The 144,179-nt window shown below is 39.9% G+C and overlaps 3 pseudogenes; 1 reads left to right on the forward strand and 2 right to left on the reverse strand.

The window, feature by feature from the left end:
- Positions 1-9,525: 9,525 nt before the first annotated feature.
- LOC122108660 lies at positions 9,526-96,580 on the reverse strand (annotated as a pseudogene).
- On the reverse strand, positions 12,291-32,044 carry LOC122104630 (annotated as a pseudogene).
- Positions 96,581-123,599: 27,019 nt separating the features above from the next.
- On the forward strand, positions 123,600-124,666 carry LOC122110286 (annotated as a pseudogene).
- Positions 124,667-144,179: the final 19,513 nt, after the last annotated feature.

The following is a 144,179-nucleotide window of genomic DNA, read 5'->3' on the forward strand; positions in this document are numbered from 1 at the left end:
AGGTCAATAAATCTATTGGGATAGGTCAAGCTAGGACATGAGGGAAAAAAACTTGATTAGGGTAGGCTAGGACAGAATAGGAAGGCCCCAAAGGACAGCAATTCAATTGGGCTAGGCTATTTTAGACTCTGAAGATCAACAATTCTATTGGGCCAGAGCATTCCAGGTCCTCAAGAGCAATAACTTGGTTGTACTAGCCAGGGAAGGTCAGATAGCGAAAGACAACCCTATTGGGCCAGTTCAGGCCAGGTAAGGCCCTGAAGGGTGACAACTTAATTGGGCAAACACAGGCTCTGAAGAAGAAGAACTAGATTGGAGGATGACAACTATTGAGCCTGGCCAAGTCCTGAAGGCTGACAAGTAGATTGTAGAAAGTAAAATAAGGTATAGGAAAGAAGCAAGCACCACAAAATAATATTCAGGTAGGGACTGTAGATATTGTTCAATGTCTCATTAAGAAGAAGAAATTTATATGGAACCACAAAAGGTTCTGAATAGACAAAGCAAATCTGGGTAACAACAGTGCTGAATTTACAATTTAAGTCCTCAAACATTCCTACAGAACTATGATAACAAAACAGCTAAGTGCTGAAGTCCAATAGAATAGACTTCCGGACCAAGATGGCGACGGGGCAGTACGGAAACGCCACAGCTCTCTCCAACCAAAAAGAGAGTTCGAGTTCCAACGCTTAATCTCCCCTAGAGACCGACAACAACAAAAAGACGAACACTCAGAGAAAAACCAGAGGTGGAAAATAACAAAAAAAGAAAGAGAGGAAAAGAAGAATTTCAGAACAGAGAAGAGCGAAGACCCCTCCCCCAACCTTTACTGGCCGCGCGGCAGTGCGCCAAGCCGCCGGCCAGGCGGCCCGGCGGGGGCTGCCGGAGCCACAGAGACACAGGGGGCTGCTTGCAGATCACCAGGTACCGGATTGCAGAACAGCGGATCGCCAGGAACAGAGAAACCTACCAGCCGGGAGTCTCCACGAGGATCCCACCCCCACCCCTCACTCTCCACCTGAGCGGAGAGGCTCCATACCGCCAAAGCCGCCCGGCACCAGCAGCGCGACAAAGGGACCTGTCCGCAGACCACCCGCCCAATCGCGATCGCAACGACCCGGCGGGGGCCACCCAACCCAGCCCGCAACCACCCCAACTGAACTCAGATTGCAACAACAACTGACGACCTACAGGGTGAGTACCCCACAGGGGACAGTGAATCCATCAAGGGAGACCAGAGCTGGAGGGAATCCCCAGACCCTGACCTAGACTCCCTACCCCAACACCTGGACCACAGGACCCACTAAAACTGGGAACTGTTCGAGAGCTCCACCAGCCGGTGGAGCACACTCTGCTGGCCAGGCCAGAGCAAGAGTGCCCCTGGAAGGGACCTTAAATGCCCAAGCCAGGAACAGCACCCCTGGGTCAAGACTACCAACAGTAGAAGAAATTTGAACTGTGTCCTCCAGGCTGCATAACCTAGGTGGTATACACATTAGCACAGGCCTAACGAGCGCGCTCCAGGCTGGGGCCGGAACCAGGCCCAGGGACCAGCGCCTGAACAAAGCAAAAAGGGTCAGAAGTGGGGCTGTGGCTCAAATGGTAGGGTGCCAGCCTTGAGCTGAAGAGCTGAGGGACAGCACCCAAACCTAGAGTTCAAGCCCACAACCAGCCCAAAACAAACAAACAAAAACAAATCAGGAGCCCATAGCAGACTCCAGTATTTGGGAGAGTGCATCCAGAGCATCTGATCTTCCCAAGAGCACCCGCAGGAGCAAACACAAGCACTCTAGGCTGCTCAACCCTTCCAAAGGCGGGAATTGCCAGCAATCTACAGCAGAGAGCTGAGAATCCTAAGTCAGAATAGCAGCTGGAAATAGGCTCCCAACAAAATCCAGATCAGGCACAGACTCTCTCTACCAATACAGAATCAGCAACCAAACAAAGACAGACACACCAAAACAAGATTGAAGAGCAGTCTCCTGAACCCCCATGCAAAAATCACAGAGAAAAATCACAAGGTTTACCACTACCCAGGACAGCAAGCTCACCTCAAAAGCCAGCAGCCACGCAGGGGAGAGCCCCAGTGGGAGCAAAGCAGGAATGGAAGACAAAAGCTACATCCAAGGGTTGCTGGAGGCAATGACTCAAGAAATAAAGCGAGAAATGGATCAGAAATTGAAAGAGCACAAGGATGAACTATCAAAAGATATTCAGGATATCAAACAAAAGTTGGATGCAAAAATAGAAGCTGCACAAACCTCAGTAAGAAGTGAGATAAACGCCAAATTAGAGGTAATGCATAATGATCTCACCTCATTGAGAGGTGAGATCAGTACTCTGAGAACCAACATTGAATCCATAAAGGGATCCATTTCCACCATGCAAACCACAATAGAAGCCACGGTCAACAGAGTGAATGAAATGGAAGGTAGAGTGTCAGATACAGAAGACAGAATACACCAACTGGACCAAAAAGTGACAGATATGGAAAAATCACTCAAATTAAACCAAAGGGAAATTCAAGAGCAAGCAGATAATGCTAAAAAAATTTAACCTTCGCATAATCGGAGTGGACGAAGGTGAGGAATTCCAGAGCAAGGGAATGCAACACCTATTTAACAAGATAGTCAATGAAAATTTTCCCCACCTCAAAAACGACCATCTTAACTACATCACAAAAGCTTATCGAACACCCAACAAGCAAGATCCCAGGAGAAACACTTCTAGACACATTATAGTAAAAATGATGGATCTGAATAATAAGGAAACAATCCTGCATGCAGCAAAAATGAAGAAGGAGCTATACTACAACGGGAAAAAAATTAGAATCACTGCAGATCTCTCCACACAAACAATGAATGCAAGAAAAGCCTGGGAAAGCACCATACGAGCCCTGAGAGCCAATAACTGCCAACCCAGACTGATATACCCGGCAAAGCTAGCATTCACATTCGATGGAGAACTGAAAACTTTTAATAGCAAAGAAAAACTAAATGAATACATAAACATTAAGCCGGCATTACAAAGAATTCTAAGAGGGGGGACACAACCTGAAGAAAGCAACCAGGAACTGGGACCTGCCCCAAACAAGCATTACTCAAAGTCTAACTGAGCAAGCACAGGAGGAAAGGAAAGAAGAAAAACTTAGGAAAACGGAATGGCAGAGACAACAATGCATCTCTCTATACTTTCTCTTAATATAAATGGGCTGAATTCGCCAATTAAAAGAAAACGAACTGAGGACTGGATCAGAAAACAAGACCCATCCATCTGTTGCCTTCAGGAGACCCACCTCTCAGCCAAACATACAAACAAACTCAGAGTGAAGGGGTGGAAAAGGATCTACCAATCAAATTCCCCCAATAAGAAAGCAGGTGTAGCTATCCTGATATCTGACAAAATAAACTTTTCATTAAAATCAGTACAGAAAGACAAGGACGGACACTACATATTAATAAAAGGAACAATCCAAGAGGAGGATATAACCATCATCAACTTATATGCCCCAAATATCGGTGCACCCAGATATGTTAAACAAATGCTCTCAAACTTACAGAATAAAATAGATCCCAATACAATAATACTAGGAGACTTTAACACGCCACTCTCACCAAAGGACAGGTCTACCAACCAGAGGATTGGCAAAGAAGCTACCGAATTAAGTGAGGCCATACTTCAAGCGGAATTAACTGACATCTACCGAGTATTTCACCCTAAAACAACACAGTACACATTCTTCTCAGCAGCTCATGGAACTTTCTCCAAAATAGACCATATCATAGTTCATTCAAGGAACTTAAGCAAATACAAAGGGATCGACATAATCCCCTGTATCCTATCTGACCACAGTGGAATCAAGCTAGCTCTCAATAACAAAGCATACCGCAGAAATTTCTCTAATACATGGAAATTGAACAGCACACTCCTTAACAAGGCCTGGGTAACAGAAGAGATCAGAGAAGAAATAAAGCATTTCCTACAACTCAATGAAAATGAAAACACCTCACAAAGAAACTTGTGGGACACAGCAAAAGCAGTCCTGAGGGGCAAATTTATTGCCCTCAGTGCCCACATCAAGAGAATGGAGACAGACCAAGTAAATAATCTCATGTTGCAACTAAAACAGCTAGAAAAACAAGAAAAAATGGGACCTAAAGCTACTAGACGAAGCCAGATAACCAAATTGAGAGCAGAGATTAACCAATTAGAAAATCAGAAAACCATAACCAAAATAAACCAAACAAAAAGCTGGTTCTTTGAAAAAATAAACTAAATTGATGGCCCGTTGGCAAGATTAATTAAAAAAAGAAGAGAGGAAACCCATATTAATAGGATTAGGGATGCCACAGGAAACATCACAACACGTACCCAAGATATCCAAACAATTCTTACAGACTACTTTCAAAAGCTATACTCTCTAAAGGAAGAAAATATGGCGGAAATGGATGCATTTTTAGAGAAATACAAGTTACCCAAACTGAGCAAAGAAGAAGTTAACCAATTAAATAAGCCAATATCCTATAATGAGATACAGGAAGCTATCAAAAGTCTTCCAACAAAAAAAAGCCCAGGACCAGATGGATTCACAGCAGAATTCTATAAGACCTTTAAAGAAGAACTAATACCCATACTCCTCAAGCTCTTCAGAGAAACAGAGAAGGAGGGAGCTATCCCAAACTCATTCTACGAAGCCAATATCACACTCATCCCCAAACCAGGCAAAGACCCAACCAAAAAGGAGAATTACAGGCCAATCTCCTTGATGAACACAGATGCAAAGATCCTTAACAAGATTCTAGCTAACAGAATCCAGAAACACATAAAAAAAATAATACACTATGATCAGGTAGGCTTCATCCCAGAGACACAGGGATGGTTTAACATACGTAAGTCAATAAATGTAATCCAGCATATCAACAGAGCCAAGGTCAAGAATCACATGATTATCGCCACAGATGCAGAAAAGGCCTTTGATAAAATTCAACATTCATTCATGCTAAAAGCTCTGGAGAAAATAGGAATAGAAGGAACATTTCTAAAAACAATAAAAGCCATTTATGACAGACCAATAGCCAATATTATACTTAATGGGGAAAAGCTACAACCAATCCTCCTAAAAACAGGAACAAGGCAAGGATGCCCACTGTCTCCACTCCTCTTCAACATAGTCCTAGAACCCTTAGCCAGGGCAATAAGGCAAGAAAAAGACATTAAAGGGATCCGCATAGGGAAAGAAGAAGTTAAACTATCCCTTTTTGCAGATGACATGATACTATACCTCCACGATCCCAAAAACTCCATCCCCAAACTTTTAGAAATCATAAGTCACTTCGGCAAAATAGCAGGATACAAAATAAACCCACAAAAATCAGTTGCCTTCCTATACACTGATAACGTAAAGGAAGAGAGGGAAATAAAGGGAGCAACCCCATTCACAATAACCTCCCAAAAAATAAAATATTTAGGAATTAACCTAACCAAAGATGTAAAAGAACTATTTAATGAGAACTATAAAAAGTTAAAGAAAGAAATTGCAGAAGACACTAGGAAATGGAAAGACCTCCCATGCTCCTGGATAGGCCGACTTAATATAGTAAAGATGGTGATACTTCCAAAACTAATATACAAATTCAATGCAATTCCTATTAAAATCCCAATGACGTACATCACTGAAATACAGAAAACAGTCCAAAAATTTATATGGAACAACAAAAGACCTAGAATAGCCAAAACAATTCTAGGGGATAAAGACAATATGGGAGGGCTATCCATGCCGAACTTCAAACTCTACTACAGAGCTATAATCACAAAGACAGCATGGTACTGGCACAAAAACAGACCCGAAGACCAATGGAACAGAATAGAAGATCCAGATATAAATCCACAGGCCTACAGCCAGCTGATATTCGACAAAGGAGCCAAAGACATACAATGGAAGAAACACAGCCTCTTCAACCGCTGGTGCTGGGAAAACTGGGCAGCCACATGCAGAAAACTAAAAGTGGACCCCAGGCTATCACCATGCACGAACATCAACTCAAAATGGATTAAAGACCTTAACATTAAACCTGAATCTCTGAAACTACTGCAGGACAGAGTAGGAGAGACACTTGAACTAATAGGCACAGGAAGGAACTTCCTGAACAGAGTCCCAGGGTCACAACAAGTTGGAGAGAGACTCGACAAATGGGACTACCTTAAAATAAAAAGCTTCTGCACAGCTAAATCTATTGCAACTAAGCTAGAAAGACAACCAACTAATTGGGAAAAAATATTTACCAGCAATATATCAGACAAGGGGTTAACATCCTGTATATACAGGGAACTCAAGAAACTAATCCCTCCCAAACCTAACAAACCAATTACTAAATGGGCAAGGGAACTAAAGAGGGACTTCTCAAATGAAGAAATAAAAATGGCAAAGAAACACATGAGGAAATGTTCATCATCCCTGGTGGTGAAGGAAATGCAAATAAAGACAACCCTGAGATACCACCTTACCCCAGTCAGAATGTCCCACATCCACAAATCAGCCAACAACAAATGCTGGAGGGGATGTGGAGAAAGAGGAACCCTATTACACTGCTGGTGGGAATGTACACTTATACAACCACTTTGGAAAGCAGTCTGGAGGGTCCTTAGAAAGCTAAAGATTGACCTCCCTTACGACCCAGTCATACCACTTCTAGGCATCTACCCTGAACAACAGGAACCAATATACAAGGACACGTGTACCTCCATGTTTATTGCAGCACTGTTCGCAATAGCTAGGATATGGAAACAACCTAGATGCCCCACCACAGATGAATGGATCCAAAAATTGTGGTATCTATACACAATGGAATATTATGCAGCCATTAGAAATGACAAAATAATGGCATTTGCAGGGAAATGGATGGAGCTAGAAGGAATCATGTTGAGCGAGGTAAGCCAAGAACGAAGAGACAAACGGTACATGGTCTTCCTGATAAGTGGATGCTAAATCCAAAAGGTTAGGTGATACGACAAAACTAACAGGACTTAAGAAACAAAGAACTCCCTCTCATCTGGTTGAACCACTACTAAATATCCCCATGCTGCTGATCACAAACATGGTATATAACATGTGAACACTGTTATATATTACAGACTGTGGTAGACAATTTGCTCCAGGGAAGTTAGAATGAACTTGTGACTTTGAAATTATGTAATCATTTAATCACAATCAAAAAAAAAAAGAACCTCGGGGAAGGGAGGGAGGGAGGGGATGGTAGGGGGAAAACAATGGAGGGGGTAACAAAAAAAAAAAAAAAAAAAAACAGCTAAGTGCTGAAGTCCAATAGAATAGACTAGAATGTCCAGAATTAAACCCATACACTCACATCCATCTGATATTTGACAAAGAAACCAAAAGTATGTGTTGGAAAAAAAAGACAGTTCTCCCCAAATTGGTGTTAAGAAACCTGGATATCCATATGTAGAAAACAGAGATAGTGATTCAAAATGGATCAAAGACCTCAATGTAAGAACTGAGACCTAAAAACTACTCTAGAAAACACTAAGAGAAACATTAGGCACTTATAGTCCAAGATTTTTCTTTACTGCTCTTTAACTGTTAAGGGGCTGGTGCCACTATGGTATATATAAGTTGGACTCCACAACACGGTTGGAGCTTTAGTTCTGTAATTGATCAATCTTTTCATTTTCTAGAATTTCCTTGGTTATCTTGCTCATAATTTTTTATTATTACGTTTAAGTAGTTGTACAAAGGAATAGTTTCTTTTTTTAATTTAATTTAATTTTTTTGTGAACATACTGTACAGAGGGGTTACAATTACATGGGCAGGATAATGCGTACATTTCTTATCGAGCATTGCAGCCTCCTCCTTTGTTTACCCTTCACATCCCTTCCCTACCTCCCCCCTACCCCCCCCCCAATCCGCCCACCTTCCCCCCCCCCCCCCTGCACCAACATTGTAAAGCTCGATTTCGACATGACCTTGTACTTCTCATTGTTGCAACAGGTCCACCTGTATCCTTAAACGACTTGTTTTTCCCCATCTCCTCCACAAGTTATACTGGCATCAAATCTAGTGAAAGCAGGGGTTATACTGTGGGGGAGGGACATACAAAGCAACAAAGAGATAATCTTATAAATGCGGTAGAAACAAATGCATGAAATAAAAAAGCATTAAAATACGTATCTAAGGGTTCATTTTCCTAACATCACATTATCTGACCTTTTGCGCTTGACTCATACATATACTAGATGTTGCAAATAAGGGAAACCATGGTACCTATGTTTCTTTGGGCCTGGCTTACTTCACTTAATACAATTTTTTCCAAGTTTTTCCATTTCCTAACAAACGGAGCAGCGTCAGTCTTTCTGATGGAGGCATAGAATTCCATTGTATATATATACCACATTTTCTTGATCCATTCATCTACTGAGGGGCATCTGGGTTGGTTCCATATCTTAGCTATGGTAAATAATGCTGCAATAAACATAGTTGTGCTGGTAGCTTTAGTGTGGTCTTGTTTGTAAACATTTGGGTAAATGAGCATAATATATCTTGAGCAATGTCACCCCTTCCAACATGCTCATCCTCCTTTTTCTACCCAGCCCTTCTCTAACTTTTCTTAATTTATAGGTAATACATTAGACTCATGACTGCATTCTCCCTCTATTCTCCCCTTCATTAAGCTACCCCTCTTCCTCTTGACCCCACCACTTTTGAGTACACAAATCTTGGTGTTTAATTTTGCTGAACTTTGGGTTTTGTCTGTCTAGGGAAATGTAATATTTGTAATCTGAAACATAAACATTAAAATATTCTTCCAGAAAATTTGTGTTACATACATCTATGAATAACAACATATTGACATACTGACAGGAATCATTTACATTTTGATTCTATCAATCTAAAAATTAAGTCTTTTAGTCATACTTTAAAGAGGTGTTCTGAGTTTTTCTGACTTTCATTCCACAGTATTTCATTACTTTTCATTTATCTTTTTATGAACAACTTTTTACTTAAAATATTTTATTATCTTTCATTTTGATGTGTTAGAGGCTAGTATTTCTTCCAATGTGTCTTCTAATCATCGTATTAGTTACACTAATAGGACTGATATTAAGTTCAGGTTTTATACAGCAAGCCCTGATATATTCGTTACTTTTTTCATTTCCATTGTACCTTTTGTTTTTTGACATATTGAAACTCAATATTTATTGTTGTTATTAAGGAATTGTATAAAGGGGTTTTAGTTCCACAATTCGGGTTATGAGTAAAATGGATCTTGGGTAATGTCCACCCTTCCCTCACTTTCCCCTTATTTTTTCCTCTGGTCCCTACCCAAAAGTACATCATTCATTTTTAATATAATGTTTGTTAAAACATAACTACATTTGCTCACCATCCCTCCATTCCTGTGTCCCCTTTTTGTTTTCATCTTTTTAAAAAATAGCATGATATCAATTTGAAAATTAAGATTCAGACAAAAGAATGGCTTCTTTATTACTTCCTAATAGAAATCCTGAGTCTATTCTGTTTTGTTGACACTAATGTAAAAAGCACCAAGCGTTGCACCCCATAGATCCTCTTTCTTGGGTTTTTCAGCATACTTTTTTTCGATTATTTCAATCAACTTTTTCAGTGAACAAATCTTGGTGTCCTTATGTTCATATTTCCTTTCTAAACTTTCTTTAAGCATTTCTTCTTGAATCTACAAAATGAAAAAGTAAACCCTGAAAATAAAACTTACTGAATATCAAGAGTTTTCCCTTAACAACCCTAGGAGCTAAGGATGTCTCTGTCTCTCCATCTCTCTGTCTCTGTCACTCTTTCCCCACACTCCACCACAGTGTTCTTTGACACATTTGTCTAATGTTTCCTCCTGATTCATGGGTAGTAAGAACATATGTGGTCCTAGCTCCCTGCGATTCTCTCAGGAAGGTGGGAGGAGCTGGCAAAGGCAGGCTCACAAGTATCCTAGTGATATATCCCAGACCCCATCCAGACTCACCTTCAGCTTGTGTGTCAGCTTCTTTTCCTGATCTCTTATCAGATTCTCTCTTTCCCTTTCCATCTTCTCCTGTAGTTGGGCCATATTTTCCTTGCAGCTTTTCTCTTGGGCCTTCATCTTTCGCTGCTGTTCTTTCTGTTCCTGTCTTAGCACCTCCTGCTCCTTCTCAGCTGCTTCCTTTGCAGCCCGCTCAGCTATTACATATTGGTTTTAGAGAAGAAAAACAACAAGAATCAATCCTTAACCCTAACCTCCTGGGATCAGAATCCAAACTGTCTCTGAATTTTTCCAGCGATCAAACCCAGGCACATGTGAGAATGACATGGAAATGTGCTGCCACACTGGCTATGACTAGTCCTGACCTTTTATTTTTCAGATTTAGCATCTTGTACATTCCAGTGTAGAACAGGAAGCTCCTTTCATAAAGATCTTCATGTCCATCAGTTAAGGTTTTCAGGAACCAACCCCCTCTTCTGAAAGCATTACCTTCCCCAGTACCTGCTATGGCCTTCACTCCATTAGTGAGAGCTTTGTCTGACTGTAGGATCTATTTTTCTATAGCATCCTGGGACTGCAGGAAGGTTTGGAGAACCTCATTTGCCTAGGAAACCAATAAACAAGTGGAATATGTCAAACAACAAAAGTCTATTCTCTTGTTACAGAAATTATTTTCTTCTAAATCCTGTAAAATTTCAATTGTCTTCAAGATTCCTCTGTGTCTGTTCCTTCTTGAACCATAATAGCAAAGCCAATCTCTCTTGTAGTGCTTAGAAACATTTTATAGCAGCCTCTGTCCTTGATCTCCAGTTTTTTTTTCATTCACTGTGGGGCTTGGACCTGGCTTCTCTTGACCTTTGTGCTCAAGACTAGCACTATACCATTTTGAACCACAATGCCACTTCTAGTCTTCTAGTGGTTAATTGGAGACAACAGTACCACAGACTTTCCTGGTGGCTATGAACTGCAATCCTCAGATCTCAGCCTGCTGCATAGCTAGGATTATAGGCATGAGACACCAGCACCCAGCTTCCAGCTCTTTTTTTTGAAACAGAAAAATCCATTGCCATTCCAGGATATCAATGAGATTTACATGTACCTAAAATGTATACCCTCTGTCTGGGCACTGGTGGCTCAGACTTATAAATCATATCTAGTCAGAGACTGAGATATAAGGCATTCTCATTTGAAACAAGCCCAGGTAGAAAAATCCACAAGTATCTATCTCCAAAATAACCAGCAAAGAGCCAAACTAAAAGCATGGGTCGAATGTGAGTGCACCAGACAAGAAAGCAAGCTGAACAAAAAATAGGAATCCTAGGCTCAAACCCAGTACCAAAATAAATAAATAATTAGGTGGATAGATAGATGGATAGATAGATAGATGGTGCGGGGGGAGGGGGGAGGATTCGGAAGGGAGGTTAGGGGGGAGGCTGGGAAGGGATGTGAAGGGTAAACAAAGGAGGAGGCTGCAATGCTTGGTAAGAAATGTATGCATTATTCTGCCCATGTAATTGTAGCCCCTCTGTACACTATGCTCACAAAAAAATAAAATTAAATTAAAAAAAAAACAATCTCATGAAAGAAAAAAATAAAAAAAATTAAAATGTATGCAATTATCACTGAAGTTTCTCATATGTTCATACTTTTGGAAACATTCATTAATTCACAAAATGCACATATAAGCACATATGAAAAGTGCTTTGTTGTGCTTTTATCCCAACAGCAACTTGATTGTAGAGCCTGAAGTTATGACCTCATTTGAATGCCCTGAACAGAGCACGTGTGGGCTTATCCAACACCGCACACTATACTTACGATAAACAGGATTGTATGTCATATGTCTATAATGGTATATAATAAATATATAAATGCAATTTTGCTTTTTTTAATGCTGTTCGTGGGGCTTGACCTCTGGGCTCTGTACCTGAGCTTTTTGCTCAAGGCTAGCACCAGTTGAGTCACACCTGCACTTATGGACTTTGACTGTTTAATTGAAGATAAGAGTATCATGGGCTTTCCTACCCAGATTGGCTTTGAACCATGATCTCAGATCTCAGTCTTCTGAGTAGCTAGGATTACTGTATGATCTACTGGTGCCTGGGTTTTTTACTTGCCAACCATATTGTAATTTATTATAAAACAATAAAAGATAAATGTCTGGTACCCATCAGCCTCTAGGAATCCCCACACTCATAAAATTCCAGGCTCCTAAAAGTACAGATAGGAAATGATCCATAGGATTAAAATGATAAACATAAGCATTGTCTCAAAAGGCGAAGACGTCATGAAAGACAGACCAAGAGCAGACATGGTACCATTAGATCCTATTGAAACTCCCACTTGTCATGCTTGAATGATAACTCCAGGAAGACTGCATGGCTTCTCTCTCACAGACCGCATGCACATCCAACAGCACCTGGAGGTCCTCAGTGGGGAGCCTCAATTGCTGAGCCATGTGTTGGCTGTAGTGGTCCATTGCCTTCTGCACAGTTGCTGAGTTCTCACGCTGGGCCAGGGTAGTCACAGCGTTTTCCAAACATGGCACTGTTCCACTGTTGATAGCACTGACATAAGTCTCCACCAGAGTCCCCAGTCCTGGATGAGCCCAATAATTTAAGGAGAAACGTCAAGCTACACTTGTGTTTTATTCTAAAATTAGCATTCTGAAAAACATTAAGACTTTAAACAACTTTCAGACATTTTTGGAGATATCATGGCTTGAACTCAGGGCGTTGAGCTTACTAAGCAGGTGCTATATGAATAGAACCATGCCACCAACACTTTTTGCTTTTTTTTCCAGTGCTATGGCTTAGCTCAGGGCCTGGGCACTGTCCCTGAGCTTCTTTGGCTCAAGGCTAGCACTCTACCCCTTGAACCACAGCGCTACTTCTGCCTTTTTCTGTATATGTTGTGCTGAGCAATCAAGCCCAAGGCTTCATGCATGCTAGGCAAACACTCTACCACTACACCACATTCCTAGCCCCCTTTTGCTTTGATATTATTTTAAGGATAGCATCCTTTGTATATAACTGTGCTATCGTGAATTGTGAGCCTCCTATTTATGCTTTCTGCATATCTGTGTTAACAGGCACAAGCCACCATGCCCAGTTACTGATTGAGGTAGCTTCTTCATGATTTTTTGCCCTACATTACCCCAAATTATTATCGTTCCAATCACTGATTCCTGAGTAGCTGATATGAAATCCTTTATCTTATTTGACAAAGTCTACTTCTGGTAGTACTGTTTTTCCTATACATTATTTTCCTTCAGGCTCTTAATTCACACATTACAATTAGTTCATGATAACCACCAATATGATCAGTGTATTGTCCAGAGAATTCCATATAAAGTTAAAAAAAAGAGCAGATGACACAATGACAGTGAATGAAGTTTACAAATGAAAACAATTAACTATCTTTTGGAACACAATTCTAAATAACAATGAAAATCTGCATGTACAGTTAACAAGAATTTCATCACAGAACCACTTTCTTTTTAACACACACACAGACACACACACACACACACACAGACACACACACACACACACACACACACACACACACACATATATATATTGGTCTAAAAATACTCTCCACAGTGGTTACAGTTACATGAGTAAGGTAATTAGTACATTTTCTATCAAGTATTATTTCCTCCTCATCCCTTTCCTCCCCACCAACTCGAACTCATAGCTCCCACAACTGAAGTTGTAAAGTTCATTTTCAACATAGTATCTTCTACATCTCATTGCTACAATGGGTCAACCTGTATCCTTATTTCAGGGCATCGGAATCAAACACAGTGAAAATAGGGGTTATAACATGGGGGAAGAACATACAAAAGAACAAAAAAAATAACCTGGTATAATATAAATACATTAAAAACAACAGCAAGGAAGATAAAAACCACTTGTGTCCCTATCTTGGAGTTCTTTCACTTAGCATCATCTTATATGGTCATATGTACATAGCTTTTGACCTTTTCTGCTTGTCCTAGACATATAGTATTTGTTGCAAATAAGGGAAGCCATGGGACGTATGTTTCTTTGGGCCTGACTTACCTCACTTAATATATATTTTCCAACTCTTTCCATTTCCTAACAAATGGGGAAAGGTCATTTTTTTGATGGAGACATAAAATTCCAATATAGATAGATAGATAGATAGATAGATAGATAGATAGATAGATAGATAGATAGATAGATAGATGGATAGATAGATAACATTTTCTTGATACATTCATCTACTGAGGGTATCTGGGTAGGTTTCAAATCTTAGCTATGGTGAATAATACTATGAAAAGTATAGTTGTGCTGGTAGCTTTAGTATGACCTTGTTTGTGATTATTTGGGTAAATGGCCAAAAATTGGGATTGCTGGGTCGTAGGGGAGCTCTATGTGGAGTCTTTTGAGGAACCTCCATAATGCTTTCCAAAGTGGTTGAACTAGTTTACACTCCACTAACAATGCAGTAGGGTTCACTTTTGGCCATATTCCCTCCAGCATCTGTTGTTATTAGAGTTCTTGATTATAGTCATTCTAACAGGGGTTAGGGGGAATCTCAATGTTGTTTTGATTTGTATTTCTTTTATGGGTAGAAAGGTTGAGCATTTCTTCATGTGTCTATTGACCATTCTTATTTCCTCTTCAGAGAAGTTTCTCTTTAACTCTTTAGCCCAGCTATTGCTTTCTCTTCAGATCTTACAAATCTTTCGCCTTTTACTAAAGCCACTTCTGTAGCTAGGATTTAACTGAATTTTGATTTTAAACTTCCAATGAACCTTTAGGAACTTGGCATCTTAGTTTCTTCATACGTACTTTAAATTTACAAAATATTTTTCTGTACATACAGAACACTTGTCCTAGTTACTTAACCTAAAATACAGGTGTTAATCTTTAGTATCAATCAGCTCTTACATGATCAGTGGAATAGTTTCTTAAGATATATTCTATCTCAATAAAGCTTCATGTAGAGAGAAAATAATTAGAAAAGATGAAAGCATAAACTACTGTTTTTATATGCTAAAATGCAAACATGTAATAAAAGCTTTATTTCAGGGAATTAAGAATAGAGGTAAGTCCAGTAGCAAAGAGCACTCACATTTCCCAGTGACAATAATTCTCTCTCTTAAGGTCTTGGGTTTTGCATTGGCAAAGATGTAGGAACAGAAGTTTTTGGATTGTACGAGGAAAGTGAAATCCAGCAGGTCTTCTGGCAAGATTTCAATATAAGCTAAGAGTTTTTTTTCTTTTGTAGGTCGATCAAAGACAAAACATTTGTGTTTTGGAAAGAAATGCTTGATACACTCCCTAAGCACGTTGGCATTCTGGATTTTCAAACTCGAACCTGTAAATAAAAGGAAAAAATGGATTGTTGGAAGGGCAACCATCAGGCAAGGTGCTGAGTGTTTTCATTTCCATAGATTTTACCTCACTGTCTTAAAACCTCCTTCAGCCTAATGACATGATACTTCACTGCAAACCGACCTTCTGCATGACTATTCTTTTCCAGACAGGATTCTACAGCTGCTCCATGGCTTGCTGGTTGATGGTTTCCATACTGTTGTAGACAAAGGTGCTGCTGAGTAGAATGGACAAGGCAAAGATTCATGAGTCATTCTTAGGATTACCCTAGAGAGCACATGAGAACAAGGGACAGTGAAGTTTACTTGTGTCATTCTCATTTATTGTTCATTTAGGACTACAGTTGAAATAGAGAATACTGAGAAGACCAAAATTGAAAATCATATCCTAAGTTTTGGGGCTAGGAAGGTTGCTCAGTGGTACAGTGCTTGCCTTGCATGAAGGAGTCCCTGGGTTCAATTTCTCAGCACCACATCAGCAGGAAAAGCTGGAAGTGGCATTGTGGCTCAAGTGGTAGAGTGCTTGCCTTGAGCTGAAGATCTCAGAGAAAGCACCCAGGCCCAGAGTTCAAGCCCCATGACCGACCAAAAAAAAAAAAAGAAAAACAAAAAAACCTATGTTTTTACTTCCTTTTCATCAACAGTGATTTTTCTCAGGTCTTGGTTATCTTAGAGTGAAGGTATTGTCAATGTGCATAAAATAGTTTCTACAGCAACTATATACAGGGGACCACAATATTTTAAAAAACCATAATAAATACTGTATATAAATAAATGCAACATATGTGCATATATATCCAAGATGATCATCTCGGCCAATAAAACACTGAAATTTTATGTGTAAGAGAATATTGACCATTTTAATAAATAGGAAAAATGCTTTACACATGTTAGTGTCTCACTGGGATAATACCTGTTGTTTCAATGTGCTTCATTTATGTAAAAAGCTGACAGAAGTAGAGATTAAAAGATCAAACACATGGTAAAACTAATAGAAGACACATGAGAAATATTATAAAGTATAAGCCATACATATGTATCACATAGTCATATCATTTGGCCGAAGCAGTGAGCATGTGCAAAGGGCTGAAAGATAGAGCCAGAATCAAGATTCAGGATGAGATTGATCATGAAGTATAGAAAAATAGAACTATGTATTACTCAATTCCCACCAAGTTACAGAGGAGGTGAGTAATTCTAGACAAAAAGCAATTTATAGTATGATATTAGATTCAAACTCCTCTTGGCCTCATAAGTGAGTGCTGAGATGTCCATACCTTTAGGAAATAGCCTCTGACCCATATACCTAAATTATATGGCCACTTTTGGACATCTATAGCACCTGTACTGATTATACAAAATGTGTGATGGCTCCTGAATTAGGTCTTTCCCTTTTACTGATGGATTTATAGAATATAGGATAAAGACGTAGACTTGACATCTTAAGTGAATATTTACTACATTGTATCATATTTCAGCTGCAAATAAAATTTCACCATAACAAAGACAACAAACTGAAAGAACTCTCAATATCCAAAGATGGAACAAAGCAAAAACAAGGTATAGGGACCAGAGTCCAGCTCAGTGGTAAGCATATAACTAGTATGTATGCAAGGCTCTTCTTTGTTCAATCCCCAATACCTTGCAGAAAAGCATAAATCAAAGCATAAATAGACTTTCTTTTATACTGATATGACTTCATCAATGAGCAGCTGACCGAGTAGAGGAAAACCCTTCCTTACAGAAGATGTAGATGCAACCTGTGTCACAGGTAGAGTTTAATATCACTACCATCTCACATTAAGATAGCTATAATAGGTTGAGGTTGTAGCACAATTGTAGAACACTGTCTAAGATGCACAAAACCCTGACTTTGATGCCCAAGAGTAATAAAAAAAAGGAAGAATGGGCTAGACCTAGTGACCCACTTCCAAAAAACAGAGTCAGAAAAAGGAAAGTTTTTTTAAGAATAATAATACAACAAAATATTAGGGTTTATCAGAGTAATGCAAAGAAACAATTTAGCCTCAATTCATAACTGGATTTGTAGTTTAGGGAACTGAAGTAAACAGTGTGTATTTAATTAAGGTGATGCACGGTAAGTTAAAAAACAAACCAAAGGAGAATTATCCATGATTTTGATTTACCTTCTCCACATCACCCAGACCCTCAGTGTCCAGGAGGACCAAGGTGAAATTTGGTTTCGTTGGGTGAGTCACACACCACATCCAGATGCCTTTTGTTTGAGGCCTCACTGTTCTGCCCACAGGGAAACCTGCAACCAAAGGGAAAAAAATAATATGAGTGTGTTTTAAGTTCTGAGAATCTAATATTGTGAGATATTATAAGATAATGAGCTAATAGAGATGATGAAAAATAAAAAGAAGGGAGCCTTCATAAGCAGAGGATTAATAGAACTAGGACAGATTTTCTGGAAATCAAGGACCAAATAAAATGACCTTATTTAAGAAAATCACCCACACTGATTAAGATGCACTCCATTCATAAACTGTTTGTTGAATGGCAATGTCTTTGTACAATGACTTGAAAATAAGAAAAATGAAAAGAAATAAAATGAGGGGGGCAGGGACCATGCCTGGAGTTCTGGGGCCTGAGCAACACAACCAACTCCTCCCAACTAAAGTCAAAAGTTGAGCATACGCCTCAGCAGAGAGGAGAGAAACAAGGAACTTCATCCCCTGGGAAACGTGCCTGTGACAACAAAAGACATGGGGGCTCAGGACAAGAGAAGCCAAAACCCCACCAGAATCCGACCCATATATTCTACGCTGGGAATTGGACAACACAGGCCACCAGCACCTGATAGTACGCACGAGCTCAGGCTGGTAAGGTGGCTCAGCAGTAGAGTGCTTGTCTTGGGTGCATGAGGCCCTGGATCTGATTCCTCAGCACCACATAAGCAGAAAGGGCCAGAAGTGGTGCTGAGGCTCAAATGGTAGGGTGCCAGCCTTGAGCTGAAGAGCTGAGGGACAGCACAAAAGCCCAGATTTCAAGCCCACAACCAGCCAAAACACACACACACACACACACACACACACACACACACACACACACACACACATCAGGAGCCCATAGCAGATTACAGCATCTGGGAGAGTGCATCCAGCACATCCGATCTTGCCAAGAGTACCTGTAGGAGCAAACTGAAGCAGTCTAGGCTGCTCAACCCTTCCAAAGTCGGGAACTGCCAGTGATCTACAGCAGAGAGCTGAGAACCCTATGTGGGTCAGACCAGCAGCTGGAGGATGGCCCCCAACAGATCCGAGGTCAGGTAAAGATTCTACCAATACAGAAACAGCAACCGAGCAAAGATAGACACCTATTGACCAAAACAAAATTTCAGATTAATCTCCAATAATCCCTGAATCCCCATGCGAAAAACACAGAGAAAAATTACAAGGTTTATCAACACTGAGGATAGCAAGCTATCCCCAATAGCCAGCAGACACCCAGGGGAGAACCCCAGTTGGAGCCAAGCAGGAATGGAAGATAAAGGCTATATCCAAGAGTCAATTTACTCCATGCAAACCGTAATGGAAGCCAGAGTTAACAGAGTGAATGAAATGGAATGTAGACCATCAGATACAGAAGACAGAATACACCAACTGGACCAAAAAATGACAGATATGGGGAAATCATTTAAATTATGTTGAAGGGAAATTCAAGAGCAAGCAGATAATTCCAAGAAATTTAACCTTCATATAATTGGAGTGGACGAAGGTGAGGAAGATCTAAGCAAGGGAATGCAACACCTATTCAACAAGATAATCGGTGAAAAGTTCCCCATCTCGAAAAAGAACATCTTACCTACATAACAGAAGCATATAGAACACTTAACAAACAAGATCCTAGGAGAAACACTTCTAGACACATGATAGTAACAATGATAGATCTGAATAATAAGGAAACAATCTTGCATGCAGTAAAAATGAAGAAGGAACTATACTATAATGGGAAAAAATTAGAATCACTGCAGATCTCTCCACACAAACACTGAATGCAAGAAAGGCCTGGGAAAGTACCATACGAGTCCTCAGAGGCAATAACTGCCAACCCAGATTGATATACCCGGCAAAGCTAGCATTCACATTTGATGGAGAACTGAAAATTTTTAATAGCAAAGAAAAACTAAATGAATACATAAACATTTAGCCAGCATTACAAAGAATACTAAGAGGGGGAACACAACCTAAAGAAAGCAACCAGGAACTGGGACCTGCACCCAGACAGGCATTAATCGAAGTCTAACAGAGCAAGCACAGGAGGAAAGGAAAGAAGAAAAACAGAGGAAAACAGGGAATGACAGGGGCATAATGCATGTCTCTATACTATCTCTTAATATTAACGGGCTTAATTCGCCAATCAAAAGAAAATGAACTGCAGATTGGATCAGAAAACATGACCCATCCGTCTCTTGCATTCAAGAGTCCCACCTATCAGGCAAACATACAAACAAACTCAGAGTGAATAGTTGGAAAAAGATCTACCAATCAAATGCCCCCAGGAAGAAAACAGCTGTAGCAATCCTGATATCTGACAAAATACACTTTTCATTAACATCAATTCAAAAAGACAAGGACGGAGGGAGTTCTCAAGATGGCGACGGGGCAGTAGGGAAACGCCACAGCTCTCTCCAACCAAAAAGAGAGTTCGAGTTCCAACCTTTAATCTCCCCAAGAGACCGACAACAACAAAAAGACGAACACTCAGAGAAAAACCAGAGGTGGAAAATAACAAAAAAAGAAAGAGAGGAAAAGAAGAATTTCAGAACAGAGAAGAGCGAAGACCCCTCCCCCAACCTTTACTGGCCGCGCGGCAGTGCGCCAAGCCGCCGGCCAGCCGGCCCGGCAGGGGCTGCCGGAGCCACAGAGACACAGGGGGCTGCTTGCAGATCACCAGGTACCGGATTGCAGAACAGCGGATCGCCAGGAACAGAGAAACCTACCAGCCGGGAGTCTCCAGGAGGATCCCACCCCACCCATCACTCTCCACCGGAGCGGAGAGGCTCCATCCCGCCAAAGCCGCCCGGCACCAGCAGCGCCACAAAGGGACCTGTCCGCAGAACACCCGCCCAATCGCGATCGCAACGACCCGGCGGGGGGCCGCCCAACCCAGCCCGCAACCACCCCAACTGAACTCGGACTGCAACAACAACTGACGGACTGCAACAACAACTGACGACCTACAGGGTGAGTACCCATCAGGGGACAGGGAATCCATCAAGGGAGACCAGAGCTGGAGGGAATCCCCAGACCCTGACCTAGACTCCCTACCCCAACACCCGGACCACAGGACCCACTAAAACTGGGAACTGTTCGAGAGCCCCACCAGCCGGTGGAGCACACTCTGCTGGCCAGGCCAGAGCAAGAGCGCCCCGGGAAGGGAGCTTAAATGCTCAAGCCAGGAACAGTGCCCCTGGGTCAAGACTACCAACAGTAGAAGAAATTTGAACTGTGTCCTCCAGGCTGCATAACCAAGGTGGTATACACATTAGCACAGGCCTAACGAGCGCGCTCCAGGCTGGGGCCGGAACCAGGCCAGGGGACCGGCGCCTGAACAAAGCAAAAAGGGTCAGAAGTGGGGCTGTGGCTCAAATGGTAGGGTGCCAGCCCTGAGCTGAAGAGCTGAGGGACAGCACCCAAACCTAGAGTTCAAGCCCACAACCAGCCCAAAACAAACAAACAAAAACACATCAGGAGCCCATAGCAGACTCCAGTATTTGGGAGAGTGCATCCAGAGCATCTGATCTTCCCAAGAGCACCCGCAGGAGCAAACACAAGCAGTCTAGGCTGCTCAACCCTTCCAAAGGCGGGAATTGCTACAGCAGAGAGCTGAGAATCCTAAGTGAATAGCAGCTGGAAATAGGCTCCCAACAGAATCCAGATCAGGCACAGACTCTCTCTACCAATAGAGAATCAGCAACCAAGCAAAGACAGACACACCAAAACAAGATTGAAGAGCAGTCTCCTGAACCCCCATGCGAAAATCACAGAGAAAAATCACAAGGTTTACCACTACCCAGGACAGCAAGCTCACCTCAAAAGCCAGCAGCCACGCAGGGGAGAGCCCCAGTGGGAGCAAAGCAGGAATGGAAGACAAAAACTACATCCAAGGGTTGCTGGAGGCAATGACTCAAGAAATAAAGCGAGAAATGGATCAGAAATTGAAAGAGCACAAGGATGAACTATCAAAAGATATACAGGATATCAAACAAAAATTGGATGCAAAAATAGAAGCTGCACAAACCTCAGTAAGAAGTGAGATAAACGCCAAATTAGAGGTAATGCATACTGATATCACCTCATTGAGAGGTGAGATCAGTACTCTGAGAACCAACATTGAATCCATAAAGGGATCCATTTCCACCATGCAAACCACAATAGAAGCCACGGTCAACAGAGTGAATGAAATGGAAGGTAGAGTGTCAGATACAGAAGACAGAATACACCAACTGGACCAAAAAGTGACAGATATGGAAAAATCACTCAAATTAAACCAAAGGGAAATTCAAGAGCAAGCAGATAATGCTAAAAAATTTAACCTTCGCATAATCGGAGTGGACGAAGGTGAGGAATTCCAGAGCAAGGGAATGCAACACCTATTTAACAAGATAGTCAATGAAAATTTTCCCCACCTCAAAAACGACCATCTTAACTACATCACAAAAGCTTATCGAACACCCAACAAGCAAGATCCCAGGAGAAACACTTCTAGGCACATAATAGTAACAATGATGGATCTGAATAATAAGGAAACAATCCTGCATGCAGCAAAAATGAAGAAGGAGCTATACTACAACGGGAAAAAAATTAGAATCACTGCAGATCTCTCCACACAAACAATGAATGCAAGAAAAGCCTGGGAAAGCACCATACGAGCCCTGAGAGCCAATAACTGCCAACCCAGACTGATATACCCGGCAAAGCTAGCATTCACATTCGATGGAGAACTGAAAACTTTTAATAGCAAAGAAAAACTAAATGAATACATAAACATTAAGCCAGCATTACAAAGAATTCTAAGAGGGGGGACACAACCTGAAGAAAGCAACCAGGAACTGGGACCTGCCCCAAACAGGCATTACTCAAAGTCTAACTGAGCAAGCACAGGAGGAAAGGAAAGAAGAAAAACTTAGGAAAACGGAATGGCAGGGACAACAATGCATCTCTCTATACTTTCTCTTAATATAAATGGGCTGAATTCGCCAATTAAAAGAAAACGAACTGAGGACTGGATCAGAAAACAAGACCCATCCATCTGTTGCCTTCAGGAGACCCACCTCTCAGCCAAACATACAAACAAACTCAGAGTGAAGGGGTGGAAAAGGATCTACCAATCAAATTCCCCCAATAAGAAAGCACGTGTAGCTATCCTGATATCTGACAAAATAAACTTTTCATTAAAATCAGTACAGAAAGACAAGGACGGACACTACATATTAATAAAGGGAACAATCCAAGAGGAGGATATAACCATCATCAACTTATATGCCCCAAATATCGGTGCACCCAGATATGTTAAACAAATGCTCTCAAACTTACAGAATAAAATAGATCCCAATACGATAATACTAGGAGACTTTAACACGCCACTCTCACCAAAGGACAGGTCTACCAACCAGAGGATTGGCAAAGAAGCTACCGAATTAAGTGAGGCCATACTTCAAGCGGAATTAACTGACATCTACCGAGTATTTCACCCTAAAACAACACAGTACACATTCTTCTCAGCAGCTCATGGAACTTTCTCCAAAATAGACCATATCATAGTTCATTCAAGGAACTTAAGCAAATACAAAGGGATCGACATAATCCCCTGTATCCTATCTGACCACAGTGGAATCAAGCTAGCTCTCAATAACAAAGCATACCGCAGAAATTTCTCTAATACATGGAAATTGAACAGCACACTCCTTAACAAGGCCTGGGTAACAGAAGAGATCAGAGAAGAAATAAAGCATTTCCTACAACTCAATGAAAATGAAAACACCTCACAAAGAAACTTGTGGGACACAGCAAAAGCAGTCCTGAGGGGCAAATTTATTGCCCTCAGTGCCCACATCAAGAGAATGGAGACAGACCAAGTAAATAATCTCATGTTGCAACTAAAACAGCTAGAAAAACAAGAAAAAATGGGACCTAAAGCTACTAGACGAAGCCAGATAACCAAATTGAGAGCAGAGATTAACCAATTAGAAAATCAGAAAACCATAACCAAAATAAACCAAACAAAAAGCTGGTTCTTTGAAAAAATAAACAAAATTGATGGCCCATTGGCAAGATTAATTAAAAAAAGAAGAGAGGAAACCCATATTAATAGGATTAGGGATGCCACGGGAAACATCACAACACGTACCCAAGATATCCAAACAATTCTAACAGACTACTTTCAAAAGCTATACTCTCTAAAGGAAGAAAATCTGGCGGAAATGGATGCATTTTTAGAGAAATACAAGTTACCCAAACTGAGCAAAGAAGAAGTTAACCAATTAAATAAGCCAATATCCTATAATGAGATACAGGAAGCTATCAAAAGTCTTCCAACAAAAAAAAGCCCAGGACCAGATGGATTCACAGCAGAATTCTATAAGACCTTTAAAGAAGAACTAATACCCATACTCCTCAAGCTCTTCAGAGAAACAGAGAAGGAGGGAGCTATCCCAAACTCATTCTACGAAGCCAATATCACACTCATCCCCAAACCAGGCAAAGACCCAACCAAAAAGGAGAATTACAGGCCAATCTCCTTGATGAACACAGATGCAAAGATCCTTAACAAGATTCTAGCTAACAGAATCCAGAAACACATAAAAAAAATAATACACTATGATCAGGTAGGCTTCATCCCAGAGACACAGGGATGGTTTAACATACGTAAGTCAATAAATGTAATCCAGCATATCAACAGAGCCAAGGTCAAGAATCACATGATTATCGCCACAGATGCAGAAAAGGCCTTTGATAAAATTCAACATTCATTCATGCTAAAAGCTCTGGAGAAAATAGGAATAGAAGGAACATTTCTAAAAACAATAAAAGCCATTTATGACAGACCAATAGCCAATATTATACTTAATGGGGAAAAGCTACAACCAATCCTCCTAAAAACAGGAACAAGGCAAGGATGTCCACTGTCTCCACTCCTCTTCAACATAGTCCTAGAACCCTTAGCCAGGGCAATAAGGCAAGAAAAAGACATTAAAGGGATCCGCATAGGGAAAGAAGAAGTGAAACTATCCCTTTTTGCAGACGACATGATACTATACCTCCACGATCCCAAAAACTCCATCCCCAAACTTTTAGAAATCATAAGTCACTTCGGCAAAATAGCAGGATACAAAATAAACCCACAAAAATCAGTTGCCTTCCTATACACTGATAACGCACAGGAAGAGAGGGAAATAAAGGGAGCAACCCCATTCACAATAACCTCCCAAAAAATAAAATATTTAGGAATTAACCTAACCAAAGATGTAAAAGAACTATTTAATGAGAACTATAAAAAGTTAAAGAAAGAAATTGCAGAAGACACTAGGAAATGGAAAGACCTCCCATGCTCCTGGATAGGCCGACTTAATATAGTAAAGATGGTGATACTTCCAAAATTAATATACAAATTCAATGCAATTCCTATTAAAATCCCAATGACGTACATCACTGAAATACAGAAAACAGTCCAAAAATTTATATGGAACAACAAAAGACCTAGAATAGCCAAAACAATTCTAGGGGATAAAGACAATATGGGAGGGCTATCCATGCCGAACTTCAAACTCTACTACAGAGCTATAATCACAAAGACAGCATGGTACTGGCACAAAAACAGACCCGAAGACCAATGGAACAGAATAGAAGATCCAGATATAAATCCACAGGCCTACAGCCAGCTGATATTCGACAAAGGAGCCAAAGACATACAATGGAAGAAACACAGCCTCTTCAACCGCTGGTGCTGGGAAAACTGGGCAGCCACATGCAGAAAACTAAAAGTGGACCCCAGCCTATCACCATGCACCAACATCAACTCAAAATGGATTAAAGACCTTAACATTAAACCTGAATCTCTGAAACTACTGCAGGACAGAGTAGGAGAGACACTTGAACTAATAGGCACAGGAAGGAACTTCCTGAACAGAGTCCCAGGGTCACAACAAGTTGGAGAGAGACTCGACAAATGGGACTACCTTAAAATAAAAAGCTTCTGCACAGCTAAATCTATCGCAACTAAGCTAGAAAGACAACCAACTAATTGGGGAAAAAATATTTACCAGCAATATATCAGACAAGGGGTTAACATCCTGTATATACAGGGAACTCAAGAAACTAATCCCTCCCAAACCTAACAAACCAATTACTAAATGGGCAAGGGAACTAAAGAGGGACTTCTCAAATGAAGAAATAAAAATGGCAAAGAAACACATGAGGAAATGTTCATCATCCCTGGTGGTGAAGGAAATGCAAATAAAGACAACCCTGAGATACCACCTTACCCCAGTCAGAATGTCCCACATCCACAAATCAGCCAACGACAAATGCTGGAGGGGATGTGGAGAAAGAGGAACCCTATTACACTGCTGGTGGGAATGTACACTTATACAACCACTTTGGAAAGCAGTCTGGAGGGTCCTTAGAAAGCTAAAGATTGACCTCCCTTACGACCCAGTCATACCACTTCTAGGCATCTACCCTGAACAACAGGAACCAATATACAAGGACACGTGCACCTCCATGTTTATTGCAGCACTGTTCGCAATAGCTAGGATATGGAAACAACCTAGGTGCCCCACCACAGATGAATGGATCCAAAAATTGTGGTATCTATACACAATGGAATATTATGCAGCCATTAGAAATGACAAAATAATGGCATTTGCAGGGAAATGGATGGAGCTAGAAGGAATCATGTTGAGCGAGGTAAGCCAAGAACGAAGAGACAAACGGTACATGGTCTCCCTCATAAGTGGATGCTAAATCCAAAAGGTTAGTGATACGACAAAACTAACAGGACTTAAGAAACAAAGAACTCCCTCTCATCTGGTTGAACCACTACTAAATATCCTCATGCTGCTGATCACAAATATGGTATATAACATGTGAACACTGTTATATATTACAGACTGTGGTAGACAATTTGCTCCAGGGAAGTTAGAATGAACTTGTGACTTTGAAATTATGTAATCATTTAATCACAATCAAAAAAAAAAAAAAAAAAAAAAGAACCTCGGGGAAGGGAGGGAGGGAGGGGATGGTAGGGGGAAAACAATGGAGGGGGTAACAATGTTCAAGAGGAAGTGTACTCATAACCTCACTCATGTAACTGTAACCCTCTGTATAGTAGCTTTACAATAAAAAAAAAAAAAAAAAAAAAAAAAAAAGACAAGGACGGACACTACATATTAATACAGGGAACAATCCAAGAGGAGGATATAACCATCATCAACTTATATGCCCTAAATATTGGTGCACCCAGATATGTCAAACAAATGCTCTCAAACTTAGAGAATAAAATAGATCCCAATAGGATAATACTAGGGGACTTTAACACCCGACTCTCACCAAAGGACAGGTCTACCAACCAGAGGATTGGCAAAGAAGCTACCGAATTAAGTGAGGCCATACTTCAAGAGAAACTAACTCACATCTACCGAGTATTTCACCCTAAAACAACACAGTACACATTCTTCTCAGCAGCTCATGGAACTTTCTCCAAAATAGACTATATCCTAGTTCATGCAAGGAACTTAAGCAAATACAAGGGGATTGACATAATCCCCTGTATCCTTTCTGACACAGTAGAATCAAGCTAGTTCTCAATAAAAAAAAAGCAGACCACAGAAATTACTCTAATACATGGAAATTGAACAGCACACTTCTTAGCAATGCCTGCGTAATGGAAGAGATCAAAGAAGAAATAAAAAATTTCCTACAACTCAATGAAAATGAAAATATCTGGCAAAGAAACTTGTGGGACACAGCAAAAGCAGTCCTGAGGGGCATATATATTGCCCTCAGTGCCCACATCAAAAAATAGTGACAGACCAAGTAAATAATCTCATGTTGCAATTAAAACAGCTAGAAAAACATGAAAAAAATGGAATCTAAAGTTACTAGATGGAGCCAGATAAACACACTAAGAGCAGAGATTAATGAATTAGGGAATCGGAGAACCATAGCCAAAATTAACCAAACAAAAAGCTGGTTCTTTGAAAAAATAAGTAAAATTGATGGACCATTGGTAAGATTAATTAAAAAAAAGAAGAGAGGAAACCCATATTAACAGGATTAGGTATGCCAGGAGAAAAATCACAACACATATCCAAGATATCCAAACAATCTCAATGGACGACTTTCAAAAGTTATACTCTCTAAATGAAGAAAACCTGGCAGAAATGGGTGCATTTTTATATAAATACAAGCAAAGAAGAAGTAAATAAATTAAATAAGCCAATATCCTACAAAGAGATACAGGAAGCAATCAGAAGTTTTCCAACTAAAAAAAGCCCAGGACCAGATGGATTCACAGCAAACTTCTATAAGACCTTTAAAGAAGAACTAATACCCATACTCCTCAAGCTCTTCAGAGAAACAGAGAAGGAGGGAGCTATCCCAAACTCATTCTACGAAGCCAATATCACATTCATCCCCAAACCAGGCAAAGACACAACAAAAAAGAGAATTACAGGCCAATTTCCTTGATGAACACAGATGCAAAGATCCTTAACAAGATTCTAGCTAACAGAATCCAGAAACACATAAATAAAAACATACACTATGACCAGATAGACTTCATCCCAGAGATGCAGGGATGGTTTAATATACGTAAGTCAATAAATGTAATCCAACACATCAGAAGAGCCAAGCTCAAGAATCACATGAATATCTCCCCAGATGCAGAAAAGGCCTTTGATAAAATTCAACATTCATTCATGCTAAAGGCCCTGGAGAAAATAGGAATAGAAGGAACATTTCTTTAAACAATAAAAGCCATTTATGAAAGACCAATAGTCAATATTATACTTAATGGGGAAAAACTACAACCAATTCTCTTAAAATCAGGAACAAGACAAGGATGCCCACTGTCTCCACTCCTTTTCAGTATAGTCCTGGAACCCTTAGCCAGGGCAATAAAGCAAGAAAAAGACATTAAATGGATCCACATAGGGAAAGAAGAAGTTGAACTATCCCTTTTTGCAGATGACATGATACTATACCTTCACAATCCCAAAAACTCCATCCCCAAGCTGTTAGAAATCATAAATCACTTCTGCAAAGTGTCAGGATACAAAACCAACCCACAAAAATCAGTTGCCTACCTGTACACTGACAATGCACAAGTTGAAAGGGAAATAAAGGGAACCCTACTCACAATAACCTCCCCCAAAGTAAAATATTTAGGTATTAACCAAACCAAAGATGTAAAAGAAGTATTTAATGAAAACTATAAAAGTTAAAGAAAGAAATTGCAGAAGACACTAGGAAATGGAAAGACCTCCCATGCTCTTGGATAGGCAGACTTAATATAGTGAAAATGGTAATACTGCCAAAATTAATGTACAAATTCAATGCAATTCCTATTAAAATCCCAATGTTGTACATCTCTGAAATGCAAAAAAAAAACAGTCCAAAAATTCATATGGAACAACAAAAAGCCTAGAATAGCCAAAACAATTCTAGTGAATAAAAACAACATGGGAGGGATATCCACACCGAACTTCAAACTCTAATATAGAGCTACAATAACAAACACAGCATAGTACTGGCACAAAAACAGACCCAAACATCAATGGAATAGAATAGAAAATCAAGAAATAAATCCACAGGCCTACAGTCAGCTGAGATTTGACAAAGGAACCAAAGACATACAATGGAAGAAACACAGCCTCTTCAACCACTGGTGCTGGGAAAAATGGGCAGCCACATGCAGAAGACTAAAAGTGGACCCCAGCCTATCACCATGCACCAACATCAACACAAATGGATTAAAGACCTTAACATTAAACCTGAATCTCTGAAACTACTGCAGGACAGAGTAGGAAAGGCACTTGAACACAGGAAGGAACTTCCTGAATAGAGTCCCAGGTTCAAATCAAATTGGATAGAGACTCTACAAGAAATAAAAGAAAAAGCTTAAAATAAAAAACTTCTGCACAGCTAAAGCTATTTCAACCAAGCTAGAAAGACAACAAACTAATTGGGAAAAAATATTTACCAGCAATATATCAGACAAGGGGTTAATATCCAGTATGTACAGGGAACTCAAGAAACTAATCCCTCCCCAAACTAACAAACCAATTACTAAAGAGAGACTTCTCAGATGAACAAATAAAAATGGCAAAGAAACACATGAGGAAATGTTCACCATCCCTGGTTATGAAGGAAAAGCAAATATAGACAACCCTGAGATACAACCTTACCCCAGTCAGAATGTTCCCCATCCACAAGTCAGCCAACGACAAATGCTGGAGGGGATGTGGAGAAAGAGGAACCCTATTACACTGCTGGTGGGAATGTACACTTATACAACCACTTTGGAAAGCAGTCTGGAGGGTCCTCAGAAAGCTAAATATTGACCTCCCTTATGACCCAGTCAGACCACTTCTAGGCATCTACCCTGAACAACAGGAACCAATATACAAGGACACATGCACTTCCATGTTTATTGCAGCACTGTTCACAATAGCTAGGATATGGAAACAACCCAGATGCCCCAACACAGATGAATGGATCCAAAAATTGTGGTATTTGTACACAATGGCATACTATGCAGCCATTAGAAAGGACAAAATAATGGCATTTGCAGGGAAATGGATGGAGCTAGAAGAAATCATGTTGAGCGAGATAAACCAAGAGCAAAGAGACAAACAGTACATGGTCTCCCTGATAAGTGGATGTTAAATCCAAAATGTAAGGTGATACGACAAAATTAACAGGACTTAAGAAACAAAGAACTTCCACTCATTTGGTGGAACCACTACTAAATATCCCCATCCTGCTGATCACGTGTATGGTGTATATGTGTACACCATTATATGTTATAGACCATGATAGACAATTTGCTCCAGGAAAGGTAGAATGAATTTGTGACTTTAAATGAGCATCACTATCCTACAATACTGTGATAATTTGGGAAATTATGTAATCACTTAACCACAATAATAATTTAAAAAAAAACACCAGAAAACTAGAAGTGACATTATGGCTCAAGTGGTAGAGCATGAGCCTTGGGCTGAATTGCTCAGGGACAGCTCCCTGGCTTAGAGCTCAAACCCCACGACTGAGAGAAAAAAAAAAGAGAGCTTTCCTGTGATTGTTTCTTACATATTTATAAGATTATGTCTTTGTTGCTTTGTATGTCTCTCCCTCATGGTATAACTCCTGCTTTCACTATGTATGATGTTGGTGCATTTAGAGGGGAAGGGAAAAAAAAATCGTTAAAATAGGGATACAAGAAGACCAATTGCAACAATGAGAAGTACAAGTCATTATGTTGAAAAATGAACTTTACAACTTTCCTGTGAGGGACAGGGGAGGGGGGCATATAAAGGGAAGGGGAAACAAAGGAAGAGGTTACAATGATTGATAAGAAATGTACTCATTATCTTGCCCATGTAATTGTAGCCCCTCTGTACAGTATTTTCTCAATGAAAAAATATGTTTATAAAAAACCTATACAAATTAGTATAGTATAATAATATGTAGTATATATCTAATATAATATGTACAATTATTGCATATATAATATATACTATATAAAATAGTGTTTATAGTATATATAGTATATAATACATACACTAAATATTATTTATACTACTATAATATTTATTATACATACTAATACTATACCTTAAGTACTATGACAATTAAAATAATAAAATCAGTATTATTAGTAAAAAAATAGAATAAAATAAAATGAAATGAAAATCACCTGCATTTAACAAAATATGGAATACAAATGACAATATGGGAAACAATTTTTGTACCTTATTTATAAGGCTTTTAGTTTGTAATTATAGACTCACCAAATTAGTAAAAATTATAAAGCATTCTTTTTTCTAGAAAAAGAAATTTTTACAGCTTTCCTTATATCTCACAATCTTCCTTCATTTCCTTTTATAAACAAAGCATACTGGGTGACATTTGGATTGATTCTACAGCCCTAACGAAATTATGTCAGTGGGAGGAAGGAAATAATCACAGGAACTGAGTAGGTAAGATTGGATTGCATCACAATACTATTCTTGAAGTTCACTAAACAGAATAAGGAAAATTCCTGTTTTTACAGGAGTAGGGTGAGCTCTTAAGAGTATTGATTTAAAATGATAAGCTTTCAGGTTAATCTTAATAAAGATTGCAAGTTTTTCCCTTAGCAGGAGTCAGATTCTTCTTGATGGTACAACAAGCATGATTACCTTGCATTATCAATGATCCCAACAAATGGCTCCTGTCCTAGAAAACACTCACCTTGTTTGTGTCCTGCCAGGCGGTTCATCAGGTAGGACTTTCCTGTATGATACTTTCCTTCAATGGGTACCATCACCACAGGCTGTGTAATCGCTTCAAGATCCTTGACTGCTTCAGGGTTCACCATCAGCTGCTCTTTCTCATTTTCCACTAGACAAATGGGGGCCATCACAGTGGATTCTGATGTCATGTTAACCTGCAACCACCCCCCAAAAAAAGAAGGAGAAGAAAGAATAAAAGATTAATAGAATACAGATCTAGTGGCAACCCCACGAGCAAGTACAATCTCACTTGTAGAATGTGTGTTAAGCTCTTTTTACAAAATTAATTTTTTTTAAATTTTATTTTATTTTATTTGTGAACATACTGTACAGAGGGGTTACAATTACATGGGCAGGATAATGCGTACATTTCTTACCAAGCATTGCAGCCTCCTCCTTTGGTTTACCCTTCACATCCCTTCCCAGCCTCCCCCCTCCCCCGCAATCCCAATCCTTCTCCTTCCCCCCTCTTTGCCCCCCCCCTGCACCGACGTTGTAAAGCTCGTTTTGAACATGACAACTTGTAATTCTCATTGTTGCAACTGTATCCTTAAACAACTAGTTTTTCCCCATCTCCTCCACAAGTTATACTGACATCAAATATAGTGAAAGCAGGGGTTATACTGTGGGGGAGGGACATACAAAGCAACAAAGAAAAAGGGGTTTCAATTCAACATGTCAGTTGTGAGAACCATGCATCTTGATCAACATCACCCTTCCTTCATTCTTCTCCATATCTCCCAACCCCACTCATCCCCTCAATTTTCAACATAACAACTCCTGGCCAAAATAGCTCATTGTCATAGGTACCATCCTATCAGTAAGGGAAAGGCTAGGCAACTCTTTTTCAAGGACGTCTTTTAGATGACTCATTATTGCATAATAACTCTGCTCACACTCTGTTTGATAAAAATTGAATCTCCAATCACAGAGAAGGTTAAAACATTTATTCTTTCTAGTAGTCTGTTAATTATCTAGATGAATGCAAATGTTTTATTACAGTGGGAAAAAAAGAAGAACAGAAATTGGAAGATGAAAGGTGTTCTCAGAGTAACCCTGAGGATCTCAAAAATCTTATCATATGCTGGTATAGAGAGCATACCACTATGGCAGCATAAGAATGGAAATACCATGATGGTTACATGAACAAGCTATTAGTAGAATAAAAGAAGGATGAACTAAAATAGAGTATAACATGACCAATGGAATAGAATTGAAAACCCAGAAATGAACCCACAGACCTATAGCCATCTAATCTTTGATAAGGAAGCTAAAAATTTAGAATGGAAGAACAACAGCCTCTTCAGTAAATGGTGCTGGCAAACTTAGTTAATCACTTGTAGGAAACTAAAGCTAGATCCTTATATATCACCCTGTACCAGAATCAACTCCAAATGGATCAAAAACCTCAGAGTCAAAACAGACACTCTGAAAACATTACAGGATGGAATAGGAGAAACCCTAGATCTTGATGGCGTAGGCAGAAATTTTCTTAAAAGAGACCTAGAAACACAACAAATCAAAGAAAGGTTGGAGAAATGGGATTTCATGAAATTGCAGAGCTTCTGCATGGCAAAGGACATGGATAGCAATATCAATAGATAGCCCACAGATTGGGAGAAGATCTTCACTAGCCATACAACAGACAAGGGTCTCATATCTACAATATACCTGGAACTCAAAAACTTCAATCCCACAACAACAAATCATCAAAGAAACAACTGCCCTATAAATAAATGGGCTAAGGACTTAAGAAGAAACTTCTCTGAAGAGGAAAGAAGGATGGCCAATAGACACATGAAGAAATGCTCAACCTCATTAGTCATAAAAGAAATGCAAATCAAAACAATATTGAGATACCAACTCACACAAGTTAGAATGGCTAGAATCAAGAACTCTAATAACAAAGGATGCTGGATGGGATGTGGACAGAAGGGAACTTTACTACATTGTTGGTGGGAGTGTAAACCTGTTGAACCACTTTGGAAAGCAGTATGGAGGTTCCTCAAAAGACACTACATAGAGCTCCCCTATGAACCAGCAATCCCACTTTTGGGCATTTACCCAAATGATCACAAATAAGACCATACAAAATATTCCAGCACAACTATGTTCACTGCAGCATTATTTACCATAGCTAAGATATGGAACCAACCCAGATGCCCCTCAGTAGATGAATGGATCAAGAAAATGTGGCATATACAGGCACAAAGAAACGTAAGTCCCATGGTTTCCCTTATTTGCAATATCTAGTATATGTATGAGTCAAGCTGAAAAGGTCAGATAATGTGATGTCAGGAAAATGAACCCTTAGATATGTATTTTAATGTTTTTTTCTTTCATGCATGTGTTTCTAACGCATTTATAAGATTATCTCTTTGTTGCTTTGTATGTCCCTCCCCCACAGTATAACACCTGCTTTCACTATATTTAATGTCAGTATAACTTGTGGAGGAGATGGGGAAAAACCAGTTGTTTAAGGATACAGGTGGACCTGTTGCAACAATGAGAAGTACAAGTTGTCATGTCCAAAATGAGCTTTACAACGTCGGTGCGGGGGGGGGGGGGGGGGGAGGGCGGGAAGGGGGGGGAAGGAGAAGGATTGGGATTGGGGGGGAGGGGGGAGGCTGGGAAGGGATGTGAAGGGTAAACCAAAGGAGGAGGTTGCAATGCTTGGTAAGAAATGTATGCATTATCCTGCCCATGTAATTATAACCCCTCTGTACAGTATGTTCACAAATAAAATTAAATTAAATTAAAAAAAAAAGAAAATGTGGCATATATACACAATGGAATTCTATGCCTCCATCAGAAAGAATGACATTGCCCCCTTTGTTAGGAAATGGAAAGACTTGGAAAAAATTATATTAAGTGAAGTAAACCAGGCCCAAAGAAACATAGGTTCCAAAGTTTCCCTTATTTGCAATATCTATTATATGTCTGAGTCAAGAAGAAAAGGTCAGATAAGGTGATGTTAGGGAAATGAACCCTAAGATATGTATTCAAATGCTTTTTTTTCTTTCATGCGATTGTTTCTAACACAATTATAAGAATATTTCTTTGTTGCTTTGTATGTCCCTCCCCCACAGTGTAACCCCTGCTTTCACTATATTTGATGTCGGTATAATTTGTGGAGGGGAAGGGGAAAAACAAATAGTCTTAATAGGCATTCAGGTGGACCCATTGCAACAATGAGATGTACAATTCGTTATGTCAAAAATGAACTTTACAACTTTGGTGCGGAGTGGTGGGGAGCAGGGAGGATTGGGAGGGGGGGCAGAGAGAGGATGGGAAGGGATGGGAAGGACAAACAAAAGAGGAGGCTACAATGCTTGATAAGAAATGTACTCATTATCTTGCCCATGTATGTGTAACCTCTCTGTACATTATTTTCACAATAAAAAAATAAAATAATAAAAATAAAATAAAAAAGAAATAAACAGAAAAAAAAGAAAAAGAAATGTGGGGCCAGGCGCTGGTGGCTCAAGCCTGTAATCCTAGCTACTCAGGAGGCGGAGATCTGAGGATTGCGGTTCAAAGCCAGCCCAGGAAGGAGAGACCGTGAGACTCCTATCTCCAATAAACCACCAGAAAATCGGAAGTGGCACTGTAGCTCAAGGGCTAGAGTGCTCGCCTTGAGCTGAAGAGCTGAGGGACAGCACCCAGGCCCAGAGTTCAAGCCCCAGGGCCAACCAAAAGAAAAAAAAAAAGAAGTATATATACACATTGGAATTCTATGCCTCCATCAGAAAGAATGATATTGTCCCATTAGTTAGGAAATGGAAAGACTTGGACAATATTATATGAAGTGAAGTAAGCTAGGCCCAAAGAAACATAAGTCCCATGGTTTCCCTTATTTGCAATTACTAGTATATGTCTGAGTCAAGCAGAAAAGGTCAGATAAGTTAATGTTAGGGAAATGAACCGCAAGATAAGCATTCAAATAGGTTTTTCTTGTTTTTTTTTTCTTTTCTTGCAATTGTTTCTTACATGTTTATAAGATATTTTCTTTGTTGCTTTGTATGTCCCTTTTTCACGGTATAACCCCAGTTTTCACTGTATCTGATGTTGGTATAATTTGTGGAGGGAAAGGGAAAAAACAAATTGTTTAAATAGGGATAGGGTGGACTCATTGCAACGATGAGATATAGAAGACGTTATGTCTAAAACAAACTTTACAACTTTGGCTGGGGGTTGCAGGGGGAGGCGGGAGTGTGGTGGGGGCAGATGGGAAGGGGTGGGAAGGGGAAACAAATAGGTGGCAACAATGCTTTATAAGAAATGTACTCATTATCTTGCCAATGTATTTGAAACCCCTCTATACAGTATTTCCACAACAAAAAAAAAGAATATAATATGAGTCAAAATAATTCTAACAAAATGATGCAAATTAGAGTACCGGTATTTCAGAGCCATATATTCAGTAAAGGATTTTATGCAGTGTATCACACACATTATTATCTCTTGTCATTAGAAATTTTACAGTTGGTTTTGAAGGATTTAAACACTACATAATATTTGTGGGATATACCAATTCCTGCCTATTATATAAACTTCAGTATGTACCAGGGCGAGAAGAGTGAAATTCAAAATGAGTAAGGCACTGGCTTTGGGTAGATTCAGTTCCATAGCTCCCAGCCAAGAGTCAGTTTGAATATGAAGGAGACAAGGATCCATGGGAATAAAGAAAGGGACTTCCTGTGAGGAGGAAGAGTAGGCAGGAGAGAAGCAGTGGAAAGATGCTGCAAGCAGGACCCATAGAGGATGAATGGGGAAACAGGAATCCAGAGGCAATGGAGATGTCACAGCAAAGATTCAGAAGACAGTCTTCCAGGGGTCAAACCCCAGGGTTCCCATCATTTACTCACTATCAGACCTGGAAAGAGAACCTGCCTCTGTACACCTTCATTATCTTGTCAACAATATAAATAAAACTAGTCCTGCCTGATTCACTACTGTAGCGGTTAAGGAAATCAATAATGTTTTTTAAAAAAATTTTGCCATAGGATTGTCCTGTTACCTCCAGTGAACAAATGAGACAGTGAGTTAATAAGTGTCACTGTGTCCTGAAAATTATAAACTACCAAGGAAACTAGGCTAAAGAAGAACATTTCTGTCAGAAAAAACAAACCAAAAACCTGCCTTCCAACTGGCTTCTTCATAGAGTTACTCTGTAAAACTTCCTTTCTTCTGTAGCTGTTAGAGAACACAAAGAAATGGGGTTAACATGACCTTTCAACTACTGTGCTAGACACAAGAGAAACTCAAGATTGCTTTTCTTTAGATTTGACTTTTAAGAAAGCACTGGGAAGCTGGGCGCTGGTGGCTGGCTAATGCCTATCATTCTAGCTACTCAGGAGGTTGAGATCTGATGATCGTGGTTCAAAGGCAGCTAAGCAGTAAAGTCTGTGAGACTCTTACCTCCAATTAACCCCCAGAAAACTAGAAGTGGTTCTGTGGCTCAAACCTGGTAGAGCATTAGCCTTGAGTGAAAGAGCTCAGAGACAGGCCCTGAGTTTAATCCCCATAACAAACAAACAAAAAACACTGGGAAAAGGATGATAAAATTGTAAATATTCGTTTCTTTCCTGGTCTTTGCTTTTTTTCTCTTTCTTTATTCTATACTTCCCTCTTTTCCTCCTTTCTTCCTTCCTTTTTTTTTTTTTTTTTTTTTGTCAGTCTTGGAGCTTGAACTCTGGGCCTGAGCGCTGTCCTTCAGCTCTTCAGCCCAAGCCTAGTGCTCTACTACTTGAGCTACAGCGCCACTTCTGGTACTCTGGTGGTTTATTGAAGATAAGAGTTTCATGGACTTTCCTGCCCGGGCTGGCTTTGAACCATGATCCTCAGATCTCAGCCTCCTGCGTAGTTAGGATTGCCGGTGTGAGCCACCGCTCCTTCCATTTTCTCTCCTCTCCATTCCCTCTCTCACTTTCATTCTCTCTTCTCTCTTTCCCATCCCATCCTTTTTTTCTATTTCCTTTTTCTCTCTTCTCTCCTCTTATTTTTCTTCCCATGTTCCTCCTCCTCCTCTATCTTTTCCCAATAATTCCCCTGACTTCCTCTCTCTCCCTCTCCCATTTTCATCATTCTCTCTCTCTCTGCCACTTCCCTTTTCTCCCTATCTTTGCCTGTCTTTCCCCCTCTCACCTCCCCTACTCTTTGTTCCCCTCACTTCTCTTTATCTGTCCTTCTTTCTCCTCCCCCATGCCCAATTGCAGTGCAGGACTAAAATGCTGAACATAGACGCTTTCAAATCCAAATTAAACAAGAGAAGAAGGTCATATACAGGATTAGTGGTTTCCAAAAGCTATTGCCTGAATTACACCAAGATACAATTAAAATTATCCCAAACTGATTTTCTCCAAATAACAAGCAAACACTGGGGCCCTTCTTGGAACGCTTACACATTAAAAAAAATTATCTTTAAGAATTTGCACAAAGCAGTTTCAATTTCACGTGTCAATTTGTGAGTACAATCATCTTGATCGAAGACACCTCTTTCATGCTTCTCCTCAACCTGCCCAGCTCCTTAGTTTACATGGTTCCATTTTCACATATAAATATCGAATATTATGACTGTATTTGCCCACCCTCCTCTCTCCGCCCACCCCGCGCCCACCATCTTGACCTCATGTTCACATGTTCAGCTTCAACACAGTAAATTGTTTAGTGGAGTTAAACAGTTCAGAATAGACACCAGGCTGAGACCTTACTGTTCTTTCTAACATTTAACCTTTCTTTGCTTGTAACATTCAACAAATGTTGAAATAAAGAGATCAGAAAAGAACGTAGTCCAAGCAGCTCAGCTGCTGAGAATCTATGAACTAGTGCACATGGACAGCATGAAGATGGGCAAGCCGTGCAATGAGGTTTAAAATGGACTAGTGAAGACTACTTTTGCTCTCAGCTTTTCCAATTCCAGGAGACTACCCTCGGGGAAACATCTGAGAACTGAGGGTAATGGTGAAGTTGGGGCAAGAGAGAGCTGGAAGGAGCGACCCTCCAGCAGTGACTCTGCTGGGGTTGGGGGCTAGGGTTTGGTCCCTCAGTGCCAGGAGGGAATTAAGGTCCCTTGAGGCAGAGGAGGGTAGGTGTCCCATGCAGGGCTCTCTGCTGCAGCCCCTGCTGGACACCTGAGGAACAGCAGCTCTTCCTGTGTATACTTTGGTAGGGTTCACCACCCCATGGCTGCCTGGGGACCGAAGGAGCCTTGGGAGCTGAACTACCAGAAGCACTCTGGAGGGTTACACACCATGGAGCTTCCCATGTCTTCCCACTCCACTGCTGCCTTAACCTCTGACCCCTCCCCGACATCCTACCCCACCCACTCCCAGATAGTAAAATTGCTATGGACCTAGCTCCCTGTTGCTGATCCTTAAGGAAATAGCACACCAATGACCGTGTTTCTCCACAGAACTCACCTCTGTGTGGGCTCTGTAGTCAGGAGACAAGTTCTCAATTGCCTTGGCTCTGAGTTCTTCTGTCTGGCTAGTCAAGAAAGCACTACTTTTAAAGCTGAGCATCAAATCACATAAGGCAGCCTGCCAAGTAAGTGTTGTGCAAGAGGAACAGTGAAAATGAAACTGTATTCATGTGCTGCTGAGGTAATCAGAGAGCTTGAGCACAGTTCCTAGTTAGTAAGAGGATCAACTTTATGAGCAAAGGGAGGAAAAGTCCAATGTTCTGCATCAGCTTCTCAAACTGTAAACCAAGCAAATAATAAAACCAAAGCAGAATAGTCAAAGATCACTGGTATTTATTCAGGAAGAACAAGGTATCATAATAGAAATATGACTGCTATGTGAAGCACAGGAGTAATCAAAGAACTTGAGATATCATGATGTTTGGTTTTAAACCAACAAACAGAAAAGTTTTCTTTCACCCACATAAAATGGCATAAAATATGCCATATAATTTGGATAACATGTAATGTCTGTTTCTGTTTTAGACTCTACTTGAAATTGAAAGGTTATTATGGTATAAACTAGAAAGTAGCATTCATTACTAAGATCATCTACCAAGCTGAAAAATACTCTTTGAGGGGTCCACTAATTCCTACCAGATGGGAACATGGTCATAGGCAGGTAATTTTAATGTGAACTGGGGGTTAACTGCAGGTCCTGTCACACTTCAGCAACATAAGCCCAGAGATATTGGAGCCCTTGTCTTTGCTTGGCAAGCAGGAACCGTCTCCTGTTCTCTTCTGTCTAATTCCTGCCGCCTGCCCCCCCCCCCTGCAAAGAGTTTTTTGAGCAAGTAAAAGCCACACAGGAGAGTGAGCAGGGGGATCAAAAAATTGGTTGTCCGTAAATGTTTTATTTTTCCCCGTGTGAACCCAGAGAACTACAGGAAGAAAAGCTGGGACAGGTGAACAGGGCATTTGTTGCATCTTTTATGTTTCTGGGTTATATTATATAATCATATTTAAAGAAAAGATAAATAATCAAAAAAGAATACGCCTACCACTGTAAGAAGTTCAGAAAAAAACACACTCCCCAAACAAGAACATTTCCAAGTATTTGCAGATCTCAGAGACAAATCCACTAATTAGGCAATGGTCAGTTCTCAAGGCCATGCAAAGTGGATGCTGTGAATTTCCACCTGATACTAGGAAAGCAGAACACAAGGGAGGACATTTTGTTGCTCATGACAACATTGAAGCAGTTCAACACCTCCACACTCCCACAGATTTCTGGTGCACCTTTTCTGTCCTTAAAAGAAAGACAAGTGTGTGTGTGCACATGCCCAGACTGTGATCCTCTGCCCAAGCACTTTGGGAATAGGCAAGAAGGAAGCAGCCTGCAGAGGGCATGACCATGTAGGGGATGAGACAGAGGTATCAACAAATAATTCTAGCCTGATCAATGACTAAAGCAAGGATTGGAGCAAACAAGTGAACTTTCCAGAACACCTTTCTTTGCCTTTCTGGGAGTCCTCTTTATTGGGCTTCAAGCTTCCCGCAAGCAAGTATGCATCCTGTTGCCCTGCTTTTGGCTGAAGCTTGAAGATTGCACAACTTCTGGGGTGGGTGATGCGCAATAAATGAAGAATATCTCCCAGGGATTTTATCTGAGTTCAACCCAACAATATGTCAGTTGTTTAGCACAGCACCTGGGCCTTGTTGAACAGAAAAAATGTTGCCTTTTGCTGTAACCAGTATTTCACTTTGGTGGGAATTTGCCAAGATATTTTTAAGTTTAAAATTGTTGACTTTTTTTTCTTAAACCAGTATTGAGGCTTGAATTCAGAGGAACTTGTAGTCTGTTTGCCTTTTTCCCTCAAGGCTGGTTCTATCACTTGAACCATTCCTCCACTTTTTGCATTGTGCTGGTTGAGATAACAATCTCACTGACTCTTCTACCTGGGCTGACTTCAAACTGCAATTCTTGAATTTTAGTCTTCTGAGTAGCTAGGGTCACAGGTATGAGCCACCAGTGCCAAGTCATTTATTTGGAATTTTTAAGATAAACTCTTGCTATGAGTTCCAGGTTTGCTTGGAACTCATAATTTTACCTGCTGAGATTACAGGCATGTACCAGCACATGTAGCTCCCTTATCTTTTTTAACTTGCTATATTCATAAACAAATGAAATTACCACAGCTATCTGGCCCACTCCATCCCCACTTATCACTATCTACAGGCACCAGGCCCAAAGCCTCCCTCCTGCAAGAGGTGGTTCCTGCCATTGCAGCTCGCACACCTCAAGCTACTTATCCAGTTAAAGGGTGGCTTCACTGGTCCACATTACAAACTGACTTGGGACAATATATTACCTGCAGAAAGTTCACTTGGGAGGAATGACTGTCGAGAGCCCATCCCAGTGGAGGAAAAGTTACCTTCAACTGTAGCCACAAAAATGGTCAGTGGCTTCCTCATTTCTGTCCTCCCTGAGAGCCTGAAATCCTGTCTCACAACTGCTGTCAGACATTGAGATACTTTACTGGGTCAGGGAAAGCTATAAGTGATCTGCTGAGCTAATCCTTTATTCCTTTACTTTACACCCCATTTTCACTGATCTACATTTTCAGCTCAAAGCCGTAAGTAAATTATACCTCAGCCTTAATCAGGTAGGCATCTTCTATATTAAGACCTTGAGTGACTGTGAATAATCTCAGGGATGATCAAGGCTGTAAGAGGGAAGTCTGAAGTTGCTTGAAAGCACATACAGGTGATAACTTAATGGAATGAAGGGGGATGTGGAAGGCCTACGTGGGGTATCAAAACTGTTTGTGGAGAGACTAGAAGAGCATGTGGGACAAAATGTTCTCAGTTCCAATAGAGAGTTTCCTTCAGACAGGTATCATTGAGCCATGTCAGAACAACATTGTGACAAACACAAGATTTTTCTGGGTATCTTGAAGGAACACAAGCTTTACCCAGCAGAGAGTAGAATCCATCTCTCAAGAGGAAGCTGGGAAATTACTACCCAGTACCTACGGGGCCTTGCTTGATTTAGGAGTTAGAATTTTTTTCTATCACAGACGTTGCTTGGCATAAGCACTGTTATTTTAAGGATAGCCTCCATCTTACAAGAAGGTATTTTAACTTAGACACCTTGTGTTTTAAGTATTGTTTTCCTAGGGGTTGGAGGTGTGGTTCAATTCTTACTCAGGTGAGTACAAATGGTTTTTCTGAGTTTTTGCTTTTTACAGGTATCTTGGTTTTAGTTATTGCTCAGGTAAATTTTTAAACACTTTTAAACTAGCTAATTGCACAGATTGTAAAACTAAGTTCTGACTAATCAGAACAAAGGGCAGTGACATATTAGGCATAAAACTCGGATGGCCTTCTGGCTCAGGGTACTTGCTTACATGGCTTCCTGTCTAAAAGAACTTTGTCTTGCTGAGTTCAAGTTGGTGCCTTTATTCCTACAAGTGTGACACTCCAATCTCTCAACGTATTTCCAACACTTTTAGGACCCATCTTGGATTTTTTGGCATTGACTAAGAGGATCAAAGGAAGTTTTTGTTTAGGAGGAGACATGTTCTACTGCCCAACCTCAGCAGCCTCCAGGTCTGGTTGACATTGGACCTGCAGTTCAAGGTTAATCGGGAATGTGAGGAAGAAACCACACCAGGGACCTCAATAACTCATGACCCCATGTATGCCAAGGCAGGAAAAATGATACTACAACCACTGAGCTTTTCAGTGGTCCAGTGTATATATGACTGAGCATATGTCCAAGGAAAGAAGCTAGACAAGACACTGTCTCATTATTTGATTCTCCAATTAGGGAAAAAAATGTTGGAGGTTGCAGAAGCAGTCTCATTCCAGATGAGAAATCTCAGTAGCAGAGTGTCTGTATGAAAGGGGCACACAAGGAACTTCCAATTATGGAAGTTGAATATGGACCTGCTCAAAATGTGTAGAGGTGTAGACAAAGAAGAATGGGGAAGGAGAGCACCTTCATAATCATCCATGGATATCTTCTAAGCAAACAAGGATAAGGGTGGCTTGTGAGGGATGGAGGATATAGTGAAAGGAGTAATATGGATTTGGATGCTGTAAAGAACATAAATTGATTGGACCAGGGCCTGAATGATATCCACTTTTTTTTCTGCCAGTCCAGGTTAGTCCCTGAAGGTCAATAAATCTATTGGGATAGGTCAATCTAGGACATGAAGGAAAACAACTTGATTAGGGTAGGCTAGGACAGAATAGGAAGGCCCCAAAGGACAGCAATTCAATTGGGCTAGGCTATTTTAGACTCTGAAGATCAACAATTCTATTGGGCCAGAGCATTCCAGGTCCTCAAGAGCAATAACTTGGTTGTACTAGCCAGGGAAGGTCAGATAGCGAAAGACAACCCTATTGGGCCAGTTCAGGCCAGGTAAGGCCCTGAAGGGTGACAACTTAATTGGGCAAACACAGGCTCTGAAGAACAAGAACTAGATTGGAGGATGACAACTATTGAGCCTGGCCAAATCCTGAAGGCTGACAAGTAGATTGTAGAAAGTAAAATAAGGTATAGGAAAGAAGCAACACCACAAAATAATAAGGTAGGGACTGTGGATATTGTTCAATGTCTCATTAAGAAGAAGAAATTTATATGGAACCACAAAAGGTTCTGAATAGACAAAGCAAATCTAGGTAACAACCATGCTGAAGTTACAATTTCAGTCCTCAAACATTCCTACAGAACTATTATAACAAAACAGCTTCGTGCTGAAGCCCAATGGAATAGACTAGAATGTCCAGAATTAAACCCATACACTCACATCCATCTGATATTTGACAAAGAAACCAAAAGTATGTGTTGGAAAAAAAGATAGTTCCCCCCATATTGGTGTTGAGAAACCTGGATATCCATATGTAGAAAACAGAGATAGTGATTCGAAATGGATCGAAGACCTCAACTTAAGAACTGAGACTTTAAAACTATTACAGAAAAGATTAAGAGATACATTAGGATTTCTTGACATTCAGGGACTTTGGATTTTCAGGAGCACCAATTAGAAAGGAAATAGACAAATAGGATGGCATCAAACTAAAAAGACTCTGTAAGGAAAGACAAAAATGACAGCCTGCAATATGGTATTAAGATCTTTACCAACTTTGCTTTACTGGATATTAGACAAAGGCTTAATATCCAGAATATGCAAGGAGTTTAAGAAATTAATCCGAAATCAATAACCTAATTAATAAATGGCCAAGGAGCTAAAGAGTGGCTGCCTGGAAATAAGAATGGCCAAAAAAACACTTGAGGAAATTCTCAGCTTCCCTGGTGAAAAAGAAAATGCAAATCAAAACAGCATTGAGATTCCATCTCACCCTAATAAGATTGGCCATTAGCAACAGTACAAACAACGCTGGTGGGAATGTGGGGAAAAGAAACACTATGATATTGTTGGTAGGAATGTAACGTAGTGCAACTACTTTAGAAGGAAGTTTGGAGATTTCTTAAGCACTAAACATAGAAGTACACACTATGTTCCATCAATACCACTCTTGGGTATCCATCCAGAATATTACCCAGAATAGAACGGGTTAGGATATGCTTGTTAGGTTAATTCAATTGGTAGCTGACTAGAGAGAGTAGCAAGTGGTATTCAGGCAAGGGAAAGGTTTATTTGCAGGCCGCCTCTTGTCAAAGTGGAAGCCTATGCAGCAGGAATAAAAGAGGGTGGTACCACAGCCAGGCCAGACTTACCAAGGCCAGGAGTGGAAGAAGGTGTGGCCACACCGGATACAGATGTGACCTGAGCAGGGGGAAAATGGCTGCCTCCAAGTGTGTCATTTACATAGGTGACACAGGTACTGGGTGGAGACGTAAGCAAGAAGAGTGATGAGTCTTCTCTGCCTTCCCAGGGGGGACCTTACATTCTAGCCTTTTAATAATCATGAAATAGTGTGCAGATTCTTTCTGGCTCCTTTCTGCTGACAGGGGACATCGACATTAGGGGTAAAAGGTTGAGATGTGGTCCCCTCTGGGAGAAGGCAGCAGGCAGCAGCTGTCCCTTGGTGGGCATGAGTCCTTAGATGAAGCCTGGAGGAGGCAAGTGTCTTGGATGAAGTCTGCAGAAGTCTCATGAGGCATTGACGGACTGAAAAAACACTAAAGAACAAATAAATGGCAAGAAGAAGGACTTGGGGCTGAAAATTATCTCTTGCATTTCAGGCTGTCCTGGAGTTGGTGGAAATGTCCCTAGCTTTTTCTCACATCTAGAGATTAGGTAGGGAGATCATCAGGTAACAAAGGCAAGAGTGTCAATTCTTGTCCATTTAAAAGGTAGACTGGTATGAACTTTAGTGGGGCAAGGCTTCACACTTCTATTGACCTCCCGCTTCTGGTTTTTGAAAGGGCAGGCACAAAGTGGCTGATGTGACATCATGTCCTCTTACTCCTCTTCATGGCCCCTTGTTCCCCAGACAGGCTGAAGCTAGGTGCTCGTTGCTGAACTGGCTTGTCCCAGTTGCTATTCACAGAGGTTTGAACTCAAGGCCTGGGCACTGTCCCTGAGTACTTCTGCTCAACGCTAGCGCTCTACCACCTTGAGTTATAATACCACTTTCAGTGTTTGGCTGGTTAGAGATAAGAATCTTAGCCATGCTTCATACTGGCTAACCTGCAGGTTAGTTGGGATATGCATTCTTTTTTTTTCTTTATCTTTTCAATAGTTGTTTACTGAGAGTTTAACAGATCTCAGGATTTTTATTTCTTTTTTTTTTCTATTGTGAAAATACTGTACAGAGGGGTTACAATTACATGGGCAAGATAGTGAGTACATTTCTTATCAAGCATTGTAGCCTCCTCCTTTGTTTTCCCTTCCCATCCTTCCCAGCCTCTCCCCGCCCCCCCAATCTTCCCCCTACACCCCCACCAAAGTTTTAAAGTTCGTTTTCCACATGATAACTTGTACTTCTCATTGTTGCAACGGGTCCACTTGTATCGTTATTTAAAGAACTTGTTTTTCCCCTTCCCCTCTACAAATTATACCAACATCAAATACAGTGAAAGCAGTGGTTATACTGTGGGAGAGGGACATACAAAGCAACAATGAAATAATCTTATAAATGCATTAGAAACAAATGCATGAATGAAAAAATCATTTAAACACATATCTTAGGGTTCATTTTCCTAAGGATTTTTCACCCGGGATTGGCTTTGAATTGCAATCTTTGCCACAAAAACCATTTATTATTTCCAATTAAAGCAACAAGGAGATCAAGTAGAATAAGTAGAGCTTACCTGGTCCTTATCAACAATTGACCAACAAATATTCTGCCATGACAAAACTCGTTAGATGTGATGAGAATTTTAGCAAAGACTTCTTTCTGGTAACTCTAACAGTGCTTAGTTAACCAAAGTTACAGAAAGTGCCTTAGCTTTTGCAAATCCAAAGCAATCTTTTACCAGGAATCAGCTGCATGTGATGGAGGCAAGCAAGACTCCAGTCTACTTTTACCATGGTGGAAGTAGTCAGGATGGTCTAGGCAGGAGTGAATCCTGTCTTCCAGGTTGGAAGAGATGGACTGGATCTGGACTGCATGTAGACTGGCTGGCACTGAACACCAAATCTAAACTGGACAGACCTCAGAAATCTCAAACAATTTAATACAAATAACTTGATTACAATGACAGATAACATGTTTACACAGACAGACATACACACATACACATACACACTGAGTACATTAAGTATTACAGCATCCAAAAATTAATGACAATAGTACTATGACATTATTTTGCCCAATATCTAGAACCATGTGGTTGGTAGTAGAATACACAACACCAAACAAAAAAGGCAAAGCTCAAAACGTAAACTTTTTGACAACAATGTTTAGACATCTTTGCTAACAAAGCACATCAGATGGTTGGGCCTCAGTAACCAGGGCCAGTGAAGAGGCAGCAAAAAATGGGTGGAGGAGTACTAAGCTTTTTGGAACGTTAAGGTTCAGATGAGACCAAACCCTTAACCCACCATGTGGCCAAAATGGTGAACTCAAAATGGCAAATTTCTGAAAAAGTGCAAAGAAAACCTGAACAAATGGAAACTCTGATCATTTTCAAAACTAGAGTGGTTAGCCTTTGAGAGGGAACCTTGAGGGCGGACCCCGGGAACCAGCCTGCTTCGCCCTCTTCAGGGCACAAGCCAAAACATTGTAGAAAAGAAAAGGGAGAGCTAGGGAAAGATGGAGAGGATTGACAGAGAGAGAGCCTGAAAGTCAACAGACTTCTGAGCATTTACCATTGCAGTGGCAAAAACTGTTGAAATCTGAGAATGGCATAAAAATTAGGTGTTCTGGCTTTCCAGGAAGCACAGGAGGCATTTCAAAGAGGTTTCACGGCTCAGGCTTGACTCGCAGCACCCCATTAAACGGTAGGAGAGTCAGTCTGGTAAGTGAAGGAGAGCTGACCAGGCAGAAACAGCATGCTGACTTCCCCCAGAGCTCTCTAGAGAGAAAAGGCCAAGCTCCAAAAACCAAGCATCCTTGGCTCCAAAGGTGACCAGCCTTTCGACTAAAGGCCATAGGAGCTCTCTGGCGTGGCACGAGTCTGGACAGAGACTGAGCAACAGAACCGTAGAGAGTAGTTTCACTCACCATTCAGCTGTGCTCTTCTCATTATTGGCATCCAGGAAAGCCATTGATATCTGAGGGTTAATTTTATACCCTGCTATTTTGCCAAAGTTTCTGACCAGTTCAAGTAACTTGGGAGTACAGTCCATGGGGCTCTTTAAATACAATATCATGTCATCTGCAAAGAGGGAGAGTTTTACTTCATCCTTCTCTATTTGGATCCCCTTTATGTTTTCATCTTGTCTTATTGTTGTAGCTAGGCATTCTAATACTAGGTTGAAGAGGAATAGGAAGTGTGCACACCCTTGTCTCGTTCCTGAATTTAGAGGAAATGGCCTTAACTCTTTGCCATTAAGTATAGTGCTGGCTATAGGTTTGTCATTTATACCCTTTAGTGTCTTGAGAAATGTTCTATGGGTTCCTAGATCTTACAGAGCTTTCATCTTAAAGGGGTATTAGTTTAGTTCAACAATGTCCTCAGCAAAACACCTGAGAGGGATACAAAATCTCTGAGTTGGACTTGAGGAGAATGATTTCTTCTAATTCACTAGCTTTATACAAATGGGGTTGGAATTTGAAAACCATTTGTAGTCATCATCCCAGGCTGTATAGAGAATACATATGGAAAGAAAGATCAGGATGCAGACCTGTGCTTCTTCCGTTGTTGTGATAGCCACACTCTTCGTTTTTAACTGACTGGCACCATTTTCGACATTTCATAGTCCATCCTGTAGTGGGATTATTTCAATCTCACAAATGTTTGCTAATTTTTGTTTTCTGTTCTCATCTTTATTTTTGACTAAGTAATAAATGAGTATCATACTAAACACATACACGGCAGGAGAACCGTACTAGTTCCAGACGGACAGGTATTCCTAGTTGTCTGCCAAAAAACATATGCCTTTGTATATATTTTGGCACAGGGGCAAACTACCACATAATGCTCAAATGGAGCACAGGCTTCTGCATTTAACACCCTGTGACATACCTCTCTAGATTTCTTTTTTGAAGCCTCTCAATAGTGTGTACATATATGCATATATATACAGAAATTTTTAAAATTTATTTTTGCCAAATGAAATTAAAAATTATTGGATACATGATTCTACAGCACTTATAGTCCAAGATTTTTCTTTACTGCTATTTAACTGTTAAAGGGCTGGTGCCACTATGATATATATAAGTTGGATTCTACAACACGGTTGGAGCTTTTGCTCTCTAATTCATCAATCTTTTCATTTTCTAGAATTTCCTTGGTTATCTTGCTCATAATTATTTATTATTACGTTTCAGTAGTTGTACAAAGGAATAGTTTCTGAGCATAATATATCTTGAGCAATGTCACCCCTTCCAACATTCTCATCCTCCTTTTTCTATCTAGCCCTTCTCTCACTCTTCTTTATTTTATAGGTAATACATTAGATTCTTGACTACATTCTCCCTTTATTCTCCCCTTCATTAAGCTACCCCTCTTCCTCTTGACCCCACACTTTTGAGTACACAAATCTTGGTGTTTAATTTTGCTGAACTTTGGGTTTTGTCTGTCTAGGGAATTGTAATATTTGTAATCTGAAACATAAACATTAAAATATTCTTCCAGAAAATTTGTGTTACATACATCTTTGAATAACAGCATATTGACATACTGACAGGAATCATCTACATTTTGATTCTATCAATCTAAAAATTAAGTCTTTTAGTGATACTTTAAAGAGGTGTTCTGAGTTTTTCTGACTTTCATTCCACAGTATTTCATTACTTTTCATTTATCTTTTTATGAACAACTTTTTACTTAAAATATTTTATTATCTTTAATTTTGATGAGTTGCAGAGGCTAGCATTTCTTCCAATATGTCTTCTAATCATCTTATTAGTTACACTAATAGGACTGATATTAAGTTCAGGTTTTATACAGCAGGCCCTGATATATTCATTGCTTTTTTCGTTTCCATTGTACCTTTTGTTTTTGACATATTTAAACTCAATATTTATTGTTTTTATTAAGGAGTTGTACAAAAGGGTTATAGTTCCACAATTCGGATTATGAGTACGATGGATCTTGGGTAATGTCCACCCTTCCCTCACTTTCCCCTTATTTTTTCCTCTGGTCCCTACCCAAAAGTACATTATTTACTTTTAACATAATGTTTGTTAAATACCATAACTACATTTGCTCACCATACCTCCATTCCTATGTCCCCTTTTTGTTTTCATGTTTTTAAAAAATACCGTGATATTATATTGAAAATTAAGATTCAGAGAAAAGAATGGCTTCTTTATTACTTCCTAATAGAAATCTTGAGTCTATTCTGTTTTGTTGGCATTCATGCAAAAAGCACGAAGCATTACACCCCATAGAGTCTCTTTCTTGGGATTTTCATTCTCCTTCTTCTCTTGATGTATTTCTCTACAATTATCTTTATATTTATTATTAAATTCTTCATTAAGCATTTCTTCTTGAATCTACAAAATGAAAAAGTAAACCCTGAAAATAAAACTTACTGAATATCAAGAGTTTTCCCTTAACAACCCTAGGAGCTAAGGATGTATCTCTCTCTCTCTCTCTCTCTCTCTCTCTCTGTGTGTGTGTGTGTGTGTGTGTGTGTGTGTGTGTGTCTGTGTCTGTCTGTCTCTCTATCCCCACATTCCACCACAGTGTTCTTTGACACATTTGTCTAATGTTTCCTCCTGAGTCATGGGTAGTAAGAACATATGTGGCCCTAGCTCCCTGAGATTCTCTCAAGAAGGTGGGAGGAGCTCCCAAAGGCTGGCTCACAAGTATCCTTGTGATATATCCCAGGCCCCATCCAGACTCACCTTCAGCTTGTGTTCCAGCTTCTTTTCCTGATCTCTTATCAGATTCTCTCTTTCCCTTTCCATTTTCTCCTGTAGCTGGGCCATATTTTCCTTGTAGCTTTTCTCTTGGGCCTCCATCTTTTGCTGCTACTCCTTCTGTTCCTGTCTTATCATCTCCAGCTTTCTCTCAGCTGCTTCCTTTGCAGCCTGCTCAGCTATTCCACATTGGTTTTAGAGAAGAAAAACAATAAGAATCAGGCCTTAACCCTAATCCACTGAGATCAGAACCCAAACTGTCTCTGAATTTTTCCAGCGATCAAACCCAGGCACATGTGAGAATAACATGGAAATGTGCTGCCACACTGGCTATGACTAGTCCTGACCTATTATTTTTCAGATTTAGCATCTTGTACATTCCAATGTAGAACAGAAAGTTCCTTTCATAAAGATCTTCATGTCCATCAGTTAAGGTTTTCAGGAACCAACCCCCTCTTCTGAATGTGTTACCTTCCCCAGTACCTGCTATGGCCTTCACTCCATCAGTGAGAGCTTTGTCTGACTGTAGGATCAATTTTTCTGTAGCATCCTGGGACTGCAGGAAGGTCTGGAGAACCTCATTTGCCTAGGAGAGCAATAAACCAGTGGAATATGTCAAACAACAAAAGTCTGTCCTCTTGTTGCAGAAATTATTTCCTTCTAAATCCTGTAAAATTTCAATTGGCTTCAAGATTCTTCTGTGTCTGTTCCTTCTTGTACCATAATAGCAAAGCCAATCTCTCTTGTAGTGCTTAGAAGCATTTTATAGCAGCCTCTGCCCTAGCTCTCCAGTGTTTTTTTTTTTTCATTCACTGTGGGGCTTGAATTAATGACCTGGCTTCTTCTGACCTTTGTGCTCAAGACTAGCACTATACCATTTTGAACCACAATGCCACACCTGGTCTTCTAGTGGTTAATTGGAGACAACAGTACCACAGACTTTCCTGATGGCTATGAACTGAAATCCTCAGATCTCAGTCTGCTGCATAGCTAGGATTACAGGCATGAGACACCAGCACCCAGCTTCCAGCTCTTTTTTTTTGAAACAGAGAAATCCATTGCTATTCCAGGATATCAATGAGATTTACATGTACCTAAAATGTATATCCTCTGTCTGGGCACTGGTGGCTCAGACTTATAAATCATATCTAGTCAGAGACTGAGATATAAGGCATTCTCATTTGAAACAAGCCAAGGTAGAAAAATCCACAAATATCTATCTCTAAAATAACCAGCAAAGAACCAAACTAAAAGCATGGGTTAAATGTGAGTGCACCAGACAAGAAAGCAATCAGAACAAATAGGAATCCTAGGCTCAAAACCCATACCAAAATTAATAAATAAATAGATGGATAGATAGAGGGATGGATAGATGATAGATAGATCGAGAGAGAGAGAGAGAGAGAGAGAGAGAGTTAGGTAAACTAATATCCCTACATTTTATTCTTCTACCAAGATACCTGTATTCTTCCTTTAAACTACATGGAATCCTCTGAAAATTCATCTTGACTTTCATTCTACTCTTAGAGAAATTTTTCCTGAGCTAACTCTAGAGTTCTGTATGCCTAAACTATGAACTGTCTACCAGGTTTACCAAGTATAGGGTCTAGGAATTTGCAACTTGTTAGCGTCCCTATGCCTCACATTTCTCAGCTACAAAACTTGGATAACGTTAGTAGTAATTTATAGGATATTTCCGAAATTCAAATTATACTTATTCAAGTAGGATGAAATTACAGGTTCCTGAATATTCATGATATAAAATAGGGTGTTGAAAGTGAGACATAGTGGTGCATACTTCTAATCATAGCATTGTGGAGGCTGAAATGGAAGTGATATGAATTGGAACCAGCCTTAACTACATGAAACACCTTGAGGTAAATCAAATAAAAAGAAAAAAACCCAAAATGAACCATAACATATAATTTTGAATATGTGTGAGCATTATTAACACTCATATTGTTACCATATTAATCCCATCATTATTTTTACTTGGTGTTCATGCCAGCATGACATACCTTATCTTGTTAAATTTAATTTGCTATTTGGTTCTGAAGCAAGTTTCTTGTGACTAGACCAAAGGGGTATCTTTAATTTTTAAATCTCATCAACTTGACTAAGAACCAATCGAATAATTTGGCCCATGAAAAAATTCTACTCTATCTGGGAGTTTCTGGTTTAAGAATAAATAATGTTGGATATAGAAGGAAAAATGCAGACTTTCTTCTCACATGTGATTCTGTGTTCTTTAATAATGAGATTTTCTGATTAACTGCAATTCATCCCCTTATTCCTCACCTTTACCCCTCTCCTAGAAACTAGCTTGTGGTCCTGCTCAATCTTCTTCTTGCCTTCCAAGTAGAGATTATGTCCTCCAGGTATAGAGAAAGTGCCATTGGAAATGTTTTCCATGAAAGACCGGGAAATTTTTTTTAGTTTCGTCTGGCAGTATTTGACAGAAACATCTTCATTCTGCTGGATGAAATCCTTCTTTCTCTCTATGGTGTTCTGTTAAGAACATAGGAATACAGAACAAAGAAGGTATTAGAAAAAAAGTCTATGGTGATCTACCTGGAGAAAGTAGGTGAAGGCCTGAGTACATATTGGGACAGAAAAAACTGTCTGAGTAATATTGGTAAGTCCCTGAACATTCTGGGAGCCAGGCTCATTCTCTGTAAAATGATGGGATTCAATCACAGTACCCGCATAATTCTTTTAACAGCCCAGTGATGAACAACAATAAAGCCATAAAATAAGCAATGTCAAGTGGAACGTGGCTAAAAGGACAGTTATCTTAGGATGTGTGTTGCAAGGATGAAAATGCATACATTAAAAAAGTATGCAATTATCACTGAAGTTTCTCATATGTTCATACTTTTGGAAACATTCATTAACTCACAAAATGTACATATAAGCACATATAAAAAGTGTTTTGTTGTGCTTTTATCCCAACAGCACCTTGATTGTAGAGCCTGAAGTTATGACCTCATTTGAATAGCCTGAGCAGAGCACTTGTGGGCTTATCCAACATCCACACACTACACTTACGATAAACAGGATTGTGTGTCATATGTCTATAATGGTATATCATAAATATATAAATGCAATTTGGCTTTTTTTAATGCTGTTCATGGGGCTAGAACTCTGGGTTCTGTTACAGAGCTTTTTGTTCAAGGCTAGCACAAATTGAGTCACACCTGCACTTATGGACTTTGGCTGTTTCATTAAAGATAAGAGTATCATGGGCTTTCCTACCCATATTGGCTTTGAACCATGATCTCAGATCTCAGTCTTCTGAATAGGTAGGATTACTGTATGAGCTACTGGTGAATGCGTTTTTTACTTGCCAACCATATTGTAATTTATTATGCAACAATAGAAGATAAATGTCTGGTACCCATCAGCCTGTAGAAATCCTCACACTCATAAATTCCAGGCTACCAAAATACAGATAGGAAATGATCCATAAGATTAAAATGATGAACATAAGCATTGTCTCAAAAGAGGAAGACTTCATGAAAGACAGACCAAGAGAAGACATGGTACCATTAGATCCTTTTGAAACTCCCACTTGTCATCCTTGAATGATAACTCCATGAAGACTGCGATGGCTTCTCTCTCTCAGGCCACATGCACATCCAACAGCTCCTGGAGGTCCTCAGTGGGGAGCCTCAATTGCTGAGCCATGTGCTGGCTGTAGTGGTCGGCTGCCTTCTGCACAGCTGCTGAGTTCTCGTGCTGGGCCAGGGTTGTCACAGCGTTCTCCAAACATGGCACTGTTCCACTGTTGATAGCACTGACATAAGTCTCCACCAGAGTCCTCAGTCCTGGATGAGCCCAATAATTTAAGGATAAACGTCAAGCACACTTCTGTTTTATTCTAAAATTAGCATTCTGAAAATCATTAAGACTTTAAACAACTTTCATACTTTTTTGGTGATATCATGGCTTGAACTCAGGGCGTTGAGCTTACTAAGCAGGTGCTATATGAATAGAACCATGCCACCAACACTTTTTGATTTTTTTCCAGTCCTATGGCTTGAATTCAGGGCCTGGGCACTGTCCCTGTGCTTCTTTTGCTCAAGGCTAGCACTCTACCCCTTGAGCCATAGTGCTACTTCTGCCTTTTTCTGTTTATGTTGTGCTGAGCAATCAAGCCCAGGGCTTCATGCATGCTAGGCAAACACTCTACTACTACACCTACATTCCTAGCCCACTTTTGCTTTGATATTATTTTAAGGATAGCATCCTTTGTATATAACTGTGCTATCATGAATTGTGAGCCTCCTATTTATGCTTTCTGCATATCTGTGTTAACAGGCACAAGCCACCATGCCTAGTTACTGATTGAGGTAGCTTCTTCATGATTTTTTGCCCTACATTACCCCAATTTATTGAAACACAATTCTAAATAACAATGAAAATCTGCATATACAGTTAAAAAGAATTTCATGACAGAACCACTTCTTTTTTAACACACACACACACACACAGGCACACACAGACACATACAGCAGACACACACACACACACACACACACACATATATATATATGTATATATATATGTGTGTATATATATATATATATATATATATATATTAGTCTAAAAATACTCTCCAGGGTGGTTACAGTTACATGAGTAAGGTAATTAGTACATTTACTATCAAGAATTAATACCTCCTCATCCCTTTCCTCCCCACCAACTCCAACTCATAGCTCCCACCACTGAAGTTGTAAAGTTCATTTTCAACATAGTATCTTGTACATCTCACTGCTACAATGGGTCAACCTGTATCTTTATTTCAGGGCATCAGAATCAAAAACAGTGAAAATAGGGGTTATAACATGGGGGAAGAACATACAAAAGAAACAAAAAAATAACCTGGTACATTATAAATACATTAAAAACAACAGCGAGGAAGATAAAAACCACTTGTGTCCCTATCTTGGGGTTCATTTGACTTAGCATCGTCTTATATGGTCATATGTACATAGCTTTCGACCTTTTCTGCTTCTCCTAGACATATACTATTTGTTGCAAATAAGGGAAGCCATGGGACCAATGTTTCTTTGGGCCTGACTTACTTCACTTAATATATATTTTCCAATTCTTTCCATTTCCTAACAAATGGGGAAATGTAATTTTTTTGATGGAGGCATAGAATTCATATAGATAGATAGATAAATAGATAGATAGATAGATAGATAGATAGATAGATAGATAGATAGATAGATAGATAGATAGATAGATAGATAGACATATATCACATTTTCTTGATCCATTCATCTACTGAGGGTATCTGGTTTGGTTTCAAATCTTAGCTATGGTGAATAATACTGTTAACAACACAGTGGCGCTGGGAGCTTTAGTATGGCCTTGTTTGTGATTATTTGGGTATATGGCCAAAAAGTGGGATTGCTGTGTCATAGGGGAGCTCTATGTGGAGTCTTTTGAGGAACCTCCATACTGCTTTCCAAAGTGGTTGAACAAGATTACACTCCCACTAACAATGCAGTACAGTTCCCTTTTGGCCACATTCCCTCCAACATCTGTTGTTATTAGAGTTCTTAATTATAGTCATTCTAACTGGGGTGAGGTGGAGTCTCAATGTTGTTTTTATTTGTCTTTTTTTTTGGGCTAGAGAGGATGAGCATTTCTTCATGTGTCTATTGACCATTCTTATTTCCTCCTCAGAGAAGATTCTATTGCTTTCTCTTCAGACCTTGTAAATCTTTCGCCTTTTACTAACGCCACTTCTTTTTTATTTTTATTTTTTTTTTTATTTTTTGGAACATACTGTACAGAGGGGTTACAATTACATGGGCAAGATAATGAGTACATTTCTTATCAAGCATTGCAGCCTCTTCCTTTGTTTACCCTTCACATCCTTAAAGCCACTTTTGTAGCTAGGATTTAACTGAATTTTAATTCTAAACTTCCAATGAACCTTTAGGCACTTGGTCTTAGTTTCTTCATACCTACTTTAAATTTACAAAATGTTTTTCTATACATACAGAACACTTGTCCAAGTTACTTAACCTAAAATACAGGTATTAACCTTTAGCATCAGTCAGCTCTTACATGATCAGTGGAATAGTTTCTTAAGATATATTCTATCTCAATAAAGCTTCATGTAGAGAGACAATAATTAGAAAAGATGAAAGCATTAACTACTATTTTATATGCTTAAATGCAAACATGTAATAAAAGCTTTGTTTCAGGGAATTAAGAATAGAGGTAAGTCCAGGAGCAAAGAGCAGTCATGTTTCCCAGTGACAATAATTCCCTTTCTTAAGGTCTTGGGTTTTGCATTGGCAAAGATGTAGGAACAGAAGTTTTTGGATTGTAATTAGAAAGTGAAATCCAGCAGGTCTTCTGGCAAGCCTTCAATATAAGCTAAGAATTTTTTTCTTTGGTAGGTCGATCAAAGACAAAAACAATTGTGTTTTTGAAAGAAATGTCTAGTACACTCCCTAAGCACGTTGGCATTCTGGATTTTCAAACTCATACCTATAAATAAAAGGAAAAAATGGATTGTTGTCCCAGCCATCAGGCAAGGGACTGAGTATTTTCATTTCCAGAGATTTTACCTCACTGTCTTAAAATCTCCTTCAGCCTAATCACATGATACTTCATTGCAAACCAACCTTGTGCACAGAGGCAAAAGACAACAAGTAATTGAAGATTAGGCATCTATCTGTCCACAAATGGGGGAAATTGATTAACCTTCCTAGTTCTGGTGAAAGTCTCATGAGTTAAGAATTTAACAAATGTTTATTGGGTGACTAGTGAAGCAAAATGGTTAGAAGCAGTTTTCTGATTCTACTGTATCTTTGTCAGAAATAAAATGTGAGGCTTAAAATTATACCAGCAAAAGATAAGATGCTACTGGAAAAAATGTTGCAAAGAAACACATAATATTCAGATCAGAACAGAAAATCTCTTATAAACATACACACATACACTCCCACACACACACAAACACGTATAAGAACCTCCCACAAATTGATTAAAGACTACTTTCACTGAATTTTTTTAATTTTTATTTTTACTGGGAAAATACCATACAGAGGGGTTACAATTACATGGGCAAGGTTCACTGAAATTTTTGAAGAGTAAATTTAACTAAGATATAGAGTAGAGATCATTAGCATAGGACTGTTCACTGGAATACTAAAACTGGTTTCTATGTGAGAACTTGTTTAGCCTTTAGCTTCTCCTCTGCCATCTTCCTCTGGACCCCAGAGCGGAGATCTCTTAATTCTCTAAATTGTGGAATAAGGCTTTACAGAGACAATGTAAACACCTGCTGCATAAGAATTAATCAATAAATGTGGAAAGACTGAATAAAATAATATCTAAAAATATTGATAATCTTTTAAAATGCCTAAAACACTCCACTTTGATAATAATATGGTACATTTAAAAAGTATGAAATATTTAATTCATTAAGTATAAGGCTGACAAAGAAGAGAGTCATATTATAGGGAAGGTAAATACAAGATTGACAAAAGAAATATCAGGGCTTTTTCTTAAGTTTTCACTGCATGATATTCTTCCATTGAGGAATGTCAATGAGCTAGATACTAGTAAAATACAATGTGGAAAATAACTATGATTTAAAAATTGACCCATTTTATTACATATAATTCTATGCTAAAAATTTAAATTTTTATTACATTAAGCAATTACTTAAAAAAAAACTTAATAAGAAGTAAAGCTGTGGGGGGTTCCGGAAGATGGCGGAGGAGAAGCTGGAATCTGAACAAGCTCTTGCATAGAAAAGAGTTTCAGAGTTCCAGTGAACAGTCCCAAGCCAGAGAATCACACCAAGTGTGCCATCACAGGACAGAGAGTTAGTCAAGAGAGGGGAAGCCAAGCAGACACATCTGAGCACCTGCCAGCAGCTGCTGCCGCCGCAGGGGCACACCTGAAACACAGTCTGGGACGAAGGAGCCAGATGCAGCGGACAAGCGGATTCTACTCAACACCAGCAAGAACGGACAAGGAGCGGACAACTTCATCCTGCACTTTGCAGACCAGAGAAGACCCAGGATCCAATACTCGGCGTGAGTAGAAGCCCAACTTCCTCACTCCTTCTCTGGGAGCAGAGGAGGGAAGGCCACCCCTCCCCCCCCAGCACCGGTGATCTCCATCTTGGATACCGACAAAGCTCGGAGGAGCGGCTAGCTCCAGCTCAGGCCTTGGAATAAAACGAGTCATTTAGCAGGTCACAAGAACTTAACGGCGAAGTGACCTCACAGACTCAGTTCCATCCAGGGAAAAGTCACCCAGCTCAGGCGCCAGCCATTGGAGTGGCTCTCCTCACCGGGTAACCAGAGCCAGAGGCTGCCCCTCCCTCTAGCAGCCACCACAATCAATTGAAAAACAGAAACCCTGAGAATGGCTCCAGGCTGGGTGCTGTGAGTTTTTTTCACAAAATAGCCCCAGGGAAAAGCTACTGTTTGTAGAAAGGCCTCAACTCTACCCAGAACCTAGCCTCATCACTGCATCCCCCTCTTTGGTGATTCTCAAAGCAGATCACCCTCCCAGTAAACTAACCTGGGAGGGGGATCTCAAAATCTTGGGTAAAGCAGAGCATTTTTCTGCCTGTTCCAACAAACTGACTTAAGAAACCAATCAAGCCACAGGACCTCAAGCTGACCAGAGACTCCAACCAGACTCTAGTTACAGACAAAAGGGAGATACAGGACTCTTCCCACCCCTCCCAAAAAAAAAAAAAAAAATCAAAGAACTTTTTTTTTCTTCTTCTTCTTTTCATTTTTCTTTTTTTTTGTTTTGTTTTTTTTTCATCTTTTGTTACCTTATATATATAAAAAAAATTTTTTTTGCTTTTCTAAAACTTTTATTAATCTTTAATTTTTGCCTCTTCTGAAAAAATAATTGTTTTCCATTAACTTTTTTTTTCTTTCTCCTCTTATAATTTTTATTTTAGGAATACGTGAATGTGTGTTTTCCTTTCTTTTCTTGTCTTCTTTCTCTTTTTCTTTCATTCTTAATTATCTTTTTTGTTTTTTGTCTAGCTCTACTGAATTTCTGATCTTTTCTTCTCACTTTCCTATCCTTTCCATCTTTTCCTCTTTGTTCTTTATATGACTTAACTCTTGTCCTGCACATCCTCAGATAAACCCGTAGTTAACCAGTAGACCCTATCCCCCATTGTGTACACACTTAATCCACAAACTTATTACTCAATTCAAAACCTCTGAGACTTAAATTCATTAATAGCAGTACTACCTCTTTATACCTATATAATATTTTAAGCATTTTTTTTAAAGTCTTTCACATCTCCTCTATGTCCCTCCCTTTCTCTCAACATATTCATATTCCTCTATAAATAGATGGTCTTTTAATCTCTAAAATAACATTAATTTTTACGTTTCTTTTTTCTTTCTGGTCTCTTTTCATTCCCCTTTCCCTTTCTTCTTTTTCTCTCTCTCTCTACTTGCATCCTACCCAACCTATTTCCTGCATTGTGATTAGGACATAGTTAACTCTCCCCACACCAATCTATTCCTATTTTTTACCCACATCTCTCCCTAACCCTAATAATTTCTGGTTTTCCAAATTCTTCTCTGCGGTTCGAAGTCCTTTAACATATAGTTGTTTGATGTCGAATAGATGTATCTGTTGAACTAGATTGTATCTGTAGACTATTGACTGTACAAATGCAAACTTTGGTTGATGGTTGCCTTAAGATAGTGTTCTAGCACAAAACTGGTGCTATCTTCATCTCAAATGGGCAGAGTAAGCCGGAAAAACACAAGAAAAATGGCAAATTCGGGTATCTCAATTCCCAATCCTGATAATCAGGGGTTAGAACAGATAATGAATAATCCAGAGGAGAGTTCCCAAACAGCTCTACAAACACTGCTGGCAAACATGATAAATGAAAAGTTTGACAACGTACAAAGGACTCTGTATGAGCGTGATAGGGAGAGAGAAGAGGCATCCCAGAAGTTTATACAGGAATATCATAAGCGTGAGGAAGCTACTCAAAAACTGATACAGGATTTGCGTGAACAACTTGAGAATACTCAAAGAGAAAGGGAGGAATGGAGTGAGCAGGCTGAGAACACTCAAAGAGATCTGCAGGAATCCCACGAACGGGAGGTAGCTAATCAAAGAGTAATACAGGAATTGAGAGACCAGGTAGAGAACACACAAAGATCACTAAAGGCATTCATGGAATCCATTAACAAAGAGCTGAAGGAAGTCAGGGAGACCACAAAGGGAATGCTGAATGGAACCCAACAGAAGGAATGGGAGCCCAAAGAAATCATAACCAATCAACTAAGCGATTTGAGGACAAACACTGAACACCAAATTAAGGAACTAAAGAAATTCATACAAGACCTAAAACAGAGCTTCAACAAAGAACTTGAAGCCATCAAAGCTGACCAACTAGAAGGAAAAGAGATAAAAAACAAAGTAGAGAGTCTTGACAGCAGGTTAGACCATGCAGAAGATCGAATCTCAGGGATTGAAGACAGCCTAGATATTATAGAGAAAGAACATACAACCATCCAAGACAAGTCCAAGAAATATGATAGATCTATCCAACACCTGGAAGACACCATCAGAAGGCCTAATCTAAGGATAATGGGTGTAGAGGAGCACCTAGAAACAGAAGTTAATGGTCTAGGAAATTTGTTTAACAGGATCCTAGCAGAGAACTTCCCAAACATGCAAAAAGATAGGCCTGTCCAGATACAAGAAGCCTTTAGAAACCCAAATAGACCAGACCAGAATAGGACATCCCACCGCCACATTATAATCCACACAGGATCAACTCAGAACAAGGAAAAGATCCTTAAAGCTGTCAGAGGGAAAAGGGTAATCACTTATAAAGGGAAACCAATTAGAATCATCTCTGATTTCTCAGCAGAGACAATCAAAGCAAGAAGAGCCTGGAATGATGTATGCCATGCCCTAAAAACAAACAACTATCAACCAAGAATACTGTACCCAGCTAAACTCTCCTTCATAACTGAAGACCAAATAAAAACCTTCCATAGCAAAGAAAAATTGAAACAATACATCTCCACCAAACCAGCCCTACAAAAGATTCTTAAAGATGTCCTACACATAGAAAACCAACAAGACCGCAATAAAGGCCAAGAAACTGCACCCAAACTGAGAATCCAAGAACCATAGGAAGAACCCAGTTTTCACAGCCCCCAAGAAGGTAGATAACATGGCAGGAACTCCCAAATACCTCTCAGTCCTATCTCTTAATGTTAACGGACTGAACTCTCCAATTAAGCGACATAGACTGTCTAGTTGGATTAAAAAACAAGACCTTTCTATCTGCTGCCTGCAGGAGTCACATCTTGCCCGTAAAAACAAACACATTTTCAATGTTAAAGGCTGGAACAAAATCTACCAAGCAAACGGACCGCATAAACAGGCGGGAGTTGCAATCCTAATATCAGATAAAATAGACTTCAAATTAAAATTCGTGAAAAGAGATAAAGAAGGTCGCTACATACTAATTAAAGGATCTCTCCTTCAGGAGGATATTACAATTCTAAATATCTATTCGCCAAACAATGGAGCACCCAAATTTATCAAAGAAACACTACTTTCCCTCAAATCCCATATAGATTAAAAGACATTAATTGTTGGGGATTTTAACACACCACTCTCCCCACTAGATAGATCAACTCGGCAAAAACTCAACAGAGAAACCGCAGATCTAAACAGCTGCATAGATCAATTAGACTTAACAGACATTTACCGAACATTTCACCCAGCAGCATCAGAATACACGTTTTTCTCAGCAGCACATGGAACGTTTTCTAAAATAGACCACATTTTAGGCCACAAAGCAAACTTGTCTAAATTCAGAAACATTGAAGTTATACCTTGCATTCTCTCTGACCACAAGGGAATAAAGTTAGAACTCAACACCAAAAGCCACCAAAGAAAGTCTGGTATCACATGGAGGCTGAACAACACACTGCTGAATCATGAGTGGGTCATGGAAGAGATTAGAAAGGAAATTCAAATGTTCATGCTATTCAACAAAAATGAACACACAAAATACCAGCTCCTCTGGGACACAGCAAAGGCAGTACTCAGAGGCAAGTTTATAGCTCTGAGCTCCTACATCAACAAACTGGAGAGATCTGAAACTAACAATTTAATGACACATCTAAACCTCCTTGAAAAAGAGCAGCAAGATAAACCCCAATCCAGTAGACGGAAAGAAATAATCAAAATTAAATCAGAATTAAATGAATTAGAATCCAAAAAAACTATAGAAAGAATCAACAAAACAAAGAGTTGGTTCCTCGAAAAACTTAACAAAATTGACAGACCCTTAGCAAATCTTATCAGAAAAAGAAGAGAACACACCCAAATTAATAAACTCAGAGATGAGAATGGAAACATCACCACGGAAACAAGCAAGATTCAGAACATTATAAGGGAATACTTCTCAAAACTGTATGCTAATAAGTTTGAGAACTTGACAGAAATGGACCTCTTCCTAGCAAATATTGACATGCCAAAACTAAACCAAGATGAGGCAAACTATCTTAACAGGCCCATATCAAGCATTGAAATAGAAACAGCAATAAGAGACCTCCCAGCTAAGAAAAGTCCAGGACCAGATGGTTTCACAGCGGAATTTTACAAGGCCTTCAAAGCAGAGCTCACACTAATTCTCCTCCAACTCTTCAATGAACTTGAAAGAGAAAGCTCACTACCGAACACATTCTATGAAGCCATCATAACCCTCATCCCAAAACCAGGCAGGGACTCATCAAAGAAAGAGAACTATAGACCCATTTCTTTGATGAACATTGATGCAAAACTTCTCAACAAAATTTTGGCCAACCGACTTCAACAATTCATCCAAAAAATCATACACCACGATCAAACAGGATTCATTTCAGGGATGCAAAGCTGGTTCAATATACGCAAATCAATTAATATTATTCATCACATCAACAGGAGCAAGAATAAGAACCACATGGTTATCTCAATAGACGCAGAAAAAGCATTCGACAAGATCCAACACCCCTTTATGATGAAGGTTTTGGAAAAATTAGGAATCCATGGAACATTCCTCAATACAATAAAGTCTGTATATGACAAACCTACAGCCAGCATTATACTCAATGGTGAAAAACTAAAGCAATTTCCTCTTAACTCAGGAACAAGACAAGGATGCCCACTCTCTCCACTCCTCTTCAATCTAGTATTAGAATGCCTAGCTACAGCAATAAGACAAGATGCAGACATAAAGGGGATCCAAATAGGGAAAGAAGAAATAAAACTCTCCCTCTTTGCAGATGACATGATCTTGTATTTAAAGAATCCCATAGACTCCACTCCCAAATTACTCAAGCTGATTCAAAACTTTGGCAAAGTAGCAGGTTATAAAATTAACCCCCAAAAATCAATGGCTTTTCTGTATGCCAACAATGAGAAAACTGTGGCTGAAATTAGGAAAGCAACTCCATTTGTAATAGCCCCACAAAAAATAAAATACCTAGGAATTAACTTACTAAAGAAGTGAAGGACCTCTATGATGAAAACTTTAAAATCTTGAAAAAGGAAATCAACACAGAACTTAAAAAATGGCAAAACCTCCCATGCTCCTGGATTGGAAAGATTAACATCGTGAAAATGGCAATACTTCCCAAGGCTATCTACAAATTCAACGCAATACCTATCAAAATTCCACCCTCATTCTTCAAGGAAATAGAAGAGGCAATCCAAAAATTCATATGGAACAATAAAAGACCCCGAATAGCAAAAACGCTCCTCAACAGAAAGAACACTGCTGGAGGAATATCAATACCAAATTTCAAACTCTACTATAAAGCCATAGTAATCAAAACAGCTTGGTATTGGCATAAGAACAGACCTCAGGACCAATGGAATACAATTGAAAACCCAGAAATGAACCTACAGACCTATAGCCATCTAATCTTCGATAAGGGAGCTAAAACAATAGAATGGAAGACAGACAGCCTCTTCAGTAAATGGTGCTGGCAAAACTGGTTAACTACATGTAGAAAACTAAAGCTAGATCCTTATATATCACCCTGCACCAGAATCAACTCCAAATGGATCAAAGACCTCGAAGTCAAAGCAGACACTCTGAAAACATTACAGGATGGAATAGGAGAAACCCTGGGTCTCCTTGGCTCAGGCCGAAATTTTCTGAATAGAGACCCGGAAACACAACAAATCAAAGAAAGGCTGGACAAATGGGATTGTATAAGGTTGCAGAGCTTCTGCAGGGCAAATGACATAGCTAGCAAGATCAATAGAAAGCCCACGGACTGGGAGAAGATCTTTACTAGCCATACAACGGACAAGGGTCTCATATCTAAAATATACTTGGAACTCAAAAAACTAAACCACCCAACAACAAATCCTCAAAGAAACAACTGCCCAATAAGTAAGTGGGCGAAAGACTTAAAGAGAAGCTTCTCTGAAGAAGAAAGAAGGATGGCCAATAGACACATGAAGAAATGTTCAACATCCCTAGCCATAAAAGAAATGCAAATCAAAACAACATTGAGATATCACCTCACTCCAGTTAGAACAGCAAAAATCAAGAACTCTAACAACAACAGATGCTGGAGGGGATGTGGACAGAAGGAACCTTACTTCATTGTTGGTGGGAATGTAAACTTGTTCAACCACTTTGGAAAGCAGTATGGAGGTTCCTCAAAAGACTTCACATAGAACTCCCCTATGACCCAGCAATCCCACTTTTGGGCATTTACCCAAATGATCACAAACAAGGCCACACTAAAGCTACCAGCACAACTATGTTTATTGCAGCATTATTTACCATAGCTAAGACATGGAACCAACCCAGATGCCCCTCAGTAGATGAATGGATCAAGAAGATGTGGTATATATACACAATGGAATTCTATGCCTCCATCAGAAAGAATGACATTTCCCCATTTGTTAGGAAATGGAAAGGCTTGGAAAAAATTATATTAAGTGAAGTAAGCCAGGCCCAAAGAAACATAGGTCCCATGGTTTCCCTTATTTGCAATATCTAGTATATGTATGAGTCAAGCGGAAAAAGTCAGATAATGTGATGTTAGGAAAACGAAACCTCAAGTATGTATTTTAATGTTTTTGTTTCTTTCATGCATGTGTTTCTAACGCATTTATAAGATTATTTCTTTGTTGCTTTGTATGTCCCTCCCCCACAGTGTAACCCCCGCTTTCACTATATTTGATGTCAGTATAACATGTGGAGGAGATGGGGACAAACAAGTCTTTTAAGGATTCAGGTGGACCTGTTGCAACAATGAGAAGTACAAAATGTCATGTCAAAATCAGCATTACAATGTCGGTGGGGGGGGTATGATTGGGTGGGAGGGAGGGGAGAGGCTGGGGAGGGAGGTGAAGGGTAAACAAAGGAGGAGGCTGCAATGCTTGGTAAGAAATGTATGCATTATCCTGCCCATGTAATTGTAACCCCTCTGTACAGTATGTTCTCAAATAAATTAAAATAAAATTAAAAAAAAAAAAAGAAGTAAAGCTGTGGCTCAAATGGTAGAGCGCTCGCCTTGAGCTGAAGAGCTCAGGAACAGCGCCCAGGCCCAGAGTTCAAGCCCCACAACTGACAAAAACAAACAAAAAATTAAAACTTAATGTATGGACCTTTCAATATCATAGGATGGATTCTAATAGGGATAATTTTTCTTTTTTTTGGGGGGGGGGTGCAGTGGTGGTCCTTCACCCTGGGAGTGGTCGCTATCCCTCAGCTCCTCAGCTCAAGGCTAGTGCTCTACCACTTGAGCCACAGAGCCACTTCCCGCTTTTTTTTTCTGTTTATGTGGTGCTGAGGAATCGAACCCAGGGTCTCATGCATGCAAGGCAAGCACTCTACCACTGAGCCACCTTGCCAGCCTGAAGGATAATTTTTCATGGTGTAAAGTGAGCTTAAGTAATTTGATCCAGTATTTATGCCCTTGTTAGTGATTTTATATTCTACTTGAAGATTTTCAAATGATAACTCTAGAACAAGCATAAAAGTTTCTGTGGGTTTACTAATTGTTCAGATGAAAAACCAAAATATCTTCTAAAACATTCTGAATATTTTATTTCTATATGATTCTGTAGATGAAATATTTCACTAAAACAAGATATCTTAAATGTTCAGGTACAACATATTAGAATTGTTGGTTTTTATTTTTAAACTTCAAGGTTTTATGACATATAATCCATGAGAATTGATACAACTCTCTAAATCATTTGCTTACATGTATTGTTTCATTAAATGCTCTCTTGAAATACATTTAACTTCTTTAGATATGAGAATTCTTTTCATATACAATACGAGAGGACTCTAAAGTAGAAAAAGTCATTACATTTAAAAAAAAAACCAGTAGCCTTTCAATAATCAGTGTTTCATATTATAGCATACACACCCAATGGTGACTGAACCTTCCCTGCCACTCCCTCTCCCCGCCCGGGGGCCTCCCTCTGATACCTGGAATAAACTTTAAGGCATTCTCTAGGTATTCATCCTCTGTGATGGGCTGGCCATTTAACTTCAGCTCCAGAATGAAATCCCGAACAGCCCAGACAAAGTCTGGAAAGAAACTAAATTCATCAGAGTCATCCATTTCATCAGACTTCTTAATGGACTTTGCCCTGATTTGCTCTCTTAGTTCAGTTACATAGCTGAGATCTTAGCTAAGGAATGAAAAGCACAATACATCATAAACAAGTTTCAGATCTCACCTACAAACCAATTGATAATATTCCATTTTGTGTTAGGTACCCTTCCTCAACCAGGAAAACCGAGTTACATAAAGAAACAGGATTAGTACTTTGGAAAGCAGTATGGAAGTTCCTCAAAATACTACACATAGAGCTCCTCTATGACCCAGCAATCCTACTTTTGGGCATTTACCCAAAGGATCACAAACAAGGCCATACTAAGGATACCAGCACAACTCTTTATTGCAGCATTATTTACCATAGCTAAGATATGGAACCAAACCAGATGCCCCTAAGTATATGAATGGATCAAGAAAATGTGATATATATATATATGAATATATATATATATGAATTTTATGCCTCACCTCAGAAAGAGTGACATCGTCCCATTTTTTAGGAGATGGAAACACTAGGAAAAAATTATATGAAGTGAAATAAGCCAGGCCCAAAGAAACATAGGTCCTATGATTTCCTTTATCTGCATCAAATAGTATATGACTAGGACAAGTAGAAAAGGTCAAACGCTATGTACATATAAGATCATGTTAAGCAAAATTAAACCCAAGATAGAGATACAAATATATTTTTTCTTTCTTGCTATTGTTGCTAAAGTATTTAAAATATACTATGTGATTTTTTTTTTGGTTTATTTGTATGATTCTCCCCCACGATATAACCCTTGTTTTCATTGTATTTGATTCCGATGCCCTGCATCTTGTATATACACTTCTCTAATTTGGGGAGGGGAAGGGAAAAACCAAAATGCTTCAACAGGGATACAGGTTGACCCATTTTAACCATGAGATGTAGAAGACACTACGTGGAGGGATAGGGGGAGTGTAGTTCTGAGGGAAGCAGTGGTAGGGGGAAAACAATGGAGGAAGCAACAATGATTAATAGGAAATGTACTCATTACCTTGCTCACCCTCTGTACAGTATCTTTACAATTAAAAACAAAGAATTAACAAAGTAATAAAAGAAGAGCTATAAAATAAAAATAAAAAAAGAAACAGGGTTAGTTATCATTTTCCTAAACTCAATACAGCATGACTATTCTTTTCCTGGAAGGATACTACAGCTGCTCCAGGGCTTGCTGGTTGATGGTTTCCATACTGTTGTAGACAAAGGTGCTGCTGAGTAGAATGGACAAGGCAAAGATCCATGAGTCATTCTTAGGATTACCCTAGAGAGCACATGAGAACAAGGGACAGTGAAGTTTACTTGTGTCATTCTTTCCTTTATTGTTCATTTAGGACTACAGTTGAAATAGAGAATACAGAGAAGACCAAAATTGAAAAACATATCCTAAGTTTTGGGGCTAGGAAGGTGACTCTGTGGTAGAGTACTTGCCTTGCATGAAAGAGTCCCTGGGTTCAATTTCTCAGCACCACATCAGCAGAAAAAGCTGGAAGTGGCATTGTGGCTCAAGTGGTAGAGTGCTTGCCTTGAGCTGAAGAGCTCAGAGACAGCACCCAGGCCCAGAGTTCAAGCCCCATGACAGACCAAAAAAAAGAAAAACAAAAACCTAAGTTTTTACTTCCTATTCATCATTAACAATGATTTTCCTCAGGTCTTGGTTTCGTTCGAGTGAAGGTATTGTCAATGTGCATAAAATAGTTTCTACAGCAACTATATACAGGAGACCACAATATTAAAGAAAAACCATCATCTATACTGTATATAAAAAATGCAACATATGGGCATATATATCCAAGATGATCATCTCTGCCAATAATACACTAAAATTTTATTGTGTGAGAAAAAATTGACCATTTTAATAAATTGAAAAAATGCTTTACACATGTGAGTGTCTCAATGGGATAATACCTGTTGTTTCAATGTGCTTCATTTATTTTAAAAGCTGACAGAAGTAGAGATAAAAAGATCACACACATGGTAAAACTAATAGTAGAAACATGAGAAATATTATAAAGTATAAGCCATACATACGTATCACATAGTCATATCATTTAGCCGAAGCAGTGAGCATGTGTAAAGGGCTGAAACATAGAGCCAGAATCAAGATTCAGGATGAGATGGATCATGAAGTATAAAAAAATAGAACTATGGGGGCTGGGAAGGTGGCTCAGTGGTAGTGTGCTTCCCTTGCATGCCTGAGACCCTGGGTTCGATTCCTCAACACCACATAAGCAGAAAGAAAAAAGCCTGAAGTGGCGCTATGGCTCAAGTGGTAGAGCGCTAGCCTTGAGCTGAAGAGCTGAGGGACAGCGCCCAGGCCCAGAGTTCAGGCCCCACTACCGGACCCCCCCCTCAAAAAAATAGAACTATGTATTACTCAATTCCCACCAAGTTACAGAGGAAGTGAGTAATTCTAGACAAAAAGCAATTTATACTACGATATTAGATTCAAACTCCTCTTGGATTCATAAGTGAGTGCTGAGATGTCCATACCCTTAGGAAATGGCCTCTGACCCATATACCTAAATTATATGGCCACTTTTGGACATCTATAGCACCTGTACTTGTTATACAAAATGTGTGTGGGCTCCTGAATTAGGTCTTTCCCTTTCACTGATGGTTCTATAGAATATAGGATAGAGACGTAGACTTGACATCTTAAGTGAATATTTACTACATTGTATCATACTTTCAGCTGCAAATAAAATTTCACCATAACAAAGACAACAAACTGAAAGAACTCTCAATATCCAAAGATGGAACAAAGCAAAAACAAGGTATAGGGACCAGAGTCCAGCTCAGTGGTAAGCATATAACTAGTATGTATGCAAGGCTCTTTTTGTTCAATCCCCAATACCTTGCAGAAAAGCATAAATGAAAGCATAAATAGACTTTCTTTTATACTAACATGACTGCATAAATGAGCAAGTGTCTGAGTAGAGGAAAACCCTTCCTTACAGAAGATATAGATGCAACCTGTGTCACAGGTAGAGTTTAATATCACTAACATCTCACATTAAGATATCTATAATAGGTTGAGGTTGTAACACAATTATAGAACACTGTCAAGGATGCACAAAACCCTAACTTTGAAGCCCAAGAGTAATAAAAAATAAAGGAAGAATGGGCTAGACCTAGTGATCCAATTCCAAAAAACAGAGTCAGAAAAAGGAAAGTATTTTTTTGTCTGTGTTTCTTTTTCTTATTTTTTTTTAATTTTAATTTTATTTTTTTTGTGAACATACTGTACAGAGGGGTTACAATTACATGGGCACGATAATGCGTACATTTCTTATCGAGCATTGCAGCCTCCTCCTTTGTTTACCCTTCACATCCCTTCCCAGCTTCCCCCCCACCCCTCCCCACCCCCGCACCAAAGTTGTAAATTTCGTTTTCGAAATGACAACTTGTACTTTTCATTGTTGCAACAGGTCTACCTGTATCCTTAAACGACTTGTTTTTCCCCATCTCCTCCACAAATTATACCGACATCAAATATAGTGAAAGCAGCGGTTATACTGTGGGGGAGGGACATACAAAGCAACAAAGAAATAATCTTATAAATGCATTAGAAACAAATGCAAGATTGAAAAAAAACATTGAAATACATATCTAATGGTTCATTTTCCTAACATCACATTATCTGACCTTTTCTGCTTAACTCATACATATACTAGATATTGCAAATAAAGGAAACCAGGGGACCTATGTTTCTTTGCGTCGGACTTACTTCACTTAATATAATTTTTTCCAAGTCTTTCCATTTCCTAACAAATGGGGCAATGTCATTCTTTCTGATGGAGGCTTAGAATTCCATTGTGTACATATGCCACATTTTCTTGATCTATTCATCTACTGAGGGGCATCTGGGTTGGTTCCATATCTTAGCTATGATAAATAATGCTGCAATAAACATAGTTGTACTGGTAGCTTTAGTGTGGTCTTTTTTGTAAACATTAGGGTAAATGCCAAAAAGTGGGATTGCTGGGTCATAGGGAAGCTCTATGTGGAGTCTTTTGAGGAACCTCCATACTGCTTTCCAAAGTAGTTGAACAAGTTTACACTCCCACCAACAATGAACTAAGGTTACCTTCTGTCCACATCCCCTCCAGCATCTGTTGTTGTTAGAGTTCTTGATTATAGCCATTCTAACTGGGGTGAGGTGGTATCTCAATGTTGTTTGATTTGCATTTCTTTTATGGCTAGGGAGGTTGAGCATTTCTTCATGTGTCTATTGGCCATCCTTCTTTCTTCTTCAGAGAGTTGATTCTGGTGCAGGGTGATATATAAGGCTCTAGCTTTAGTTTTCTACAAGTAGTTAACCAATTTTGCCAGCACTATTTACCGAAGTGGCTGTCTTTCTTCCATTCATTTTTTTTAGCTCCCTTATCGAAGATTAGATGGCTATAAGTCTGTAGTTTCATTTCTGGGTTTTCAATTCTATTCCATTGGTCCTGAGGTCTGTTCTTATGCCAATACCAAGCTCTTTTGATTACTATGACTTATAGTAGAGTTTGAAATTTGGTATTGATATTCCTCCAGCAGTGCTCTTCCCATTGAGAAAATTTTTGATATTCGGGGTCTTTTATTGTTCCATATGAATTTTTGGATTGCCTCTTCTATTTCCTTGAATAATGAGGGTGGAATTTTGATAGGTATCCCTTTGAATTTGTAGATAGCCTTGGGAAGTATTGCCATTTTCACAATGTTAATCTTTCCAATCCAGGCGCATGGGAGGTTTTGCCATTTTCTAAGTTCTGTTTTGATTTCCTGTTTCAAGATTTTAAAGTTTTCATCATAGAAGTCCTTCACTTCTTTGGTTAAGTTAATTCCTAGGTATTTAATTTTTTGTGGGGCTATTACAGATGGAGTTACTTTCCTAATTTCAGCCACACTTTTCTCATTGTTGTCATACAGAAAAGCCATTGATTTTGAGGGGTTAATTTTATACCCTGCTACTTTGCCAAAGTTTTGAATCAGCTTGAGTAATTTGGATGTGGAGTCTATGGGATTCTTTAAATACAAGATCATGTCATCTGCAAAGAGGGAGAGTTTTATTTCTTTTCCATATTTGGATCCCCTTTATATTTGCATCTTGTCTTATTGCTGTAGCTAGACATTATAATACTAGATTGAAGAGAAGTGCAGAGAGTGGACATCCTTGTCTTGTTCCTGAGTTAAGAGGAAATGGCTTTAGTTTTTCACCATTAAGTATAATGTGGCTGTAGGTTTGTCATATACAGCCTTTATTGTATTGAGGAATCTTTCATGGATTCGTAATTTTTCCAAAACCTTCATCAGAAAGGGGTGTTGGATCTTGTCGAATGCTTTTTCTGCATCTATTGAGATAACCATGTGGTTCTTATTCTTGCTCCTGTTGATGTGATGAATAATATTAATTGATTTGCATATATTGAACCAGCTTTGCATTCCTGAAATGAATCCTGTTTGATAGTGGTGTATGATTTTTTGGATGAATTGTTGAAGTCGATTGGCCAAAATTTTGTTGAGAAGTTTTGCATCAATGTTCATCAAAGTAATGGGTCTATAGTTCTCTTTCTTTGATGAGTCCCTGCCTGGTTTTGGGATGAGGGTTATGATGGCTTCATAGAATGTGTTCGGTAGTGAACTTCCTCTTTCAATTTCATTGAAGAGTTGGAGGAGTATTGGTGTGAGCTCTGTTTAAAGGCCTTGTAGAATTCCGCTGTAAAACCATCTGGTCCTGGACTTTTCTTAGCTGGGAGGTCTCTTATTGCTGTTTCTATTTCAATGCTTGATATGGGCCTGTTAAGCTGGTTTAACACATCTTGGTTTAGTTTTGGCCTGTCAATATTTGCTAGGAAATGGTCCACTTCTGTCAAGTTCTCAAACTTATTAGCAAAAAGTTTTGAGAAGTATTCCCTTATAATGTGCTGAATCTTGGTTGTTTCCGTGGTGATGTTTCCATTCTCATCTCTGAGTTTATTTGGGTGTGTTCTCTTCTTTTTCTGATAAGATTTGCTAAGGGTCTGTCAATTTTGTTAAGTTTTTCGAAGAACCAACTCTTTGTTTTGTTGATTCTTTCTATAGTTTTTTTGGATTCTAATTCATTTAATTCTGATTTAATTTTGATTATTTCTTTCCGTCTACTGGATTGGGGTTTATCTTGCTGCTCTTTTTCAAGGAGGTTTAGATGTGTCATTAAATTGTTGGTTTCAGATCTCTCCAATTCGTTGATATAGGAGCTCAGAGCTATAAACTTGCCTCTGAGTACTGCCTTTGCTGTGTCCCAGAGGAGCTGGTAATTTGTGTGCTCATATTTATTGAATAACATGAACATTTGAATTTCCTTTCTAATCTCTTCCATGACCCACTTGTGATTCAGCAGTGTGTTGTTCAGCCTCCATGTGATACCAGACTTTCTTTGGTGGCTTTTGGTGTTGAGTCCTAATTTTATTCCCTTGTGGTCTGAGAGAATGCAAGGTATAACTTCAATAATTCTGAATTTGGACAAGTTTGCTTTGTGGCCTATAATGTGCTCTATTTTAGAAAATATTCCATGTGCTGCTGAGAAAAACATGTATTCTGATGCTGCTGGGTGAAATGTTCGGTACATGTCTGTTAAATCTAGTTGATCTATGCAGCTGTTTAGATCTGCGGTTTCTCTGTTGAGTTTTTGCAGAGTTGATCTATCTAGTGCAGAGAGTGGTATGTTAAAATCCCCAACAATTAATGTCTTTGGATCTATGTGGGATTTGAGGGAAAGTAGTGTTTCTTGGATAAATTTGCTTGCTCCATCGTTTGAGGAATAGATATTTAGAATTGTAATATATTCCTGAAGGAGAGATCCCTTAATTAGTATGTAGCGACCTTCTTTATCTCTTCTCATGAATTTTAATTTGAAGTCTATTTTATCTGATATTAGGATTGCAACTCCTGCCTGTTTATGGGGGCCATTTGCTTGGTAGATTTTGTTCCAGCCTTTAACATTGAAAATGTGTTTGCTTTTATGGGCAAGATGTGACTCCTGAAGGCAGCAGATCGAAGGATCTTGTTTTTTAATCCAACTAGACAATCTATGTCCCATAATTGGAGAGTTAAGTCCGTTAATGTTGAAAGATAGGACTGAGAGGTACTTGGGAGTTCCTGCCATGTTATCCACCTTCTTGGGGGCTGCAAAAACTGGGTTCTTCCTATGGTTCCTGGATTCTCAGTTTGGTTGCAGTTTCCTGGCCTTTATTGTGGTCTTGTTGGTTTTCTATGTGTAGGACATCTTTAAGAAACTTTTGTAGGGCTGGTTTGGTGGAGATGTATTGTTTCAATTTTTCTTTGCTATGGAAGGTTTTTATTTGGTCTTCAGTTATGAAGGAGAGTTTACCTGGGTACAGTATTCTTGGTTGATCATTGTTTGTTTTTAGGGCATGGCATACATCATTCCAGGCTCTTCTTGCTTTGATTGTCTCTGCTGAGAAATCAGAGATGATTCTAATTGGTTTCCCTTTATAAGTGATTACCCTTTTCTCTCTGACAGCTTTAAGGATCTTTTCCTTGTTCTGAGTTGATCCTGTGTGGATTATATTGTGACAGTGGAATGTCCTATTCTGGTCTGGTCTATTTGGGGTTCTAAAAGATTCCTGTATCTGAATAGGCCTATCTTTTTGCATGTTTGGGAAGTTCTCTGCTAGGATCCTGTTAAACAAATTTCCTAGACCATTAACTTCTGTTTCTAGGTGCTCCTCTACACCCATTTTCTTAGATTAGGCCTTCTGATGGTGTCTTCCAAGTGTTGGATAGATCTATCATATTTCTTGAACTTGTCTTGGATGGTTGTATGTTCTTTCTCTATAATATCTAGGCTGTCTTCAATCCCTGAGATTCGATCTTCTGCATGGTCTAACCTGCTGTCGAGATTTTCTACTTTGTTTTTTATTTCTTTTCCTTGTAATTGGTCAGCTTTGATGGCTTCAAATTCTTTGTTGAAGCTTTGTTTTAGATCTTGTATGAACTTCTTTACTTTCTTAATTTGGTGTTCAGTGTTTATTCTCAAATCACTTAGTTGATTGGTTATGATTTCCTTGGACTCCCATTCCTTCTGTTGGGTTCCATTCAGCATTCCCTTTGTGTTCTCCCTGACTTCCTTCAGCTCTTTGTTAATGGATTCCATGAATGCCTTTAGTGATCTTTGTGTATTCTCTTCCTGCTCTCTCAATTCCTGTATTACTCTTTGCTTAGCTTCCTCCCATTCATATGATTCCTGTAGTTCTCTTTGAGTGTTCTCAGCCTGCTCACGCCATTCCTGCCTTTCTCTTTGAGTATTCTCAAGCTGCTCACGCAAATCCTGTATCAATTTTTGAATAGCTTCCTCAAGCTTATAATATTCCTCTATAAACTTTTGGATTGCCTCCTCTCTCTCCCTATCACGCTCATACAGAGTCCTTTGTGTGTTTTCAATCTTTTCATTTATCATGTTTGCCAGCAGTGTTTGTAGACCTATTTGGGAACTCTCCTCTGGATTATTCATTATCTGTCTGTCCCCTGATTATCAAGAGTGGGAGTTGAGATACCCGGACTTGCCATTTTTCTTGTGTTTTTCCAGCTTACTCTGACCATTTGAGATGAAAATAGCATCGGTTTTGTGCTAGAACACTATCTTAAGGCAAGCATCAACCAAAGTCCGAATTTGCACACTCAATAGTCTACAGGTACAATCTAGTTCAACAGATACATCTATTCAACATGAAACAACTATATATTAATGGGCTACAAACCGCAAAGAAGAACTTGGAAAACCAGTACTTATTAGGGTTAGGGAGAGATGTGGGTAAAAAATGGGAATAGAGTGATTTGGGAAGGCACAGGGAGAGTTAACTAAGTCCTAATCTCAAAGCAGGAAATAGGTTGGGTAAGATGAAAGTAGAGAGAGAGAAAAAAAGAAGAAAGACAAAGGGAAAAGTAAAGAGACCAGAAAAAATAGAAAAGTAAAAATTAATAATAGTATGTAGAATCGAAAACAATCTATTTAGAGAAGAACGTGAATATAATGAGAGAAGGGGAGGGATAGAAAGGAGATGTGAAAAATTTTTAAATAAAAATGCTTAAAATATTATATACGTATAAAGAGGTAGTACTGCTATTAAGGAATTTAAGTCTCAGAGGTTTTGAATTGGGTAATAAATTTGTGGATTAAGTGTGTACACAATGGGGGATAGGGTCTAATAGTCAACTACGGGTTTATCTGATGATGTGCAGGACAACAATTAAGTCACATAAAGAAGAACGAAAGAGAGGAAAAGGTGAAAAGGAAAGAAAGGAAGAAAAAAAGATCAGAAGTTCAGTAGAGCTAAACAAAAAAAAAAAGATAATTTTACATAAAAGAGACAGAAAACAAAAAAAAAAAATAAAGAAAAATGCACACACACATGTATCCCTAAAATAAAAATTATAAGAGGGAAAAAAAGTTACTGGAAAACAATTTTTTTCAAAAATGGCAAAAATTAAAGATTAGAAAAAGTTTTAGAAAAGAAAAAAAATTTTTATATAAGGTACCAAAAAAAAAAAAAATGAAGAAGAAAAAGAAGAAAATAGTTCTTTGATTTTTTTGGGAAGGGTGGGAAAAATCCTGTATCTCCCTTGTGTCCGTAACTAGCCTCTTGTTGGAGTCTCTGGTCTGCTTGTGGTCCTGTGGCTTGGTTGGTTTCTTAAGTCAGTTTGTTCGAACAGGCAGAAAAATGCTCTGCTTTACCCAGGATTTTGCCATGCTCCTCGCAGGCTAGTTCAATGGGAGGCAGATCTGCTTTGAGTATCACAAAAGAGGGAGACACTGTGATGAGGCTAGTTTCTGGGTAGAGTTGAGGCCTTTCAACAAACAGTAGCTTTTCCCGGGGGCTGGTTTGTAAGAAACTCACAGAGCTCAGCCTGGAGCCATTCTCTGGGTTTCTGTTTACTGAATTTCAATTGATTGTCGAGGCTGCTAAAGGGAGGGGCAGCCTCTGGCTCTGATTCCACAGTGAAGAAAGCCACTCCTAGGGCTGGCTTCCCGAGCTGGGTGACTTTTCCCAGGGTGGAGCTGAGTCTGGCAGGTTACGCCATTAAGTTCTTGTGACCTGCTAAATGACTCCTTTTATTCCAAGGCCTGAGTTGGAGCTAGCAGCTCCTCCGAGCTTTGTCTGTATCCAAGATAGAGATCTCCGGTACTGGGGGGGAAGGGTGGCCTTCCCTCCTCTGCTCCCTGCGAAGGAGTGAGGACCTCAGGCTTCTACTCACGCCTAGTCTTGGTTCCTGGGTCGTCTCTGGTCTGCGAACTGCAGGATGAAGATGTCCGCTCCTTGTCGGTTCTTGCTGGTGTTGAGTAGAATCCGCTAGCCTACTGTGTCTGGCTCCTTTGTCCCTGATTCTCTGTTATTCAGGTATGGCATCTGTGGCCGCCACCACCACCACCGCTTCCGCTGCGGCGGTGGCGGCTGCTGGTAAGAGCTCAGAGCTGTCTCCTTGCCTGGATATTCCCTCTATGGCCTAACTCTCTGACCTATGATGGCACACTTGGTGTGATTCTCTGGCTTAGGATTGTTCACTGGAACTCTAAAACTGCTTTCTATGCGAGAGCTTGTTCAGCCTTCAGCTTCTCCTCCACGATCTTCCCGGAACTATCAGGAAAGTTTTTTTAAGAGTAATAATACAGCTGGGCGCTGGTGGCTCACGCCTGTAATCCTAGCTACACAGGAGGCTGAGATCTGAGGATCGCGGTTCAAAGCCAGCCCGGGCAGGAGAGACCGTGAGACTCCTATCTCCAATAAACCACCAGAAAACCGGAAGTGGCGCTGTAGCTCAAGTGGTAGAGTGCTCGCCTTGAGCTGAAGAGCTGAGGGACAGCGCCCAGGCCCAGAGTTCAAGCCCCCCAACAGACAAAAAAAAAAAAAGAATAATAATACAACAAAATATTAGAGTTTATCACAGTAATACAAAGAAATAATTTAGCCTCAATTCATAACTGGATTTGAAGTTTAGGGAACTGAAGTAAGCAGTGGATATTTAATTAAGGTGATACATGGTAAGTTAAAAAAACCCAACCAAGGAGAATTCTCCATGATTTTGATTTACCATCTCCACATCACCCAGACCCTCAGTGTCCAGAAGGACCAAGGAAAAATTTGGTTTCGTTGGGTGAGTCACACACCAGATCCAGATGCCTGTTGTTTGAGGCCTCACTGTTCTGCCCACAGGGAAACCTGTAACCAAAGGAAAAAAAATAATATGGGTGTGTTTTAAGTTCTGAGAACCTAATATTGTGATATAAGATAATGAGCTAATAGAGATGATGTAAAATACAAAGAAGGGAGCCTTCATAAGCAGAGGATTAATAGAACTAGGGTCAGATTTTCTGGAAATCAAGGACCAAATAAAATGACCTTATTTAAGAAAATCACCCACACTGATCAAGATCCATGAGAATTGATACAACTCTTTAAATCATTTGCTCACATGTACTGTTTCATTAAATGCTCTCTTGAAATATTTAACTTCTTTAGATTTGAGAATTCTTTTCATATACAATACTAGAGGACTATAAAGTATAAGAAGCGTCATTACATTTTTTTAAAAAACCAGTAGCCTTTCAATAATCAGTGTATCTTATTATAGCATACACACCCATTGGTGACTGACCTTCCCTGCCACACCCCTTCCCCGCCCGGGGCCTCCCTCTGATACCTGGAATAAACTTTAAGGCATTATCTAGATATTCATCCTCTGTGATGGGCTGCCCATTTAACTCCAGCTCCAGAATGAAATCCCAAACAGCCCAAAGTCTGGAAGGAAACACACAAATTCATCAGTCATCCATTTCATCAGACTTCTTAGTGGACTTTGCCCTGATTAGCTCTCTTAGTTCAGTTACATAGCTGAGATCTTAGCTAAGGAATGAAAAGCACAAAACATCATAAACAAGTTTCAGATCTCACCTACAAACCCATTGATAATATTCCATTTTGTGTTAGGTACCCTTCCTCAACCAGGAAAACCGAGTTACATAAAGAAACACGGTTAACACTTTGGAAAGCAGTATGGAAGTTCCTCAAAAGACTACACATACAACTCCCTATGACCCAGCAATCCCACTTTTGGGTATTTACCCAAAGGATCACAAACAAGGCCATACTAAGGATACCAGCACAACTCTTTATTGCAGCATTATTTACCATAGCTAAGATATGGAACCAAACCAGATGCCCCTCAGTAGATGAATGGATCAAGAAAATGAGATACATACATATATATATATATATGAATTTTATGCCTCCCCTCAGAAAGAATGGCATCGACCCATTTATTATTTATTAGATGATGGAAAGACTTGGAAAAAATTATATGAAGTGAAGTAAGCCAGGCCCAAAGAAACATAGGTCCCATGGTTTCCCTTATCTGCATCAAATAGTATATGTCTAGGACAAGCAGAAAAGGTCAAACGCTATGTACATATGACCATATAAGATCATGTTAAGCAAAATGAATCCCAAGATAGTGATACAAATATGTTTTTTCTTTCTTGCTATAGTTGTTAACATATTTAAATATACGATGTGATATTTTGAGTTTCTTTGTATGTTCCTCCCCCACGGTATAACCCTTGTTTTCATTGTATTTGATTCCGATGCCCTGCATCTTGTATATACACTTCTCTAATTTGGGGAGGGGAAGGGAAAAACCAAAATGCTTCAATAAGGATACAGGTTGACCCATTTTAACCATGAGATGTAGAAGACACTACGTTGAAAAATGAACTTTACAATTTAGGTGGCGGGATAGGGGGAGTGTAGTTGTGAGGGAAACAGTGATGGGGGAAAACAATGGAGGAGGCAACAATGATTAATAGGAAATGTACTCATTACCTTGCTCACCTTTTGTACAGTATCTTTACAATTAAAAACAAAGAATTAACAAAGTAATAAAAGAAGAGCTATAAAATAAAAATAAAAAAAGAAACAGGGTTAGTTATCATTTTCCTAAACTCAATACAGCATGACTATTCTTTTCCTGGAAGGATACTACAGCTGCTCCAGGGCTTGCTGGTTGATGGTTTCCATACTGTTGTAGACAAAGGTGCTGCTGAGTAGAATGGACAAGGCAAAGATCCATGAGTCATTCTTAGGATTACCCTAGAGAGCACATGAGAACAAGGGACAGTGAAGTTTACTTGTGTCATTCTTTCCTTTATTGTTCATTTAGGACTACAGTTGAAATAGAGAATACAGAGAAGACCAAAATTGAAAAACATATCCTAAGTTTTGGGGCTAGGAAGGTGACTCTGTGGTAGAGTACTTGCCTTGCATGAAAGAGTCCCTGGGTTCAATTTCTCAGCACCACATCAGCAGAAAAAGCTGGAAGTGGCATTGTGGCTCAAGTGGTAGAGTGCTTGCCTTGAGCTGAAGAGCTCAGAGACAGCACCCAGGCCCAGAGTTCAAGCCCCATGACCACCAAAAAAAAACCAAAAACAAAAACCTAATTTTTTACTTCCTTTTCATCATTCACAGTGATTTTCCTCAGGTCTTGGTTTCCTTCAAGTGAAGGTATTGTCAATGTGCATAAAATAGATTCTACAGCAACTATATACAGGAGACCACAATATTAAAGAAAAACCATCATCTATACTGTATATAAAAAATGCAACATATGGGCATATATATCCAAGATGATCATCTCTGCCAATAATACACTAAGATTTTATTGTGTGAGAAAAAATTGACCATTTTAATAAATTGAAAAAATGCTTTACACATGTGAGTGTCTCAATGGGATAATACCTATTGTTTCAATGTGCTTCATTTATTTAAAAAGTTGACAGAAGTAGAGATTAAAAGATCATACACATGGTAAAACTAATGGAAGACACATGAGAAATATTATAAAGTATAAGCCATACATATGTATCACACAGTCATATCATTTGACCAAAGCAGTGAGCATGTGTAAAAGGCTGAAAGATAGAGCCAGAATCAAGATTCAGGATGAGATTGATCATGAAGTATAAAAAAATAGAACTATGGGGGCTGGGAAGGTGGCTCAGTGGTAGAGCGCTTTCCTTGCATACCTGTGTCACAGGTAGAGTTTAATATCACTACCATCTCACACTAAGATATCTCTAATAGGTTGAGGTCGAAGCACAATTGTAGAACACTGTCTAGGATGCACAAAACCCTGACTTTGATGCCCAAGAGTAATAGAAAAAGGAAGAATGGGCTAGACCTAGTGACCCACTTCCACAAAACAGAGTCAGAAAAAGGAAAGTTTTTTTAAGAATAATAATACAACAAAATATTAGAGTTTATCAGAGTAATGCAAAGAAACAATTTAGCCTCAATTCATAACTGGATTTGTAGTTTAGGGAACTGAAGTAAGCAGTGGATATTTAATTAAGGTGATACATGGTAAGTTAAAAAAAAACCACCAAAGGAGAATTCTCCATGATTTTGATTTACCTTCTCCACATCACCCAGACCCTCAGTGTCCAGAAGGACCAAGGAAAAATTTGGTATTGATGGGTGAGTCATACACCACATCCAGTTGCCTTTTGTTTGAGGCCTCACTGTTCTGCTCACAGGGAAACCTGCAACCAAAGGGAAAAAAAATAATATGGGTGTGTTTTAAGTTCTAAGAATCTAATATTGTGAGATATTATAAGATAATGAGCTAATAGAGATGATGTAAAATATAAAGAAGGGAGCCTTCATAAGCAGAGGATTAATAGAACTAGGGAGAGATTTTCTGGAAATCAAGGACCAAATAAAATGACATTATTTAAGAAAATCACCCACACTGATCAAGATGCACTCCATTCATAAAGTGTTTTTTGAATGGCAGTGTCTTTGTACAATGACTTGAAGATAAGAAAAATGAAAAGAAATAAAATGAGGGGGGCAGGGACCAGGCCTGGGGATCCGGAGCCTAAGCAACACAACCAACTCCTCCCAACTAAAATCAGAAGCTGAGCATATGCCTCAGCAGAGGGGAGAGACACACGGAACTTCATCCCCTGGGAAGCACGCCTGTGACAACCAAAGACCCGGGGGCTCAGGCCAAGGGAAGCTCAAACCCCACCAAAATCTGACACATATATTCTAGGTTGGAAATTGGACAACACAGGCCACCAGCACCTGATAGTAGGCAGGAGCTCAGGCTGGTAAGGTGGCTCAGCACTAGAGTGCTTTTCTTGGGTGCATGAGGCTCTGGATCTGATTCCTCAGCACCACATAAGCAGAAAGGGCCAGAAGTGGTGCTGTGGCTCAAATGGTAGGGTGTCAGCCTTGAGCTGAAGAGCTGAGGGACAGCGCCCAAGCCCAGAGTTCAAGACCACAACCGGCCAAAAAAAAAAAAAAACCATCAGGAGCCCATAGCAGACTCCAGCATCTGGGAGAGTGCATCCAGCACATCCAATCTGGCCAAGAGCACCTGTAGGAGTAAACTGGAGCAGTCTAGGCTGCTCAACCCTTCCAAAGTCGGGAACTGCCAGTGATCTACAACAGAGAGCCGAGAACCCTATATGGGTCAGACCAGCAGCTGGAGGTTGGCCCCCAATAGAACCAAGATCAGGTACATACTCTCTCTACAAATACAGAAACAGCAACCAAGCAAAGATAGACACCTATTGACCAAAACAAAATTTCAGATTAGTCTCCAATATCCTTGAATCCCCATGTGAAAAACACAGACAAAAATTACAAGGTTTATCAACACCCAGGATAGCAAGCTATCCCCAGTACCCAGCAGCCACCCAGGAGAGAACCCCAGTGGGAGCAAAGCAGGAATGGAAGACAAAAGCTACATCCAAGAGATGCTGGAGGCAATGACCCAAGAAATAAAGCCAGAAATAGACCAGAAATTGAAAAAACACAGGGTCGAAATATCGAAAGAGATGTTGGATATCAAACACGAGGGACATGCAACGATACAGGCAGTACATACCTCCTTAAGAGGTGAGATCAATACTTGAGAACCAACATCGAATCCATAAATGAGTCCATTTCCTCCATGCAAACCACAATGGAAGCTAGAGTTAACAGAGTGAATGAAATGGAATGTAGGGTGTCAGATACAGAAGACAGAATACACCAACTGGACCAAAAAATGACAGATATGGGGAAATCACTTATATTATGCCTAAGGGAAATTCAAGAGCAAGCAGATAATTCCAAGAAATTTAACCTTCATATAATTGGAGTGGACGAATTTGAGGAATATCAAAGCAAGGGAATGCAACACCTATTCAACAAAATAATCAGTGAAAAATTTCCCCATCTCAAAAAAGGACATCTTACCTACATAACAGAAGCATATAGAACACCTAATGAGCAACAGGAGAAACACTTCTAGACACAAGATAGTAACAATGATAGATCTGAATAATAAGGAAACAATCTTGCATGCAGCAAAAATGAAGAAGGAACTATACTACAATGGGAAAAAATTAGAATCACTGCAGATCTCTCCACACAAACACTGAATGTAAGAAAGGCCTGGGAAAGTACCATACGAGCCCTGAGACGCAATAACTGCCAACCCAGATTGATATACCCAGCAAAGCTAGCATTCACATTTGATGGAGAACTGAAAATTTTTGATAGCAAAGAAAAACTAAATGAATACATAAACATTTAGCCAGCATTACAAAGAATACGAAGAGGGGGAACACAACCTGAAGAAAGCAACCAGAAACGGGAACCTGCACCCAGACCGGCATTACTAGAAGTCTAACTGAGCAAGCACAGGAGGAAAGGAAAGAAGAAAAACTGAGTAAAACAGGGAATGACAGGGACCACAATGCATGTCTCTATACTATCTCTTAATATTAACGGGCTTAATTCACCAATCAAAAGAAAATGAACTGCAGATTGGATCAGAAAACATGACCCATCCATCTCTTGCATTCAGGAGACCCACCTCTCAGGCAAACATACAAACAAACTCAGAGTGAACAGTTGGAAAAGGATCTACCAATCAAATGCCCCCAGTAAGAAAGAAGCTGTAGCTATCCCGATATCTGACAAGATAAACTTTTTATTAAAATCAGTACAAAAAGATAAGGACAGACACTACATATTAATACAGGGAACAATCCAAGAGGAGAATATTACCATCATCAACTTATATTCCCCAAACATTGGTGAATCCAAATATGTTAAGCAAATACTCTCAAACTTACAGAATAAAATAGATACCAACACGATAATACTAGGAGACTTTAACACCCCACTCTCACCAAAGGACAGGTCTACCAACCAGAGGATTGGCAAAGAAGCTACCGAATTAAGTGAGGCCATACTTCAAGAGAAACTAACTCACATCTACCGAGTATTTCACCCTAAAACAACACAGTACACATTCTTCTCAGCAGCTCATGGAACTTTCTCCAAAATAGATGATATCCTAGTTCATGCAAGGAACTTAAGCAAATACAAGGGGATTGACATAATCCCCTATATCCTATCTGACCACAGTAGAATCAAGCTAGTTCTCAATAACAAACCATACCACAGAAATTACTCTAATACATGGAAATTGAACAATACAATTCTTAGCAATGCCTGGGTAATGGAAGAGATCAAAGAAGAAATAAAAAATTTCCTACAACTCAATGAAAATGAAAATACCTGGCAAAGAAACTAGTGGGACACAGTAAAAGCAGTCCTGAGGGGCAAATTTATTGCCCTCAGTGCCCACATCAAGAAAATAGAGACAGACCAATTAAATAATCTCATGTTGCAATTAAAACAGCTAGGAAAACATGAAAAAAGGAAACCTAAATTTACCAGATGGAGCCAGATAACCAAACTAAGAGCAGAGATTAATGAATTAGGGAATCGGAGAACCATAGCCAAAATTAACCAAACAAAAAGCTGGTTCTTTGAAAAAATAAGTAAAATTGGCAAGATTAATTATAAAAAAGAAGAGAGGAAACCCATATTAACAGAATTAGGTATGCCACGGGAAAAATCACAACACATACCCAAGATATTCAAACAATCTTAATGGACTACTTTCAAAAGTTATACTCTCTAAAGGAAGAAAACCTGACAGAAATGGGTGCATTTTTAGATAAATACAAGCAAAGAAGAAGTAAATGAATTAAATAAGCTAATATCCTACAACAAGATACAGAAAGCAATCAGAAGTTTTCCAACAAAAAATAAGCCCAGGACCAGATGGATTCACAGCAGAATTCTATAGGACCTTTAAAGAAGAACTAATACCCATACTCCTCAAGCTCTTCAGAGAAACAGAGAAGGAGGGCGCTAGCCCGAGCTCATTCTATGAAGACAATATCACACTCATCCCAACACCAAAGACCCAACCAAAAAAGAGAATTACAGGCCAATTTCTTTGACGAACACAGATGCAAAGATCCTTAACAAGATTCTAGCTAACAAAATCCAGAAACATATTAGAAAAAAACCATACGCTACGACCAGGTAGACATCATCCCAGATATGCAAGAATGGTTTAACATAAGTAAGTCAATAAATGTAATCCAACACAGCAACAGAGCCAAGGTCAAGAATCACATGATTATCTCCACAGATGCAGAAAAGGCTTTTGATAAAATTCAACATTCATTCATGCTAAAAGCTCTGGAGAAAATAGGAATAGAAGGAATATTTCTTAAAACAATACAAGTCATTTATGAAAGACCAATAGCCATTATTATACTTAATGGGGAAAAGCTACAACCAATTCTATGAAAATCAGGAACAAGACAAGGATGCCTACTGTCTCCACTCCTTTTCAATGTAGTCCTGGAACCCTCAGCCAGGGCAATAAGGCAAGGAAAAGACATTAAAGGGATCCGCATAGGGAAAGAAGAAGTTAAACTATACTGTTTTGCAGATGACATGATACTATACCTTCACAATCCCAAAAACTCTATCTCCAAACTCTTAGAAATCATAAATCACTTAGGCAAAATAGCAGGATACAAAATCAACCCACAAAAATCAGTTGCCTTCCTGTACATTGACAATGAACAAGAACAGAGGGAAATAAAGGGAGCAACCCCACTCACAATAACCTCCCCAAGAATAAAATATTTAGGAATTAACCTAACCAAAGATATAAAAGAATTGTTTAATGAAAACTATAAAAGTTAAAGAAAGAAATTGCAGAAGACACTAGGAAATGGAAAGACCTCCCATGCTCTTGGACAGGCAGACTTAATATAGTGAAAATGGTAATACTGCCAAAATTAATGTACAAATTCAATGCAATTCCTATTAAAATCCCAATGACGTACATCTCTGAAATGCAGAAAATAGTCCAAACATTCATATGGAACAACAAAAGACCTAGAATAGCCAAAACAGTTTAAGGGAATAAAGACAACATGGGAGGGATATCCATGCCGAACTTCAAACTCTAATATAGAGCTATAATAACAAAGACAGCATGGTACTGGCACAAAAACCGACCCGAAGACCAATGGAATAGAATAGAAGATCCAGAAATAAATCCTCAGGCCTACTGTCAGCTTAGATTTGACACAGGAGCCAAAGATATACAATGGAAGAAACACAGCCTCTTCAACCACTGGTGCTGGGAAAAATGGGCAGCAACATGCAGAAGACTAAAAGTGGACCCCAGCCTATCACCAAGCACCAACATCAACACAAATGGATTAAAGACCTTAACATTAAACCTGAATCTCTGAAACTACTGCAGGACAGAGTAGGAAAGACACTTGAACTAATAGGCACAGGAAGGAACTTCCTGAACAGAGTCCCAGGGTCAAAACAAATTGGAGAGAGATTCTACAAGAAATAAAATAAAAAGCTTAAAATAAAAAGCTTCTGCACAGCTAAAGCTATTTCAACCAAGCTAGAAAGACAACAAACTAATTGGGAAAAAATATTTACCAGCAATATATCAGACAAGGGGTTATTATCCAGTATATACAGGGAACTCAAGAAACTAATCCCTCCCAAAACTAACAAACCAATTACTAAAGAGAGACTTCTCAAATGAACAAATAAAAATGGCAAAGAAACACATGAGGAAATGTTCACCATCCCTGGTTATGAAGGAAAAGCAAATAAAGACAACCTTGAGATACCACCTTACCCCAGTCAGAATGTTTCCCATCCACAAGTCAGCCAACGACAAATGCTGGAGGGGATGCAGAGAAAGAGGAACCCTATTACGCTGTTGGTGGGTGCGGGGAGCTGGGGCGAACGCCATTACAAGATGGCGCCCACTTCCTTGCAGCTTTGAGGTAAACAACTCCATATTAGGCAGTGCTTGGCGGGACTGTGGGTCCCGGGCTTTGCGCATGCGCGAGCCACGTAGAGTCCCCAGCCAATCCCGTGGCACCTGGTGATGGTGAAAGGCAGACGACCAATGATAGAACGACCCGTGTTCCTATTCCATATATAAGCGGCCACGTTTCTGTACACGGGGTCTCTCGCTCAAGCTCTCCCATCAACTCAAAAGCTCTCCAATAAAGTGTGATCTGAGAAGACTCCTGGTGTGGTGGTCGTTCTTCCTCGCTGGCCGAGAAGGCGTTCGCCGCAAGTGGTGCCGAAACCCGGGAACCACGCGAGAGGCCGAACAGGAGCCAGAACTCAACACACGGAGAGGAGACGTCGGTAAGTATCCCTAGGTATGCTGTTTTTTACTATGGACTATTGGTTGCTTGCATTGCTGCTTCCTTTGTGGTTTGTCTTTCTGGTGGTTCTCTGTGCCTGTCTGCGTTGTGGGGATAACCACAAAGAGGGGGTCTCAAGGAGACCCCTATACCCTTCTTTGAAGGAATTTTCAAACCGGTTCTCAGCCCTACATGTGGAAGGGCAAGACCAAGAACGCAGTGATCCTGTGAGTGACTCAGAGGAAGAAATGTTAGAGGAGGAGGGAGAGCAGCTCGATCCAGCTGATAATGAAGACTTAGAAGAGGCTGCGGCTGAGTATGAGGCAGACAGATATGGGGGGTGGCGTCCCCAAACGATAAGAGTACCGCAGCAGCCAGAAAGGAGGAAAGGAGCTGGCCCTCACCCGTCGGCCCCCCCCCCCCCCCCCCCCCGCCGTATCCGCCGGCGGGGCGGAGTCACTTTATAAAAGGGAGCACCTGGTCGCGGCTGGCGGCCGCCTTTCCAGTTTTTGAAAATCCAATTACTAATGAAAGAAATTTTTAGCCGGTTTCCTACTCCCAGCTTAAGGATTTAGTTGAGGCAGTCCGGACTTATGGAGTAACGGCTAATTATACCACTGCCCTGCTCCGAAGACTGATCGTCAATGCTATGACGCCCACGGACTGGTTTGAGGTAGCCCGTACCTGTCTTAATCATGGGCAGTTCCTCAATTTCCGGTCTATTGTTCAAGACAAGGCTCAAGCCCAATACAGACAAAATGTCCGTGATGGGCACCCGGACTGGACCGTAGATATGCTTCTCGGGCAGGGACCCTATGCTGTAGATCAAACAGGATATCCCTTTGAAGTGTATCGACAAGTGAATACTCTTTTTTACAAATCCTGGCGAGCCCTCCCAAACAAGGGAGAGATGGCTGGCAATCTGACAAAAATCACTCAGGCCCCTAATGAGCCATTTTCTTATTTTGTTGCCCGTATGCTAGAGACAGCCGAGCGGGTGTTAGGAAATCTGGAAACAGCCATGCCATTTGTACAACAAATCATTTTTTAACAAAGCACCAAGGAATGTCAGAGGGCAATTACCCCAGTAAGAACCCAAAGCCTAGAAGCTTGGTTAAGAGCCTGCAGAGAAGTGGGTGGCCCCCTGACCAATGCGGGGCTGGCGGCTGCTGTCTTGTCGGCTGCCAGGGCCGCAAAAGATAATAAAGGAAAAGGATGTTTTCGGTGTGGCCAGTTGGGACATTTTAAACGGCAGTGCCCACAAAATGGTGGTCCTGCGCAAAACACGCCCAGGCAGCCAAGGACTCCAGGGGTGTGTCCTCGTTGTAAAAAGGGGAAGCATTGGGCCAACGAATGCAGATCAGTTAGAGACATCAATGGACATCCTATCCCCCAAATTATTCCAAACACTGATTCAAAACAAGAGCCAAAAAACAGGGAAAAGGGCCCTCGTCCCCAGGGCCCGAAAATTTACAGGGCATTTCAGACTCCGGCTCCCGGACAGCACCCGCAAAAACCCCCAGCCAAAAAGAGCAACCTCAGGCTCCACAGGGTTGGACCTCTGTGCCACCTCCGGACTGGTATTAACACAGCAGATGGGAGTCCAGATTGTGGAGACGGACATGACAGGACCCCTAGATGAAGGCACTGTAGGAATAGTTTTAGGACGCTCCTCCTCCACAATGAGAGGATTAATAATTTTCCCGGGAGTGATTGACCCTGACTATACGGGGACTATCAAGGTCCTCTGCCATGTCCCCCATGGAGTGGTGTCCATTTCTCCCGGGGATAGAATCGCACAGCTCCTGCTTTTGCCTTCTCTTCATGGCAACTTCCCTGCTAAGGAGATAAAGAGAGGAGATAAAGGGCTAGGCTCCACTGGAGTCGACCTTACATGCCTGTCCATAACTTTAGACCAAAGACCCATGCTAACTCTCCAAGTGGAAGGGAGAAGATTTGAGGGACTGGTGGATACAGGGGCAGATAGAAGCATCATCCAAAGAGGGGTGTGGCCAAAGCAATGGCCAACTCAAAAATCCTCCCAGACCTTGCAAGGGCTGGGCTATGCTGATGCCCCACAGTTAAGTGCAAAAGAATTGACTTGGAGAACAGACGAAGGCCAGGTTGGAAAAATGCAGCCATTTGTGGTAGACGTCCCAGTCAATCTTTGGGGAAGAGATGTGCAGCAACAGCTGAAGCTAACTTTAACCAATGATTACTCTGAGGCCAGTCAGAATATGATGAAACAGCAAGGATTTGTTCCGGCCTTGGGGCTTGGTCGATGTCTCCAAGGATGCAAGGAGCCGATAGAGCCACTTCCTAAGCAGGACAGAAAGGGTTTGGGTTTTTCTTAGGGGCCTCTGAAAACAAAGCTTCCACTGAAGGTGCGGTACCCATACCTTGGTTAACACAAAAGGCGGTATGGGTTCCTCAGTGGCCCCTCTCTCGAGAAAAATTGGAAGCGGCTCAAACTCTTGTCCAGGAACAGCTGCAGCTGGGGCATGTTGAACCTTCAGTGTCATCTTGGAATACCCCAATTTTTGTGATTAAAAAGGCCTCTGGAAAATGGAGATTATTACATGACCTTAGAGCAGTAAATGCCCAGATGCAAATTATGGGGCCAATTCAAAGGGGACTTCCATTACTTTCTGCGTTACCTCGAGAGTGGCCCATTTTAGCTTTAGATATTAAGGATTGTTTCTTTTCCATACCTCTTTATGAGAAGGATAGGGAGCGCTTCGCCTTCACCTTACCCTCTGTTAATCATGAAACCCCGGATGCTCGCTATCAGTGGAGAGTTCTCCCCCAAGGGATGGCCAATAGCCCCACAATTTGTCAACTGTTTGTGGGGGCTGCACTAACCCCTGTTAGGAAAGATTTCCCAAAAGTGCGGATTATCCATTATATGGATGATATTCTGTTGGCTGCGCCCTCCATAGAGATTCTCCATAGAGTGTTTGGGCGGGTGTCAAAAACCTTAACTGACAAAGGATTGATTATTGCCCCTGAAAAGGTTCAACAGTCTAGTGTTGTTCAATTTCTGGGGACCGTTGTTTCCCCCACTGAGATTAAGCCACAAAAACTTTCCATTCAAATTGGTCATCTTAAAACACTTAATGATTTTCAGCAATTGGCCGGAGATATTAATTGGATAAGGGGATTTCTTAATATCCCTCGGTCAGAGTTGTTACCTTTGTTTGCCATTTTGGAGGGCGACCCTGAAGTCACCTCCTCTAGATCCCTGACACCTTTAGCACTAAATTCCCTACAAAAGGTTGAGGCAGCTTTGTCTAGGGCTCAACTTTTACGGTTTGATTTAAAATTACCTATTGATTTGTGTATATTAAAAACAAAAAATTACCCCACGGGGGTTCTGTGGCAAAATGGCCCCTTGTGGTGGCTTCATGGCAACTCGGTGGGAGCAAAGACAGTCCAATATTTTCCTGAATTAGTGGCTAAACAAGCACTTTTGGGCATAAAATATTGTTTAACACACTTTGCAAAGGTTCCAGATAAGTTAATTATTCCATACACCCGTGAACAAGTTGAGATTTTGGCCGCTACCGTGGATACTTGGGCGGTTCTTGTTTGCTCATTTCCCAATGTAATTGATAATCATTATCCTAAACATCCTTTGCTTGCTATTATTAGTAAAAATTTAGTGTATTTCCCTGTTGTTACTTCAAAGGAACCCCTAGTTAATGCCTTGACCATCTTTACGGATGGATCAGAGTCTGGACAAGGCGCCTTTTTTGTTGAAGGACACCAACAACCAGTGGTCCTTCATTTTCGGCCAAATGTTCCGCAGGGTGTTGAATGTTTGATTGTGCTTGAAGTTTTTAAAAGATTTGATCAACCTTTTAACTTATTTTCTGATTCCTTATATGTTGTAAATGCCATTGCTTCCCTTGAAGTTGCTGCTTCAGTTAAGCAGGCCAGCACAATTTCTAATGTTTTGTTACAGATTCAATCCCTTATTTTATACAGAAAACACCCTTTTTATATTGGACATTTTCGCGCCCACTCTATGTTGCCGGGCCCGATAGCGAGGTGTAATGCCCTGGCGGACCAGGCAACTCGGGCTGTGGCCCTGGTTGCTGCTGATCCTGTAGAATTGGCAAAGGACTTTCATAGATTGTATCATGTACCCGCAAATACCCTTAGAAAAAGATATAATTTACCCAGGCATGTGGCAAGAGATATTGTTAAAGCTTGTAAATTTTGTGTTACCTTTCTTCATCCTCCCCATGTGGGGGTAAACCCCAGGGGGTTGAGACCAAACACCCTATGGCAAATGGATGTTACTCACCTGATAGAATTTGGTAAACTGAAATATTTACATGTGTCTGTGGACACCTTTTCTGGTGTCATTCATGCCACACCTTTGGCAGGAGAAAAGGTGTCTCATGTCAAAATACACTGCTTAGAAGCTTGGGCAGCTTGGGGAAAGCCCCTTAGACTTAAGACGGATAATGGCCCTGCTTATACTTCCCATGGTTTTCGCGCCTTTTGCGCACAAATGCAGGTTGCCCACACCACAGGATTACCCTACAATCCACAAGGACAAGGTATAGTAGAGAGAGCTAATAAAAGTTTAAAAGAAATGCTTCAAAAACAAAAAGGGGGAATTGCTGAGTCAGCGTCCCCCAGGGAAAGACTTTCTCTTGCACTTTTTACCCTTAATTTTTTAATTTTAAATGACAATAATCAGTCCGCCGCATATCGGCATATGATGGGAAACTCCATGGATATTAAAGACGTGGTCATGTGGAAGGATGTTATCAATAATAAATGGTATGGACCGGATCCGGTTATTATGAGATCCAGGGGAGTTGTTTGTGTTTTTCCTCAGGATCAAGAAACGCCACATTGGGTCCCGAGTCGGTTGACACGACTTGTCAAAGAAGACCAAGAAAAGAAGAAAAATGACTGCGAAATCTCTGATAATGATGATACTACTGATGGTCAAGATCTGCCCCAGACAGGAGGAACACAGATGGGGGATCCTGTCGGTGTTCCCGAGACCGATGCCAGTCAAACATGATGCCAGACTTTTCCCACGATTATTTGTTATCTTTTAGGTAATTGGACTGGTGAATTTGATGAGATGCTGGATCAGCTGCGGATTGCCACTGTTACAGTGAACTCAACGTGAGTGGACCCCGGATTGGTGGAGGGACTCCAGTCTTGGATCTCCTCTGCTGTTTCCTGGTTTAAAGAGTGAGTGGGAGTTGGGATGTTTTTGGCCTGCTGCTTGGGAGGATGCACAGTCTGCCTATGGTTGGTCTGTCGCCTTCGAGCCCAAACCAGAAGGGACAAGGTTGTTATCTCACAAGCATTAGCCGCCTTGGAAAGTGGATCCTCACCCCAGATTTGGCTGTCAGCCCTAAAGGGCAATTAAGCCCTGCCATCCTGCATAGCCTTAGCACCCCAAGGGATCAGGGGATCCCATTGCACCGGGACAGGTATGCAGCTTAAATACGGGACAGGGTGCTAGGCGTATGCACTGCACTTGGGGAAGACCTCCATCTCCTCAAGAAGAGCAAGTCTGTTTGCATGTGGGTTGATGCCGTGCTTTCCCCACCCCTGGAAAAAAGGCATCGGACTGGCGGGCCATCCTCTGGGGAGAGGTAACCTGGAACGAAGGCTTTGCATTGTCCTCTTCTATTCAGGAACAGACCTCTACTCTTACCTCTACTCTACTCTACCTCTACTCTTACTCTTGCCAAAAACAAAAAGGGGGAACTGCGGGGAGCCGGGGCGAACGCCATTACAAGATGGCGCCCACTTCCTTGCAGCTTTGAGGTAAACAACTCCATATTAGGCAGTGCTTGGCGGGACTGTGGGTCCCGGGCTTTGTGCATGCGCGAGCCACGTAGAGTCCCCAGCCAATCCCGTGGCACCTGGTGGCGGTGAAAGGCAGACCACCAATGATAGAACGACTCATGTTCCTATTCCATATATAAGCGGCCACGTTTCTGTACACGGGGTCTCTCGCTCAAGCTCTCCCATCAACTCAAAAGCTCTCCAATAAAGTGTGATCTGAGATGACTCCTGGTGTGGTGGTCGTTCTTCCTCGCTGGCCGAGAAGGCGTTCGCCGCAGGTGGGAATGTACACTTATACAACCACTTTGGAAAGCAGTCTGGAGGGTCCTCAGAAAGCTAAATATTGACCTCCCTTATGACCCAGTCAGACCACTTCTAGGCATCTACCCTGAACAACAGGAACCAATATACAAGGACACATGCACCTCCATGTTTATTGCAGCACTGTTCACAATAGCTAGGATATGGAAACAACCCAGATGCCCCAACACAGATGAATGGATCCAAAAGTTGTGGTATCTATACACAATGGAATACTACCCAGACATTAGAAAGGACAAAATAATGGCATTTGCAGGGAAATGGATGGAGCTAGAAGTAATCTTGTTGAGCGAGGTAAGCCAAGAGCAAAGAGACAAACGGTACATGGTCTCCCTGATAAGTGGATGTTAAATCCAAAATGTAAGGTGATAGGACAAAATTAACAGGACTTAAGAAACAAAGAACTTCCACTCATCTGGTTGAACCACTACTATATAACCTCATGCTGCTGATCACATGTATGGTGTATATGTGTACGCTATTAAATGTTATAGACCGTGATAGACAATTTGCTCCAGGAAAGGTAGAATGAATTTGTGACTTTAAATGAGCATCACTATCCCACAATACTGTGAAATTTGGGAAATTATGTAATCACTTAACCACAATAATAATTTAAAAAACCACCAGAAAACTAGAAGTGGCATTATTGTTCAAGTGGTAGAGCATGAGCCTTGAGCTGAATTCCTCAGGGACAGCTCCCAGGCCTAGAGCTCAAGCTCCACGACTGACAAAAAAAAAAGAGAGAGAGATCTTTCATGGGATTGTTTCTAACATATTTATAAGATTATGTCTTTGTTGCATTGTATGTCTCCCCCTCATGGTACAACTCCTGCTTTCACTATGTATGATGTTGGTGCATGTGGAGGGGAAGGGAAAAAAAACAAATCGTTAAAACAGGGATAAAAGAAGACCCATTGCAACAATGAGAAGTACAATCGTTATGTTGAAAAATGAACTTTACAAATTTCCTGCGGGGAAGGGGGGAGGAGGATGCAAAGGAATGGGAAGGGGAAAAAAATGAAGAGGTTACAATGCTTGATAAGAAATGTACTCATTATCCTGCCCATGTAATTGTAACCCCTCTGTACTGTATTTTCACAATGAAAATATATATTTATAAAAAAAATATACATACTATTATAGTATAATACTATATAATATATATATAATACAGTATATATAATTATTGCATATATAATATATACTATATAAAATAGTATTCATAGTATATATAGTATATACTATATATGCTACATATTATTTATACTACTATAATATTTATTATACATACTAAAACTATATCTTAAGTTCTTTTTTTTTTAGCTCTTTTTATTTTTATTTTTCTCTTTAGATATTTGTAATTCTTTTTATTGTATTGTAAAGATGCTATACAGAGAAGTTAAAATTACATGAGTAAAGCAATGAATACATTACTTGTTGATCATTGTTACCCCTTCCCTGTTGTTGTCCCACTATCCCTTCCCTCCTCTACCTCACACACTCTTCCCCGAACACCCCAACCCCCGCAAAGTTGTAAAGTTTGATTCCAATATACTATCCTGTGGGTTTCCTTGTTGCAATGGGTCATCCTGTGTCCTTGTTTCAGTGTTTTGTTCTTCTCCTTCCCCACCCCAGATTAGACAAATATATATGCAAGATGCAGGGTACCAAAATCAAGTACAGTGACAACAGGGATAAACTATAGGAGGAAGAACATACAAAGGAAAAAACAACAGCAACAAATAAAATCACATTATACCTTAAGTTCTATGACAATTAAAATAATAAAATCAGTATTATTAGTAAAAAATAGAATAAAATAAAATGAAATGAAAATCACCTGCATTTAACAAAATAAGGAATACAAATGACAGTATGGGAAACAATTTTTGTACCTTATTTATAAGGCCTTTAGTTTGTAATTATAGACTCACCAAATTCGTAAAAATTATAAAGCATTATTTTTTCTAGAAAATGAAATTTTTACAGCTTTCCTTATATCTCACAATCTTCCTTCATTTCACTTTTATAAACAAAGCATACTGAGTGACATTCACATTGATTCTACAGCCTTAACAAAATTATATCAGTGAGAGGAAGGAAATAATCACAGGAACTGAGTAGGTAAGATTGGATTGCATCAGAATACTATTCTTGAAGGTCACTAAACAGAATAAGGAAAATTCCTGTTTTTTACAGGAGTAGGGTGAGATCTTATGAGTATGGATTTAAAAGGATAAGCTTTCATGTCAATCTTAATAAACATTGCAAGTTTTTCCCTTAGCAGGAGTCAGATTCTTCTTGATGGTAAAACAATCATGATTACCTTGCATTATCAATGATCCCAGCAAATGCCTCCTGTCCTGGAAAACACTCACCTTGGTTGTGTCCTGCCAGGTGGTTCATCAGTTAGGGTTTTCCTGTATGATACTTTCCTACAATGGCTACCACCACCACAGGCTGTGTAATCGCTTCAAGAACCTTGACTGCCTTGGGGTTCACCATCAGCTGCTCTTTCTCAAATGGCAGCCATCACAGTGGATTCTGATGCCATGTTAACCTGCACCCCCCAAAAAAAGAAGTGGAAGAAAGAATAAAAGATTAATAGAATACAGATCTAGTGGCAACCCCAGGAGCAAGTACAATCTCACTTGTGGAAAGTGTGTTAAGCAGTTTTTACAAAATTAATTTATTTTTAATACATTTTTATCTTTTAGTTGCAATAAAAAGGGGTTTCAATTCAACATGTCAGTTGTGAGAACATTGCATCTTGATCAACATCACCCTTCCTTCATTCTTCTCCATGTCTCCCAACCCTACTTATCCCCTCAATTTTCAACATAACAACTCTTGGCCAAAATAGCTCATTGTCATAGGTACCATCCTATCAGTAAGGGAAAGGCTAGGCTAACTCTTTTTCAAGGACGTCTCTTAGATGACTCATTATTGCATAATAACTCTGCTCACACTCTGTTTGATAAAAATTGAATCTCCAATCACAAAGAAGGCTAAAAACATTTAGTCTTTCTAGTAGCCTGTTAATTATCTAGATGAATGCAAATGTTTTATTACAGTGGGAAAAAAAGAAGAACAGAAATTGGAAGATGAAAGGTGTTCTCAGAGTAACCCTGAGGATCTCAAAAATCTTATCATATGCTGGTATAGAGAGCATACCACTATGGCAGCATAAGAATGGAAATACCATGATGGTTACATGAACAAGATATTAGTAGAATAAAACAAAGATGAACTAAAATAGAGTAAAACATGACCAATGGAATAGAATTGAAAACCCAGAAATGAACCCACAGACGTATAACCATCTAATCTTCGATAAGGAAGCTAAAAATTTAGAATGGAAGAACAACAGCCTCTTCAGTAAATGGTGCTGGCAAACTTAGTTAATCACTTGTAGGAAACTAAAGCTAGATCCTTATATATCACCCTGTACCAGAATCAACTCCAAATGGATCAAAAACCTCAGAGTCAAAACAGACACTCTGAAAACATTACAGGATGGAATAGGAGAAACCCTAGGTCTCCTTGGCGTAGGCCGAAATTTTCTTAAAAGAAACCCAGAAACATAACAAATCAAAGAAAGGTTGGAGAAATGGGATTTCATGAAATTGCCGAGCTTCTGCATGGCAAAGGACATAGCTAGCAATATCAATAGAAAGACCACGATTGGGAGAAGATCTTCACTAGCCATACAACAGACAAGGGTCTCATATCTAAAATATACCTGGAACTCAAAAACTTAAATCCCCAACAACAAATCATCAAAGAAGCAACTGCCCTATAAATAAATGGGCTAAAGACTTAAAGAGAAACTTCTCTGAAGAAGAAAGAAAGATGGCCAATAGACACATGAAGAAATGCTCAATTCCCTAGCCATAAAAGAAATGCAAATCAAAACAACACTGAGATACCACCTCACACAAGTTAGAACGGCAAAAATTAAGAACTCTAATAACAAAAGATTCTGGATGGGATGTGGACAGAAGGGAACCTTACTTCATTGTTGGTGGGAGTGTAAACTTGTTCAACCACTTTTGAAAGCAGTATGGAGGTTCCTCAAAAGACACCACATAGAGCTTCCCTACAAACCAGCAATTCCACTTTTGGGCATTTACCCAAATGATCACAAACAAGACCATACTAAATCTTCCAGCACAGCTATGTTCATTGCAGCATTATTTATCATAGCTAAGATATAGAACCAACCCAGATGCCCCTCAGTAGATGAATGGATCAAGAAAATGTGGCATATATACACAATGGAATTCTATGCCTCCATCAGAAAGAATGACATTGCCCCATTTGTTAGGAAATGGAAAGACTTGGAAAAAATTATATTAAGTGAAGTAAGCCAGGCGCAAAGAAACATAGGTCTCACGGTTTCCCTGATTTGCAATATCTAGTACATGACTGAGTCAAGCAGAAAGGTCAGATAATGTGATGTTAGGAAAATGAACCCTAAGATATGTATTCAAATGTTTTTTTTTTCTTTCATGTGATTGTTTCTAACACATTTATAAGAATATTTCTTTGTTGCTTTGTATGTCCCTCCCCCACAGTACAACCCCTGCTTTCACTATATTTGATGTTGGTATAATTTGTGGAGGAGAAGGGGAAAAACAAATAGTCTAAATAGGGATACAGCTGCACCCATTGCAACAATGAGATGTACAATTCGTTATGTCGAAAACGAACTTTACAACTTTGCTGGGGAATGGGGTTGGGGGAGTGGGGAGGATTGGGTGGGAGGAGCGGGGAGAATGGGCGGGGGAAGGGGAGGGGATGGGAAGGGATGGGAAGGACAAACAAAGGAGGAGGCTACAATGCTTGATAAGAAATGTACTCATTATCTTGCCCATGTAATTGTAAACCCTCTGTACAGTATTTTCACAATACAAAAATAAAATAATAAAAAAATAAAATAAAGAAAGAAACAGAAAAAAAGAAAGAAAGAAAAGAAAATGTGGTATATATACACAATGGAATTCTATGCCTCAGTCAGAAAGAATGGTATTGTCCCATTAGTTAGGAAATGGAAAGACTTGGACAATATTATAAGAAGTGAAGTAAGCTAGGCCCAAAGAAACATAAGTCCCATGGTTTCCCTTATTTGCAATTACTAGTATATGCCTGAGTCAAGGAGAAAAGGTCAAATAAGTTGATGTTAGGGGAATGAACCGCAAGATAAGGATTCAAATGTTTTTTTTTTTTTTTTTCCTTTCATGCAATTGTTTCTTACATGTTTATAAGATGATTTCTTTGTTGCTTTGTATGTCCCTTCTCCACGGTATAACCCCTGTTTTCACTGTATTTGATGTTGTTATAATTTGTGGAGGGAAAGGGAAAAAACAAATTGTTTAAATTGGGATACAGTGGACTCATTGCAACAATGAGATATAGAACACGCTATATCGAAAACAAACTTTACAACTTTGGCTAGGGGTTGCAGGGGGAGGGTGGAGGGGAGAGTGAGGTGGGGGCAGATGGGAAGGGATGGGAAGGGGAATCAAAGAGGAGGCAAAAATGCTTGATAAGAAATGTACTCATTATCTTGCCAATGTAATTGTAACCCCTCTACACAGTATTTCCACAACAACAAAAAAAGAATATAACATGAGTCAAAATAATTCTAATAAAATGATGCAAATTAGAGTACCCGTATTTCACAGCCATATGTTCAGTAAAGGATTTTATGCAGTGTATCACACACATTACTACCTCTTGTCATTAGAAATTCTACAGTAGGTTTTGAAGGATTTAAATACTACATAATATTTGTGGGATATGTCAAATCACACATATTATATAAACTTCAGAACATACCAGGGCGAGAAGAGTGAAATTCTAAATGAGTAAGGTACTGGCTTTGGGTAGAATCAGTTCCATGGCTCCCAGCCAAGAGTCAGTTTGAATATGAAGGAGACAAGGATCCCTGGGAATAAGGAAAGGGGCTTCCTATGAGGAGGAAGGGTAGGCAGGAGTGAAGCAGTGGAAAGATGCTGCAAGCAGGACCCCTAGAGGATGAATGAGGAAACAAGAATCCAGAGTCAAAGGAAATGTCACAGCAAAGATTCAGAAGACAGTCTTCCAGGGGTCAAAACCCAGGGTTCCCATCATTTACTCACTATCAGACCTGGAAGGAGAACCTGCCTCTGTACACCTTCATTATCTTGTCAACAGTATAAATAAAACTAGTCCTGCCTGATTCACTACGGTACAGGTTAAGGAAATCAATATTTTAAAAAAAAAATTGCAGTAGGATTGTCCTGTTCCCTCCAGTGAACAAATGAGACAGTGAGTAAATAAGTGTCACTGTGTCCTGAAAATTATAAACTACCAAGGAAACTAGGCTAAAGAAGAACATTTCTGTCAGAAAAAACAAACCAAAAACCTGCCTTCCAACTGGCTTCTTCATAGAGTTACTCTGTAAAACTTCCTTTCTTCTGTAGCTGTTAGAGAACACAAAAAAATGGAGTCAACCATGACCTTTCAACTACTGTGCTAGACACAAGAGAAACTCAAGATTGCCTTTCTTTAGATTTGACTTTTAAGAAAGCACTGGGAAGCTGGGCGCTGGTGGCTGGCTAATGCCTATCATTCTAGCTACTCAAGAGGTTGAGATCTGATGATCGTGGTTCAAAGGCAGCTAGGACAGGAAAGTCTGTGAGACTCTTACTTCCAGTTAACCCCCAGAAAACTAGAAGTGGTTCTGTGGCTCAAACTGGTAGAGCATTAGCCTTGAGTGAAAGAGCTCAGAGACAGGCCCTGAGTTTAATCCCTATAACAAACAAACAAAAAGCACTGGGAAAAGGATGATAAAATTGTAAATATTCATTTCTATCCTGGTCTTTGTTTTTTCCTCTTTCTTTATTCTATACTTCCTTCCTTTCCTCCTTTCTTCCTTCCTTTATCTTTCTTTTTTTTTTTTGTCAGTCTTGGAGCTTGAACTCTGGGCCTGAGCGCTGTCCCTCAGCTCTTCAGCTCAAGGCTAGTGCTCTACTACTTGAGCTACAGAGCCACTTCTGGTATTCTGGTGGTTTATTGAAGATAAGAGTTTCATGGACTTTCCTGCCCAGGCTGGCTTTGAACCATGATCCTCAAATCTCAGCCTCCTGAGTAGCTAGGATTGCAGGGGTGAGCCACCGCTCCTTCCATTTTCTCTCCTCTCCTTCCCCTTTCTCACTTTCTTTTTCTCTTCTCTCTTTCCCTTCCTATCCTTTTTTTCTATTTCCTTTTCTCTCTTCTCTCCTCTTATTTTTCTTCCCATGTTCCTCCTCCTCCTCTATCTTTTCCCAATAATTCCCCTGACTTCCTCTCTCTCTCTCCTCCCTTTTCATCATTCTCTCTCTGCCACTTCCCTTTTGTCCCTATCTCTGTCTCTCCTTCCCCTTCTCACCTCCCCTACTCTTTGTTCCCCTCACTTCTCTTTTTCTCTCCTTCTTTCTCCTTCTCCCCCATGTCCGATTGCAGTGCAGGACTAAGGTGCTGAGCATAGACACTTTCAAATCCAAATTAAACAGAAGAAGGTCATATACAGGATTAGTGGTTTTCAAAAGCTATTGCCTGAATTAGACCAAGATAGAATTAAAACTATCCCAAACTGATTTTCTCCAAATAACGCAAGCACACTGGGGTCCTTCTTGGAAGGCTTACACATTAAAAACAAATTATCTTTAAGAAGTTGCACAAAGGAGTTTCAATTTCACATGTAAATTTGTGAGTACAATCATCTTGATCAAAGACACCCCTTTCATGCTTCTCCTCAACCCGCCATCTCCTCAGTTTACATGGTTTCATTTTCACATATAAATATCGAATATTTTGACTGCTTTTGCCCACCCTCCTCTCTCCGCCCACCCCGCCCCCACCATCTTGACCTCATGTTCACATGTTCAGCTTCAACACAGTGAATTGTTTAGTGGAGTTAAACAGTTCAGAAGAGACCCCAGGCTGAGACCTTACTGTTATTTCTAACATTTAACCTTTCTTTGTTTGTAACATTCAACAAATGTTGAAATAAAGAGATGAGAAAAGAAAGTAGTCCAAGCGGCTCAGCTGCGGGGAATCCATGAACTAGTGCACATGGACAGCATGAAGATGGGCAAGCCGTGCAATGAGGTTTCAAATGGACTAGTGAAGACTACTTTTGCTCTCAGCTTTTCCAATTCCAGGAGACTACCCTCGGGGAAACATCTGAGAACTGAGGGTAATGGTGAAGTTGGGACAAGAGAGAGCTGGAAGGAGCGACCCTCCAGCAGTGACTCTGCTGGGGTTGGGGGCTAGGGTTTGGTCCCTCAGTGCCAGGAGGGAATTAAGGTCCCTTGAGGCAGAGGAGGGTAGGTGTCCCATGCAGGGCTCTCTGCTGCAGCCCCTGCTGGACACCTGAGGAACAGCAGCTCTTCCTGTATATGCTTTGGTAGGGTTCACCACCCCATGGCTGCCTGGGGACCGAAGGAGCCTTAGGAGCTGAACTACCAGAAGCACTCTGGAGGGTCACAAACCATGGAGCTTCCCATGTCCTCCCACTCCACTGCTGCCTTAACCTCTGACCCCCTCCCCGACATCCTACCCCACCACACACAGCTAGTAAAATTGCTATGGACCTAGCTCCCTGTTGCTGATCCTTAACGAAATAGCAAACCAAAGATCATATTTCCCTCCAGAACTCACCTATGTGTGGGCTCAATAGTCAGGAGACAAATTCTCAGCTGCCTTGGCTCTGAGTTCTTCTGTCTGGTTAATCAGGAAAACACTGCTTTTAAAGCTGAGCATCAAATCGCATAAGGCAGCCTGCCAAGTAAATGTTGGACAAGAAGAACAGTGAAAATAAAACTGTATTCATGTGTTCCTGAGGTAATCAGAGAGCTTTAGCACAGTTGCTAGTTTGTCAGAGGATCAACTTTATGAGTAAAGGGAGGAAAAGGCCAATGTTCTGCATCAGCTTCTCAAACTGAAAACCAAACAAACAATTAAAACAAAACAGAATAGTCAAAGATCACTGGTATTTATTCAGGAAGAGCAGGGTATCATAATGGAAATATGCCTGCAATGTGAAGCACAGGAGTAGTAAAAGAACTTGAGATATGATGAGGTTTGGTTTTAAGCCAACAAACAAAAATCTTTTCTTTTACCCACATAAAATGGCATAAAATTTGCCAGATAATTTGGATAATATGTAATGTTTGTTTCTGGTTTAGACTCTACTTGAAATTGAAAGGCTATTATGGTATACACTACAAAGTAGCATAAATTAGTACGATCATCTACCAAGCTGAATAATGCTCTTGGGGTCCACTAAATCTTACCTGATGGGAACATGGTCATGTGCATTAAAACATGTAGAGAATAACCCTAGAAAGAATATTTATTGAAATTCTCTATGCTAAAAATATTCAAGTGTTAACAGCAAATATAATGGGGCATTTTGGAAATTCCTTCAGCACGAATAATTAGCAACAACATCTTACTCTAAGCAACATGATCAACATCACGATCACAATGTAGAGTGTATGAGCTGGACATACTAGAATACATATTGTACACTGTATATGGCAATCTAATATCTAATATTAGAAGTCAGAACTGTTGGACATCTAGGCTTCAAGCCACCATCGATAGAACTATAAGCCTAAAAACAAGACTCTTACTCAGGTTCTCACAACAGATGCTCAGATCCTGAAATTACTTGTCATTGTGTCAACAGGGGTTTGAACTCAGCTTCACCCTAAATAGAAAAACTAGACAGGATTCATACATTTTGCATCTCTTCTCTAGCACTCTACCTTTCTCAGCCTGCCAGCTGATGTTTTGATAAATGATGATTAGATTTATCCCATGAGTTTTCATAAAAAGTGTATTTCAGGGCTTATTTCTCAATTGAGAAATTGAGTCTCCGCTTGCCTCTAATAAAAGTAATTGAAATTAAAAGCAGAACAGAGTTTCCTGGAAATAGGAGCAATATCCCGAACTCAGCTGCTTTCTTTATCACTAACAATAGAAACTCTTTATATCAAGAAACAAAACATTTTTCTAAGGACATTTGAATTCTTTTGTTAAATTTGCTTACACAAGAATGAGATTTCTACTTACTCAAGAAGCTTTCCCAAGTCAATTTATTTATTGTCTAAAGGTAAATATGGAGATATTCACTAAGAATGAATTAATTTAATGTGATTTCATTGATGAAAAATATGTATAAATCCACAATGATTAAATCATAGAGATATATACTGTAAGATTTTGCAATATTGCTAGCTCATTGAAGGAATTATTGATTGTTTTTATTTTACTGGTTTTGCATATTGTAACTGTTTTCTATGAAGTGGTTTATACTCATAAAAATAAACCTTCCTTCATTTTCAAAAGGCAATGATTAGCTGGATGGTGATGTCTCATGATGAATATATCCTAAGTACTCAGGAGGCTGAGATCTGAGAATCATGGTTCAAAGCTGGCCCAGGCAGAAAGTCCCTATGAGACTCTTATCTCCAATTAACCACTCAAAAACTGGAAGTGACCCTATGGCTCAATTGGTAGAGTGCTATCCTTCAGTACAAACAGGCTCTGGGACAGTGCCCAGCCCTGAGTTCAAGACCCACAAATGACTAAAACAAGAGTGATCATTGATTTCAAAAAGCAATTTCTTGGTAACCTCTATGTATTGCAAAATACTGTGCATGAATGTGTGTGTATATATTTTGAGTGTCAGAACTGGAAATCTTCTCTTTATAGGAAGGCATGTATGTCACAGGAAGGAAAACAGGGACAGGGGAACAGGGCATTTGTTGCATCGTTTATGTTTCTGTGTTATATATTATAAATCATATTTAAAAAAAGATAAATAATCAAAAAAGAATACTCCTACCACTGTAAGAAGTTCAGGAAAAAACACATTCCCCAAGCAAGAACATTTCCAAGTATTTGCAGATCTCAGAGACAAATCCACTAATTAGGCAATGGTTAGTTCTCAGGGCCATGAAAAGTGGATGCTGTTAATTTCCACCTGATACTAGGAAAGCAGAACACAAGGGAGGACATTTTGTTGCTCATGACAACATTGAAGCAGCTCAACACCTCCACACTCCCACAGATTTCTGGTGCACCTTTTCTGTCCTTAAAGGAAAGACAAGTGTGCGTGTGCACATGCCCAGACTGTGATCCTCTGCCCAAGCTCTTTGGGAATAGGCAGGAAGGAAGCAGCCTGCAGAGGGGATGACCATGTAGGAGATGAGACAGAGGTATCAACAAATAATTCTAGCCTGATCAATGGCTAAAGCAAGGATTCGAACAACCAAGTGAACTTTCCAGAACACCTTTCTTTGCCTTTCTGAGAGCCCTCTTTATTGGGATTCAAGCTTCCCTCATTCCCTCAAGCAAGTATTCATCCTGTTCCCATGTTTTTGGCTGAAGCTTGAAGCTTGCACAACTTCTGGGGTGGGTGGTGCCCAATAAATGAAGAATATCTCCCAGGGATTTAATATGAGTTAAACCCAACAATATGTCAGTTGTTTAGCAAAGCACCTGGGCCTTGTTGAACAGAAAAAATGTTGCCTTTTGCTGTAAACAGCATTTCACTTTGGTGGGAATTTGCTGAGATAGTTATAATTTTAATTTTTGTTGACTTTTTTTAAACCAGTTCCTGGGCTTGAACTCAGAGGACCTTGTTGTCTGTTTGCCTTTTTTCCTTAATGCTGGTTCTATCGTTCTATCTCTTGAACCATTCCTCCACTTTTAGCATTGCGCTGGTTGAGGTAAGAATCTTTACTGATTTTTCTACCTGGGCTGACTTCAAACCTCATTTCTTGAATTTTAGTCTTCTGAGTTGCTAGGATCACAGGTATGGGCCACAGTGCCAAGTCATTATTTTGGAATTTTTAAGATAAACCCTAGCTATGTATTCCAGGTTTGCTTGGAACTCAAATTCTATCTGCTGAGATTACAGGCATGTACCATCACTGGTAGATTCCTTATATGTTTTAACTTGCTATATTCATAAACAAATGAAATTACCGCAGCTATCTGGACCTACTTCATCCCCACTTATCACTTAAATACAGGCACCAGGGCCAAAGCCTCCCTCCTGCAACAGGTGGCTCCTGCCATGGCAGCTCACACACCTCAAGCTACTTATCCAGTTAAAGGGTGGCTTTATGACTTGTCCACATTACAAACTGACTTGGGACAATGTATTACCTGCAGAAAGTTCACTTGGGAGGAATGACTCTCGGGAGCCCATCCCAGTGGAGGAAAAGTTACCTTCAATTGTAGCCACAATGCTCAGTGGCTTCCTCATCTCTGTCCTCCGTGAGAGACTGTCTCACAAGGGCAGGGCAACTGCTGTCAGACATTGAGGTACTTTACTGGGTCAGGGAAAGCTATAGGTGATCTGCTGAGCTAATCCTTTATTCCTTTACACCCTATTTTCACTGATCTACAGGTTCAACTCAAAGCCATAAGTGAATTATAGCCTCAGCCTCAACCAGGTAGGCATCTTCTATGTTAAGACCTTGAGTGACTGTGAATAATCCCAGGAATGGTCAGGGCTGTAAGAGGGAAGTCTGAAGTTGCTTGAAAGCACATACAAGTGATAACTTAGTGGACTGAGGGGGAATGTAGAAGGCCTACCTGGGGTATCAAAGCTGTTCATGGAGAGACTAGAGTATGTGGGACAGGTGTTCTCAGTTTCCTATAGGAAGTTTCCTTCAGACTGGTATCATTGAGCCATGTCAGAACAACATTATGACAAATATAAGATTTTTCTGGGTTTCTTAAAGGAACAAAAGCTTTTCCCAGCACAGAGTAGAATCCACCTCTCAAGATGAATTTGGGGAATTACTACTCAATACCCACTGGCCCTTGCTTGATTTAGGAATTAGAAATTTTTCTATCAGAGAGGTTATTTGGCGTAAGCACTGTTATTTTAAGGATAGCCTCCATCTTACAAGAAGGTATTTTAATTTAGCCACATTGTATTGTAAGAATTGTTTTACTAAGGGTTGGAGGTGTTGATCAGTTCTTACTCAGCTGACTAAGAATGGTTTTTCTGAGTTTTTCCTTGTTACAGGTATCCTGGGTTTAGTTACTTTAACTAATTACACAGATTGTGAAACTAAGTTCTGACGAATCAGAACACAGGGAAGTGACACCTTAGGAATTAAATGCAGATGGCTTTCTGGCTTGGGGTACTTGCTTACTTGGCTTGCTGTCTAAGTGAATTTTGCCTTGCTGAGTTCAAGTTGGTGTCTTTATTCCTAAGTGTGTGACACCCCCATCTCTCAACATATTTCCAACAATTTTGGGACCCATTTTAGATTTTTTGGCATTGACTAAGAGGATCAAAGGAAACTTCTGTATAGGAGGAGACATGTTCTACTGCCCAACCTCAGCAGCCTCCAAGTCTGGCTGACATTGGACCTGCAATTCAAGGATAATCAGGAATGTGAGGAAGGGAACAGTACAGGGACCTCAATAACTCATGATCCCATGTATGCCAAGGCAGGAATAATGAGAGCACAAGAACTCAGATTTTCAGTGCTCAAGGGTATGTATGACTGAGCATATATTCAAAGAAAGAAGGTAGACAAGACACTGTCTCATGATCTGATTCTCCAATTAGGGAAAACAAAAATGTTCGGGGTTGAGGCAGCAGTCTCATACCAGATGAGAAATCTCATCTGTATGAAAGGGGCACACAAAAAACTTTCAATAAGGAAAGTTCAATATAGACATGCTCAAAATGAGCAGAGAGGTAGACAAAGAAGAATGGGGAAGGAGAATACATTCATAATCGTCCATGGATATCTTCTAAGCAAACAAGGATAAGGGTGGCTTTGGAGGGATGGAAGAGATAGTGAAAGGAGTGATATGGATTTGGATGCTATAAAGAACATATATTGATTGAACCAGGTTCTGAATGATATCCACTTTCTTTCTGCCAGTCTACTTCAGTCCCTGAAAGTCAATAAATTAATTGGGACAAGAAGGAAAACAACCTGATTGGATTAGGCTAGGACAGAATATGAAAGGCCCCAAATGGCAGCAACTCAATTGGGCCAGGCTATTTTAGACACTGGAGATCAACAATTCTATTGGGCCAGAACTTTTTAGGTCCTCAAGAGCAATAACTTTGTTGTACTAGCCAGGGGAGGTCATGTACTGAAAGACAACACTACTGGGCCAGTTTAGGCCAGGTCAGGCCCTGAAGGATGTCAACTTAATTGGGCAAAAAAGGCACTGATGGACAAAAACTAGATTGGAGGATGACAACTATTGAGCCTGGCCAAGTCCTGAAGGCTGACAAGTAGATTGTAGAAAGTAAAATAAGGAATAAGAAAGAAGCAAGCACCACAAAATAATAATAATGTAGGGAATGTGGATATTTCTCAATGCCTCACAAAGAAAAAGAAATTTATATGGAACCACAAAAGGTTCTGAATAGACAAAGCAAATCTGGGTAATAGCAGTGCTGAACTTACTATAATTTCTGTCCTCACACATTCCTACAGAACTATAATAACAAAACAGCTTCGTGCTAAAGCCCAATGGAATAGACTAGAATATCCAGAATTACACCCATATACTCACATCCATCTGATATTTAACAAAGAAAACAAAATATATGTTGGGAAAAATACAGTTCCCCCCAAATTGGTACTGAGAATCCTGGATATCCATATGTGGAAAACAGAGATAGTGATTCAAAATGGATCAAGAACCTCAACATAAGACCTGAGACCTTAAAACTACTACAGAAAAGACTAAGAAAAACATTAGGATTTCTTGGCAGTCAGGAACTTTGGATTTCAGGAGCACAAATTAGAAAGGAAATGGACAAATAGGATGGCTTCAAACTAAAGAGAATCTGCAAGGCAAAAGACTAAAACGACAGCCTGCAATGTGGTATACGATCTTTACCAGCTTTGTCTTTACTGGATATTAGACAATGGCTTAATATCCAGAATATGCAAGGAGTTTAAGAAATTAATCCCAAATCAATAACCTAATTAATAAACGGCCAAGGAGCTAAAGAGAGGCTTCTTGGAAATAAGAATGGCCAAAAAAACACGTGGAAATTCTCAGCATCCCTGGTCAAACAGAAAACGCAAATCAAAACAGCATTGAGATTCCATCTCTCCCTAATAAGATTGGCCATCAGCAAGAATACAAACAATGCTGGTGGGAATGTGGGGAAAAGAAACACTATTATATTGTTGGTAGGAATGTAATGTAGTGCAACTGTTTAGAAGGAAGTTTGGAGATTCCTTAAGCACTAAACATAGAAGTACACACTATGTTCCATCAATACCACTCTTGGGTACCCATCCAGAATATTACCCAGAACACAACAGGTCAAGATATACTTGTTAGATAAATTAAATTGGTAACTGACTAAAGAGGGTAACAAGTGATATTCAGGAAAGGAAAAGGTTTATTTGCAGGCCTCCCTTGTCAAAATGGAAGCCTATGCAGCAGGAATAAAAAAGGATGAAACCACAGCCAGGTCAGACTTATCAAAGCCAGCGGTGGAAGAAGGTGTGGCCACACCGGATACAGATGTGACCTGAGCTGCCTCCAAGTGTGTCAGTTACCTAGGTGACACGGGTACTGTGTGGAGACTTAAGCAAGAAGAGGGATGAGCCTGCTCTGCCTTCCCAGGGGGGACCTTACATTCTAGCCTTTTAATAATCATGAAATAGGGTGCAGATTCTCTCTGGCTACTTCCTGCTGACAAGGGGCATCGACATTAGGGGTAAAAGGCTGAAATGTGGTCCCCTCTGGTAGAAGGCAGCAGGCAGAATCAGCCCCTTGGTGGGCATGAGTCCTTCGATGAAGTCTGGAGAAGGCAAGTGTCTTGGATAAAGTCTGGAGAAGTCTCATGAGGCATTGACATACAGGAAAAAAAATACTACAGAGCAAATAAATGGCAAGAAGAAGGATTTGGGGCTGAAAATTGTCTCCTGCATTACAGGATGTCCTGGCGTTGGTGGAAATGTCCCTACTTACTTCTCACATCTGGCATTTAGGTAGCGAGAACATTAGGTAACAAAGGCAAGAATGTAAATTCCTGTCCATTAAAAGGTAGACCGGTAGGAACATTAGAGGGGCCAGGCTTCACACTTCAATTGACCTCCCTGTTCTGGTTAATTTTGAAAGGGCAGGCACAAAGTGGCTGATGGGACATTATGTCCTCTTACTCCTCTCCATGGGCCCTTGAAACATCTTTGGAGAAACTTAAAAAATTAACTCTTATCACCTAAGTTTACAGTTTCTTAGACAAGTAAGAGAGTTTATAACAGTGACAATGGAAAGCCTAATAGAATATTCCTACAATTCTTAAAAAATGTCTTACTGAAGTTATATATTAAATAAATGGATCACAAATAAACATTTCACCCGTTAAGGAGATAAGTGATGATGGTAGATAATTATGAGGTGCTGCTGAAATTTTACTTCAGTGTCTTGGATTGCTTTGAATTTTTCAGATTCTTCCTAAGGAATGATAAATAGAAGTTAAAAGTCTTAGCAAAATTAAGATCAAGTTTCTTTCCGTTTAATCATTCATTTGCCCTTACTTATATTAATCAAAACTAGTAACAGCACTCTAATATTTCTTCAATTCTTGAACAGCCCTTCCAGTCATTTGTCAAATGATAACTAAATGCTAGTGTCACCGAGCCTTGCAAGTTGTCAAAATTGCATATCCAATTTCCATATTCCCCATTCTCTAGCTCCAGATACATCATATTCCAATCATATTCCAATTCTTGAAATGTTACTATTTCTAGAGTTCCATTTTAAGGCTCCATCTCCATATATTAAACAATTTCCTTGGGAAATACTAGTCAAATAAGAACTTTAATTCTTTTTTTTTGGTTGGTGGTGGGTCTTGAATTCTAGGCTTAAATGCTGTCCCTCAGCTCTTCAGCTCAAGGCTAGTACTCTACCACTTGAGTCATAGCGCCATTTTCAGTTTTCAGAGAGGTTTATTGGAGATAAAAGTCTCACGGACTTTCCTACTAGGGCTGGCTTTGAACCGCTATCCTCAGATCTCAATCTCCTAAGTAGCTGGGATTACCGGTGTGAGCCACCAGTGCCCGGCTTAACTTCAATTCGTAACATACGGGATATCACTAGATACATTTTGGAGAAGAGTATGATACAATATAGAGCATTTTAAATGACCAGGAGAGTCCAGTGTGGTATTTGTGCTTGAGGTAAAGAATGTAGTGTGGGTCACCTCTCTCTGACATAGAGAGTAGAAGATTCAGAAAATAAAAATCCATAGGTTTCCCACACTGCTTTTCAAGAAAACCTTGAAATCTCAAAAGTTTATTGGTGTTAGTCCAAAGTAACTAATACATGCAGGTATATTGGAAAGGCAGGGAGAAAGTTAGGGCAACCTGTCTCCTGGGAGGGTTTTCATAGGTATTTCACACCATATTTGTAGGAGAGGCTACATTATAGATCCTACTCACTAGCAAGGGTGTCTTGAAAAGTTGCAAGGCCAAGAGATACTGGCCTTTAATTATCTCTTTGGATTTCTTGTTGTTGTTGTTTGTTGAGCTTGAACTCTGGGCCTGGGTGCTGGTTCTGAGTTCTTCAGCTCAATACTAGTGCTCTATCATTTGAGCCACAGCATCACTTCTGGTTTTCTGGTGGTTAATTGGAGATGACACTCTCATGGTCCTTACTTCCCAGGCTCTCTTTGAACTGCCGTCCTTAGTCTCAGCCTCCTGAGAAAATTACAGGCTTGAGCCACTGGTGCACAGCTCTCTTTGGATCATTATACAAACAACTACTTGGTGAGTGCTGACAAACTGAAGGAATGGATTAAAGAAATCTTTGAATCCCACGGCCAAAAAAACAGAAATGATCAGGGAAAGCCAAGAGCAAAGATCCAGAACCATCCTATTGATCTGCAATAGTGGCTTTGTTCAAGGCACAGGTTTGCTTAGAGCAATTACAAATTACAGAGAAGACTAATTACTGTGGGCCAGAAATGCATTCATTTTCCTTAACTATTCATTTTTCTTACTCTGAGGCAAATATGATTCTAAACATCAATACCTTTAATTCTGAGAACAAATGTATAAAACTGTATCACCACTGTTTACATGCTAATCAAGCAGAAAATGAGGCAAGGAACAGATAACTTGCCTTACCTATATGTTTGGCCAAAGGTGGTATTGTTTCACATTCTTCAGTATGATTCTGAATTGTTCCCCTGAGCCACCATGGTAGGCTGTCTCCTGCCTATTGCCACTGGATCAGGCTCTTGTCCGTCCAGACAAGGTCACTGAATAAAATTCTGAGTTTTATGTTTCTTTTTCTTTTTTTCTTATTCTTCTGGTTTCTGAATTTAGGTCTTAGTTATTTTCCCTCTCTTCCTTTCCCTTCCTACATTCCTCTAGTATTATAGCTCAATCTTAGCTCCTTTATTTGTAGTATTATTTCTTTTTGCATACATAACTATTTTGTTTTTCACTTTTGAATTATTTGTTCCTTTGTCTATTTTTTTCTGAACTTAGGTCTTAGTTATCTTTACTCTCTTCCTTTCCCTCCCTACATTCCTCTAATATTATATTCTCCTCACAATTCTCCCTATATCTCTTAATTTATGGTCCCCTGGCTTCTTAGATTTTCTTCATCCTTTGATCCCTAGTTGTTTGTTGTTGGGTTACATTGTATCTGTACTCATTTTGACTGTGTCATAAAAATCTGTGCAACTTCAAGGCTACGGGGTGATGCTTGTCTAGCATGGAATTGCTTTTGTGTTCATACCCAAATGGGCAGAACAAGTTATAGGAACACAAGAAAATGATAGTTCAAGGAATCTCAATTCTCATTCATGTTAAAAAAAGACAACAGAGCAGTTAATGAATAATCCAGGGAGACTTGTCAAATGCTCTACAAACACTACTGGTAAATATGCTGAATGAGGGTCTAGGAAGGTGGCTCAGAGGTAGACTGCTTGCCTCGCATGCATGAGGCCCTGGGTTTGATTCCTCAGCATCACATAAGCAGAAAAAGCTTGGAGTGGTGCTGTGGCTCAAGTGGTAGAGCGCTAGCCTTGAGCTGAAGAGCTGAGGGATAGTGCCCTGGCCCAGAGTTCAGGCCCCATAACCAGCAAAAATCAAACAAACAAACAAAAACATGCTGAATGAAAGTACTGAAAGCCTCCATGGGCTCTGTGTGAGTGTGATAAGGCAATGCTTGAGAAAGATGAGGCTCACCAAAGTTTAAGAGAGATTTGCATGAGTGTGATGAGGCTAACCAAAGAATAATAGAGGAATTCACAGATTCCACAAACAGAAAGATAGAGGAATTCATTGAATCCAAAAATGGAAAAATGAATGTAATCCAAGAAAAAGAAACGGAGTCTAATGAAATTACAACCACTCAACTAAGAGATCTGAGAGTGAACATTGAAAACAAAATCAAGAAGGAAAAAAGCCCATATAAGATCTAAAAAAACTTTAAACAAAGAAATTGGAGCCATCAATTTGACAAATAGAAAGAAAGAAAATATAAAAAACAAAGTTGAAAGTCTTCACAGTAGGTTAAACCATGCAGAAGATTGAAACTCTGGGATTGAAGGTAGCCTAGACACCACACAGAAACAACAGACAAGTATACAAAACAAATCCAAGAAATATAATAGATCCATTGCACAGACAGGGGATGCCATCAAAGGCCTAATTTAAGGTTAATGGGCATTGAAGAGGCCCTAGAGATACAAAATAAATGTCTAGGAAATTATTTTAAAGGAATCCTAGCAGAGAACTATCCAAACATACAAAAAGTTAGGACCATTCAGATACAAGAAGTCATTAGAACCCCAATAGACCAGACCAAAACAGCACTTTCCACTGTCCCATTGTAATCTGCACAGGATCAATAGAAAACAAGGGAAGAATCCTTAAAGCTGTCAGGGAGAGAAAATCAACAACAACTGTCAACCAAGAATAGTGTACCCAGCTAAATGCTCCTTCATAATGGAGGGACAAAGAAAAACCTTCCAGAGCAAGGAAAAATTGAAACAATATATCTCCACCAAACTAGCATTACAAAAGAAACTTAATGATATCCTACATATAGAAAACCAACAAGAGTGTGAGATAGGCAGATAAATGGCCCCAAACAGAGGATCAGATGATCATAGTAGACACAGACACTCAGAAAGTAGATACCATAGCAGGAACTACCAGACATCTCTCTATCCTACCTCTCAATATTAATGGGCTTAACTTTTCAATTAAGCAACATAGATTGTGTAGTTTGGTCAAAAAGCAAGATCCTTCTATCTGCTGCATTCAAAAACAAACATTCTGAAAGTGAAAGACTGGAACAAAATCTACCAAGCAAAGAGCCCCCATAAACAGGTGGTAGTTACAATCCTAATATCACATGAAATAGACTTAAATTAAAATTAATATCTTCCTACAGGAATATATAACATTTCTAACAATCAATTCACCAAATGCAGGAGCACCCAAATTTATCCAAGAAACACTACTTCCCTTAAAATGATACCTAGATCCAAAGACATGAATTGTTGGGGACTTTACACACCACTCTCCCCACTGGATAGATCAACTCGGCAAAAATTCAACAGAGAAACCTGAGATATAAACAACTACATACACCAACTAGACGTAACAGACAACTACAGGATGTATCACCCAGCAGCATGGGAACACACATTCTTCTCAGCAGCACATGGAACAATCTCCAAAATAGACCACATTTTGGGACACAAAGCAAATCTGTCCAAATTCAGAAACATTGAAATTATGCCCTGCATTCTCTCAGACCTCTCTCAGTCATCAAGGATGTCCATTCTCTCCACTTCTCTTCAATTTAGATTAAAATGCCTATCTACAGCAATAAGAGAATATGTAAAGATAAAGGGGATCTAAATAGGGAAAGATGAAGTAAAACTCTTCTTCTTTGCAGATGACGGGAGGGAGGACCAAGATGGCAACGGGGCAATAGGGAAACGCCACAGCTCTCCCCAACCAAAAAGAGTCTCTCTCCCCAAGAAACTGACAACAACGAAATGATGAACACCCAGAGAAAAACAGGAGGTGGAAAATAACAAAAAAGAAAGAGAGAAAAAGAAGAATTTCAGAACAGAGAAGAGTAAAGACCCCTCCCCCAATTTATTGGCCGCGAGGCAGTGCACCAAGCTGAGGCCAGCGGGCCTGGCAGGGGCTGCTGGAGTCCCAGAGACACAGGGGCTGCCTGCAGATCAGCCACACAGAAGCCTCCTGAGGTACCGGTGTCAGACCCACTGATTGCAAATGGAGAAACCCCCGAGCCCGGAACTGGGTCCCACGATGGGATGCTCACAGAACACCAGAGCAGAAGACCTGCAAGGAACTGGTACTGATCTGGAGAGTGCAAACAGAGACAAATCCCAGTGCTCAGAACCTGTACAGAGGCCCAGTCCCCACCCCTCACAGCATGGATGCTGTGGACCCAACAGCATCGACAGAGGCAGAGACAGAAGAGAATCACACAGAACCACCACCGCCCAGCCCAGCCCACAACCACCCCAACTGAACTCTGATTGCAACAGCAACACATCTGATGGCAACTACATCACACAGAAACAACTAGCTCCATGGTGAGTACTCCAAAGGGGACAGTGTATCCTCAAGGGAGACTAGAGCTGGTGGGAAACCCCAGACCCTGACCCAGAATCCCTACCCCAACACCCGGACCACAGGACCCACTAAAACTGAGAACTGTTCGAGAACTCCAACAGCCCACGGACCATAATCCACTGGGCAGGCTAGAGCAAGAGTGCCCCTGGAAGGGAGCTTAAACACCCAAGCAAGGAACAGCACCCCTGGGTCAAGACAACCAACAGTAGAAGAAATGTGAACTGTGTACCCCAGGCTGCATAACCTAGGTGGCATACACAGCAGCACAGGCCCAACAGGCGTGCCCCAGGTAGGGGGCTGGGACCAGGCCTTAGGATCTGGTGCCTGAACAAAACAACCAACTCCTCCCAACTGAAGTCAAAGGCTGAGCATATGCCTCAGCAGAGGGGAGAAAAACAGGGAACTGCACCCTCTGGGAAGCACGCCTGTGACAACAAAAGACCTGGGGGTTCAGGACAAGAGAAGCTCAAACCCCATCAAAACCTGACCCATATACTCTAGGCTAGAAATTAGACAACACAAGCCACCAACATCTGAGAGTAGGCAGGAGCTCAGGCTGGTAAGGTGGCTCAGCACTAGAGTGCTAGTCTTGGGTGCATGAGGCTCTGGATCTGATTCCTCAGCACCACATAAGCAGAAAGGGCCAGAAGTGGTGCTGTGGCTCAAATGGTAGGGTGCCAGCCTTGAGCTGAAGAGCTGAGGGACAGCACCGAAACCCAGAGTTCAAGCTTACAACCGGCCAAAAAAAAACCCAGAAAACATCAGGAGCCCATAGCAGACTCCAGCATCTGGGAGAGTGCATCCAGAGCATCTGATCTTGCCAAGAGCACCCATAGGAGCAAAAATGAGCAGTCTAGGCTGCTCAACCCTTCCAAAGGCGGAAATTGCCAGGGATCTACAGCAGAGAGCCTAGAATCCTATGTAGATCAGACAAGCAGCTGGAGGTAGGCCCCCAACAGAACCCAGATCAGGCACAGACTCTCTCTACCAATACAGAAACAGCAACCAAGCAAAGACAGACACACCAAAACAAAATTTCAGATTAGTCTCCAATAGTCTCTGAATCCCCATGTGAAAATCACAGAGAAAAATTACAAAGTTTATCAACACCCAGGATAGCAAGCTATCACCAATGCCCAGGAGCCACCCAGGGGAGAGCCCCAGTGGGAGCAAAGCAGGAATGGAAGACAGAAGCTACATCCAAGGGTGGCTGGAGGCAATGGCTCAAGGCATAAAGCAAGAAATAGGCCAGAAATTGAAAGAGCACAAGGATGAATTATCACAAGAGATACAGGATATCAAACAGGAGATGCATGCAAAAATAGAGGCAGCACACACCTCAGTAAGAAGTGAGATCAGCCGGGCGCTGGTGGCTCACGCCTGTAATCCTAGCTACTCAGGAGGCTGAGATCTGAGGATCGCGGTTCAAAGCCAGCCCGGGCAGGAGAGACCGTGAGACTCCTATCTCTAATAAACCACCAGAAAACCGGAAGTGGCGCTGTAGCTCAAGTGGTAGAGCACTCACTTTGAGCTGAAGAGCTGAGGGACAGCGCCCAGGCCCAGAGTTCAAGCCCCACGACCAACAAAAAAAAAAAAAAGAAGTGAGATCAATGCCAAAATAGAGGAAGTACAGACCACAATAAGAGAAGACATCAGTACTTTGAGAAACAACATTGAATCCATAAATGAGTCCATTTCCTCCATGCAAACCACAATAGAAGGCACAGTTAACAGAGTGAGTGAAATGGAATGTAGAATGTCAGATACAGAAGACAGAATACACCAACTGGACCAAAAAATGACAGATATGAGGAAATCACTTAAATTATGCCAAAGGGAAATTCAAGAGGAAGCAGATAGTGCCAAGAAATTTAACCTTCGTATAACTGGAGTGGACAAAGGTGAGGAATATCAAAGCAAGTGAATGCAACACCTATTCAACAAGATAATCGGTGAAATTTTTCCCCATCTCAAAAAAGAACATCTTACCAACATAACAGAAGCTTATAGAACACCGAACAAGCAAGATCCCAGGAGAAACACTTCTAGACACATTATAGTAAAAATGATAGATATGAATAATAAGGAAACAATCTTGCTAGCAGCAAAAATGAAGAAGGAGCTATAATACAATGGGAAAAAAATTAAAATCACTGCAGATCTCTGTACACAAACACTGAATGCAAGAAAGGTCTGGGAAAGTACCATACATGCCCTGAGAGCCAATAACTGCCACCCCAGATTGATATACCTGGCAAAGCTAGCATTCACATTCGATGGAAAACTGAAAGTTTTTAATAGCAAAGAAAAACAAAATGAATACATAAACAGTAAGCCAGCATTACAAAGAATACTAAGAGGGGGGACAAAACCTGAAGAAAGCAACCAGGAACTGGGACCTGCACCCAGACAGGCATTAATTGAAGTCTAACTGAGAAAGCAAGGAAGAAAGGAAAGAAGAAAAACTTAGGAAAACAGGGGATGACAGGGATGACAATGCATCTCTCTATACTATCTCTTAATATTAATGGGCTTAATTCACCAATCAAAAGACAAAGAACTGCAGACTGGATCAGAAAACATGACCCATCCATCTGTTGCCTTCAGGAGACCCACCTCTCAGCCAATCATACAACCAAACTCAGAGTAAAGGGTTGGGAAAGGATCTACCAATCAAATGCCCCCAGTAAGAAAGAAGCTGTAGCTATCCTGATATCTGACAAAATAAACTTTTCATTAAAATCCGTACAGAAAAACAAGGATGGACACTACATATTAATACAGGGAACAATCCAAGAGGAGGATATTACCATCATCAACTTATATTCCCCAAACATTGGTGCACCCAGATATGTTAAACAAATACTCTCAAACTTACAGAATAAAATAGGTCCCAATACGATAATACTAGGAGACTCTAACACCCCACACTCACCAAATGACAGGTCTACCAACCAGAGGATTGGCAAAGAAGCTACCGAATTAATTGAGGCCATACTTCAAGTGGAATTAACTGACATCTACCGAGTATTTCACCCTAAAACAATACAGTACACATTCTTCTCAGCAGCTCATGGAATGTTGTCCAAAATAGACCATATCATAGTTCATGCAAGGAACTTGAACAAATACAAAGGAATCAATATAATCCCCTGTATCCTATCTGACCACAGTGGAATCAAGCTAGTGCTCAATAACAAAGCATACTGCAGAAATATCTCTAATACATGGAAATTGAACAGCACAATTCTTAGCAATGCCTGGGTAATGGAAGAGATCAAAGAAGAAATAAGAAATTTCCTACAACTCAATGAAAGTGAAAACACTTCGTAAAGAAAATTGTGGGACACAGCAAAAGCAGTTCTGAGTGGCAAACTTATTGCCCTCAGTGCCCACATCAAGAAATTGAAACAGACCAACTAAATAATCTCATGTTGCAATTACAACAGTTATAAAAACATGAAAAAAATCGAACCTAAAGTTACTAGACGGAACCAGATAACCAAATTAAGAGCAGAGATTAACCAATTAGAAAATCAGAAAATTATAGTCAAAATTAACCAAACAAAAAGCTGGTTCTTTGAAAAAATAAATAAAATTGATTGACCGTTGGCAAGATTAATTAAAAAAAGAAGAGAGGAAACTCATATTAACAGGATTAGGGATGACACGGGAAAAATCACAATATGTACCCAAGATATCCAAACAATCTTAACAGACTACTTTCAAAAGTTATACTACCTAACGGAAGAAAACCTGGCAGAAATGGGTGCATTTTTATATAAATACAAGCAAAGAAGAAGTAAACCAATTAAATAAGCCAATATCCTACAACGAGATACAGGAAGCTATCAAAAGTCTTCCAACAAAAAAAAGCCCAGGACCAGATGGATTCACAGCAGATTTCTATAAGACCTTTAAAGAAGAACTAATACCCATACTCCTCAAGCTCTTTAGAGAAACAGAAGGAGGGAGATATCCCAAAATCATTCTACGAAGCCAATATCACACTCATCCCCAAAACAGGCAAAGACCCAACCAAAAAAGAGAATTACAGGCCAATTACCTTGATGAACACAGATGCAAAGATCCTTAACAAGATTCTAGCTAACAGAATCCAGAAACACATAAAAAAAAATCATACACTATGACCAGGTAGGGTTCATCCCAGAGATGCAGGGACGGTTTAACATATGTAAGTCAATAAATGTAATCCAACACATCAACAGAGCCAAGGTCAAGAATCACATGATTATCTCCACAGATGCAGAAAAGGCTTTTGATAAAATTCAACATTCATTCATGCTAAAAAGCTCTGGAGAAAATAGGAATAGAAGGAACATTTCTTAAAACAATAAAAGCCATTTATGACAGACCAATAGCCAATATTATACTTAATGGGGAAAAGCTACAACCAATTCTCCTAAAATCAGGAACAAGGCAATGATGCCCACTGTCTCCACTTCTCTTCAATATAGTCCTGGAAGCCTTAGCCAGGGCAATAAGGCAAGAAAAAGTCATTAAAGGTATCTCCATAGGGAAAGAAGAAGTTAAACTATCCCTTTTTGCAGATGACATGATACTATACCTTCTCGATCCCAAAAACTCCATCTCCAAACTCTTAAAAATCATAAATCACTTCGGCAAAGTAGGAGGATACAAAATCAACCCAAAAAAATCAGCTGCCTTCCTGTACATTGACAATGAACAAGAAGAGAGGGAAATAAAGGGAGCAACCTCATTCACAATAACCTCCCAAAAAATAAAATATTTAGGAATTAACCTAACCAAAGATGTAAAGAACTATTTAATAAAAACTATAAAAAGTTAAAGAAAGAAATTGCAGATGACACTAGGAAATGGAAAGACCTCCCAGGCTCTTGGACAGGCAAACTTAATATAGTGAAAAAGGTAATACTGCCAAAATTAGTATACAAGTTCAATGCAATTCCTAATAAAATCCCAATGATGTACATCACTGAAATACAGAGGACAGTCCAAAAATTCATATGGAACAACAAAAGACCTAGAATAGCCAAAACAGTTCTAGGGAATAAAGACAACATGGGAGGGATATCCACGCCAAACTTCAAACTCTACTATTGAGCTATAATAACAAAGACAACGTGGTACTGGCACAAAAACAGACCCAAAGACCAATGGAATAGAATAGAACATCCTGAAATAAATCCACATGCCTACAGTCAGCTGGTATTTGACAAAGGAGCCAAAGACATACAATGAAAGAAACAGAGCCCCTTCAACCATTGGTGCTGTGAAAACTGGGAGGCCACATGCAGAAAACTAAAAGTGGACCCCAGTCTATCACCATGCACCAACATCAACTCAAATGGATTAAAGACCTTAACATTAAACCTGAATCTCTGAAACTACTGCAGGACAGAGTAGGAGAGACACTTGAACTAATAGGCACAGGAAGGAACTTCCTGAACAGAGTCCCAGGGTCACAACGAATTGGAGAGAGACTCGACAAATGGGACTACCTTAAAATAAAAGCTTCTGCACTGCTAAATTTATCACAACCAAGCTAGGAAGACAACCAACTAATTGGGAAAAAAAATATTTACCAGCAATATATCAGACAAGGGGTTAACATCCAGTATATACAGGGAACTCAAGAAACTAATCCCTCCCAAATCTAACAAACCAATTACTAAATGGGCAAGGGAACTAAAGAGGGACTTCTCAGATGAAGAAATAAAAATGGCAAAGAAACACATGAGGAAATGTTCACCATCCCTGGTGGTGAAGGAAATGCAAATAAAGACAACCCTGAGATACTACCTTACCCCAGTCAGAATGTTCCACATCCACAAGTCAGCCAACAACAAATGCTAGAGGGGATGTGGAGAAAGAGGAACAGTATTACACTGCTGGTGGGAATGTATACTTATACAACCACTTTGGAAAGCAGTCTGGAGGGTCCTCAGAAAGCTAAATATTGACCTCCCTTATGACCCAGTCATACCACTTCTAGGCGTCTAGCCTGAACAACAGGAACCAATATACAAGGACACATGCACCTCCATGTTTATTGCAGCACTGTTCACAATAGTTAGTATAAGAAAACAACCCAGATGCCCCACCACAGATGAATGTATCCAAAAATTGTGGTATCAATACACAATGGAATATTATGCAGCCATTAGAAATGACAAAATAATGGCATTTGCAGGGAAATGGATGGAGCTAGAAGGAATCATGTTGAGCGAGGCAAGCCAAGAGTAAAGAGACAAATGGTACATGTTCTCCCTGATAAGTGGATGTTAAATCCAAAATGTTAGGTGATACGACAAAATTAACAGGACTTAAGAAACAAAGAACTTCCACTCATCTGGTGGAACCACTACTAAATGACCCCATGCTGCTGATCACATGTATGGTGTATGTGTGTACACCGTTATATGTTATAGACCGTGATAGACAATTTGCTCCAGGAAGGTTAGAATGAGCTTGTGACTTTAAATGAGCATCATTATTCCACAATACTGTGAAATTTGGGAAATTATATAATCACTTAATCACAATAAAAAAAAAAAACACCAGGAAACTAGATGTGGCGCTATGGCTCAAGTGGTAGAGCATGAGCCTTGAGCTGAATTGTTCAGGGACAGCTCCCAGGCCTAGAGCTCAAGCCCCACGACTGACAAAAAAAACAAAAAGGAGAAATCTTTCATGCAATTGTTTCTGACATGTTTATAAGATTATGTCTTTGTTGCCTTGTATGTCCCTCGCCCATGGTATAACCCTTGCTTTCATTATGTATCATGTTGGTATACATGGAGGGGAAGGGAAAAAACAAATTGTTAAAACAGGGATACAGGAGGACCCATTGCAACAATGAGATGTACTAGTCGTTATGTCGAAAAACGACCTTTACAACTTGGGTGCAGGGGACTGGGGTGGGGGGAGGATACGAAGGGATGGGAAGGGAAAACAAAGCAGGAGGCTACAATGCTTGATAAGAAATGTGCTCATTATCTTAACCATGTAATTATTTTCACAATAAAAATATATTTAAAAAAAAAAACCACATGGAAGGTGGGTGCCAGTGGCTCCCGCCTGTAATCCTAACTATTCAGGAGGTTGAGATGTGAGCATGGTGGTTCAAAGCCAACCCAAGCAGAAAAGTCTGGGAGATTCTTATCTCCAATAAACAATTAGAAAGCTGGAAGTGGCTTTGTGGCTCAACCGGTAGAGTGCTCACCTTGAGCTGAAGAACACAGGGACAGCGCCAAAGCCCAGAGTTCAAGCCCCAGCACCCACCAAAAAAAAAAAACAAAACCAAAACCATGGACTACACACCCAAACTTAGGTAAAGTAGCAGGGTATAAAATTAACCCTCAAAAATCAATGGTTTTTCTATATGCTAACAATGAGAATAGTGTGAGAGAAATCAGGAAAGCAACTCCTTTCTAATAGCTCCAACAAAAAATAAAATATCCAGGAGTAAACTTAACTAAAGACGAAGGACCTTTACCATGAAAACTAAAAACTTGAGAAAGGAAATTAAAGCAGAACTAAGGAGGTAGAAAACCTCCCATGCTCCTGGATTGGGAGGATTAACATGGTGAAAATGGCAATACTGCCAAAGGCTATCTACAAATTCAATGCGATACCTATCAATATCCTAACCTCATTCTTCAATGACATAGAAATAACAATCCAAAAATTATTATTATTCAACATGGCATCATAGGGTGTCACTCCTAAACGTCTGCCTTGAAGTGACAATGTCTCAGGAACCCACCCCATCTCTGTCTGGAGATATGTCTACTGGTTCTATTGCAGAAAGCTAGTGTCACACACAGGTGAAAGTAGAAAACTTTTCCTACATGTGGACCATTAATAACTCATTTCTACAGAGAAGAAATGGGTGAAGTGTTAAACATTTCAACATTTTTATCTGGACCAAGGGACAAAATGAAATGTCAGCTGCCTCAAAAGTGAAGTTGGACAAAAATTCAGTTTTCTCCTTCTGGATGCCAAGAGAGAAGAAATGAAAGCAATGGAAAGGTGAAGAGCATGTTAGTTTGTGCCAAGAAAAGACTGGGGATTTAAAAAATTCACTAGAAGGAATTTCTTTCTTGATGAAGCTGGTGATCTTGTACCAGATGGCAAGCTGACAATATTTTGTGAGATGAGTGTGGTTGAAGATTTATCGAACATATTAGGACATACTAATAGAAGATTTAGCTAATCTCCAGGAAAACACAAAAATTACAGATGGCAGGCTTCATTCGTTTGGTTTTTGTCTGATGATGAGAATTTAAGTCTCATAAAACTGTGTTGAATCTGGATCACTGGTATTTAATACAATATTAAAACATGAAGAGGAAGAGAGCAAAAAGAATCAAGTGGAAACAAGTGATTTAAAACCCTGAGGTTTTAAAAGAAATGATGTGATTCGTTTACATGGGAACAAAACAACCCTTGATACAAATGGTTTTCAACATGTGGGCAGGCACAGATCACTATGCACTGGAATGGTTGACGGTCACTATGAAGAAGCCTTGTGTAACAACCTCTCAGTAGACAATGTTGCTCATAACCTTATCTTTGCAGATTTGCAATTTAGAACAGTTGAAAGCACAAGCCATAGACTTGATTCATATGTGCAATGCATCTTGACACAATAGGTAAAATGGGAAAAACTGCAACGCTGTTGACATAACAGAAATATCTGGGTAGAAGGCCATGATTCAGTTTCACACTTACCTAGTGGCAGAAGCCTTTCAAGCACAGGCATCTGCACAACGTTCAGTTTGTCCTTCCATGCAAATCGCTAAAGCAGTCCTGAATCTCCCATGGACAGTAGAAATCGATATTGACTTTACTCCTACCATGCAGAAGGTTTCTGATATAGACCACAAGCAGGAGTAGTTACTGTTTTCTTGTTCACAGAGCAGAAGGTAAACTGTCAAATTTCTAGACCTTCAGATGGATAATTTATGGTTTATACTTCAGCTTTATATTAGATTAATTCACTTTAAGGCCTTAAATTTACCTTCAATGTCAGGGTTTCTGTTTACTGAATTTCAGTTGATTGTCGAGGCTACTAAAGGGAGGGGCAGCCTCTGGCTCTGATTACCCAGTGAAGAAAGCCACTCCTGGGGCTGGCACCTGAGCTGGGTGACTTTTCCCTGGATGGAGCTGAGTCTGGTAGGTCAGGTAGGCTCTTTTGACCTGCTAGATGACTCTAGTTTTATTCCAGGGCCTGAGTTGGAGCTAACAGCTCCACCGAGTTTGTCGGTATCCAATATGGAGATCTCCGGTACTGGCGGGGGAGGGGTGGCCTTCCCTCCTCTGCTCCCTGAGAAGGAGTGAGGACGTCAGGCTTCTACTCACGCTGAGTCTTGGTTCCTGGGTCGTCTTTGGTCTGTGAACTGCAGGATTAAGATGTTTGCTCCTTGTCGGTTCTTGCTGGTGTTGAGTAGAATCTGCTCGCCCACCGCGTCTGGCGGACTCCCTGTGTTTCAGGTATGGCCGCTGCAGTCACCACCGCCACTGCTGCCTCCGCCGCGGCAGCTGCTGGCAAATGCTCAGGGCTGTCTCCCTGCCTGTATTTTCTCTCTCTGGCCTAAGTCTCTGACCTGTGAAGGCACACTTGGTGTGATTCTCTGGCTTAGGACTGTTCACTGGAACTCTAAAACTGCTTTCTATGCGAGAGCTTGTTTACCCTCCAGCTTCCCTCTGCCATCTTCCTGGAACTCCTGGTTCCGGGAAGTAGTTAACTCCTGGTTAACTACTTGTGGAAAACTAAAGCTAGAGCCTTATATATCACCCTGCACAAGAATCAACTCCAAATGGATCTAAGACCTCGGAGTCAAAGCACACACTCTGAAAACATTACAGGATGGAATAGGAGAAACCCTAGATCTCCTTGGCGCAGGCCGAAATTTTCTTAATAGAGACCCGGAAACACAACAAATCAAAGAAAGGTTGGACAAATGGGATTGCATGAAGTTACAGAGCTTCCGTGTGGCAAAGGACATAGCTAGCAAGGTCAATAGAAAGCCCACGGATTGGGAGAAGATCTTCACTAACCATACAACGGACAAGGGTCTCATATCTAAAATATACTTGGAACTCAAAAAATTAAATCCCCCAACAACAAATCTCCAAAGAAACAACTGCCCAATAAATAAGTGGTCTAATGACTTAAAGAGAAACTTCTCTGAAGAAGTAAGAAGGATGGCCAATAGACACATGAAGATATGCTCAACCTCCCTAGCCATAAAAGAAATGCAAATCAAACAACATTGAGATACAACCTCACCCCAGTTAGAATGGCAAAAATCAAGAACTCTAATAACAACAGATGCTGGAGGGGATGTGGACAGAAGGAAACCTTACTGCATTGTTGGTGGGAGTGTAAACTTGTTCAACCACTTTGGAAAGTAGTATGGAGGTTCCTCAAAAGACTCCACATTGAGCTCCCCTACGACCCAGCAGTCCCACTTTTGGGCATTTACCCAAATGTTTACAAACAAGACCACACTAAAGCTATGAGCACAACTATGTTCATTGCAGCATTATTTACCATAGCTAAGATAGAGAACCAACCCAGATGCCCCTCAGAAGATGAATGGATCAAGAAAATGTGGTACATATACACATTGGAATTCTATGCCTCCATCATGAAGAATGACATTGCCCCATTTGTTAGGAAATGGAAAGACTTGGAAAAAATTATAGTAAGTGAAGTAAGCCAAGCCCAAAGAAGCAAAGGTCCCATGATTTCCCTTATTTGCAATATCCAGTATATGTATGAGTCAAGCAGCAAAGGCCAGATAAGGTGATGTTAGGAAAATGAACCCTAAGACATGTATTTTAAATGTTTTTTTCTTTCATACATTTGTTTCTAATGCAATTATAAGATTATTTCTTTGTTGCTTTGTATGTCCCTCCCCCACAGTATAACCCCTGCTTTCACTGTATTTGATGTCAGTATAATTTGTGGAGGGGAAGTGGAAAAACAAGTCGTTTAAATAAGAATACAGGTGGACCTGTTGCAACAATGACAAGTACAAGTTGTCATGTCAAAAACGAACTTTACAACACGGGGGGGGGGGAGGATTGGGGGGAGAGGGAGGAAGGGAAGGGATGGGAAGGGTAAACAAAGGAGGAGATACAATGCTTGATAAGAAATGTACTCACTATCTTGTCCATGTAATTGTAACCAGTCTGTACAGTATTTTCACAATAAAAAAAATTACCTTCAATGTCTTCTCTTGTACTAGAATATTTTTTTAGTATTGTGCTTTGCATTTTGATCAAAGTTATGCAGGATTGCACTAGTTCTATAAAGTTTAAACCTGTGTTCTCCTTCAAAATATTTGAAGATGATAAAAAATGTCTACATTCTTATTTCTTCTTTGGAGAAGTCTCTCTTGAAGTCTTTAGCTCTTATTAATTGGGTTATTGATTCTTTGAGGGTTTGTTTTTGGGAGGTTTAATATTTTGAGCTCCAAGTATATTTTAGATATGAGACCCTTGTCTCATGCATAGATCTTCTCCCATTCTGTGGGCTTTCTATTTATCTTGCTAGCTGTGTCCTTTGTCATGCAGAAACTGCAGTTTGATGCAGTCCCATTTTTCCAATCTTTCTTTGCTCAGTGGTGAGTATGGATCTTTACTTAGGAAGTTTCCACTTGTGCCAAGGAGCCCTAATATTGTCCCTTTCCCTTAATGTAATATTTTCAGGTTATGTGGTTTTACATTGAGGTCTCTGATCCATTGGAGTTGATTCTAGTGAAGGGTGGTATATAAGTATCTAGCTTCCATTTTCTACACATGTATAGCTAATTCTGCCAGCACAATTTGTTGTAGAGGGTGTCTTTCTTCCATTCTGTGTTTTTTGCTCCCATATTGAAGACTAGGTGGCTATAGGTCTGTGAGTTCATTTCTGAGTCTTCAGTTCTATTCCATTGGTCCTCAGGCCTTTTTTGTGTGTGAATACCAAGTTGTTTTTATTACTACAGCTGTGTAATAGAGTTTGACATTTGGTATTCATACTCTTCCAGTACTTTTCTTCCTGCTACGGATTGTTTCTGCTGTTAGGGTTCATCTATTATTCAATATGAATTTTTGATTGCTTCTTCTATATCACTGAAGAATGATGTTGAAATAATGATGAGTATTGTATTTAATTTGGAGATAGCCTTTGGTAGTATTGCCATTTTCACCATATTAATCCTTGCAATTTAGCAACATGGGAGGGTTTTCCATTTCTTTAAATCGGCTTTAATTTTTTTCAGGTTTTGAAAGTTTTCATCCCGGAGGCCCTTTGCAGCTTTGGTTAAGTTAATTCCTTGGTATTTTTATTTGAGGCTATTACAAATGTAATTACTTTTCTCATTGCAGCCTAGCTCTTCTCATTATTGACATACAGAAAACTACTGATTTTTAAGGTTGAATTTTGTACCCTGCTAGTTTGCAAAAGTGTTGGATCAGCTCAAGTAACTTGGGAGAAGAACCTAAGGGTATTTTAATATACAAAAATCATGTCATCTTCAAAGACAGGTAGGGTTACTCCATCTTTCCCTATTTGGATCCTCTTGGCCTTACTGCTCTTGCTAGGAATTCCATTACTATATCAAAGAAGAGTAGAGAACATTGACTTCTTCCTGATTTTGGAGGAAATGGCCATTAGACACATGAAGATTTTCAACTTCTCCGTCCATAAAAGAAATGCAAATCAAAACAACATTGAGCTCTACCTCATCCCATTTAAAATGGCCATTATGACGAAAACTAACAATAATAAATGAAGGCGGGGAGGTGGAAAAAAGGAAACACTACTACACTGTTGGTGGGAATGTAAACTTTTTTAATCACTCTGGAAACATTGTGGAGGTTCCTCAAAAGACTAAACAAAGAGCTTCCTTATGACCCAGCAATCCACACCTGATCATTTATCCAAATGACCACAAAACCAAACCCAGCAGCACAACCATATTCATTACAGCATTGTTTATCATAGCTAAGATACATAATCAACCCAGATGCCCAACCCAGTGGACAAATGGATCAAGAAAATGTGGCATATATACAAAATGAAATTGTCCTTGCCCCATTTGTAAGAAAATAAAAACACTTGCAAAAATTATATTAAGCAAAGTAAGCCACACACAAAGATACCTAGACTGCATGAATTCCCTCATCTCTAATTAGAATGTGCCTATAAAACTTCAAGTAAACCCAATGGATAGTAAAAGACAAAAATTACAACTGTACATGAATAAACAGCACTTTAAACAGTCACACAGTGACAACAAAGGAGGATATTCGCAGGAGAAGTTCACAAGGGCCCAATAGCTATGTGCATATGATCATATAAAATAATACTTATCAAAGTTAACTCCAAGAAATGGAAACAGAGGTTTTCTATTACATTGTTTGTGGTTTCTTTTTTCCCCTTTGGTTTATTCCCTTTTGTCACTGTTCTTGATTTCTGTACCCTTTGTTTTGTATATAAGTATATCTGATTTAGGGAGGGGAAGGGGAAGCACAGAAATGGTGGGACAAAGGGTGAACCATTTCAGCAGTGATGTTCAGTAGACACTGTTGGAAATGCACTAAACAACGTGGGAAGACAGGTTTGGAAGGAGAGAAACTGGGAGAAAATGAGGAAGGAGGTGACACTGTTCAAAAAGAAATGTACTCATTACCTGACTTATGTAACTGTAACCCCACTGCACATTACCTTTACGATAAAATTTTTAAAAATTCTGCACAAATATAAAGTCTTAGCAGAAGTCCTCTGCTAGGTAAAATATTAAATATATTCCTGCAAAAGGAGGTGGGTGGGTAAGTGGAATTATTTAGTGTTCCAAATTACAAAGAGAGCATCCATGAGAGTATTTTACAGACTTTTAAATACACACAATGAGCTCTACTTTATTTAAGCATTCATGGGATGATATAAATTTGAGGTTCACTTGAAAAAAAATTAAGTACTTACCATATGCAAGACTTCTTCTTAATTAAGAATGAAATAATTCAGTGTCTTCTTTTTGTACTATGTATGCTCTACATTTAAAAGGGAATTGTCATACTTAAATATTTTTCTGTTATTAAAGTTTATCATTGTGTACTGTAGTCCAGTTACTTTTGTGTTTGTTCAGCTTTAATAATGAAAATATGATTGAATTGATTCACATTATGGAAATAAAGTGGAAATAAAGTTCTGCTAAATTACTTAAATTTTTATTCAAAGGGAAGTTGACCTTCAAGATTCCAATGTATAAAATCAGAGTGAACTCTTCTACCATATATTTCAGTTAGTGTTAATGATGAGATACAGGCTACTTGTGTCTGGTTGCTGAAAACATCTTTTACATTTCAGCATTATTTACTTAAAAATGAAATTGTTTCTAAACTCAGAAAAAAACAGAGGATGGAGATGGCAGTAGTCTTTGAAAGGCCCAAAAAGATAACGGACATGGATAAACAATGACTCTTTACTTTAATATTACGTGCAATAACAATCACGAGGCCACCTTCTTAGAGGATTTACCAAGATCTGCCTGATAAAACTATTTGATTGTCTTAACCATTTAGTACATATCTCAAACTTCCATATATGTCAAGGTTTTCTAAGAACCAACTTTTGGTTGTACATCAAATGCATTGAAACAGCCAACAAGTTATGACTGAAAGATAAAAATTCTAACATGCTTTTACTTTGCTCAGTTTTGTATGTTTCTGATCTCCAATTACTACTATGTTAATAAACATTGGCTTGCTTGGGGCTGGGAAGGTGGCTCAGTGGTAGAGCGCTTGCATTGCATGCCTGAGGCCCTGGGTTTGATTCCCCAGCACCACATAAGCAAAAAGAAAAAAGCCGGAAGTGGCATTGTGGCTCAAGTGGTAGAGTGCTAGCCTTGAGCTGAAGAGCTGAGGGACAGTGCCCAGGCTCAGAGCTCAGGCCCCATAACCGGACCCAAAAACAAACAAACAAACAAACATTGGCTTGCTTACACATTCTCATTTCTACTACCTACACTGTCATCATTTCATGAAAACTCTGCAAGCCAGTAGCATTTTCACTACAAATTGTCTCTTACATGCTAGTTTAGAGATGTACCCTTAATTGAAAGATCACTTATGGGAGAAAAGGGATGTTCACATGATTATAGCACTTCCTTTGCCATTTAAACATAACAATTGTTTCAGCTGTGAGATAGAGATGGCCTCTAAAAGTTGGATATCTGTTACACGTGAGAGAATTTGGAGCATCAGGGTTGGTTTGATATTTCAGCTATGGTAAATAATGCGGTGAGTCAAGCGGAAAAGTCACATAATGTGATGTCAGGAAAATGAGCCCTTAGATGTGTATTTTAATGTTTTTTTTCTTTCATGCATGTGTTTCTAATGCATTTAAAAGATTATCTCTTTGTTGCTTTGTATGTCCCTCCCCCACAGTATAACCACTGCTTTCTCTATATTTGATGTCAGTATAACTTGTGGAGGAGATGGGGAAAAACCAGTTGTTTAAGGATACAGGTGGACCTGTTGCAACAATGAGAAGTACAAGTTGTCATGTCCAAAACGAGCTTTACAATGTCGGTGCGGGGGGGGGGGGGGGGGGGGGGAAGGAGAAGGATTTGGATTGGGGGGGAGGGGGGAGGCTGGGAAGGGATGTGAAGGGTAAACAAAGGAGGAGGCTGCAATGCTTGGTGAGAAATGTACGCATTATCCTGCCCATGTAATTGTAACCCCTCTGTACAGTATGTTCACAAATAAAATTAAATTAAATTAAAAAATTAAAAAAAAATAATGCGGTGATAAACATGGTTGTGTTGCTAGCTTTGGTATAACCTTGTTTATAATGTTTGGGTAAATGCACAAAATTAGGATTGCTGGGTCATAGGGGAGCTCTATGAGTAGTCTTTTGAGGAGCCTCCATACTGCTTTCCAGAGTGGTTGAACAAGTTTACACTCCTACCAACACTGCAATAGGGTTCCCTTTTGGTCTCATTCCCTCCAGCATCTGTTGTTACTGGATTTCTTGATTATAGCCATTCTAACTGGGGTGAGGTGGAATTTCAGCGTTGTCTTGATTTCCATTTCTTTTATGGATAGAGAGGTCAAGCATGCATCTATTGGTATTTCTTATTTCCTCTTCAGAGAAGTCTCTCTTTGAGTTTTTAGCCCATGTGTTAATCGGGCAGTTGTTTCTTTGAGGATTTGTTGTTGGGGGATTTAGTTTTTTGAGTTCCAAGTATATTTTAGATATGAGACCCTTGTCCATTGTATGACTAGTGAAGATCCTCTCCCAGTCTGTGGGCTTTCTGTTGATATTGCTAGCTGTGTCCTTTGCCTTGCAGAAGCTCTGCAGTTTTATGCGATCCCATTTGTCCAACCTTTCTTTGATTCGTTGTGCTTCTGTGTCTGTATTAGGAAATTCTGGGCCTGTGCCCTGGAGCCCTAGAGTTTTTCTTATTTCTTCCTGTAATGTTTTCAGGGTGTCTGCTTTGACATTGAGGCCTTTGGTCCATTTGGAGTTGATTCTGGTGCAGGGTGATATATATGGATCTAGTTTTAGTTTTCTACAAGTTTTTAACCAATTTTGCCAGCACCGTTTACTGTCTTTCTTCCATTCTATTTTTTTTAGCTCCCTTGTCAAAGATTAGGTGGCTATAGGTCTGTGGGTTCATTTCTGGTGCTTCAGTCCTATTCCATTGATCCTCAGGTCTGTTCTTGTGCCAGTACCAAGCTGTTTGGATTACTATAGCTTTGTAGTAGAGTATGAAATTTGGAATTTATATTCCTCCAACACTGTTCTTTCTACTAAGGATTGTTTTTGCTATTCTGGGTCTTTTATTATTCCATATGAATTTTCGGATTGCTTCTTCTATTGCATTGAAGAATGAGGTTTGAATGTTCATGGGTATTGCATTACATTTGTAGATAGCCTTTGGGAGTATTGCCATTTTCACGATGTTAATCCTACCAATCCAAAGGAATGGGAGGTTTTCCCACCTCCTTAGTTTTGCTTTAATTTCCTTTTTCAGGTTTTTAAAGTTTTCATAATAGAGGTCCTTCACCTCTTTTGTTAAGTTAACTCCTAAGTATTTTATTTTTTGTGGGGCTATTTCAAAAAGAGTTGCTTTCCTAATTTCACCTGTGCTTCTCTTATTATTGGCACACAGGAAAGCCATTGATTTCATTGATTGGTTAATTTTATACCCTTGTGTCATTCCTGAATTTAGAGGAAATGGTTTTAACTTTTTGCCATTAAGTATATTGCTGGCTATAGGTTTGTCATTTATAGCCCTTTTTATATTGAGGAATGTTCAATGGATTCCTAAATTTTCCAGAGCCTTCACCATAAGGGGTGTTGGTCTTGTCAAATGTTTTTTTTTTTTCTACATCTGTTGAGACAAACTTGTGGTTCTTACCCTTGCTCTTGTTGACGTGATGAATCATACCAATTGTTTTCAGTATATTAAACCAACTTTGCGTCCTTGAAATGAATCCTGTTTGATCATGGTGTATGATTCTTTTGATGAGTTGTTGCAGTCGATTTACCAAGATTTTGTTGAGAAGTTTTACGTCGATATTCATCAAAGAAATGGATCTAAGATGGGAAGGGGAAAGAAAGGAAGAGGCAACAATGCTTGCTAAGAAATGTACTCATTACCTTGCCCATGTGATTGTAACCCCTCTGTATGCTACTTTCACAATTTAAAAAATGGATCTATAGTTCTCTTTCGTGGATGAGTCCCTGCCTGGAGTTGGGATAAGAGTTATGCTGGTTTCATATGAAGAGCGTGGTAGTGAATTTTGGCTTTCAGTTTCATTAAAGAGATGGGGGAATATTATTGTAACTTCTGCTTTGAAAGCTTCTAGAATTCAGCTGTAAAGCCATCTGGGCTCAGCCTTTTCTTGGATGGGAGGTCTTTTATTCCTGCTTCTACTTCAATGCTTTATATGGATCTGTTAGGTTGTTTCAAATCATCTTGGTTTAGTTTGGGCATGTCAATATTTGCTAGAAATATATCCATATCTTTCAGGTTCTCAGATCTATTAGCGTAAAAATTTGAGAAGTATCCCCTTATTATATTCTGAATCTTGGCTGTTTCTATGTTGATGTTTCCATTCTCATCTCTGAGTTTGTTTATTTGGGTGTGTTCTATTTTTTTTCTCATAAGATTTGCTAAGGGCCTGTCAATTTTACTAATTTGTTTGAAGACCCACTTCTTTGTTTTGTTAATTCTTTTGATAGATTTTTTTGGACTCTATTTCATTTAATTCAGATTTAGTTTTAATTATTTGTTTCCATCTACTGGATTGGGGTTTAGCTTGTTGTTCTTTTTCAAGGAGCTTTAGATGCCTCATTAAATTGTTGGTTTCAGATCTTTCCAATTTCTTGATGTAGGAACTCAGAGCTATAAACTTGCCTCTGAGTACTGCCTTTGCTGTGTCCCAAAGGAGCTGGTAATTTGTTGAATATCATGAACATTTTAATTTCCTTTCTAATCACTTCCGTCACCCACAGCTGGTTCAAAAGTGTGTTGTTCAGCCTCCATGTGTTACAGGATTTTATTTGGTGGCTTTTGGTGTTGAATTCTAATTTAACTCCCTTGTGGTCTCAGGGAATGGAGGGTATAATTTCGATGTATCTGAATTTGGACAGATTTGCTTTGTGGCCTAGAAAGTGGTCTATTTTGGAGAATGTTCCATGTGCTGCTGAGAAGATGGTGTTATCTGATGGTGTTGAGTAAGATATTCGGTAGATGTCCGTTAAGTCTATTTGATTTATGCAGATTTTAAGATCCACGTTTTCTCTGTTGAGTTTTTGACGGGTTGATCTATCTAGCGGGGATAGTGGTGTATAGAGTTGTATTAAAGTCCCCCACGATTAAAGTCTTTGGATCGAAGTGATATTTGAGGAAAGTAGTGTTTCTTGGATAAATTTTGGTGCTCCGTTATTTGGTAAGTACATGTTTAGAATCGTAATGTCCTCTTGAAGGTGAGATCCCTCAATTATTATGCAGTGAACTTCTTTATCACTTCTCCTTGATTTTAATTTGAAGTCTATTTTATCTAATATTAGGATTGCAACACCTACCAGGGACACAAGGACACAGCATATGTCAGCATGACCAGCTTATTGTTGGACATGGAGTTTAATCATGAAGTCTTTGCTCAGGTTGAAGGAGCTAGAATCTTTTTTTTTTAATTTTATTGTGAAAATATTGTATAGAGGAGTTAAAATTACATGGGCAAGATAATGAGTACATTTCTTATCAAGCATTGTCGCCTCCTCTTTTGTTTCACCTAAAAAGCACTTCCCATCCTCATCCCGTTCCCCCACCCAATCCTCCCCGCAACCCCCACCAAAGTTGTAAAGTTCATTTTCGACATAAATACTTGTACTTCTCATTGTTACAACAGGTCCATCTGTATCCTTATTTAAACGAAGTGTTTTTCCCCTTCCCCTCCACAAATTATACCGACATCAAATACCATCAAAGCAAGGGGTATACTGTGGGGGAGGGACATATAAAGCAACAAAGAGATAATGTTATAAATGCATTAGTAACAATCATATGAAAGAAAAAAACATTTGAATACATATCTTAGGGTTCATTTCCCTAACATCACCTTATCTGACTTTTCTGCTTGACTCAGACATATACTAGATATTGCAAATAAGGGAAACTATGGGACCTATGTTACTTTGGGCTTGGTTTATTCACTTACTATAATTTTTTCCAAGTCTTTCCATTTCCTAACAAACGGGGCAAAGTCATTCTTTCTGAGAGAGGCATAGAATTCCATTGTGTATATACCATATTTTCTTGATTCATTCATCTGCTGAGGGGCATCTAGGTTGGTTCCATATCTTAGCTATAGTAAACAATGTTGCAATAATCATAGTTGTGCTGGTAGCTTTAGTGTGGTCTTGTTTGTAACCATTTGGGTAAATGCCCAAAAGTGGGATTGCTGGGTCATAGGGGAGCTCTATATGGAGTCTTTTGAAGAATCTTCATACTACTTTTCAAAGTGGTTGAACAAGTTTACACTCCCACAACAATGCAGTAAGGTTCCCTTCTGTCCAAATCCCCTACAGCATCTGTTGTTATTAGAGTTCTTGATTTTTGCCATTCTAACTGGGGTGAGGTGGTATCTCAATGTTGTTTTGATTTGCATTTCTTTTATGGCTAGGGAGGTTGAGCATTTCTTCATGTGTCTATTGGCCATCCTTCTTTCCTCTTCAGAGAAGTTTATCTTTAAGTCTTTAGCCCACTTATTTATTGGGCAGTTGTTTCTTTGATGATTTGTTGTTGGGGAATTTAATTTTTTGAGTTCCATGTATATTATAGATATGAGACCCTTGTCCGTTGTATGGTTAGTGAAGATCTTCTCCCAATCCGTGGGCTTTCTATTGATCTTGCTAACTATGACCTTTGCCATGCAGAAGCTCTGCAATTTCATGCAATCCCATTTGTCCAACTTTTCTTTGATTTGTTGTGTTTCTGGGTCGCTATTAAGAAAGTTCCGGCCTGTGCCAAAGAGACCTAGGGTTTCTCCTATTCCATCCTGTAATGTTTTCAGAGTGTGTGCTTTGACTCCGAGGTCTTTGATCCATTTGGACTTGATTCTTTTGCAGGGTGATATATAAGGATCTAGCTTTAGTTTTCTACAAGTAGTTAACCCATTTTGCCAGCACCATTTACTGAAGAGGCTGTCTTTTTTCCATTCTATTTTTTAAGCTCCCTCATCAAAGATTAGATGGCTATAGGTCTGTAGGTTCATTTCTGGGTTTTCAATTCTATTCCATTGGTCCTGAGGTCTGTTCTTGTGCCAGTACCAAGCTGTTTTGACTTCTATGGCTTTATAGTAGAGTTTGAAATTTGGTATTGATATTCCTCCAGCAGTGTTCTTTCCGTTGAGGATAGTTTTTACTATTCGGGGTCTCTTATTGTTCCATATGAATTTTTGGATTGCCCCTTCTATTTCCTTGAAGAATGAGGTTGGAATATTGATAGGTATCGCATTGAATTTGTAGATAGCCTTGGGAAGTATTGCCATTTTCACAATGTTAATCTTTCCAATCTAGGAGCATGGGAGGTTTTGCCATTTTCTAAGTTCTGTTTTGATTTCCTTTTTCAAGATTTTAAAGTTTTCATCATAGAGGTCCTTCACTTCTTTAGTTAAGTTAATTCTTAGGTATTTTATTTTTTGTGGGGCTATTACAAATGGAGTTGCTTTCCTAATTTCAGCCACACTTTTCTCATTGTTGGCATACAGAAAAGCCATAGATTTTGGGGGGTTAATTTTATACCCTGCTACTTTGCCAAAGTTTTGAATCAGCTTGAGTAATTTGGGAGTGGAGTATATGGGATTCTTTAAATACAAGATCAAGTCGTCTACAAAGAGGGAGAGTTTTAATTCTTCTTTCCCTATTTGGATCCCCTTTATGTCTGCATCTTGTCTTATTGTTGTAGCTAGGCATTCTAATACTAGATTGAAGAGAAGTGGAGAGAGTGGACATCCTTGTCTTGTTCCTGAGTTAAGAGGATATGTCTTTAGTTTTTCACCACTAAGTATAATGCTGGCTGTAGTTTTGTCATATATAGCCTTTATTGTATTGAGGAATGTTCCATGGATTCCTAATTTTTCCAAAACCTTCATCATGAAGGGGTGTTGGATCTTGTCGAATGCTTTTTCTGCATCTCTTGAGATAACCATGTGGTTCTTTTTTTTTTTTTTAATTTTATTTTATTTTATTTGAGAACATACTGTACAGAGGGGTTACAATTACATGGGCAGGATAATGCATACATTTCTTACCAAGCATTGCAGCCTCCTCCTTTGTTTACCCTTCACCTCCCTTCCCAGCCTCCCCCCTCCCTCCCACCCAATCATACCCCCCCTCCCCCCCCACCGACATTGTAAAGCTGGTTTTGACATGACATTTTGTACTTCTCATTGTTGCAACAGGTCCACCTGAATCCTTAAACGACTTGTTTGTCCCCATCTCCTCCACATGTTATACTGACATCAAATATAGTGAAAGCGGGGGTTACACTGTGGGGGAGGGACATACAAAGCAACAAAGAAATAATCTTTTAAATGCGTTAGAAACACATGCATGAAAGAAACAAAAACATTAAAATACATATTTGAGGTTTCGTTTTCCTAACATCACATTATCTGACTTTTTCCGCTTGACTCATACCTATACTAGATATTGCAAATAAGGGAAACCATGGGACCTATGTTTCTTTGGGCCTGGCTTACTTCACTTAATATAATTTTTTCCAAGCCTTTCCATTTCCTAACAAATGGGGAAATGTCATTCTTTCTGATGGAGGCATAGAATTCCATTGTGTGGATTCTAATGTGATGGTGGGATGTCCTATTCTGGTCTGGTCTATTTGGAGTTCTAAAAGCTTCTTGTATCTGAATAGGCCTATCTTTCGCATGTTTGGGAAGTTCTCTGCTAGGGGATCCTATTAAACAAGTTTCCTCAACCATTAACTTCTGTTTCTAGGTGCTCCTCTATACCCATTATCCTCAGATTAGGCCTTCTGATGGTATCTTCCAATTGTTGGATAGACCCCCTACTAAGATTTGTAAAGGAACATCCAGTGATTTTTCCAAAGGTAACTGCCCAAAAGCCTATTAGAGGGGCTATAAACATATTTACGGATGGCTCCAAAACAGGATGCGGGGCATACATTACAAGTAACCAAGACCCCGTGCAACATCAATTTGTCCCCGGTAACCCACAGATTGTTGAGTTGATGATTGTAATTAAAGTATTTAAAGCTTTCCCCTGTCCTTTTAATTTGATATCAGATTCAGCCTATGTAATAAATGCTTTAAAAATATTGAAAGCGGTTGGTACAATAAAGGCTACCAGTTCTGTTCTAGCTCCCTTTACCTTGTTACAATCCCTTATATGGAAACGCAAGGAACCCTTTTTTCCAATGCATATTCGAGCACATACGGGCCTCCCAGGGCCACTGACAAAAGGTAATGCCTTGGCTGATGCGTACACTCGTGCTGAGTGGGCACTCCATGCTTCTTCTGTTGACTTAGCAAAAGATTTTCATGCCAAATTTCATGTAAATGCCAGGACTTTACAAAGTCGCTTTTCCCTTTCTAGAGCGGATGCACGTCAAGTGATAAAGGAGTGCCCCCAATGTATTATTTACCATCAGCCCCCTACGTTTGGAGTTAATCCACGTGGTTTAAGACCCTTACAAGTATGACAGATGGATGTAACTCATGTATCTAAATTTGGTCGTTTAAAATATCTACATGTTTCTGTTGACACCTTTTCGGGTGTTGTATTTGCCACCCCCCTGTCAGGAAAAAAGGCTACTAATGTAATATCTCACTGCTTGAAAGCGTGGACAGCCTGGGAAATGCCAAACCAGCTAAAAACTGATAATGGTCCGGCCTATACTGGACAGCACTTTGCTTCCTTTTACACTCAAATGGGTGTTTCCCTGCTGCATGGACTGCCCTATAACCCTCAAGGGCAAAAAATTGTAAAAAGAGCTCATCACACTATCAAGGAAATGTTACAAAAACAAAAAGGGGGAGCTGGACCCCTGATGGCTACGGCAAGACAAAGAATAGCCATGACACTATTCACCCTAAATTTTCTGAATCTGGATAACGCTGGTCGCTCAGCGGCGGATAGGCATAACAATTCCACTCCTTCGGCCTTAGGATCGGCTTTGTGGAAGGATGTGCTCACCGGGCTCTGGAACGGGCCTGACCCCGTGCTGGTATGGGCACGAGGATCTGTTTGTGTTTTTCCTCAGAATCGTTCGGATCCAGTGTGGGTGCCTGAACGACTTTTGCGGCGAGTCCAAGATGAACGAAACCCGGAAGAAACAAAAGATTGCGTTGCTGATCATACAGCTCCTGATAATCCAACAGGGACAGGCGGTACCGAGGTGGGGGATATTGTCTGCATTCCCGAGGCCCATGCCCGTGAGACATGACGCCTCTCTTTTCCCTAAGTTTTTCACCACAAATAAGACTCTTAACCTTCCCTTTTACCCAGAGGATAAAGAAATGGCAGGGGTTGGTGAAGCTAGAAAAATTAACTTGATGGGCACGTTATGCTTTCGCTTAAGTGATGTGACCCTTAATGGTAGTTGCATAGCCTTGACTCGTTCCCCAGCTGCTTATGTTAGATATTGGTATGGAAATCCGAGATCAACTGAGGCTTGGACAAATGCTACTGGATTCATTGGTACTGTTTTAGGCAGATATTATGAAAGTTTAAAGTTAAGCAGAGACCCGTGGCCTGTAAAACAACCTAAATGGGCCCCTTTTTGCCTGCCTGACCGTATGGGGGAGGCTTGGCCCTAGACAGGTTGCCAATCACGACAGGTTATTTGGGCTGATGAGTCTGAGCGTTTTTCATTTTCCCCTAGTGTCTTGTCTGATGCTAGTGTACAATTTAGGGCTGGAATTAATCCCTTTAATAATTGGCTGTTATGTGGTCTTAATGGAAGTTGCTTGCAGGCTAAACCTATAGTTATGCTGCAAGGGGGTCACTTTTTTATAGCAAACATGACTTGTAATTTGATTAGTACTGCCCGTACTATAGGTGCCAATTGTCGTTTCAGTAAAAATTATACGGTAATCAGCTATCAGCCTACCCCCGTGTGTGTGGTTTCCCCTTTTGTGTTTTTGGTAATTAACAACATCTCTATATGCTCAGATAATGTGTGTGCTTGCACTAATGAAACCTGCTATTATGCTACCTGCTGGAGTTCTCAGTATCCGTTAGCCATAGTTACACGCATTCCGCGTTGGGTGCCTGTACCAGTAGATGCTTCTCAAGCTGTAACTTTGTTTAGACATAAGAGAGATTTTGGCATCACTGTGGCCATTGTAACTGCTATAGCTGTAGCTGCTGCAGGTGCGACGGCTGCCGCTGTCGCCATGTCACATACTGTGCAGACGGCTCAGACTTTAAATAATTTGTCGGCTACTACAGCCAGAGCTCTGGATTTACAACAAGTGGCCTTTGCACAATTAAAAGGAGGACTGATGCTGTTCAATCAAAGGATTGATCTTGTGCAGGAACAGGTTGATATTATGTGGCAGTTGGCTCAGCTGGGATGTATTCAAAAATATGAAGGGCTTTGCATTACTGCTATTCAGTACTATAACTATACTCAGGCAACAAATTTGTCTAAACAACTATCAAGTTATCTTTTAGGCAACTGGACGGGAGAATTCGACCAATTGATGTTGCAGCTACGATCGGCCATTGTCTCGGTAAACTCCACCCGGATGGATGATGCCCTGTTACAAGATGTTTCCTCCTGGATTTTGTCAGCTGTGGATCATTTGAAGGAGTGGGCGGGATTAGGCTCCCTTATCAGTATCCTGGCATTGGTGATCTTGCTGTGCCTGTGGTGCATATGCCGGATTAGAAGCTCGCAGCACAGGAGTATGGCTATGGTGGTCCAGGCTTTCACTGCCATTGAGGCCGGACAGTCCCCCCACGCGTGGCTTGCCACGTTAACGGAATAGCACAGGGTATAAGGCAAACGCACTGCACTTGGACAAACGCACTACACATGGGAATCACTTCCTGGCATAAGCCCAAGAAGAGCATGTTGGGTTACAAGTGGGTTGATGCCCAAGATCCCACCTCTGCAAAAAAGGCATCGGACGGGCCTGGTCATCACTGGGAAAGGCGCCCCTCAGGCAAAGACCAGTGCAAGGTCCTCTCATTAATGTTTTAGACAGAGGCCCAACCTCTACTCTTACCTGTCGCTTAATAAAACAAAAAGGAGAGCTGTAGAGAGCTGCGGGAGCAGACCAAAGATGGCACGGCCACATGGCACAGCCAAGCCAAAGATGGCGCTGGCTTCCGCCTTCCGCCTTCCCGATGGCGAGTGCTCTCTGTGAAAAACAACTCCTTATATGGCTATGACTTGGCTCCTAGTTTGCTTCCGTGTTTGCGACCCTATTGGTATATGCCACGTGGCACCTCGGGATTGGCCATCCAGGAGGCTTATAACTGGAGTGCGGGTGCGGGGCGGGGAAGAAGCTAATAATCAAGGTTCCTGAATAAACTGCTTTGAAAAGAATCCCGAGTCGTGTCTTCCTTGCTGGTCGAGGTGGATGAGACATAACAGCAACAGATGCTGAAAGGGATTGGACAGAAAGGACCCTTACTTCATTGTTGGTGGGAATGTAAACTTGTTCAACCACTTTGGAAAGCAGTATGGAGGTTCCTCAAAAGACTTCACATAGAACTCCCCTATGACCCAGCAATCCCACTTTTGGGCATTTACCCAAATGTTTACAAACAAGACCACACTAAAGCTACCAGCACAACTATGTTTATTGCAGCATTATTTACCATAGCTAAGATATGGAACCAACCCAGTTGCCCCTCAGTAGATGAATGGATAAAAAAATGTGGTATATATACACAATGGAATTCTATGCCTCCATCAGAAAGAATGACATTGCCCCATTTGTTAGGAAATGGAAAAACTTGGAAAAAATTATATTTGGTGAAGTAAGCCAGGCCCAAAGAAACATAGGTCCCATGGTTTCCCTTATTTGCAATATCTAGTATATGTATGAGTCAAGCGGAAAAGGTCAGATAATGTGATGTCCGGAAAATGAATCCTTAGATATGTATTATAATTTTTTTTCTTTCATTCATGTGTTTCTAACGCATTTATAAGATTATCTCTTTGTTGCTTTGTATGTCCCTCCCCCACAGTATAACCCCTGCTTTCTCTATATTTGATGTCAGTATAACTTGTGGAGGAGATGGGGAAAAACCAGTTGTTTAAGGATACAGGTGGACCTGTTGCAACAATGAGAAGTACAAGTTGTCATGTCCAAAACGAGCTTTACAATGTCGGTGCGGGGGGTGGGGGGGGAAGGGTGGAAGGAGAAGGATTGGGATTGGGGGGGAGGGGGGAGGCTGGGAAGGGATGTGAAGGGTAAACCAAAGGAGGAGGCTGCAATGCTTGGTAAGAAATGTATGCATTATCCTGCCCATGTAATTGAAACCCCTCTGTACAGTATGTTCACAAATAAAATTAAATTAAATTAAAAAAAAAAAAGAATAAGACAATCCCCAAAGGGCAGCAACTCAATAGGGCCAGGCTATTTTAGACTCTGAAAGTCAACAATTCTATTGGGCCAGAACTTTCTAGGTCCTCAAGAGCAATAACTTTGTTGTACTAGCCAGGGGAGGTCATGTACTGAAAGACAACCCTACTGGGCCAGTTTAGGCCAGGTCAGGCCCTGAAGGATGACAACTTATTTGGGCAAGAAAAGGCACTGATGGACAAAAGCCAGATTGGAGGATGACAACTATTGAGCCTTGCCAAGATTGTAGAAAGTAAAATAAATAATAAGAAAGAAGCAAGCACCACAAAATAATAATAAGGTAGGGAATGTGGATATTTCTCAATGCCTCACTAAGAAAAGAAATTTATATGGAACCACAAAAGGTTCTGAAAAGACAAAGCAAATCTGGGTAATAACAGTGCTGAAGTTATTATAATTTCTGTCCTCACACATTTCTACAAAACTATAACAACAAAACAGCTTCGTGCTGAAGCCCAATGGAATATACTAGAATATCCAGAATTACAATCATACACTCACATTCACCTGATATTTAACAAAGGAAACAAAAATATATGTTGGAAAAAAAGACAGTTCCCCCAAATTGGTGTTGAGAAACCTGAATATCCATATGTAGAAAACAAAGATAATGATTCAAAATGGATCAAAGACCTCAAAGTAAGACCTGAGACCTTAAAACTACTATAGAAAAGACTAAGAAAAACATTAGGATTTCTTGGCAGTCAGGAACTTTGAATTTTCAGGAGCACAAATTATAAAAGAAATAGACAAATACTATGGCATCAAACTAAAAGGACTCTGCAAGGCAAAAGACAGCCTGCAATGTGGTATACGATCTTTACCAGCTTTGTCTTTACTGGATATTAGACAATGGCTTAATATCCAGAATATGCAAGGAGTTTAAGAAATTAATCCCAAATCAATAACCTAATTAATAAATGGCCAAGGAGCTAAAGAGAGGCTTCTTGGAAATAAGAATGGCCAAAAAAACACGTGGAAATTCTCAGCATCCCTGGTCAAACAGAAAACGCAAATCAAATCAGCATTGAGATTCTATCTCACCCTAATAAGATTGGCCATCAGCAAGAATACGAACAATGCTGGTGGGAATGTGGGGAAAAGAAACACTATTATATTGTTGGTAGGAATGTAAAGTAGTGCAACTGCTTTAGAAGGAAGTTTGGAGATTCCTT

The sequence above is a fragment of the Dipodomys spectabilis genome, unplaced genomic scaffold, assembly GCF_019054845.1.
Source record: "Dipodomys spectabilis isolate Male_0828 unplaced genomic scaffold, ASM1905484v1 ptg000002l, whole genome shotgun sequence".
In the NCBI taxonomy this organism is placed as follows: domain Eukaryota; kingdom Metazoa; phylum Chordata; class Mammalia; order Rodentia; family Heteromyidae; genus Dipodomys; species Dipodomys spectabilis.